General features: G+C 39.2%; 1 protein-coding gene across 1 annotated transcript; it reads left to right on the top strand.

Annotated features, from left to right (window-relative positions):
- Positions 1-19,153: 19,153 nt before the first annotated feature.
- On the top strand, positions 19,154-90,875 carry ENPP1 (ectonucleotide pyrophosphatase/phosphodiesterase 1). Its single transcript, XM_069599262.1, has 25 exons — positions 19,154-19,577; positions 54,575-54,647; positions 57,224-57,340; positions 58,419-58,544; positions 59,425-59,485; positions 60,531-60,628; positions 62,483-62,562; positions 63,424-63,543; positions 64,602-64,711; positions 67,040-67,105; positions 67,411-67,483; positions 69,623-69,731; positions 70,943-71,074; positions 72,569-72,600; positions 73,370-73,497; positions 74,466-74,535; positions 75,458-75,545; positions 78,970-79,139; positions 79,957-80,008; positions 81,282-81,433; positions 83,253-83,382; positions 84,414-84,494; positions 85,327-85,459; positions 87,628-87,790; positions 90,023-90,875. The coding sequence occupies exons 1-25, from the start codon at positions 19,338-19,340 to the stop codon at positions 90,191-90,193; spliced, it is 2,775 nt and encodes a 924-aa protein (XP_069455363.1). The 5' UTR covers positions 19,154-19,337; the 3' UTR covers positions 90,194-90,875.
- Positions 90,876-144,179: the final 53,304 nt, after the last annotated feature.

Raw genomic sequence — 144,179 nt, forward strand, 5'->3', positions numbered from 1 at the left:
GGTTGAAAAAGAGTCAGACAATAGCTAAGGGGACTTAGCAATTAGACAACAGTACAAGCATCCTGACTCAGCAATGACTTTTCCTTCTGTTTCTTCAAAATGTGATAACTGTAGCTTCATGCTCTTCCCAGAGATAATCAGAATGATTAAATAACAATTTTTTGACATGATATGTCTACATTCTGCTTTGGGTCCATGCCTGCCCTCCAAAAGAATTTATCTTTCTACCTTTCAAAACTACTTGTTCTCTGATGGAAAACAGGACTACAGAATGATCTCACTCTTCCTTTTTTTTTTTTTTTTGCAAACCTTGGACTTTTTATTTTGTATTGGGGTATAGCCAGTTAACAATGCTGTGATAGTTTCAGGTGAACAGGGAAGTGACTTGGCCATACATATACATGAATCCATTATCCCCCAAACCTTACATCCATCCAGGCTGGCACATAACATTGAGTAGAGTCCCATGTGCTATCCAGTAGGTCCTTGTTAGTTATCCATTTAAAATATAGCAGTGTGCACATGACCTTCCCAAACTCCCTATCACATTCGCCTTACTCTTTCTTTTTAAAGGCTAGTGCTCCCACCTTGAGGATGATGCTGATCAGGGCCTTGAGAGAAAACACAAGTCCACCCCAGGAAGTCACTTCCTCTGCTATCTGCCTGCGAGACCAATAGCTAGTCATAACCTGGGGACATGATATCCAGCTGGGGTGGTGCTGGACCCACTAGGGAAGGACAGGGACTGAACAGATGAGATATAGAATCTAGTCAATGCATGCAGGCAGTCTCTAAGAGAGAACTGTTGGGAGTGTACCAGATCAAGTGAAATGGAATATAATGCATGATATTTGGTATAATAAAATATGTTTATCAATACAGAGATCCCCCTCTCTTGACACAGGATTTAACGCTGGTCCAAAATCACTGCAGATGGTGATTGCAGCCATGAAATTAAAAGACACTTACTTCTTGAAAGGAAAGTTATGACCAATCTAAATAGCATATTCAAAAGCAGAGACCTGACTTTGCCAACAAAGGTCCATCTAGTCAAGGCTATGATTTTTCCAGTGGTCATGTATGGATGTGAGAGTTGGACTGTGAAGAAAGCTGAGCACCAAAGAATTGATGCTTTTGAACTGTGGTGTTGGAGAAGACTCTTGAGAGTCCCTTGCACTGCAAGGAGATCCAACCAGTCCATCCTAAAGGAGATCAGTCCTGGGTGTTCGTTGGAAGGACTGATGCTAAAGCTGAAACTCCAGTATTTTGGCCACCTCATGCAAAGAGTTGACTCATTGGAAAAGACTCTGATGCTGGGAGGGATTGGTGGCAGGAGGAAAAGGGGACGACAAGGATGAGATGGCTGGATGGCATCACAGACTCGATGGACATGAGTCTGAGTGAACTCCGGGAGTTGGTGATGGACAGGGAGGCCTGGCATACTGCAATTCATGGGGTCACAAAAAGTCGGACACGACTGAGCGACTGAACTGAATGGAACTGAACGGAGGGTCCACTGAAGATGATGCTAATATATTGCTGGATTGACTTCAGAAACTTGGGGAAATAATGGCTCACTCTTATTGAAGCAGAAATTCCAAAACTCCCTGGTAAATGGTTGAGCAGGGGGTCAAGAGGCTCACAGAAGAGGGCGTGCCAGAATGGATATGCTATATAAGGCCAGAAAGCCTACCAGCCGTGGGAGAGCCCAAAAGAATGCAGTTTACCAAGCCCACAATAGGTGCACAGATGAGGGGGCACCAGTGTTATTGTGGGGTTCCGTGATGTTGTCTTCTGAAGGCCAGGGCTAGAGCTTAGGAGTAGCCCTACAGAACTAGACTCCCTGAAAGTCGTGGAGAGAACAGAAGCCAGGTGATGGTATTTAACCTGCTGAAGCGAAGGAGATGTGATTATCATAATGAAGAGCACTGTAGGAGTAGCAAGTAGAAGAGCCTGATCCATCAAGAGCTATGAAGAAGGTTAATGGAGCATGATGTTCCTAGGGGAAGATAGCTGGGCAGACAACAAGGGCATTGTCCAACATAACCTACAAAAAAAATCAGGATAGATAATTAGGAGGGTGGCCAACAGCCAAGTAAAATGTCACAATCCTTAGCCTAGTTTCTAGAACTGAGCTGGTTTTCAGACCTGTACTCAGTCAAGGGCAGGCTGTGTCCTCATGAGGATGGACCACTGCCATACCACAGCAGGTAGAGGCATTGATGATTCTTTCCAGTTCTTTTCCAAAAGGGGTCTATAGCCATTTGCTAGGTAATTATACTCTGGGAAAAAGGATACACCCAGACATTCTGAGAACTGTTGAATCTAATACCTGACTTCATATTGAAGTCAAAGACCTGAGGCCTCATGCTGATCTCTCTAGTTAAATTAGGGGCACGTGTTGGCCCAGCAGTAAACAGAGTTCTGGCTCATGCCTGTCTCGTGTGGGGCCTATGGATTGATAAAGTGCTTAGCTCCTCAGGCCCTGAAAGTATAATTGGAGTGGACAGATTTGGCATTTGTCTGAATGCTCCTTTGGATTCCTTGGCTGGTTGGTAAGAGCTATTGCATAGTGGGAACGCTAAATCCAAGCCTCTAAAAGTGCCTCTGCTGGCCAAAACAGTGAACTTAAAACTTCACATCGCTAGAGAAATGGCAGAAATTTGTGTGACCCTTAAAGACATGCAGGATTCCTAGGTAGTGGTCTCTATCATGCCTACATTTAATTTACTGACCAATTAAAAGGATGGCCCCTACATAAGCCAGAAAGAGCCTGGCAGATGACGTTGGGCAACTGCAAACATCACCAATTCATAACTATATAACTGCAACTGCAGCTGCTGTTTATATGTGGTAGTGAACAGTGGGGGCTGCTTTAGGAGGTCTGCAGGGAGTTGATACACCAGAGATGTCTTCAAGTACATTGACTGATGTTAAGGATCCAGCTAAAGTTGAAGGTGGTGGGTGAATGATTGTATCTTTTCTCTGATGTTGTGAGCTTTAATGCTCAGAAAACTAGATATAGGGTCTAAACTGCTGTGTTTGTTTCCTGGGCTGCTGTAACAAAGTTCCATAAACTAGATGGCTTGGGAGACTTCCCAGGTGGTGCTAGTGGTAAAGAATACCACCTGCCAATGCAGGAGACATAAGAGATGTGGGATCAATCCCTGGGTTGGAAGATCTGGAGAAGGGAATGGTAACCCACTCCAGTATTCTTTGCCTGGAGAATCCAATGGACAGAGGGGCCTGACAGGTTATAGTCCATGGGGTTTCAAAGAGTTGGACATGTCTTCTGAAGCTACTTGGCATGTAAAACAATAAGAATGTGCTCTCTTGCGGTTCTGGGAGGCTAGAAGTCTGCAATCAGTGTCAGTAGCGCTGTGCTCTCTTTGAAAGCTCTAGAGGAGAATGCCCCTTGCCTCTTCCAAGCTTCTGGCGGCTCCTGGCAATCGTTGGTGTCCCCTGGCTTCCAGTTGTGTAACCCCAACCTCCATCTTTTCATGATGGTCTCCCCTCTGTGTCTTCTTCTCTGCTGTACATTCATGTAGGAAAAGCCTACACTCACCCTCCTAGGTTGGGCTTCCCTGGTAGCTCAGAGGTTAAAGCGTCTGCCTGCAATGCGGGAGACCCAGGTTCAATCACTGGGTTGGGAAGATTCCCCTGGAGAAGGAAATGGCAACCCACTCCAGTATTCTTGCCTGGAGAATCCCATAGACGGAGGAGCCTGGTGGCAAAGAGTCGGACACGACTGAGCGCTTTCACTTTCACTTTCCCCTCCTAGGTTTTTCCTCTACATTCACACTACTACTGCACTTACAAGACTTATGACACCAGTTGTATATGGGCTTTTCTTGTATCATACAATTCTGTGACACCAGCTGGGTCTCTTACAATTTAGCTAACTTTTGACATTATCTATTTGGAGACTGTATCAGGTCCCACAGGGAAAGGACTCAGTCCCACAAGACTCAATCCACCCAACTTTTGATGTCAGTTGCAAGTAATTGGTCCCCAGGTTATCCACAAACTCTGTCTGACTTAGCTATGAACTGGAGATTCCATGGCCCCCTCCTCGGGTTAGATTAATTTTGCTACATCAATTCACAGAACTTGGGAAAACATTTACTTAGGTTTTCCAGTTAGTCAAAAATATTATAAAAGATACAGATAGCCAACCAGATGAAGCGATACATAAGGTGAGGTCTGAGAGGATCCTGAGCACTTCTGTCCCCATAGAGGTGGGGTGCCATCTGAAAAATGGATGAGTTCACTAACCTAGAAGCTCCCTAAACTTTGTACTATTGGGATTTTTATGGCAGCTTCCTCACATTAGCCATGATCAATTATTAACTTCATTTCTAGCTCTTCTCCCTTCTGAAGAAGTGAGGAGGGGAGGGCTGAAAATTTCAAGCTTCTAATCACAGCTTGGTCCTTCTGATGATAAGCCCCCATCCAGGAGCTTACTCAGAGTTAACTGTTTAGAACAAAAGACGCTCCTAGTATTCTTATCCCTTTGGAATTTACTAGGGTTTTGGGAATCTTGTCTCTGGCCCAGGATCAAAGACCAAGTATTAAAACAACAAGAGATACTCTTAGTGCTCTTATCACTAGGCACTAGGAGCAGACGTGTGTGTGTGTGTGTGTGTGTGTGTGTGTGTGTGTGTAATGTGATCGACACCTTACTTCTGAGGTGAAGTCTGTGTTTCTGTTCCTTGAACCTATTTTTTTTTTAATTATCCATTAGATTTCATTCATTCTGCTTTTGAACACTGATAGTTTTACAAAGGTCTGTTTTTGCCACTCCCTGTTTCATTTGGGGATTATTTCCTCTAGGAATACACCTTTTGTATTAGACAGAGGGGCAACTTTGTATTAACTTCTCAGGCAGTATATGGAGTAGGCTTTGTGCCTAATGTGGAAGTGACATTACATGATTTAGAAGCCAGGTCATAAAATTCAGTAACTGCCAGTTGGCTTTTCCAGGAAGTTTGTTCTCAGAACTCAGCCACAATATTCTGAAGAAGCCCAGGTCCCCACGTGAAGAGAGTACAAACAGGCATTTTGGCCTGTAGCTCAGCTGATGTCCCAGCTAATGGCCAGCTAATAACTGATGTGTGAGAGTACTTTCAGATGATTCCAGGCCCCAGCTGTCTAGTCACCCCCAGCCCTCGCATCTTTCCAGCTGAGGCCTCAAACATTATGGAGCAAAGATTAGCCTTTCTTGCTCTGACATTTCTGAATTCTTAACTCAAAGAATCTGTGAGCACAATATAGCAGCTTTTTAGTTACACTACTAATTTAGGGGTGGTTTATTAAGCAGCAATGGTACCTACAATAGATAGGGGGAAAATAGAGTATTCAATAAATGGTTCTGGAAAAAAGTAGGTAGACATTTGAAAAGTAGAATCCATATCTCATACCAAAATAAATTTCAGATGGGTCAAAAAGCGAAATGCAAAAACTTAAATGAAAACCTTACTAGGATACCACTGGAGAATTAAAAAGAGAAAGCTTAGAAGGAAGATTTGTTGAAGTGTGATATAAAATTCTGAAATTATGAAATATCAATAAATATGACTACATAAAATAATATGTTGCTTGGGAAAAAATCACAATCAAGAGTCATAAGTAAAGTCAAATGATCTTGACTATATGATGGGTCAGTAAGGAAAAGATCAACAACCCAGTAGAAAAGGGGACTAATGAAAAGAATAGTCAATTTGCAGAAAAAAAGAACTGAAAACTCTTATATAAAGAATGTCAATCTTACTCATTATCTGAGAAATGCAAACAAACACTACAATGAGGTACCCCTTTTCACCCAACAGACAGGCATAAGAAAACCTGAATCATGAAATGTGGGAATTAAAAGTATGGGTCCTGGAAATCAAAGCTGACTGACTGACCTTAGGCAAATTTGTTAATTTTTGCCTGCTTCAGTTTCCTTATCTATAAAATGGTGATGATAACAATCATACTTATCACTTATGGTTTGTGAGGATTAAGTGATTTAATGTATGTAAGCCATTTATAACAGTGTCTAGAATTATAGTAGACTATTATTACTTTTAAATTGAGAGGTTAGGGTTGGGAACTGGAACACTTATGCACTGCTTAAGTCAGAGCAAATTCATTTACTCCAGGTAAAAGGCTGTTTGCCAGGATCTTTAGAAACTAAAGAGCTTCCCTGGTGTATCAGATGGTAAAGAATCTGCCTGCAATGCAGGAGACCTGGGTTTGATCCCTGGGTTGGGAAGATCCCCTGGAGAAGGGAATGGCTACCCACTCTGGTATTCTTGCCCAGAGAATTCCATGGACAGAGGAACCTGGTGGGCTACAGTCCATGAGATCACAAAGAGTTGGACACAACTGAGCAAATAAAACTGGACTTGTATCAATGTCTATTAGAGATATCAGTGGCTTGAAGCTTTTGCTCAAAAAAAGCATCTCTCAACTGTTTGCCGGACAGGTCTGTTACCAGCAGCTGTTTCCCAGCCAGTCCCAGTCATGGCTTACAGCCAGGGAGCGGGAGAGCATGCTTGAGTGAATCCTTAAAGTTCTTCTCATCTCTGCTCGCGAGTACTATCCCATGTTTCCAGGACAGCACCTGCTAGAGCGCAGGGCCATCCATTCTGCTCACATGGCAGCCTCTGCTCCAAGCTTCCCTGTGGACAGACAGACCAAGGCTAAACTTATGACCCAGAGTCCTCGTACCCCGTCTTGAAAGACATAACATTTACAGACATAAAATTATGATACATTTTATAATTTGTGACTTAAAAGGCTCAAATATCTCTACTCTGAAGAAATTGGATGAATATTTATGCAGTTTGTTTTCATTTTGTCAACTTGCATTCTGACGAAATGTCTTTCCAAGTGTAACTGTATATGACTGAGGAGAAAAGACATGACATTCATAACCTATTATAGATCACTTGCTATTTACAGTGTCTCAGAACTTAAAAGAAAAAATATCCTTCCTCAGCATCATTCTGTGATTTGCTTTCTTCTTGGCTCTCCTTTCAGATGTATTCCTTCATATATACTGGGATGTCCCTTATTTTCAAAAAATACATTTGAATCTATTTCCTAGTTTACCATTTCTTATGTTCAAAGTGTACATACCTGATTGTTTTTATCCCTTTTAAGCTTTTTTTTTTTTTAACCTTGTCAGTTCCAGTGCTTTCCAAAAGGTTTCTGGCAATATTGGGGGATCTTGGCTTATTCTCATGTATAGAAGTGAATCCACAAAACTGGTGGATTAGGAACTGATGTCCAAATAGTTTCCAGTTTATGACTCATAGTCAATCTATCTCATTTTTTCCTATACACAGATCTTACACAACCAACAAAAGCCATGTTTCAAAGTCATCTGGATCTGTGGTCTGCTTTCTATTAATACCTCTTCCTTATCTTTCAAACCTTGGTGCAAGCATTTCTTCCTCAGGGAATCCTTTGCTGACCACTTGCTGCTACAGATTGATCCACTCCTCCTACAGACTGAGTCAGACATTCCAGTCATATATTCTGGCCTCTTATACTATTCTATTTTACCATAGTGTTCATTATCATTTTTTTCTTCCAGTTCTCAGCACTAACTTGATTAATATCTGTCTCCCTTCTCTAGACTTGAAGAATTTTGAGATAGACTCTTCCCCATATATCCTGAGCCCTAGAATAACTCTTGGCTCAGAGAGATTCAACAAATATTCTGTGGGTAAATGAATAAATAGGTAAAAAAGTGAATGAATGACTAAAGTCCCCAGAACTGTGACCAGTATATGACGGCATTTAATAAAATGATAGTTAATATTATTATTGCTGGTTTCCATTCCAGAGCAGATCTATTTGCTGATTATTTCCAGTTTGTTGCAAACTTGATTGTGACTTCAGAAACTAAAAGTTATGCGCTCCTTCAACTATGTTCCTTCTTATAGTTGAATTCTTGCCTATAGTAGTACAATATACAAATATGCAGAGATATAAAGATACATGTCTGTATGTGGACATGTGAATGTGTATCAATAAAGAATAAATCAACACATTTTCAGATGCAAAAATATGTGAAGAATCTTTCTAGTTAGTAATCATGAATATTAAACATATATTCAGTTTGATTTCATTTCATTAATAAAATTTCAGTATAAATTTTACCAATTCTTATCAGGATTTCCAAAATCAAGAATATATGAATAGAAGTAAGCAAAGTTAATTATTCATACATTTTTGGGGAAAAGTTTGATTTTGTTCTTTTTAATTTGAACACTTTAATAGAAATGACAAGTTCAAGGCTTTTGTTTTTCTTTAGAATAAAGTATGATAATCTCTATAATATGGGGATCTCTGGATAATTATTTTTCTGCTAGAGTAAAGTTGATTTCCATTTTGATTCTCAATTTGGTAACAGCAAGGACTCAGAATTACTTGATATTAGATCCACATAGAAAGTTTGAGATTTGTGATTGAATACCATTCCATTGTTACATTTAATTTCTTAAAATGAATTTAGACAATGAAGACTTTGAAAGCACCTTTTCCCCATTGAAATAATTTTCTAAACAGAATATTTACACACAGCAATACTTTTATAAATTTTTCTATTGGAACCATAATGTCACAGCTCATTCTGTCTTTTAATTGGCTTGTTAAACTTTCCAATAAACTTATTTAGCTTTCTTTGAGTTGCAGAAATACAATTTGAAGATATGGCTGGACTTTTATTTCACCCCATCACTTTGTTTATTCAGTTCCTATTAGCCAGCTGCACATCCCTGGTCTCTTTCTCTTTCACTGCCATGGGCTTCAGTACATACTCCAGAGCTTGCATTGCATTGTGCCTGTGGGTTTCATGCGAACGGCTCCTTAATTCTGAAATATCATCCTTCTCATTCTTTGTCTGACTAACTCTTTCCTTGGATGTTATAGACTAATAAAAGAAGTTTCCATGATCCCTGTTCTAGCCTTTACGTATGAAAGTAGAAGAACCCACTAAAATCAGATTATGGCCCAAATCAGGGGCATTCTTGAGAACAGAGCCACAGGTAAGATCCAAAGACAATATGTAAAGTAAAGCAGGGTCACAGAGTTCGTGGGAGGGGGTGCCGAAAATAAGGAAGTCACTTCATGGTTCTCCTGACTCTGCTTCTTTCCAAGTGCCCACTCCATGCTTCCCTCTCTGTCTCTACCACAGTCCTCTGCTGACTCACCTTGCCCAGTGTTCAGTGTGGTCGCTGTCAGCTGCTCTTTCAGCATGATGACTTTTCAGCTCTGATTGCAAAATTCTCGTGATAACAAACCTCAGTGCTCAAGATGGAGAAAACCCCAGTCGCAGCAGGGTGAATGGACAGGCTGGATTTCTGTGAGGCATCTGGTCAAATCAGTTGTGACCGCAAGAGCCGGGCCATCTTCCAGGCTGTGTGGGGCTGTACTTTCTAGTGGCTTTCAGGTGAACAGGTTTCCTAAAGTGGACTACAGGACATATAAGCAATAATAATCAGTAGGACTATGACCCTCCAATTTGGGATTGGCACCTTTCTATGGGTTCCCAGCACATTATGCCACCCTTTGGTAGCTCTCAACATACTATATTACAGCTACAGTTAGTGAATACTTCTGGCTTCCACACTTGGCTAGGAGCTTCTCATGAGGATGGACCATTCTTGTTTTTCTTCTTTATCCAATGCTTCTAGTACAGTCCTTAGTATACAGTAAGTAATCAATAAACGTGTGTTCCAGGGGGTTGATGGATTAGCATTCAGTATGCACAGTTGCTCCAGTACTTTGGCCACCTGATGGGAAGAGCTGACTTATTGGAAAAGACCCTGATGCTGGGAAAGATTGAAAACAGGAGGAGAAGGAGACAACAGAGGATGAAATGGTTGGATGGCATCAACTGACTCAATGAACATGAGTTTGAGCAAACTCTGGGAGATAGTGAAGGATACGGAGGCCTGGGATGCTGCATTCCGTGGGGTCATGAAGAGCTGGACACAACTAGTCAAGGCTATGGTTTTTCCAGCAGTCACGTATGGATGTGAGAGCTGGACTGTGAAGGAAGCTGAGCACCGAAGAATTGATGCTTTTGAACTGTGGTGTTGGAGAAGACTCTTGAGAGTCCCTTGGACTGCAAGGAGATCCAACCAGTCCATTCTAAAGGAGATCAGTCCTGGTGTTCATTGGAAGGACTGATGCTAAAGCTGAAACTCCAGTACTTTGGCCACCTCATGCGAAGAGTTGACTCATTGGAAAAGACTGATGCTGGGAGGGATTGGGGGCAGGAGGAGAAGGGGACGACAGAGGATGAGATGGCTGGATGGTATCACCAACTCGATGGACATGGGTTTGGGTGGACTCTGGGAGTTGGTGATGGACAGGGAGGCCTGGTGTGCTGCGATTCACGGGGTTGCAAAGGGTCGGACCCGACTGAGCAACTGAACTGAACTGAACTGAACTGAACTGAAGCAAGTGAACAGCAACAACAGTGCACAGTGGCGATCTATTTTTCATACTAAATATATTTTTTTGTGATTAGTAATTAACCAAATATGTTAATATGGTAATTTCATGCCTTTTTGTTCTGGAGTCCCAGAGTCCAAAGGCTATGTTTTATTTTCTCCACAGAATAAACCTCCGGTTTTATGCTGACAAAGTGGAAAGAGATAGTCACCATTGCCTGAACTGGGGAGAGGATCTGGCCCTCTAACTATTTCTCAGACAGACTTTGAACCAATTCGTCCATTTTTTCAGTCCTCCCTTCACGTCCTCTATCAGAAGTACCTGGTGTAGCCAATTTTATGTATAAGTCTGGTTACATCTTGGTTTTCTTTACTTCTGGTTTAAATTTTCTTTGGTCTGCTAAAGCATTTATCAAGTGTCCATCTGTGTTTCCATCCAATTATTGTTTAATTCTAGTCATGTCTTGCCAAATTTTTTTTGTCCCTGAGGATTTATGCCTTAAAAAACAAACAAACAAAAAATGCTCTTTTGGCTTAGTGTAGTTTCAGGAGAAAAGTGGAAGTAAATGTGTATGTTTGACCCGTAATCTTTTTCCAGATATCCCTGTTTGCATTATTTCTTTTTTTAAAAAAAATTTTAGATATCAGCTTTATTGAGCGACAGTTCATACAGTAGAACGCTTTGATATTAGGTCTGTTATTCAAGGAGTTTTGATAGATATTTGCAGTCATATAAGCACAAAAATCATGATGCAGAGCACTTCTATCACTTCAGAGAGTCCCTGTGTGCCTGGTTAGGGTCAGTTTCCTCCTCCCATCCTGATCCTGACAGACACAGACCTGCTTTCTGTCACTACAGTTTAGCCCTTCTAGAATTTCCATAAAACTGTTTATAATATTCTCTTATCATTTTGATACTTGTAGAATCTGTAGTATTTGTGTCATCTGCTTCACAATATTGGGAATTTGTGACTTTTCTCTTTTTCTTTCTGATAAGTCTAACTAGAGGCTTATCAATTTTATTAAGCTTTTCAAAGAGATATCTTCTGGTATCATTGAAATTCTTCATTTATTTCTGTTTTTGATTTCATTAATTTTTATTCTTCACTTTGTTTCTCTTACTTATAACAGTCCTTAGCTGCCTGTTATTAATATGATGAAGAAACACTTTTAATATGTTTTGTCTAATTTTATTATATTGGTAATATAAGATTCCTTTGATTGCCAGTTCTCCTGTTATTAGTTAGGACATTGCTTTGAATGTTTTCTTGGTAATATGGTTTTTCATCTCTGGTAAGTAGCTGGTAACTTTTTTTTTTTAATAGAAAGAATTGAGTTGTCATTTTTTAATTGTCTGCAATTTTCAAAATATCATTAACTTTAAATGATTATAAAGTTTCTTACAAATTAAGAAAGATGATGCTTTATCTCTCATTTATTCAATCTTCTAAAAAATGTTTGTTTGAATGACCAGGAGCTATGAGGTAATTTCTTACAATCACCTATATTTTTTCATATGTATTTATGAGGGTTTTTGCTGGATCATCGAAAAAGCAAGAGAGTTCCAGAAAAACATCTATTTCTGCTTTATTGACTATGCCAAAGCCTTTGCCTGTGTGGTTCACAATAAACTGTGGAGAATTCTGAAAGAGATGGAAATACCAGACCACCTGACATGCCTCTTGAGAAACCTATATGCAGGTCAGAAAGTAACAGTTTGAACTGGACATGGAACAACAGACTGGTTCCAAATAGGAAAAGGAGTACATCAAGGCTGTATATTGTCACCCTGCTTATTTAACTTCTATGCAGAGTACATTGTGAGAAAAGCTGGACTGGAAGAAGCGCAAGCTGGAATCAAGACTGCCGGGAGAAATATCAATAACCTCAGATATGCAGATGACGCCACCATTATGGCAGAAAGTGAAGAGGAACTGAAAAGCCTCTTAATGAGAGTGAAAGAGGAGAGTGAAAAAGTTGGCTTAAAGCTCAACATTCCGAAAACGAAGATCATGGCATCTGGTCCCATCACTTCATGGGAAATAGATGGGGAAACAGTGTCAGACTTTATTTTTGGGGGCTCCAAAATCACTGCAGATGGTAATTGCAGCCATGAAATTTAAAAGACACTTACTCCTTGGAAGGAAAGTTATGATCAACCTAGATAACATATTCAAAAGCAGAGACATTATTTTGCCAACAAAGGTCCATCTAGTCAAGGCTATGGTTTTTCCAGTGGTCATGTGTGGATGTGAGAGTTGGACTGTGAAGAAAGCTGAGCGCTGAAGAATTGATGCTTTTGAACTGTGGTGTTGTAGAAGACTCTTGAGAGTCCCTTGAACTGCAAGGAGATCCAACCAGTCCATTCTAAAGGACATCAGCCCTGGGTATTCTTTGGAAGGAATGATGCTAAAGCTGAAACTCCAGTACCTTGGCCACCTCATAAGAAGAGTTGACTCATTGTAAAAGACTCTGATGCTGGGAGGGATTGGGGGCAGGAGGAAAAGGGGACGACAGAGCATGAGATGGCTGGATGGCATCACTGACTCAATGGACGTGAGTCTGAGTGAACTCCGGGAGATGGTGATGGACAGGGAGGCCTGGCGTGCTGCGATTCATTGGGTTGCAAAGAGTCAGACATGACTGAGTGACTGAAATGAACTGAACTGAACTGATACATGCGTGTATGTTTACATTTTTATCTTTTAGAAGTTTATATTGGGATGAAATAAAATGCTCTCTTTTTATACAGTTTTTAAAAATATTTTGTTTCAGTTATCTTAAGGTATAAGGAGGAAAAGCTTTTCTCTCTCTCTGTCTCAATCACAAGAGTGAGAGAGAGTTAACAGATCTTTCCTACACTGGTCCAGACCTACACATCTGACAAACTGGTTGATGCCACCAGCACAGTGAGGAAGAAGACATTCTTATTCTTTGGGGTCCACAGCTACAACATTCCTCCTGTCTCCCAGATTTTAGCCTATCCTGCAACAGTTGTATATTTGTAGCAAATGTTCTCTCAGATGAAAGAGAAGGAAGGCCAAGTCTTTGTCTCAGACTTGGTCCTCTGTTTTCCACGATCACACTTAAATAAGCAGCTTTGCTGACCACATCAACAGAAAAAATGAGATACCCTATATTAATGAATAAAAAAAAGTCAGTATCTTTCCTACATACATGTTATATGTGATTATATGACTTGTAGATGTAAAAATGGATAATAACTGTCAAAAGAATGATGAATTAAATGATTTTTTTTTCCTCTCTGAAGGATTGGATACCTGGCCACTAAAGTTCTCCACCTGCCTCAGAGATGGGAGAGGAAGATAAAGCCAAGCCAGGCAGCCTTGGCTTTATTATGCCTTAATATACAAATATATACATATTTTATACAAATAATATACAAAGATAAAGCATTTATCAGTTTTCAATTGCAAAAATATAGTTATAACACCTACTTCAAAGATATATATTGTAAAACCTATTTTAAAGACAGATATTGTTAAGAGAGAAAACAATTTCTAAATTTCTTAAGTTCCCACAAATTAAGAATGAGGCCTGAAAGAATTGAAAGTTCAGTGTACTGTAAACCAGGGGAATATAGAACTCAGCAGATGATGCATAAAAAGTCCCTGCTACACTGCAGTGAGACAAAGTTGACTCGGATTCTGTGAAGTGTGGAAACAGAAGTGGGAGAGGGAAGTGCCCTGGTAGACACCTTTATGACATTTTGACCTTTTGTGAGCTGAAATCCTGGATGGGAAGATAAACATTAGGTAGGCTGAGCAGAATGCCTGAAGCAGAAATGCTTCCACCCTACTTTCTGATTGGGCCTCTGTTGGCAGAATGTTCCCCTCATCCACGTGGAAAGGGCTTCTTCCAAATGAAAAACATCGTGGCCAGTCAGAATCTGAGGTAGCACTCTGAGCCTTCACTGGCTCTCCTGTAGGAAAGGAGCAATAGTGGACGTCTCATTGCCTTCTGGGGATGCCGAAGTTACCTCAGTTGAGAGCCGGTAGAGTTATCCAGTGGGTGTTACAGTCAAGGATACTTACTTGTCACTACTGCTCACTCGTTCAGTTGTATCTGACTCTTTGTGACCCCATGGACTGTGGTCCACCAGGCTCCTCTGTTCATGAGATTTTTCAGGCAAGAATACTGGAGTGGGTTGCCATTTTCTTCTCTAGGGGACCTTCCCGACCCAGGGATTGAAGCCGTGTCTCCTGTGTTGGCAGGTGGATTAATTACCACTGAGCCACCTGGGAAGCCCTAGTCAGAGATAAGATGACCCCAGCTCAGAGAGCCAACTGTTTACACCATGTTTAGATGGAAGATGTGGCTGTACTCAGAAGTGGTTGCAGCCCTACCATGAGTTGAGGTGGAATTTATCAACTCTGAAGGTCTCCTGAGCCTTGTTGGAGCAAGAAGATGAGTCAGGCATTTACCAACCGCACTCTAAAGCCGCACTCTATTATAACCACTAGAGCAACTGCGTGCCTGCTCAGTTGCTTCCGTCAGTCATGTCCGACTCTTTGTGACCCCATGGACTGTAGCCCACCAGGCTCCTCTGTCCATGGGATTTCCCAGGCAAGAATACTGGAGTGGGTTGCCACGCCCTCCTTCAGGGGATCTTCCTGACTCAGAGATCGAACCTGCATCTCCTGCATTGCAGGCAGATTCTTTACCCACTGAGCCACCTGGCAGGCCCCCCTAGGGCAACTACCAAGAAAATAACTTTAGAAAAGATAAAATTCAACAGAAGAATTACCATGGTATAATAAAGCACATTTCAAACAGAAGTTTAAAGAAGTGAAGAAGAAACAGAAAGACAAAAATGATATCGGGCATAGAGAAAACAAGTAGCAGAGTGCTGCTGCTGTTAAGTTGCTTCAGTCGTGTCCGACTCTATGTGACCCCATAGATGGCAGCCCACCAGGCTCCGCCGTCCCTGGGATTCTCCAGGCAAGAACACTGGAGTGGCAGACTTGAATTCAGATTATTTGGCAACCCCAGGTTTTGTTCAAAATGAGGTACAAAAGAGACAATGGAGTGGGGAACAGGGGTAGCAGAGACCATAGACAACAAGAAAGTGAAGACTGTACTGCAGTTCCTTTTAGATGGGGTCTGCACTTGCCATTTTCCCACAGTTTCTATGACTTAATTGCATTCACTTTCTGATTTTGTTACCTGACTGACAATGAGGTGTTTTTCCTCCATCCCAGAGGAGTCAGTATCTGTTCCTGATAACCTGGGTTCTCCCTTCATAGATGCATATCCAGTAGGGGCTCTCAAATCTTCCCAGAAATTATGCTTAGATTATATTTAAATCATTTATAGTTAAATCATATTTAAGTATTTTAATCATGCATAATTTATGTAAAATTAAAGCATTTAATTCTCTCTTTTACAGGGGTAGGGATTGGGTGATTTAAATATGGAAAGGATCCATTTAAATTTTTATGTAAAGTTAGAGAAATGTAAACTATTTTATTGACATTTAGAGATAGTGCGATTTTATGTATTATTTGTAACTCCAGTTTATAAGTGAGGAAACCAAGGCATAGAGAGTTCTTGTACTCTGTACAAAGTCATATTGTTATACAGGCTTCTTCCAGGGGGAATATTTTCACGTTTACAAAAAAGGAAGAGAAACCAGGATGTCATACAAAGCTTTAAAAATGAATTAATGTCATGGAAAAAATTTTTTTCAACATCTCATAAAGATGAAAGAGACTTGTGGTTTTTTTCATTTTCGACTGGCCTAGATGTCTTCCGTGTTTCACTGGAGAACTGGAGGGATTTCAGCTGGAGAAGCTTTGGAGCAGCTGCTAAAATAATTACCCTATCATATATTTCATTTTTAAAAACTGAGAAAAGTTGTTTCTCAATTTCGAGAGGCCTTAGTTCCAAACACAGATAACAAGTTGGCTGCGCTAGGTGTTCTGGTCTTATTTACACCCCAGAGTTCCAGGCACCCAGGGGAGTGTTCACATATTTTTGTACAATACAACCTAAGGAATCATCAAATCTTACCCTCTCATCTTTACTGTCATCCTAGACTAGAATCCTCAGTCATTCAAGGCAGAATGGTTTAGGACTAAGGACGACACATTGATTGCCCACCTTTACACTAACTGAGAAGTTTTGTTACAGTTTTGTCTCTTGACCTTATTGTACTTCGGGCGTGCGGAGTGTTCACATATTTTTGTATAGTACAACCTGAGGAATCATCATATTTTATCCTCTCATCCTTACTGCCATCCTAGATTAGAGTTTAGGACTAAGGATGACATATTGCTTGTTCACTTTTACACTAACTGGAGGCGTTTTGTTGCAGTTTTGTCTCTTGACCTTATTGCACTTTGGTGTCTGAGGCTATCCCTCATATCATGTTGCATATAAGCAAGATGGAGGCAAGACTTGTCTATCACTCAGTTTGTGGCTAAACAACATGAGTGGCCTGCTCAATCCAGTTTTATTCTGATTTTAGAGTTTCAATTGGATTTTTTATAGTTACCCATAAAAGTCCCAGTTGGCATTAGGCGAGGCCTAAGCATAAGGCAAAGGCCACATCCTGGTGGCCTGTGTGCCAGGCCCACCCTGCAGATGTGTTTTTACATTTTGTTTGGCCTTGAAAGTGGTTTAAAGAAATTGTTTTTCTGAATTTCATAGACAAAATTTTGCAATCTGGAGAATTCACATAAACATCTAAATTTCCTGTTTCTCCTGAAAAATCTGACTATCTGGCCACAGTGGGCACACTAGCCTGCTGAGTAAATGCCACCACCTTTGACAGGGTACAAACTCACATTCAGGGGGCTGCCTCACTCTTTTATGTTCCTGCTGGTCCTGGATGTTTGAGTCCATGACCATACAGTCCCCTCCACCAATGGGCTGAGTCTTTAAGATAATCTGTTGACTTGGGATGCAGACAATACACCTACTGCATTTGTTTTCCTAAGTTCAAAGCTATTGGGAATGTTTCTGTTGTGGTGCTTTTAGAAGCTCTGAGACTCATTTGACCAGTCTCCATGGAGTAAATCTTTGACCTTGAATCTGACTTTTGGGAGCAGTCAAAGGAAAATTTAGAGCCAAGTTTGGGGTGAAAAATATGTGCGACCATGTAATAGTGAAACCTGTTTCTCTTGGGTGGTTTGGTTTGTAAGCTGACTCAAAGGTAATTAAGGGGAAAAAAGAGCTCAATCATGCTTTGAGGCCTTTACTTCTTCCAGATGTCCGTTACCCTTTCCACTGAGCTGTCATAATATCCTATGTGTGTTCCTATTATGCATCTATGTTTCGGGTTTTAGTTTTTTGTTTACTGCCCTCTCCTCTTGGATCCAGAGAAGGCAATGGCACCCCGCTCCAGTACTCTTGCCTGGAAAATCCCATGGTCGGAGGAGCCTTGTAGGCTGCAGTCCATGGTGTTGCAGAGTCGGACACGACTGAGCAACTTCACTTTCACTTTTTGCTTTCATGCATTGGAGAAGGAAATGGCAACCCACTCCAGTGTTCTTGCCTTGAGAATCCCAGGGACAGGGGAGCCTGGTGGGCTGCCGTCTATTGGGTCGCACAGAATCGGACATGACTGAAGCGACTTAGCAGCAGCAGCAGCAGCCTCTTGGATCAGACTGGGAGCCACTTGGGAAAGATATACTTTTGTTCATCTTTGATCTTGGAGGCCATTGGCACTGTTGAAAGCCAAGAGACTGAACTGAAGGATTCATTATTGAATGAATGAATGAATCAAAGGACCTAAATGGAAAGCGTCCCAAGATAATTATTTTAAAGGGGACAAGAAACACTTTATATCGTAGCATCCATTCTTATTTAAAAATATATTCGCATATATTCCTGAAATCAAAATGAATTGAAAAATTAGTTGATATTGGATTGTATGACTTTCCTTGTTCACTAACGTCAGCTCCGGTATTGAAAGTCACTGTTTTCCACTTGACAAGCAAAACTCCCGTGACTGCACACTTGTGGTTTCCCTAACTGATGAGCAAGGAAGTGTAAAAGCTGTAGAACCAAAGGTGAATAAAAATCCACCAAGAATTATAGCCTACTGCTCGTGTCCTAGTTTGAAACAAAGTATCAAAGTATTTCAGATGTTAACTTTTTTGGTAGCAGCAGCAACCTCAGGATAGCGCAGCGTCGACACTTTAAAGCTTTCGATGTAGAAAATTACTAATAAATATTTCACAAGAGCAGCAGCCCCACCCCCAACACCGAAAATCCCAGAAAATTAAATCTCTTATATGTTGTTGCATTTGTAAAATCAGGTGTTTTCAGGTTGGATAGTCCTGAGCAGCGTTAAGTATTCAGGGAATTCTTGAGTGTTTCTACGTAGAAGTGTCGCTTCCCACCCCCCGCGCTGTACCCTATAGTCTCTCTGCTTGTCCATCCAGAAACACAGAGGTCAGTCCCGACTCCACTCTCCCGCCTTTGAGAAGCCGCACAGGCGGGCCGCATCCTCTCTGTCCACCCGCTCTATTTTGGGGCCCCATGATCTCATGCCCTCTGCAGACCACACTCTGCAATTCCAGACCAGCCCGCGCCGCGAGGCTACGCTAGGCGATTCCTGCAAGTGCTCGGACGCTGCCTGAGGCGCGAGGTAGGCAAGGCTTGGAGGGGGAGGTTAAAGACACGCCCACGTAAAGGACCCAAAATAACCGACACGCTGAGTGCCCGAAATCAGACAGGAAGCCAAATAATCCGGGGCGTTGAGCTGCTTTCCCCTCACTCGCAGCGCTGGGCAGGCGCCCAGCCAAGGGTCTGGCGGCGAGGGGCGGGTGCGGCGGCGGGCGGGATGGGGCGGGGCCGGCGCGGAGCCTATTAAAGGCGCGGCGGGGCGGCGGGGCCCGAGCGCCCGGGGCCACGATGGAGCGGGACGGTTGCGCTGGGGGCGGGAGCCGCAGCGGCGAGGGCGGGCGCAGCCCCCGAGAGGGCCTGGCGGGGAACGGCCGAGACCCGGGTCCGGGCCGCGCCGCCGAAGCGTCCGGGGAGCCGCAGGCGGCCGCGTCGCTGCTGGCCCCCATGGACCTGGGGGAGGAGCCGCTGGAGAAGGCGGCGCGCGCCCGCCCGGCCAAGGACCCCAACACCTATAAAGTGCTCTCGCTGGTAGGTCCCCGCTGGCCCAGCGCGCGGGAGGGCGGGGAGGGCGGCGCCCGCTCCTGCGCTGCGAGCGTGCGGTCAGCACCCGGGGCCCGGAGAGAGACAAGTTGTGTGCCCTGCTTCGCTGCCTTTTGGCTCTCCTCTGCGGGTTTTTATCTGTGCTCATCACCACCGAGCCTTCTCTTCCTCTCGGGGAAATAGCTCACTCTCGCTGTTATTACTGATGCTCCAAAGGAACCTGTTTATGAAACCATGCTGTTAAAAATCGTGATCTTTGGAAATCCCACCGCTTTCCCCCAGAGAGTACAAGGTCGTTCGTGGGGAAAAATGACCAACCTGAAAGTTGTTGGTTTTAGGATGATCGACAAGGTGTTTGTTTTAATTTAAAATTTCAGTTTAATTTTTTTACCTCTTTAGGGAGATCCTTTCCTTGTATTAACCGATTCCACTTGAAAGATGTAACAGAGCTCTTTAAGTTGTATCAGGAACTTTAGAAAGTACTTTTTCTCTTGGCTTTGCTTAGGAATTTCTTTGCAGCTGTTCAGAAACCCCATCAATATTCATGTTATGTGAATGTGAAGAAGTGTTTATGATTCGTCGTCCATTCTTCCAACCACATTTTTTATTGTTACAAAAGTACCCACTCGTCCTCTGCCACTTTGCTGGTACAGTTGCAGGATCCACAATCAATTTCAGGAAATGTGGGGGTGGTTTTCCCTTCTACATCTATGGCAGGAAGTACTGGACCCAGAATTCTGGGTTCTTGCTTTCATGGCCTTTATTAATTGCTGGGGCCTCCTATAACTTTCCCCAAACCTCAGTTTCTTCAGTGTTAAAATGAGGACATCATCTCCATGTGCATCACATAGGGTTATTGTGAAGGTCAGGTGGAACAATGTATGTGAGGAAGTAAATTTGAAAACCACAAGGAGATGTAGTCGTTTTATTGTATTATGTGGAAGTGACATTCCATGTAGAGTGTGCCTTAAACTATATTGTCACTTAACGTTTAATGATTGGACAATGCAGTGTGGAGGACATCTTTTCTGATATTTGAAATCTTTCCTTTCATAAACTTTCCTTTTTCACTGTGTTTTGGGTGTCATGGAGATGATACAGTGCTTTGAGGAACCAACTTTCCTAAAGATATGGTGTCATATAATTAGTACCTAAAAATAAGTCTAAGATTCAAAGAGTAAGTGTCCAAACCACATAATGTTTGTATCTCAAGATATATTTTGCATCATATCTATTTAAGAACACCTAATACTTAGGAGAGCTTAGTCTTTTGAGTCACCATTTTTGTTTTTGTCAGAGGGAAACCTTAGCTTTTGCAACACTGTTACTTAATATTTTTCAGTTTGGCTCAGGCATTCAATAATTGTACAATGAATCTATATGTAACTCCCATGTGAAATTACTTCTATGTGCCTATCTGCAGTCTTAAAAGTTTACTAAATTTGTCAGTTGCTAAATTCAGTTTTAGAATCTTTCCTATTCATTTACCTATAAATCCACAGTAGGTATCAGCAGACATCTACCTTTGGAACATGAATTTCAGTCTTTGACACCTGCAATCAGCTTGTGAAACAGCATTTCATTTTACTCTGTTGATACAACTCTGGGCTTTGACGTGGAAATGTCTTTAATATTGCTACAAGTAGGACAATCATGAGAATTTTTAATACCATTAGGTGGGGTCTTTTGTTGTAACACATGTTGAATTGAAACGAATTCCTACTTCATGTCTTTTGATGAAATACAATGGGCCATTAATATATACCCAAACTCACTGATGTGTTTTTGAAACTCTTAATTAATAGTTTCAGGTGAAAATGAAACCCCGGTGGCTCAGTGGTAAAGAATCCACCTGCCAGTGCAGGATACGGGTGTTTGATTCCTGGGTTGGGAGGATCCCCTGGAGGAGGGCATATGGCAACCCACTCCAGTATTCTTGCCTAGGAAATCCCCACAGACAGAAGAGCCTGGAGGGCTCCAGTCCGTAGGGTCGCAAAGAGTCAGACACGACTGAAGTGACTTGGCATACACACACGCATGCATCCATTCTTTCCCTCCCCTACTTCCATATTCTTCTTCCTCTAGACTTTCCCAAATGATGCACTTCTAAAGGGAAAAATCTCCAAAAGGAGCTTGACAGCTCTCACCAAAGAGCTCTGGGGCATGTCTTCTAGAGAGAAGCTGCAATTCTATCAAGTGGAACATCTGCACACTTTTCATAAAGCTGAAGAAATGGGTTGACCAATTGCATCTGAGGTTGGGATTACCAAAGCCCAACGGCTGAAGGGGTCTTCGGTTTTCATCTAGCAGGATTAACATAAGAGTTACCTTCCGGAGAGATAAACAGGGGTCACAGGACTGTTGCGTTTTTTCTGAAAGTGCTTCAGATACACTTAAATGCTGGAGGGAAGTGGGAGTGAATGCAGAAGGCACAGTGGCTTCTCCCCATATGATCCCTAGGCAGACCACAGGCTCTGCTCTGGAGACGCTGGCCCTGGTCTGTGGATGTCCTCATGCCCAGGCACTGAGCCAGGCTGTGGGAAACTCCAGGAGGTCAAACAAATATATGCTTCAGTAGATACGTTAGACCTGAATGCTTTTCCAGGTTCCACATTAAGTTCTGAACTGAAATGTCTGCTTCCACTAAGGTTGTTCCTGGACATTAATTTGAAATAGCTTTCCTTTTCCTGGCAGGGTTTTCAACCACATTGCAATACACTTCTCTATTCTTCAGTTAGCTCTTCCACAGCATCATTTTGTGTTTGTGAACTTTTGCTGTCCTTATGAATACATATACCTGTGTGTGTTCATAGGTGGCCTTGTGTGTGGGTGGTGGTGAGTGAAGACAAGTTTCACCTTTTGATGAAAGAGTTCTTTGTAAGTGGCAGAAGTTTCCCTTGTTTATCAGAAATCTGAGTGTGAAAGTTATTAATTCTGTTAGCTTCTCTCTCCTTTCTTGTAACACATCATCTTATTTCCAGACTACCACCTGGAGAAGAGCTCTGCTGTTAATCCAACTTGAAATTGACATTGCTTTTTGGTTTATAAAATTTTATATCTGCCCAGCCATAGTTGAGCATTTTATTTCAAAAATGACCAGCACATCTTAGGGTCTAGATATGTCTCCTGTTTTCCCTTTATGGTGTTTTGTCTCACATGTTCTAATAAAATGTACTCAAGGTTTCTAGGAACTCAGCAAGACAGTTGTGTTTACTCCTGGGCCTACGGTACCCCACTGTCAGTGTCAGCTTTTGGTTGAATGAATGCAGTACGTTTTTACTTAGACTGAGTAACACTTTGACTTGGAAGAGAGTAAGCTAGCAAGACTGAACACACAACTATGTACTCATATAGTCAATTGAAAGTCAGGAATCCAAATATAAATGCACTAATTGGGCTTCCATGGTGGCTCAGATGGTATACAGTCTGCCTGCAATACAGGAGACCTGGGTTTGATCTCTGGGTTAGAAACATCCCCTGGAGAAGGAAATAACTACCCAGTCCAGTATTCTTGCCTAGAGAATGTCATGGACAGAGGAGCCTGGCGGGCTGCCATCTGTGGGGTTACAAAGAATCGGACATGACTAAGTGACTGCTGCTGCTAAGTGGCTTCAGTCGTGTCTGACTCTGTGCAGCCCACCAGGCTCCCCTGTCCCTGGGATTCTCCAGGCAAGAACACTGGGGTGGGTTGCCATTTCCTTCTCCAAAGCATGAAAGTGAAAAGTGAAAGTGAAGTTGCTCAGTCGTGTCTGACTCTTAACGACCCTATGGACTGCAGCCTACCAGGCTCCTCCGTCCATGTGATTTTCCAGGCAAGAGTACTGGAGTGGGGTGCCATTGCCTTGTCCAGACTGAGTGACTAAGCACGCAATAAGCACGCAATAGAGATGACACTTGTATCAATTCAGGGATAGTGTCAAAATGGGAATGTCATTTATTTAGCACATAGCAAGATGGAAGAGGCAGTGAATGAACCCCAAACAAAAGTTCCCAACTAAAGTCAGCATACCTAAGAGGCCAGAGGGCCTTCATGATAACTTGGATTCAGAATCAAGATCTAGCCACTGGCCATGCCCTTAGAAAGAAACAGCCCAGGTGTGGTGCTCCGCAAGCACAAGTAAGGTCATCCTTCAGGTACAAATGAATCTCCTTTGCTTATACCAAGGCCTCTTCTGTGACTTTGCTGTCACATCCCAAATTCTATTTTTGTGTGGTTCTTTTAGGGATCTGTTATCTTCAGCATTGCTTTCTATGACTTCCTTTCCTTCTGATTTGAGTCAGATTCTAGTCTTACTCTCTCTCACCATTTATATTTCAGCTGTTTCTACTTCATGTGTCCTCTTAGGAATACACAGGTGCCCTTCCAACCTTTTTGTGTTTTTCCAATCTATTCCCTCCACTCTTTTGTTACCTCTAGGCTCTCAGTTTTGCCATCTCCTGTTGCATCACATCCTAATTATGACTCTGAAGAGAATCTCTGGAACCATATTGAGAAACCTCATGCATTTTCTATAATAAAGAACTGGGAACCAATAACCTTTTCAGAATATTTATAGATTTTTTTTTTATCAGCTTCTTATCTTCCTCCAGGTAATTCTTTTTTCTTCTTCTCGGATTTAAGTATTAAAGGCAAATGAAAGTAGTTTTAAATTCAGCTTTGTTTTTGAATCTGATAAATTTCATTGCCAACTATCTGTGTCACTGTTAAGACACAGAAAATGTATTTCAGCTATATAAGGGACATTATGGAGAAGCCAAAGAACTTATTCATGATTCATGGCTTTTTGGAGTGGAGGGAAGGGGGAAAGCCACTTCAACTTTCAAACAAGTTAGGAAGAAAAACCTTTTGAAATACAGCTTGTAATTAGAGATCTGCCTGTGGTTAAGATAAACATGCCTCCATCAACCATGAACTATACCCCAAACAACAAAAAATAAACAAGAAACCTTTTAGCAAATGAGACCAAGCAGAACATAGATTACCCTTGTTAGTCTAAGCTCTGTGCAACAAGAACTGATATTCAGAAGGCTGACCCAATATGAAAACCCTTTGACATCAAACAAGAGGTAAGTTATGTATTTACCAAGGAAAGAAAGCATCAGTTCAGTTCAATTGCTCAGTTGGATCTGACTCTCTGCAACCCAATGGACTGCAGCACCCCAGTCCTCCCTGTCCACCACCAACTCCTGGGGTTTACTCAAACTCATGTCCATTGAGTCGGTGATGCCATCCAGCTATCTCATCCTCTGTCGTCCCCTTATCCACCCGCCTTCAATCTTTCTGAGTAGGTTCTTAACATCAGATGGCCAAAGTATTGGAGTTTCAGCTTCAACATCAGTCCTTCCAATGAATCTCCTTGGAGTGCAGGGGACTCTCAATTGTCTTCTTCAACACCACAGTTCAAAAGCATCAATTCTTTGGTGCTCAGCTTTCTTTATAGTCCAGCTCTTACATCCATATATGACTACTGGAAAAACCATAGCTTTCACTAGATGGATCTTTGTTGGCAAAGTAATATCTCTGCTTTTTAAAATGTTGTCTAGGTTGGTCATAACTTTTCTTCCAAGGAGTAAGCATCTTTTAATTTCATAGCTGCATCACCATCTGCAGTGATTTTGGAGTCCAAAAAAGTAAGTCTGTCACTGTTTCCACTGTTTCCCCATCTATTTGCCATGAAGTGATGGGACCAGATGCCATAATCTTCGTTTTCTGAATGTTGAGTTTTAGGCCAACTTTTTCACTCTCCTCTTTCACTTTCATCAAGAGGCTTTTTAGCTCCTCTTCACTTTCTGTAATAAGGGTGGTGTCATCTGCATATCTGAGGTTATTGAAATTTCTCCCGGCAATCTTGATTCCAGCTTGTGCTTCATCCAGCCCAATGTTTCTCATGATGTACTCTGCATTTAAGTTAAATAAGCAAGGTGACAATATACAGCCTTGATGTACTCCTTTTCCTGTTTGGAACCTGTCTGTTGTTCCCTGTCCAGTTACAACTTGCTTCCTGACCTGCATATAGGTTTCTCAAGAGGCAGGTCAAGTGGTCTGGTATTCCCATCTCTTGAAGAATTTTCCAGAGTTTATTGTGATCCTCACAGTCAAAGGCTTTGGCATAGTCAATAAAGCAGAAATGGATGTTTTTCTGGAACTCTTTTGCTTTTTCCATGATCCAGCAGATGTTGGCGATTTGATCTCTGGTTCCTCTGCCTTTTCTAAATCCAGCTTGAACATTGGGATGTTCACAGTTCATGTACTATTGAAGCCTGGCTTGGAGAATTTTGAGCATTACTTTACTAGCGTGTGAGATGAGTGCAATTGTGTGGTAGTTTGAGCGTTCTTTGGCATTGCCTTTCTTTGGGATTGGAATGAAAACTGACCTTTTGCAGTCCTGTCACCACTGCTGAGTTTTCCAATTTGCTGGCATGTTGAGTGCAGCATTTTCACAGCATCATCTTTTAGGATTTGAAATAGCTCAACTGTAATTCCATCACCTCCACTAGCTTTGTTCATTGTGATGCCTCCTAAGGCCCACTTCTCTTTGCATTCCAGGATGTCTGGCTCTAGGTGAGTGATCACACCATCGTGATTATCTTGGTCGTGAAGATCTTTTTTGTACACTTCTTCCGTGTATTCTTGCCACCTCTTCTTAATATCTTCTGCTTCTGTTAGGTCCAGACCATTTCTGTCCTTTATTGAGCCCATCTTTGCATGAAATGTTCCCTTGGTATCTCTAATTTTCTTGAAGAGATCTCTAGTCTTTCTCATTCTGTTGTTTTCCTCTATTTCTTTGCACTGATCACTGAGGAAGGCTCTCTTATTTCTCCTTGCTTTTCTTTGGAACTCTGCATTCAAATGGATATATCTTTCCTTTTCTCCTTTGCCTTTTGCTTCTTTTCTCCTCACGGCTTTTGCAAGCCCTCCTCAGACAGCCATTTTTCTTTTTTGCCTTTTTTTTTCTTGGGGATGGTCTTGATCCCTGCCTCCTGTACAATGTCATGAACCTCTGTCCATAGTTCTTCAGACACTCTGTCTATCAGATCTAATCCCTTGATTCTATTTCTCACTTCCACTGTATAATCATAAGGGATTTGATTTAGGTCATACCTGAATAGTCTAGTGGTTTTTCCTATTTTCTTCAATTTAAGTCTGAATTTGGCAATAATGAGTTCCTGATCTGAGTCACAGTCAGCTCCCAGTCTTGTTTTTGCTGACTGTATAGAGCTTTTCCATCTTTTATAATAATATATTTAAAAGAGCTTTTCAAAAGAATGACCAGAATGTTCTGATAAATTTTAACTAGAACATTCTGTTTCCTGGGTATTTTAGTTATTTCAGATTCTGTGACAAGAATTAAGATAACATCAATAGTACTTTTCATTTTATCCTCCCACTTTGGGCATAATGTTTGGTGGAAGAGTAGGTGGTGAAAGTTCGGATGATTATATTCACATAGCACCTTGCACTTTCAGAAGCATTTTCTCGTTTCTTTTTAATTGACCCTTGTCATATCAGCCACTCTGAAATAGGAAAGTATGATTACAAATAAGGAAACTGAGGCTCGCAGAAGTGAATGAATTCTTCATTAGGGTGCATGGCTTCTGGCCGGGAGGTGTTAGGACCATAGACTCCTGGGCTCCAGTCCCAGACATTGTGATTTAGAAGATATGAAATTGTTGTGGATTGGAGGCTTTTGTCTCATCCAAATTCGTATGTTGAAGTGCCCACCCAGCCATGTATGTTTATGGAAGTGGGGCCTTTTAGAGGGAATTAGATTTTTATGAGGTCATGAGGATGAAACTCTGATGATGGGATTGGTGGCCTTGTTAAAAGGGAGAGAGAGAGAGATCTGAGCAAACATGCCCATCCATAGAGGAAAGACCGTGTGAAGACCCAGTGAGAAGGCAACCATCTGCAAGCCGGGAAAATAGCCCCACCAGGAAACGAATCTCTCAGTTCCTTAATCTTGGACTTCTGAGCCTCTACAGCTGTGAGATGTGCATTTCTGTTATTTAAGGCACCCAACCTGCGGCACTTTATTTTAGCAATTTGAGCAGATTAAGATAGCAAGGGACTCAAAAAATCTTTTAGACAAGTACCTCAAGTTATTCGGATGTAGTTGGTTCATTTACTCCACTTATAGAAACAGTCAGTGGGTTAAATTTACAGGCAAAAGTCACATCGTTTGTGAGTAGAGGGCTATGGTAACTGAAAGGATGTTTAACTGCAGATTTTTATGCTGGACTAATGCCACACCCCCTCTCTTCCATTCATTTTCCTTTTATCAGTGGGAAGTCAATGATCATGTTATTGTGAGCTTCCAATGGATACCGATTTTGGGGAAAGAGACTTTCCTCTTCTTAACTTGAATTTCCTTCTTAATACATCTTTAGATGTGCTAGAACAGGAAAACAGAGTCATGGTAGTCATTTTGGAGTGAGTGAATTATCGCTAGCATATCTCATTTGTGGGTCAATCATTTTCTCACCATTTCTTAGGACTTGACACAAATTTAGGTACAAATATCCTACCGCTGTGGTTTGAGTCCTTTAGAGATCATTCTATCTTGGTTTTCAGGAAGTAGTCCTGAGAAAGTAGCTTGTTCTCAGAGCTTGTTCTCAGAGCTTGTTCTCTATCTTGGTTTTCAGGAAGTAGTCCTGAGAAAGTAGCTTGTTCTCAGTAGCTTGTTCTCAGAGCTTGTTCTCAGTAGCTTGTATGTCTGATACACTTTTTGGCATTAACAAACATCTGGAGCCTTCTGATAGATAGAGGGAGAGCTGAAAAACTCAACAGCTTTGTAAATGACGCTGTGATACAATAAAATAAGTTTAACCATCATTATGAGACTTTTTTTCCCAAATAGTTTCATATTATTCCAGATTATCTGTAAGTGATTTTGGATAAAATTTCGAGGCAAAAGGCCACACAGGTAGAACAGTTTCAGCCAAAATATTTCAAGCAGCAGTTCTCAAAGTGTGGTCTGTAGATCTCTGAGGGGCCCCTGAGAGTCTTTCAAAGGGACTGTGTGTCTAAACCATTTGAACAATGATGGACATTATTTGGGCTTCCCTGGTGGCTCAAATGGTAAAGAATCTGCCTGCGATATGGGAGACCTGGGTTTAATCCCTGGGTCGGGAAGATCCCCCAGAGGAGGGTTTGGCCACCCAAGTACTATTGCCTGGAGAATTCCCATGGACAGAGGAGCCTGTCCATGGGGTTGCAGAGAGTCGGACACGACTGAGCGACTAAGTGCAGACATTATTTGCTCTTTGCACTGTGCTGCCGTTTACACCGCGTGAAAACTGCTTGCACCTCAGTGGGAATGGGGGCAGTGGCACCAATTGTACATGTCCTCCTGCATTTGCAACTAAAACCAGAAAAGCCAGTTTCATATAATGAAGCAGTAAAAATGTCCTTGATAGAGCAGGTTCATTATATCAACCTAAATTACCTGCCTTGTTAGTATTCTGTTTGACGCAATTGGAAGTCTGCCATTAGCACGTCTGCTGCAGACTGAAGTACTGTCGTTTCTGCAGGAAAAGCAGTCTTGTTGTTATTTGAGTTGTGAGCTGAACCAGCTGCCTTTTTTGACGAGAGGGAAATACCATTTTTATTTGAAAGAGCAACTGACAAACTGGTTATTCAGACTTGGGTATTTGGCCCACATTTTCTCAAAAACGAATAGTGTCAGCTTGTCACTTCCAGGGAAACAAAGTAAGGTACCTGCTACCTGTAATAAAATCCAACCTTTTAGGTAACAATTGAAATTTTGGGGAATTTGATTCTGCCATTTTAAGTCTGACAGCATCCCAATCCTTAAAGACTTTTTCTGATGAAATCGATGGAGATAGTAAGGGATATGACTTTTTTCATAGGCTATAATGATATGTGTCAATGTTTGGAAGAATATATAGCTCAGTGGACCAATATTTTCCAAAGGACCAATGGATGATTTACAAAAACATGTATGGGTATAAGTTCTAATCAAAGCACAAGGTAGAATAATGGGTTTTAATGTAACAATATTGATTCAAGTTTGATGTTGCATTTTTCCTTTAAGAAATTACAGCCTTTCAATAGATGAATGGATACAGAAATTGTGGTACATATGTAAAATGGAATATTACTCAGCTATAAAAAAGAACACATTTGAGTCAGTCCTAATTAGGTAGATCAACCTAGAGCCTATTATACAGAGTGTAGTAAGTCAGAAAGAGAAAGACAGGTATTGTATATAAATACATGCATATGGACTCTAGAATCTAGAAAGATGGTACTGATGAACCTGTTTGTAGGGCAGTAGTGGAGACGCAAACATGGAGAATAGACTGTGGACACAGACGAGTAGGAGGGGGTGAGATGAATTGAGAGAATAGCATGGAAATATACATTGCCACATGTAAAATAGATAGGAGGTGGGAATTTGCTTGTGACCCAGGGAGCTCAACTCAGTGCTCTGTGACAGCCTAGATGGGAAAGGAATTCAGGAGGGAGGGGACGTATGTATGCCTGTGGCTGATTCGTGTTGATGTGTGGCAGAAAGAAACACAATATTGTAAAGCAATTATCCTCCAATAAAAACAAATATATTCAAAAACAAGAAATTACAGCCCATAAAATTTTGGTGCCCTTTTAAAGAAGGATGTGTACAATTTATCTGAGAAGGCTTTTTAGGGTCCTCAGTAATTTGTAAGAATATAAAGTGATTCTGAGATCAAAAGTTTTGAGAATATTTACTTTAAGGAAAGGTGTATGTTCAGTACTATTTCAAGAACTAGGGAAAGAGGGAAAGGAAATTAAGACATATAAAAAGAATCAGCTATTTACAATAATTTTATCTTTATTTAGGTAAGGTCCTTTATTGATTTCAAAATATTGATACTTTTTCATCTACTACCTAGTTTGGTCCAAACCACAGCTATGTCATTATCTTCATGTTAGAGATGAAAAAGATCATACTTAGAGAAAGTCTGGGGAGCTTTCCAAGATCACAAAATTAATAATTCTGTTAATCTCATTGCTGTATCTTATTGACAAATGAAGTTAGACAAAATTGGATTTAAAGTATTGTTATTAGCTGTTTGAAGGTATGGAAATAAGTTAAATTTCCTGAATATCAGCTTCCATAGTCATTAGGTAGACTTCATAAAACTCCGTTAGGTGTTAGGAGAATTAAGTTAGAAACAGTTTACAAAGTGGCACATAGTGTGACTTGAATAAATAGTCATTTTTCATGTTATTATTGAAAGCTGCAGTATTACTTTTTTTTTTTTTCTTACTCAGAAGATACTTACATCTTTGCAAGTGTGGTCTGCAGACTAGCATATCAGAGTCATCTCCTTGGAACTTGTACAAAATGCAGAATCTTGGGCCCCACCCTAGACTTGCCATACTAGAATCTGCATTTTCACAACCCCCAGGGGTCTCTCTGCACGTTGAAGTTTGAGGGGCTGCACTCCATAGGTATACCAACCTGAATTTCTTTAGCTGGGGGTTCCAATCAACCCTTGTCCTGCCATTGACTTCACACATAATGTTCTGATTAAAAAACAACTAAATGTTCTTTCATGACCTCAACTGTGTTGGCATTGGGTGGAAGTGGTGTTGCTGCTGGTGACATTTGTTCCTTTCCTTTTTTGAAGTTAAGAGGCACATTGATTAAAGTTGTCCTGTTGCTTGTCACGTGTACAGAACACTGCATGCATGATCTCTGCTCTCCTTCCTGTGCGTGTTTTCTCTCTCCTAGGAGTTCACCTCTTGGTTTCTTTAATTGTGTTTCCTTACTGTACCCTGGGCTTGTCCTTTAATTGTGCTTTAATTCTCTAAGCTACCAGTCTTCTGGCTTTGCTGTGATCTGATAACATGCCCATGTTCTTTCCAGTTCAGCCCTTCATCTATCAGAATATCAAGTAGATTTCACTTTACGTTGCTCCATGAATAGAACTCTTCAATTCAAAGTTTCCACTGCAGTGCCTTCTCAACAGTCCACAATATACTTGACACAATACCAAAACAAAGGAATCTTAGATCAGGGCTTTTTCAGGTGGTGTTGAATCAGGTTCAGCATCCTTGGCACAGAGTTTATTCCATAATACTTCATCTTTCAAACACATATGCTTTTTATAAAGTGCCACCCAACACCATTTAGATTAGAATCTTTTGGAGACCAGGAGAAACAGGTGAATGAAGTATATTCAGGTGGGAAGGTGGAAAGGGTGTGGATTAAGAGCATTGTAAATAGACTGTGTTGATCTTATCTGTTTTTGGATTAACTACAGAAATAAGTACAGAACAACTCTGCTTGTACAGTATTTATTTAAATACCTTACTGATCAGCTCACAGGAAATAAATGTGAAGAATGTTGACAGAGGAAAGTGTAATTATGCCTGTGTCATTTTGGGGAAACTTTCAAAGAAAAAGAGAACATTGATTTTTCTGGGAAGACAGTCAAAGATCTCAAGAGACAGGCGTCATGTAAAGAGTCCTAGACTTGGAGTCACAAGAATAATTTGCTGTGTGACCTTTGAGCAGTTGTTTTGCTCTCTCTGACCATAGCCTGAGTGTTTTGGATTAGGTGGGTTTCTTCTAGGTTTAAAAATCTTTATATGGACAACTTATAATATTTTCCTTTTGTTGTAAGGATACTACATATTGCAGAAAGTTCAGAAAGTACAAAAAAGTATAAAGGAGAAAATAAAAATTGTGTATGTGCTGTTAAATATTTTGTTCCCTCAGAACTTTTCTGTGTATGTATAATTTTTTTTAAACAAAAATGGAATCATGCTACTGCATAGACTGTCCTATATGTGTTCTAAGCTTGTATTTCCCTTATGAGATTTTCCCATTGCTAGATAGACAGCTTTTTACTGTACCTTTCATGAGTGGAATTTTGAGAATTTTATCAACTTTAGTTCATGGGGTAATCTTTGAAAGTATCTCTGCTCATACCTCAGACATAATCATTCTGCAAGAATTTAAATATTTTTTAGGACACAGTTTTTTTCTTTTTAATCAATTTTATTTAGTTGGAGGCTAATTACTTTACAATATTGTAGTGGGTTTTGCCATACATTGACATGAATCAGCCATGGGTGCACACGTGTCCCCCATCCTGAACCCCCTTCTCCTCTCCCTCCCCATCCCATCCCTCTGGGTTGTCCCAGTGTGCTGGCTTTGAGTGCCCTGTTTCATGCATTGAACTTGGACTGGTCATCTGTTTCACATATGGTAATATACATGTTTCAATGCTATTCTCTCAAATCATCCCACCCTTGCCTTCTCCCACAAAGTCCAAAAGTCTGTTCTTTATATCTGTGTCTCTTTTGCTGTCTTGCATATTGGGTCATTATTACCATCTTTCTAAATTCCATATATATGCATTAATATATTGCATTAGTGTTTTTCTTTCTGACTTACTTCACTCTGTAAAATAGGCTCCAGTTTCATCCACCTCATTCGAACGGATTCAAATGCATTCTTTTTAATAGCTGAATAATATTCCATTGTGTATATGTACTACAAGTTTCTTATCCATTCCTCTGTCAGTGGACATCTAGGTTGCTTTCACGTCCTAGCTCTTATAAACAGTGCTGCAGTGAACATTGGGGTACACGAGAACACAGTTTTTGTTTAATTCATCCCTCAAATCCATCTCCATTTTCTTTGTTTCTTCTTATGGTCTGATATTAGTTTTCTGAAAATAATGACTCCCTTGAACTGTATATCCACTCTGAATTTCCCAGGTACTGCCACAGCACAGGTGGGAAAATGTGTGCTCCTAAATGCGTGGTGGTCTTTTTAGCCTTATTTTTCATTACTCCAGTAACAGTGTTACCACTCAAGGGTTTAGCACTTATACCTTCATGCATTCAGAGCAGTCCTGTACAGACCTGGGACAAATGTATGTAGCCATTTACCAGTCAACGTTTGTCAAGTGTGCAGATCAGACTCATCACATGGTAAGTGGTATGTGTTTGTTGAATTCCTGCTTGACTTTACTGAGTTTACTCTTTCTCCAACCCTAGGTTAAGCCCTTTGTCTCCTTACTTGGCGTAGTTGTGTAAGGCAGGAGGGAGCAAATGTGTTGACTGGTGAGCAAGCCTAGTTTGGGATTCACATCTCAAGGGACTCTGTGTCCCATATGTTATAGGGGACTCGCACATTCTTATATGCATAGCTTGGATTTAGAAGTTCAAAGGGTTCAGGTTATTTTTCAGCTTCTGCTCTGGTGGTATTTTACCAATTTTAAAGAGTCATAAAGGGCCTCAAGATGCCTATTTTATAAATGTCCAGCTCTGTTGAAAAAAACACAAACCCAGAAACCTACATTACAGCTCAGACTTGTACTGTTCTCCAGATACACTTTGTAGAGATCATTTCTGTTTTTCACCCCAGGAGTGGCCTTTCACCCGCTTTTTTCTCATCCAACACCAGGTACCCCCTGGAATCCAACTCATCTTCCCAAAGGAAACACTCCTTTCCTGCTCTTTGGCCTGTGTCCCTTGTCCCTGAATGACTCAATTTCCACTTAATCGTTCAGAGGGCCATAGAGCTTAGTGGTTAAGGCCCAGACTGCTGGAGTTGAATCCTTTCTCCGTCCATAACTGCTGTGTATCCTTCGGCATAGGGCTTCCCAGATGGCGCTAGTGGTAAAGAATCTGCCTGCTAGTGCAAGAAACATAAGAAACACGAGTTCAGTCTCTGGGTTGGGAAGATCCCCTGGAGGAGGAAATGGCAACCCACTCCAGTATTCTTGCCTGGAGAATCCCATGGTTAGAGGAGCCTGGCAGGGTACAGTCCATAGGGTTGCAAAGAGTCAGACATGACTGAAATGACTTAGCACAGACACACGCATCCTTGGGCACAGTCCCTTAACTTCTCTGTGCTTTAGTCACCTCACCTGTAAATTGGAAATAGTAATTGTAGTTACCTTGAAGATTTGTTTTGAGGATTAAGTGAATTAGCCTATGTAAACTAGTTAGATAAGTGCCTGAAAGATAGTAGATGCTAGATTAGGGATTATTATGATGATGATGATGATAGCTCGTAACTTATTCAACAAATATTTAGAGTTCCTATTGTGTGAGCAGTAATGGTTAAGAGGCTAGGAGCTAATTGGTAGTGAGGGGAGAGGAGAGACATACTCCTTATTCTCAGGGTCCATCCCCATAGGACTGGATGTTTATCAAAGAATCCTCCAGGATTGTTTCTCACTGCACCTATGACTGGTGCTGCCTAGAATATGCAGGCCTGTGAGAAGAGATGGTGAGAGGGAGTTGGTTTAGTCAGAGAGATGTAAGGTGTCCAGGAGGAAGTGATGGGCAAACAGCAAAGGATTCTGAGGGACAGTGGCAGCATGTACAAAGGGCCTGGAGTAGCAAGGATGTGGTGTGACCCAGAATTGGGAGCTGACCAGGTTGCTGGTAGACAGAAAGATAGGTGGTGGGTAAAGAGACAGGAAGGGTAGTCAGGGGCCAGGTCTAGGCAGGGCCTTGCAAACCATATCAGGGCTTTGGAGTTTTGCTTTTAAGAGCAATTGGGAATCACCAAAATGTTTTTTTCTGTTTGGTTTTGTTTCTATTTTTGCTCATAGTAACAAAGTCTCATTTATGTTTTGGAAAGGTCATTTTAGCTTTAGTGGCAGGAACAAATTAAAGTGAATATGTTGCATGTAGAAAGGGCACTATCTTCTTTTTTTACTTGGCTATTTCATATCTATTTACTTTCTCTTTCCTACTGGATTTTTAAGTTTTACATGTGGCTATGCAAATTAAAATTTGCACAAATTAAAGTTAAATAGCATAAAAAATAATTCAATTCCTCATCACACTGGCCACTTTTCAAGTGCTAGCAGTGATGTGCGGGCACCACCCTGAAGGTCAGCACAAACAAAGGGAACACTTTATCATCTTAAAAAATTGTATTGCATAATGCTGACGATTGTGATAGCATAGGTGATTTTTTTTTTTCACTTTTATGGTCTTTTCCCAGGAAGTAATATACATAGAACAAATGTTCTTTGCTGAAGAAATGTTTGTTAGAACAAAGTTAATTGCTTAAGAGGGGTAAGTTGTGAATGTTCTTACAAGTATAATTTTAAGACTCCTTATCCAATGAATGCATGTAATTGAGTTGACTTAAGCCAGGATATACATATTAAAAGGTGACCTTTCTGAAATTATGGTTGCCTCCTAAATTATAAACCCATGTATCCATTACCAGATTTTAAGTTCTGTCTTTAATTTGTCACTGTAATTGTGATTGAGTGTAATTGTGATAGAGTGTTATTGTGATTGAGTACCACTGGGTCTTTACAGAAAGTAAGGGGTCATTTTTAAGCTCCCTGTTAATCGCATTCTCTGTCCTCAGGAGGAATGACCAAAAATCTTCTGGAAGTTATCTTTTTGTTATCTGTTTCCACTGCTCATTTTTCAAGAATAAATGTAGGGAATGCTAGTTGTTCCAAAAAATAGTTCCTAAAAAAACTAGAAATAAATCACATAAACTGAACATGATGTTCTGTCTATTTTATTTCATCTCTGACCCACCACTTGAATAGGCAGGTTCCTTCCTAGGCGATGGCACCCAACTCCAGTACTCTTGCCTGGAAAATCCCATGGATGAAGGAGCCTGGCAGGCTGCAGTATCATGGGGTCGTGAAGAATCCGACACGACTAAGCGACTTCACTTTCACTTTTCACTTTCATGCATTGGAGAAGGAAATGGCAACCCACTCCAGTGTTCTTGCCTGGAGAATCCCAGGGATGGGAGAGCCTGGTGGGCTGCCGTCTATAGGGTCGCACAGGGTCGGACACGACTGCAGCGACTCAGCAGCAGCAGCAGCACAGCACTTTATCTCTTAGTCCATCTGTTTCATCCTCTGCCTAAGGGTGGGAGGGGCTGTCCTGTACCATTAATAAGCTAGTTTGTTCTCTTTTCTGTCTCATGAACTTAACAACACTAAAATCACTTAATACTACTTTTATTTAGTGAGTCATGTCTTTCTTGATTGTAAGTTCTAAAGAAACAAATCATTTTCAGGATTATTTTGACAATGCTTTTCTCCCCCTGCCTCCTTGAATCCAGCTGAAGCAAGATCTAATTAAAATCTGTCCTGCATCTAGGAAACTGAGAAAAACAAGTGAACTCTCAAAATGGAAAGTTCTTTTCCTGTATTAAATGTAACTTTATTTATGCCTTGGGGTGTGTGTATGTGTGTATCTGATGTCTAATTATTTGCTATGCAGCTAGGGTCCAATTAGAAAAATAAAATCCATACTTGGTAATTGAATCTAGAGAATTTAGTATAAGAAACCAGTTACAGAGGTGTTGGAAGAGCTGAAAGCCGAGCAGGATGGTATGGCAATGAGGCAACCCACGGGAGAGTAACAGAAGGAAGATTATACTACCTTGAAGATTGGAAAGACAAAGGGAAAAGCTGATGAAACATGGAACTGGCATCCAGGAGAGAAGCTGGAATCCTGGAGACATGAAGCCTCTGCCGAGGGGTCCTGTCTGAGGCAAGGAGAACAGGGAAGATGTATTCTGACTGTATTTCCAACCACCCCTCTCCCCTGCACCCCACAACTTCTGTCGGTTTCCCTGGTGTGATGCTGGAGTTAGGGAGCCCAGATAATAGAATTAGTTAAGAGGTCCTTCCTCTGAGGTAGAAGCACAGAAAAAAGGCAGTGTCGGAGTTTGGGTTTCTCAGGAAAGAGATGGAGGCTGCACACCAGGGGTTCCATCGGGTTTGCTCTTGAGATCAGCTTCTGGGGAAGGGAAGGGACTGTGGGGAAGGTGAGGTGAGCTGTGATGGGGTCTCTCCATGGAGGCAGTTCTTTGTGGCCTGAACCCTTAGAGCCATTGAAGAGGGAGCAGTCTCTCCTGGGGGAGGGGTGTGGCCTTGGGTAAATGCTCTCTTTAGCTGAGTCAGTTCTTTTCCCGTGGTATCCCCAGCACCCAGAGAAGTAATTTCTTCTTATTTGAAGGGGAATCCAGGCAGCTTATCACAGTCTCTGCTACTGACAGGGGCAGATATGAAACCATGTTTGCACGTTGTTTATTTTTTAAAATCATATGGTACTGAAATGTGTGAAGTGGAAGTACAGCTTTCTCACTTAACAATATCATATACTGTTAAAATATTTCCATGTCCCAACCTATCACTCTATTAAAAAAATATATACTTTAAAGATTTATTGATAAAATAAGAAATGCTTATCAAATAGTATTACATGTGAAAAGAAACAAAATTATATATAAAGTGACTTTTCAATTGAAAAAAATATAGAATAATTTCTCAAGTATATAAATACATACATTTGTGTGTGCATATATATAATATATGCATATATACATGCATGTGTAAAAATGCATATATATATATATGCATATATAAGTGCATTTTTTAAAAAGTAAAGGAAAATAGCCCAATGTTTTTAAGTAGTGGAAATTTTGTAGTGGAATAATATGGATTCTTGCCTATTTCTTTTTTCAATAAACTTTTTATTTTTAGAATAGTTTTGGATTTACTGAACAGTTGCAAAGCTAGTACAGAGTTTTCATATGTCACACACCAGTTTCCCTGTCTTTAACATCTTATATTAGTATAGTACATTTGTCACAACTACTGAACTAACGTAGATGTGGCCCTATTAACTAAAGTACAAACTTTGTTCATATTTCCTTAGCTTTTCTGTGATGTCCTTGTTTGCTGTTCCGGTGTCCTATCCAGGAATACCAGGTTATGTTTCGATGTTATGTCTAGTTAGGTTCCTTTTGGCGAGGTTTCTCAGACATTCTCAGACTTTCTTTGTTTTTGATGACCTGGACAGTTTCAAGGAGAACTGGTCATGTATTTTGTGGAATGTCTGATGTTTTTCTCATGATGAGATTGGGATTATGTGCTTTTGGGAGGCAGACCACAGAGGTGAAGTGTCGTTCTGAACACATCATATCAAGATTCTATGCTATTAATATGACTTCATCGTTGATGATGTTAACTTTAATTACCCGACTGAGGTAGTGTTTATGAGAGTTTGCCACCTCAAAAATACTCTCTTGTGCCTTTCCATTCTGTACTCTTTGGAAGGAAGTCACTATGCCCAGCCCACACTTAAAGAGTAAGAGAGTTAGATTTCACTCTCAGGGTGGAGTATCTGCATAAATTGTTTGGAATTCTTCTATACTGGAGATTTGTTTATTCTTCCCCACATATTTATCTATTCAATCATTTATCTGTATAAGTATGAACTCATTAATATTTATTTTATACTTTGTATGATAACCTAATAATACAGTGTTTATATTTTTGCTCAAATTGTTCCAGCTTTGGTCTTTGAGAGTTGGCTTCCATGTCCCTTTGACACACACTCATGGTTATGTGTGTTTTTAGTACTCCCTTACTTTCTGGTGCTAAAAGATGAGTCTAAAAGTCTGAAACTTGGTCACACATAGTTACAGTTTTTTTCTTGTGATGAGAATTTTCAAGACTGACTCTCAGCAACTTTCAAATATACATTTTGGTATTATCAGTTATGGTCATGATACTGTACTTTTCCAGCACTTATTACTTATTTTAGAAATGGAAGTTTATACCTTTGTCATATCCAATGATTGTATATGTGTGTGTGTGTGTATAGCCTTCCCTTACTTCTGGTACAAGAGTCTGAGTTTTAGGCTCCTCTTGTCCTATTTTTTTCCCCTAAATGTTTACTAATCTCTTGATATTCTAAAACTCATGAATATAACCCTCTTCTTCACCTGAAAATTAAAAGTGGACTTGTGTAACTGTGTATACCTGAGCTCTCTGTGCATTTGCCAAAGGAAGAAAAGTACACATCACACCACTCACATCTCCATATCACTCTGCGGAGTAGTTTGTAGACATTTCTCTTCCTCTGCGAAGTGATGAAGACCCAGGTCATTACTTCTGAATGAAGCTGGCTAGTTGTGTACTTTTGGCAGAGTCAGCTCTTAGATTCCTTCACTGACCATTTTATTGTGGGAATTTAGGCATAAAATCTGGGGGAAAGAAAAGCAAGCATGTTCCCTCAGATGGTCAGGAAACCATATTGGTTATGGCAATCCACTCCAGGGTTCTTGCCTGGAGAATCCCAGGGACGAGGGAGCCTGGTGGGCTGCTGTCTATGGGGTCGCACAGAGTTGGACACGACTGAGCGAGTTCACTTTCACCAACTTTGATAAATTCATCTCTGGTCAGCATCTGGCCACCAGCTCTATAGACTCAAAAGCACCTCGTGGTTTTTGATGGGTCAAGGATTCAGGAAAGGCCTGGCTCGGCAGGTGTGGCTCATAGCCACCCATTTGCAGTCAGTTGCAACAGTAAGGAATGGAGTACCTGGATGTTGGCCAGGCATCTGTCTCCCACTTCAGGTAATCTCAGAACCTCCCAACTGGTCTCTGTGCTGAGATAGTCTGGGCTTACAGCTGGATAATCTCGGAGTATAATGCTTGCACTGGGGCTGATGGCTTTAAGAGTAAGTATTTCAGAGATAGATTTACATAATTTTAAGGTAATTAGATAGTGTTTTATATTATTTGGGTTTCAGTTCAGTTCAGTTACTCAGTCACGTCCAACTCTTTGTGACCCCCCGACTGTAGCACGCCAGGCTTCCCTGTCTATCACCAACTCCCAGAGCTTGCTCAAACTTCTGTCCATCAAGTCAGTGATGCCATCCACCCATCTCATCCCCTGTCATCCCCTTCTCCTCCCACCTTCAATCTTACCCAACATCAGGGTCTTTTCAAATGAGTCAGTTCTTCGCATCAGGTAGCCAAAGTATTGGCATTTCAGCTAATGTATTATATTAACTCAATTGTTTATTAACAGAAATTTATGTTATTTGCATATCTTTGCTGTTACAAATAATGCTATGGTAAACAAATACCTATACAAATCCTTATCTGCTAATGTGAACCATTCTGTCAGATAAATTAAGAGATTTGAAATTGTAAGAGTCAGTCAGTCAGTTCAGTCATTCAGTGGTGTCTGACTCTTTGTGACACCATGGACTGTATAGTTCATGGAATTCTCCAGGCCAGAATATCGGAGTGGGTAGCCTTTTCCTTCTCCCGGGGTTCTTCCCAACCCAGGGATCGAACCCAGGACTCCTACATTGTAGGTGGATTCTTTATCAGCTGAACCACAAGGGAAGCCCAAGAATACTGTAGTGGGTAGCCTATCCCTTCTCCAGCAGATCTTCCCGACCCAGGAATCGAACTGGGGTCTCCTGCATTGCAAGCAGATTCTTTACCAAGTGAGCTATCAGGAAAGCCACTTTTCTTAAGAAGCTGCAGTAATTCTGAAGACTAAAGAGAGGCCACAAAAGTGTATTTTTCAACACTGAAAGCAGAAGACAGTTAAATAAGCCATAGACCAAAATCAGTGTTGATATTTAATAATTTTGTGATTCCATGTGGGCATTACCCACTCTTGGATGTAAATAGAAACTCTGGTTACCTGCCAGGTGTTTAAGAGGATCCTGCTTTGTTTTGAGGTGTTTCCTGTTACTAATCTTGTTGATTAGGTGCTTACATCTCAAGATTCAGTGAGGATATAGCAGTCATGGAGCAAAGGTGGCCATCAAAGCTGAATCTCGGCTGAGACCATTACTTTATACACCAGATGGACATTTTATGCTTTGACCTTTAACTTCAGAGGGAAATAGTCTATGAAAGCTATCCCTGAAATCTGGGAGAAGTGATTTTCTCACTCAGGCAGAAGTTTAAAAAGTAGGGGGATATTATTTTCCCTTGAAAATGCTTGCTACTTTTAGAAACTAAAATAAATGATCATGTTTTTCTTTTTATTGTATCTATGTGATAGGATGGATGTTAGGTGAGCCTATTGTAATCATTTCACCATGTATGCAAATCAAACCATCGTACTGTATGCCTGAAACATACATAGTGATGTATGTCAGTTATTTTTTAATAAAACTGGGGAAAGAAATCAGTGAACATGATAGGAAAGGAGAATTACCAGCCTAGATAAATCAGTTCTCTGGAAACCTTGCAGGGTCCCAGGAAAAATTTCCAATATGAAGAATACGGCTCAGGTGAGTGACTCCTCTTCTGCTTCATCTGGGGAAGTAAGGCTTCAGGGATACTGTTTCAGGTACTTCTCATGACAGGCCTAGGAGTTTATCCCAATGGCCTGCATTCAGGAAGAAATCTTAATATATGTATGGATTTGGAGTAGTAGTCCATAAGAGAGGACGGTATAGGATATGGGGTTGGGGTAATCCAAATAAAGATACGATCAAATGCCAAAGGAAAGTAGACTCATAGATATTATATATTTATTAGGGAGCATAGAAAATATACAATGCAAACCAATAAAGGGACTGTAGATGACATGATTTTCTCAATGTCGCAAAGCTCCCAAAGGCTGCAGTTTTGTTACGTGTTTAACTGAAAATGGATACAGTTTTAAAAATAATTTCCCTATAATTTATGGTATGGTACCATTCTAACCTTGTTTCTGTTTTCTTAAGCTAGGATTCTCATTTGATATTTCATCTTAACATGTTCTCCTAAAAAAAATATTTTTCAGTCATCATTATGAGCTCTTGTAAGCTACTGATTTGAACTTTCCTTGAAATGTTTCTTCAAATGCTTATTTTACAGGCATAATTCGTTGAAAATTAGGAAAATGATTAAATAACTATTTGCTTAAATATCAAAGGATTGTAAAATCCTTTTTTAGACTATTCTAGTTTAGACAAGACTCTCACATTTTTATCTGCCCAAGAGACTAACGAAACCAAGTGAGTACTGTGCTTATTCAAAAATAATTGCTTTGAAGTGTGCTTCCTATTATCAGTAACTCTTAACAGACTGTGGGTATCATCTTCTCTCTCATGTATATAGGGTCATATCTGAATGTTAAAACATATCTGTCTGCTGTTGTCTTTCTTTCTCACTTAGGAAAACAGTTAAAAGCTCAGAGTAAACATGGAGGGGGAGCCATTAAAAGTCAGTATTTCATAATAATATAAATATTACATAAATATTTAAATATTAATTTAATATTTAATTAATAACTCTAATATTTAATTAAACAAATATCTAATATTTAATTAAATATCTATCACCTTCTGACTTTATTTTTCCTTTATTCTTTTTTAAAGGGGTATGAGAAAGAAGAATCCCAAAGAAGAGTGTGTAGCTTTTTGATGTAAATATTATTTCTTTACTCATGACTAGAATTGACTTTGGTAAAAATCGGTTGTACTCAGCGTGCTACTGATTTCCCTTATTCACTAAATATGAAAAATAATTTTAAAAAAAAAGAAGAAAAATAGTATTTTAAGAAATGTACCAGATTTCATAGTAATATTTCTGAATAAATTAGAAGTGAGTGCTGTTGGGAATCATGGTATACATCCAGCAATTCTATTAATCCTTATTGTAAAAAAAAAAAAATGCATTGATGGTAGATTCTTGGACAGTCAACCAAAAATCTCTGTGATGTGTCACTGAAGCTTGTTTTTGTGAACTCCTATCTTAGCATCTCTCATTTTAAAGGCAATATTTTCCCTTCTATGTTTGTGGTAATTACTGGTATCCACCAAGCAGAGATTCTTTCCATCCATAAAAGTAAGAGTCTCTCTGAGGGAACTGCTATGGCTGGTGATCTTAGATTGCTTGTAACTCATACAGAGGTCTTAGACGTGCTTTAGCAGCTGGGTTTGTGGAGGTAATGACATATCCTATCCACATTCTGGGTGTGAGCAGGTGGTTACCCCACATGCAAGGATCTGTGCAGAGTCAAAGGAGCCTACCATGGTGTTCCTTTCTGTTACACTCTCATTAGCCTTCTGATTTGTCCTTCTGGTTATTCTTAAAAGCAGTGGTTTGGTGGCCTTGATCTCCAAGATATGTTTGGGGTTTTGCTGTCTTTGTGTGTGTGTGTGTGTGTAGTATAGTTTAAGAAATTACAAGTTATTGCTTGGAACTTCATAAAATAATTCTCCATTATGCTTTTATTTTAGCACCTCTTCTCTGTCATCATAATCTTCAGCCTATGCTAGTCATAAGCTGATAGATACCGTAATAATGACTTCTGTGACTTCTAATTGAGACTTGTCAATGAGAGAATAAATACTGTCATTGTCTCCATAATTGCCAAAGCTGGCATAATGGTGAGGGTAAAGGACATTCAGTTTAATATATGAGATGTTCCCTTGTATAGTACTGGCAGATGCTAATATTTCTTAAATTGATTTTGATTAGATTGAACATGGGTCAGAGAGACAGAGATATAAAATATATGTTTTTGGAAGCTATCAGAAATTGAAATACAATTTTGAAGTCATAAACTTAATTTTATAAAGAAATTCTGCCTGCTTATATATCTTATATGCTGTGTATTATATTATAAATACATTATATTATGTTGTATTAAAGTTAGAACATCCTCTGAAGGACCATAGCTATTGTATAATTTGTGGTGTATTTCCCATATGTAAAGATACATACAAGTTAATCTCACTTGGGCTTCTCTGGTGGTTCAACTGGTGAAGAATCCACCTGCAATGAGGGTGACCTGGGTTCGATCCCTGGGTTGGGAAGATCCCCTTGAGAAGGGAATAGCTACCCACTCCAGTATTCTGGCCTGAATTCCATGGACTGTATAGTCCATGGGGTCACAAAGAGTTGAACATGACTGAGCAACTTTCACTTTCACTTCACTTAATCTCACTTTATCCACTTTAAGTTGTGAAGATGATGTCAAACTTGATATTTCTCCAATGTTTTTGGCAGAAGCAAACATAAATGCTTTCTTGAGGAAAACACCTTCATCCTAGGCTTCAAAGAATCCTGGAAATTTTTAACATAAGTGAACAGAATACATTTAGGAACAATCAAGCACACACCGACAGCAAAACCCCGCAGAAACATCACACAGCAGAAGACGACAAGCAACAACTTCAGATGATGGTATTATCAGACTCAGATGATAAAATTCTTGACCATCTTTTAAAGAAAATATGGGAGAAATAATAGGGAATTGAATTAGAGTTTCTTGTGATCTCTCTTTGTGATACATACTAGTTAATGTCTTCTGAACTACCTTTCAGCTCACAAATTCTGTCTTCCACTACTCTGCTGCTGCTGCTAAGTCGCTTCAGTCGTGTCCGACTCTGTGCGACCCCATAGACGGCAGCCCACCACTACTCTGCCTCTCTTCTAATGTGAAGCCTAACCCCTTAATTTTGTTCACTTTGTTTTTCATATTATTCCTAGAAATTTTATTTGGTTCTTTAAAAAAAAACTTTGTAGGTTTATTGATTTCTGATAACATTAGCCATTTTCCTTTCATTTGGGGCACTATCTGAAGAAACGATAATTTTCTCAAACCAATGAAAGACCTAATCCATAAGAGAACTATACACCAAAAAACAAACAGAATAACATGGCAGAATATAAAGGTCAAAATTAAAATCATTGAAGGTATAGAAGAAAAACATCAGATTTTTTTCAGTGTGACAACAACTGAACTCTCAATAGCAACGATGAAAAACATGAAATAGTATAAAGAGATGAGATCTTCACTGTGCCAAAAGAAAATAGTTGCCAGGCTAGAATTGTGTATCCCTGCAAAAATATCTTTCAAGAATCAGAACAAAATAAAGACATGTTTATGCAAAAATTACTGACAGACTCTGCCATCAGGAAAATTTTAGAAGATTTTTTTAAGCAGAAGGTAACTGATTCCCCAGATGAAAGGTGTAAAGGAAAAAAAATGCATTAAAATGCATAAAGTTGTAAATATTTGGGTATGCCTGAATAAACTTATAAAATAACAAGGTCTTAGGGGTTATGGTGATGGCACCCCACTCCAGTACTCTTGCCTGGAGAATCCCATGGATAGAGGAGCCTGGTGGGCTGCAGTCCATGGGGTCTCGAGGAGTCGGGCCCAACTGAGCGACTTCACTTTCACGCATTGGAGAAGGAAATGGCAACCCACTCCAGTGTTCTTGCCTGGAGGATCCCAGGGACTGGGGAGCCTGGTGGGCTGCCGTCTATGGGGTCACACAGAGTTGGACATGACTGAAGTGACTTAGCAGCAGCAGTAGGGGTTTAAAAGTTAGAATAAAAGTAATATTAAAAGAGAAGGAAGTCTAAAAAGCTATAACCTAAACATCCATATCAACAACTTAGTAAAAGAAAACCCACTAATATATAAAAAAGGAAAACCCAGAAAATTAGACCTGGGATATGGAAGAAAAAAAATAAGAATAAGACCAGAAATCAGTAAAATAAATAAACATATTAAAGAGACTGACAAAGTAAAAGACAGTTTCTTTGAAAAAGTAATATTACCCCTAGTGAACCTGCTTAAGCAAAAAAAGAGAAAGCACAAATTATATCAGGAATGAAAAAAAGGAACACAAATTCAATGCTACAGATACTGAAAAGATAACAGTTTGTTATTGTAAATCATTTATATCAATATATTCAAAAATGTAGATAAAATGAAAAATTCCAAGAAAAGGCACTTTATCAAAACTGAGTCAAGAAAAATTAGAAAATCTAAATAATTCTGTAACCCATGAAGAGACTGAACTGGAAATCAACAAGTTTACCCAGATGTTTCTAGGTCCAGACCTCCCCATTAGTTCTATCCTCCAAGGAAGAACTAACTCAGATCTTACACATCTTTACTGCTTACTTTATGAAGTTGGCATGGCCTTTTACTTTAAGATCTTTCTATTGTTAGTGTCCTGGTATTTTACAGTGATGTGATTAAGTACGAGCCTTTGATTTATTATTATGGATGCTTGATATTAGGACCTTTTGATGTCAAGATTTGTTCATATCTTCTTAAATGCCATTAACAATACTATTTAGATGGGTTTGTTTTAAGTATTTTTTTCCTCTTCTTCCTTTTTTTTCCTTTGTTGTCTATCTTAGGTCTTTTCTTTTTGTTCATTTTATATTGTAAGTTTACCTCAAATGATGGGTGAATCATGGTGGTTCATTGATGTTTAGTATTGAGGGATTAGGTAGGTTGAATGGAGGCAGAATTTGTTGATTAGAGCTTGCTTAGAGTAAATCGGCAGGGAGGAGCTTCCTGTTATGCTGAAGATCCCTAAAATGGCAGGAGGTAAACTTTGCTCTGGATCGCTAATATCCATGCTAGCTTCTGGGTTCTCCAGTATACTGATCCTAAACGTATATGGGTTTGTTGTGGAATCTTTGACCCCTTGCCATTTTGAAACTGAACCCCTTTCTGCCAGGCAGATGTCAGCTTCTTCAGAGTTATAGGTTTCACTGAGTGGTTGGGTATGAGGTTTGCCCCTAAGTGATGTGCTTGCCCGGCCTTAGTTAAGTCTTCTTTCCCCATTTTCATTTGACCGGTTATATAAGATCTCACTGCCATCTGGGGGAATCTTCATTGAGGTCAAAGGTAACTAAAATGATGCTGTGTGTAAGAGGCTATACCAAAGTTAGAACTTTGTCTTTAGAAAGCTCCTCCATCCACTCAAGCAGTTCTAACTTTTGTATTGAACTTTGTAACAACTAAGGTCCATCTAGTCAAGGCTGTGGTTTTTCCAGTAGTCATGTATGGATGTGAGAGTTGGACTGCGAAGAAGGCTGAGCACCGAAGAATTGATGCTTTTGAACTGTGGTGTCGGAGAAGACTCTTGAGAGTCCCTTGGACTGCAAGGAGATCCAACCAGTCCATTCTGAAGGAGATCAGCCCTGGGATTTCTTTGGAAGGAATGATGCTAAAGCTGAAGCTCCAGTACTTTGGCCACCTCATGCGAAGAGTTGACTCATTGGAAAAGACTCTGATGCTGGGAGGGATTGGGGGCAGGAGAAGGGGACGACAGAGGATGAGATGGCTGGATGGCATCACTGACTCGATGGACGTGAGTCTGAGTGAACTCTGGGAGTTTGTGATGGACAGGGAGGCCTGGCATGCTGTGATTCATGGGGTCCCAAAGAGTTGGGCACGACTGAGTGACTGAACTGAACTGAACACAGGAAAGTTCTTCAAGAACAAGACGTTATCTTTGAGCCTCTCATATCGTTGAGTCTCCAGTGGGTGTTTCTTGGCACCAGATTTTTTGCATTAGGATCTAATCCTCATCCTCTAGGAAAGGAAATCCCCTGAAGACTCCAGCAGTGTCTTAGTCGGAGTTCTTTCAGTGTGTTTTCCAGAAGTATGCAGCTTTGGTCAGAGGTGAGAAGACTGATAGGCAATGTGGTCAGATAATTAATTCATCTTCAAGTTGAGGGGGGAGGTCTGTCACATTTGAATACCAAATCCAGCCATCTTCCATCTCCTTAAAAAATTGCTTTTTGCCTTTATTCATTATAGGCGCCCTGTATATAAAGCAGACACAAAGGCACTTAACAAACTGACTGACTTTGTCAACTCACATGAAGAAAAGTGGGGAGGTTTATAGTTTTCCTCCAAGTTGTGTTTAATTAGTTTGCTGATTTTTCAGGTCAGCAGTTATTGAACGTCTGTGTGTTAGGCCCTGTGCTAGGCCTGGAAAATACCAAGATGAGTAAATAAATCCATGCCTTCCTGGATCTCACAGTCCAGTGAGAGGCAGACAGATAAACAGATCTCTCAGAGCATGGTCAGGTTGCAGTAACTGGGAGTGAGGAAGGGACCGGAGGAGGACAGAGCATCTCCCGAGAGAAAGCAGGCTGATGAGTGACTTACAGCACAGACTTCCACAGTGTCGCCAGAAGATCTTTCTAGAATTTATAAATCCAGTCATGTTACTTCCATGTTCGAATGCCTCAACAGCTTCTCGCTGCCCCAAAGACCACCTTTCAGCCACTCCGTTGGCCCTCCCCTCACCGCCAACTGCCCACTCCTTTACAACCTGACTGCTTAAGTTCGAATCTTGCTCCTGTCACTTATGAGCTGTGGTCCTTGGCAAGTTGCTAACCTCTCTGCAGCTATTTCTTTAAACTCAGTAAACACAATCATTTGTGTCTCAGTGTTACTGTCAGGATTAAATGATTTGATATAAAACTCTTAGAATAGCGCCTAGCACGTAGTAAGTACCACAGAAGGGATGATTACTGCTGCTCTGTACAAGTGATGGCGCTTACTGCCATTATTGTTTCCACTTTCCCAGACCGGTATGATTTCCTTCCCTGGCATCGCACAAAGCACCATTGCACAGATCTGTTACCAAATTAGACACCAGGCCTCTCTGTTGGGGCCCTAGCTGAACCAAAGCTCTCCCCATACCCCGATTGCTCAAGGAGCTCTTTCCCACTCAGGTGTGTGCTTCTAATAATGAGACTGAGTTTGATGCAGGCAAAATAGGCTTTTACTCAATGACCAGAGAATTGAGAAAGGGTGTTCATGCTCTAAAGGTATTTTCTCCCCGAAGGGAGGGGAGTAAGGGAATTTTAAGGGTCAGGAGGCAGACAGGACATCAGGGCTCTAGGAAAAGGGTGGAGACTTCTGGGGCAGCAGGGGCATACACAGTTTTCCATACTCCTTTGCACACGGCACCAATTGTGCCTCAGTCAGTCAGTTCAGTTGCTCAGTCATGTCTGACTCTTTGTGACCCCATGAATTGCAGCACGCCAGGCCTCCCTGTCCATCACCAACTCCCGGAGTTCACTCAAACTCACGTCCATTGAGTCAGTGATGCCATCCAGCCATCTCATCCTCTGTTGCCCCCTTCTCCTCCTGCCCCCAATCCCTCCCAGCATCAGAGTCTTTTCCAATGAGTCAACTCTTTGCATGAGGTGGCCAAAGTACTGGAGTTTCAGCTTTAGCATCATTCCTTCCAAAGAAATCCCAGGGCTGATCTCCTTCAGAATGGACTGGTTGGATCTCCTTGCAGTCCAAGGGACTCTCAAGAGTCTTCTCCAACACCACAGTTCAAAAGCATCAATTCTTTGGTGCTCAGCTTTCTTCACAGTCCAACTCTCACATCCATACATGACCACTGGAGAAACCATAGCCTTGACTAGACAGACCTTTGTTGGCAAAGTAATGTCTCTGCTTTTGAATATGCTATCTAGGTTGGTCATAACTTTTCTTCCAAGGAATAAGCGTCTTTTAATTTCATGGCTTGCAGTCACCATCTGCAGTGATTTTGGAGCCCCCCAAAATAAAGTCTGACACTGTTTTCCCATCTATTTCCCATGAAGTGATGGGACTGGATGCCATGATCTTTGTTTTCTAGCAGAGTACAAATTCCCCTCTTCCCCCCACATAGAGATGAAGCATGGTGATGAAGCAAAGGTAACTCTTGGACATCTCCAGGTTTCATCTGCACAGTCGAGATCCTGTGGTCAAGTCAGGGCCAGTTCAGAGCGGTTGACCACTGTGTGTCTCTCAAAGCACATATCTCTCGCAGTAAAACTTCAAAGCATCTGCCCAACACCGGGTGCTTTTGAAACACAGAGATGAGTCAAGGCCAGTGTCCAGCTCTCAAGGGTATGGAAACACAGATTAATCAAGGCATGGAAAGTGGTGACATTTATCCTACTTTATCTGCCAACTTGGAGTTGGCTGGTTCAGTCTAGTTTTGCTGCAGGGCTTTGTGGCATCATGTTGCTAAACCACACTAGCCTGTACAGTTAAAAAATAGTTTCTGCACCTTTGCATGGGTGACACATTGTCGCTATGTACATTAATTCTTAGGTTGCCTTTCACTATCTCATGTCTTTATCATCAACAAATTCTAGAGTTGTTGTCCTGAGTAGATTATCAACTCAGATTAGAGATTTTACCACAAATTCTTTTTTGTTTTAATTTTGTACTTCTCCACAGACTTGAAATCCAATGCATATTTCAGGCACTCAGACATTGTTTATTGATTGAAGGGGAAATCCTTTTTTGTCCCGCTTTCTCTTTGTGATGTCTTTTTATAACAGTTCTCTCCACTGTACTGTTAGCATGTTAACATTTTTTAATATAAATTTATTTATTTTAATTAGAGGCTAATTACTTTACAATATTGTATTGGTTTTGCCATACATCAACATGAATCCGCCATGGGTGTACACGTGTTCCCCATCCTGAACCCCCCTTGCACCTCCCTCCTCATACCATCCCTCTAGGTCATCCCAATGCACCAGCCCTGAGCATCCTGTATCCTGCATCAAACCTGGACTGGTGATTCCTTTCACATATGAAATCATACATGTTTCAATGCCATTCTCCCTTATCATCCCACCTTCTTCCTCTCCCACAGAGTCCAAAAGACTGTTCTGTACATCTGTGTCTCTTTTGCTATCTTGCATACAGGGTTATCATTACCATCTTTCTAAATTCCATATATATGCATTAGTATACTGTATTGGTATTCTTCTTTCTGGTTTACTTCACTCTGTATAATATGCTCCAGTTTCATCCACCTCATTAGAATGGATTCAAATGTATTCTTTTTAATGGCTGAGTAATACTCCATTCTGTATATGTACCACAGCTTGCTTGCTTTCTTTTCTTTTTTTTAACATATTTCTACTGTAGCTCTCGTCCAGTTGTATTGTAATCATTCATTTTAATGTCCACATGCTTTGTTTCTCTGGCAGGATAGGAATTGCTTTCATTTGCATCTCTGGCCTTTAGCAAAAGGATTTCACCCCGTAGCCACATATTTAGATGAGTACTTGATAAAGAGAATAATATGTATTATGTTAATACCACTGTATTTGAGATTGGTGAGAACAAAAAAAAGATGGATTGATTTCTTTGAACCTATCTTGGTTCAATAAATATCCAAGAAATAATTCAGATCCTCTAAACAAGCAGGAAACTCCAAATGAATATTCTTCTAACATAGAGGTAAAACATTCCAACAACTTTTCTTATATGTCTCCAAGCTTCATGATTTTTAACATAAAATGTAGATGCGGCATTGTTCAAACTATTTTTGATAGGTTTATTACAAATAAATAAAACTTCAATTTTCATGGTGTAAGTTGTTGTTATTGTTTAGTCATTATGTCTGACTCTTTTGCAACCCCATGAACTACAGCCCTCCAGGCTCTTCTGTCCGTGGGATTTTATTACAGGATGCTAAATATAGATTAGTTTGACTATTTTTTCATTTCCCTGTATGTTTAATGTTGAGAATGAGAGAGTTTTTGTTGTTTTTGATAGATCCTTTAGAATCACCCTTCCATAAGTTTGTGTCACTTTATAGCATCAAGGCTTAAGAAAACTTATTAGCGTTCTCTGTTGATACCTTGTTCTGTTTGCTGTTCTTTACTTGTTTGTTCAGGCTCTTCTTCTGATGGCTGTTTCTTTTAATGGACGTATATACATTTAGCTTTTTGATTTCCCGAAAAGGAAACTGACCTAAACCTTGTTGCATTTTAGGCCTACTGTGCTTTTACTCTTCTTTCCTTCACCCTCGTTTTCTTTTGAAATGAGTTACACCTGCTTCCTTAGTTTTCTTGCCACTCCATTTCTCTTCAGTTCTGCAGGCCCTTGACAGCAGGCATCCTGAGAACAGAGGTCATGTCTCCTTTTTCTAAGTACCCAGTACTTAGTCTACAGACCAGCATATGGTCAATACACAGTATATTTTATTTGAGGGAATGAGTTCAGAAAACATAAAAGCCTTTACCCACCATCCACCCTGCACCATTCACCCATTCCTCCTGGCTCTGTTACCTCTTCATTTTGGTTTTTGGGAAATGCTGCAGTGCCTTTCTATACTACATCTCTTCCCCTTTTCATATTCTTGTTCCTGCAAAAGCAGGCTACTCATTATTCATCGGCTGCCTCCCATATACCTTCCATCCTGGAGGCCTTGGTTTATGCTGGGTTCCTCTGCTCTGTCCTCTCTTTCCTTCCATCAGCTCTGCCTGGCAGTAACACACCATTTCCCCCTTGCAGAGCCCAGCTAAGAGGCTTCTTTGGTGAAACCTTTTCTGATCTCCTTCTCACTAAACACCTTAGCCTTTCTTCTTTAAACACTATAGAATTCTGCAACCAAATACGAGCCATTTGTGATTTTGCTTTTTCCCCAAAAGCAGAAGCTCCCTGGGGTATTTCTTACTGTTTTTTTTCAATGTATAACATAATCTTTACATGTAGTTGGCGCTCAGTGCATATTTTGTTGGATTGTCTAGAAATGTGACATTCCAAAGAACTGCCACAGGAGCTCCATTCCACTGAGAAATATTGAAGAGAATTTTGTAGATTTTTCTCCTCCTTTTTTTTTTTCTAAGTCACAAACTTCTGTCATTGTTCTTGGGAGTTATATGGTGTAACCACTTATATTAAGTTGTCAAAGTCCAGAGTATTGGAGAATGAGAAGGTGGTGAAATACTAGAACTGGAAAGATTTTTAGGGATCCAGGGAGTCCAGCCCTTTAATTTTATAAGTGAATAAATTGGTGTCTGGAATGTTAAAGTGACCTGGCCCAATCTATACATAGTTAGTTTATGGTAACATTTGGGTCTTGGATGTAATCTTTCAACCCTGTCTGTTGCTCATTCTCACAAGCTGTCACAGTGCACGTGAGGACTGTTTAGGTTTGTGTAACAAAACTGTTAAAAGAGGCATCTGATATTATCATATTACCTTTTATGGATTAAAAAGTAGAAAATTGAATCTCTTATTAGGTTTTCCTTTCCTCTTCTTTAATTATAAGTTTTTGGACTGGATTCACTTGCATCAACTGGGAAATTTCTGACTACATTAACCTAGGAGGGCATCAATTTGTTTGCTAATCTTTAAGTAAACTTTTGGTTGAAGTAGAACATACATACAGAAAAGTACATGAAGTGTAAACATGCAGTTTCAGTTTTTACAAAGTGTACACGTCGTGTGACCAACACCCAGATCAGGAAACATGGCAACACCGACATGTTTCAGTTCAGTCGCTCAGTCGTGTCTGACTCTGCGATGCCATGAATCACAGCACGCCAGGCCTCCCTCTCCATCACTAACTCCCGGAGTTCACTCAGACTCATGCCCATCGAGTCAGTGATGCCATCCAGCCATCTCATCCTCTGTCGTCCCCTTCTCCTCCTGCCCCCAATCCCTCCCAGCATCAGAGTCTTTTCCAATGAGTCAACTCTTTGCATGAGGTGGCCAAAATACTGGAGCTTCAGCTTTAGCATCATTCCTTCCAAAGAAGTCCCAGGGCTGATCTCCTTCAGCATGGACTGGTTGGATCTCCTTGCAGTTCAAGGGACTCTCAAGAGTCTTCTCCAACATCACAGTTCAAAAGCATCAATTCTTTGGTGCTCAGCTTTCTTCACAGTCCAACTCTCACATCCATACATGACCACTGGAAAAACCATAGCCTTGACTAGATGGACCTTTGTTGGCAAAGTAATGTCTCTGCTTTTAAATATGCTATCTAGGTTGGTCATAACTTTCCTTCCAAGGAGTAAGTGTCTTTTAATTTCATGGCTGCAATCACCATCTGCAGTGATTTGGGAGTCCCCCCCCCCAAAAAAAAGGTCTAATACTGTTTCCACTGTTTCCCCATCTATTTCCCATGAAGTGATGGGACTGGATGCCATGATCTTCGTTTTCTGAATGTTGAGCTTTAAGCCAACTTTTTCACTCTCCTCTTTCACTTTCATCAAGAGGCTTTTTAGTTCCTCTTCACTTTCTGCCATAAGGGTGGTGTCATCTGCATATCTGAGGTTATTGATATTTCCCCTGGCAATCTTGATTCCAGCTTGTGCTTCTCCAATCCAGCGTTTCTCATGATGTACTCTGCATATAAGTTAAATAAGCAGGGTGACAATATACAGCCTTGACGTACTCCTTTTCCTAATCGGACCAGTCTGTTGTTCCATGTCCAGTTCTAACTGTTGCTTCCTGACCTGCATACAGATTTCTCAAGAGGCAGGTCAGGTGCTCTGGGATTCCCATCTCTTTCAGAATTTTCCACAGTTTATTGTGATCCACACAGTCAAGAAGCATTTAAAGAAATGAAACATTTGAAGAAATAAAAGCACTTTGAAACTACATCATTTTCTTTTTTCTCCTGACAGGTATTGTCAGTCTGTGTGTTAACAACAATCCTTGGTTGCATATTTGGGTTGAAACCAAGCTGTGCCAAAGAAAGTAAGTAGTATACTAATTCATGTGTGCATGAGTGTATGTATGTGCCCTGCACGGGTGGGGGTAATAGCCTTCTTAAGAATGTGATTGAGACAATAGTTATGTTGTGTCCAACTCTTTGGCGATCCCATGGACTGTAGCTCACCAAGCTCCTCTGTCCATGGGATTTTCCTGGCAAGAATGCTGGAGTGGGTTGCCATTTCTACTTCTAGAGGTGAGTACTCCATAGATATTGCAAATTTGATGCCAGTTTGAGCATTCTTCTTGAATGCTGTATACTATCTACTTGCAAAACTTCATCCCAAAACAACAAAGAGGGGGTATGACCAAAAAAAAAAAAACCAAACAGTGAAAAACCTCAAAACATCAAAAAAGAACAAAGATACAAACAAGCAGATGTGGATGACAGGGTCTTGTGCTGGGCTCTGCGAGCCTCTCTCCCTGACTTCATCCAGGGACTCCTACTTTTTCTCCCTAAGGAATTAGGTGCTGGAGCAGCCCTGATGTTACTAGGTAAACAGCATGCCTAGGCAGCTGGAAACATCCTTATATGCTTGTAAGTCTTTTAGAAGTGCAGTCATTTCAAAGCAATAGTGATATTTTTAAGCTGTTACTTACACTTTTCATTTTATGAAGTTCAGAAGTCTCGCCAGCATGGAAAGAACACTATAAATAATAAAACTTTCAACCATAATACATTGTAGCAGTCATATTTTGGATTTGAAGTAGTTTTTTATTTTTGCTCCTTTTAAATCATTGATGGTCTTCCCTTTAAATCACTGGTGAATTCCTAAGGAATTCAGTTTTGAAAACTGAACAGATCCTTCTATTCAACTATTCCATAATTATATGATTAGTCATTTTTTGATAAAATTTAGTGATTGTTAGGCTGTCATTTATTTTTAAAATGAATGAAATGTAGTAATTTTATGTATTTAGTCAGCAACAATTCAGAGCAAGTATATCGGCGTTTAGTAAAATTAAGGAGCTACATATTTTAGTGTTCACCTATGAAGCCTTTAAGCAGTAAGTAATTCACCTTGAGTTTAGTTTGGCACATAAAAAGAAAACTGAGTGTTTGAAAACAGCAATTTTAATCTAAACTCAAGGTGAAATACATTTTCTTTTTTAAGTTAATGGAAGCATACTAATGATCTGCAAGTAATAGCTATTGCTATAATAGTTTTCCCTCCTGGCATCAGGAAAGTTCGTGTTTTTGACCCTAGAAATTATTATTGTCATTTCATGTTTTGAAAATTGCTTCCTTTCCTGGTATCAAATGAGTTAAATTCTGTGACAGTGTCTTCTTGGGTCAGAGGACCATTACAACCAAGAGCAAGGATTATTCCTTTTTTTTTTTTTTCTTTTGGACTTCCATTATTCTACAAGTAGATTGTTTTTCTTACCATCCTGATTAATTTTTTATTAAATCTAGATTGTTCTTGATAGCTAGTAAAGAGTTACAGCGTAAATTTTTAAAATTAATTTTTATTGGCGTATAGTTGCTTTGCAGTGTCGTGTTAGTTTCTGCTGTACAGCAAAGTAAGTCAGCTATACATATACCCCTTCTTTTTTGGATTTCCTTTCCATTTAGGTCACCACAGACTCAGTAGAGTTCCCTGAGCTATACAGTAGGTTCTCATTAGTTATCTATTTTATTCATAGTCAATAGTGTGTGTCAGTCCTAATCTCCCAATTCATCTCACCCCTCCTCCCCGTCTTGGTGTCCATACGTTCATTCTCCTTGTCTTGTAAAGTTGTTTTTAGTGCAAAGTGTTTTCCTTCCACGTCTGACATTTGTCCATTTAACAAAACTTATTAGTACCAACTGTAGTCAAGGCTCTTGCTGGATACCCGGGGTACAGTGTGCTGGGCAGCATCCAGGTGTGGCCTGTGTTCCTAAGAAGTTTGTGGTCCAGGTTGAGACTGGGTTATTAACCAAATGATCTAGTTACAAATGAAATTAAGTGACTGAAAGGGAGGATAAGGTTTCATGTAAACTTTAAAAAATGGAAAAAGCATCTAGACTGGGGAGTTTGGGAAAGCTTCTCAGAGGGAGCCAGGCTGAAGGTTCAATGGACAAATCAGCTGTGGTGGGAGATGAGTCTTGCAGAACATGTTCTGCACAAACACATTACTTCTTTACACCAGACTGAGGGTGACCTAAGTCAGGTATTCTTTTTCTTCATGAAGTTTTCAGAGATTATCAGTTTTCAGAGAACCCCACATAAAATATTCAGAACAAGCTATTCTTATTTTTCCTTTATTTAATATTCTATATGTATGTAAGTTTCATTAGCCCCTGTAGGGTTTATACTATATAAAACAAAAAAATTATCTTTTGTTTCTATGGCAACAGATAAAATTGCAAACTCAATACATAAGGTTACTGCCTTCTGTTTGCATCACTTTCTATAGATATTTGTGAAAAGATTGTTGGTTAACTTTTTGCCCATCCCATCTGTGCTTTCTAAAAGAATATTTCAACCTACTTAATACCAAACTTAGGGTATATTAGTTGATGTTTGCTTTGTAATTATATAATGATTAGAAACATCTAACTCATTCGATATTTTCAGTTAAAAGTTGCAAAGGTCGCTGTTTTGAGAGAACATTTGGAAACTGCCGCTGTGATGTTGCTTGTGTTGACCTTGGAAACTGCTGTCTAGATTACCAGGAGACGTGTATAGAACCAGGTAAAAATGTGCAGGTGAAAAGATGGGGTAAAAGAGCAAAGGAAAGTTCTGCATCTTTTAGGTATGTGATATACCAAACCCATTTGAGATTTTAAAAAATTTGTCCTTTATATTTCCTGACACAAACAAAATTTACATATCTTGCCTTTGTTAAAAATTTTATGGATGGCAGCACTGTGCTGGTTTTCAGTGTTTACTGACAACCTATATAGTCTAATTTGCATTTCACCTAAGTTCAAAAAGGCTGATTAAAAATATATGACTCTTTCTGTTATGGGCTTATTAAAGCAAGAGTTCTTAAGATGTCCACTTAAACTTTAAAATAAAACTACCAGACTGTGAAAAGTTTGATTTAATATTCTTTACCTATGAAAGTGAAAGTGTTTGTTACTCAGTCGTATCCAACACTTTGGACTTTAACCTGCCAGGCTCCTCCGTCCATGGAATTTTCCAGGCAAGAATACTGGAGTGGGTTGCCATTCCCTTCTCCAGGGGATCTTCCTGACCCAGGGATTGAATCCAGGTTTCCTGCATTGCAGGCAGATTCTTCACCATCTGAACCACCAGGGAAGCCCATGCAATAATAACATTTAAATGAGAGTGAACCAGATTTAGATAAATTTGGAGAACTCTGGCAATGACTGGTGGAATAAGCCAAGATTGCCATGGGAATTGTATAATAAAAGTTATGTCTGTTTACATTTTATTTTTTATTTTCTTAATTAATTTTTATTAGAGTATAGTTGCTTTACAGTGTTTTGTTAGTTTCTACCTTACAGCAAAATGATCAACCATATGTATATTAATACATATAGTCCTTCTCTTTTGGACTTGCTTCTCATTCAGTGTTTACATTTTAAAATGATGAGACTCTGGATTTGTAGTGAAATAATAATTGTTGCCTGCATATTTTCTGTTAATTCACATTGACCACTGTGGTGGAAAGTTCTGTGAGTCACTGAGGGTTAGGAAATGGTCCATCATCCTCATAGATCACATTCTAGAAGACAATTCTGTGTTCATTTTGGACATGTTGAATTTAAACCATAAAATGTGTTATGTTGACATTTGTTTCTAGAACGGATATGGACTTGCAGCAAATTCAGGTGTGGTGAGAAAAGGTTGTCCCGAAGCCTTTGCTCCTGTTCAGATGACTGCAAGGACAAGGGAGACTGTTGTATCAACCACGGATCTGTGTGCCGAGGTCAGGAGGTTGTGCCCTCACCAGGTTCAGACATAGGCTGACATCTTCCTGGGTCTCAGAGGGGGTTAGCATGGGTGTATTTTTTACAGTAGAAGTCATAGTTATTGACAAGCCATATTGGCTGAAAAAATATTTTAAAAGCATTTTATTAAAGAAAGTTTCAAACATATACACCTGAATAGAGAGACTATGTAATAAAGCTGTATCACCCAGCCTAATAATCATGATTGTCTACGCACGGCTAGTCTTTTTTATCTATAGTCATACACTCTGCTGCTACTGCACCCTCATGTTGTTTTGATATTAGCTGCATATTTAATGCTGTATTTGTGGAACAATCACTTCACAGTCTTGGCTGACTATGTAGCAGGTTCTCTCATAGTAAACAAGGACAGTGTCTGCCTGACTTTGAGAGAAGTTAGTGCCTAAGATTCTGTGTAAGCTGGTGTTACTATGATGTCTTGCCTAGGTGTTGCAGGGTTCCTTGAAATTCTTTGGCAGAACTTGACTATATGAGTGGAACTAAGGCAGAAGATTCTGTTGGGTGGATAGAAGTAGGGTTATAAATTTTGGCTGAAAATATTATTAATGACAATTTGAAAATGGAAAATGTACCTTCACGTTTTCACAAATACAGCAGTATGTTTTAGTCTTGCAATTATAAATTCATTCTTTAATTCTTGATATCAACTAACTCTTATTTTGAAATAGAATAACTCTCTATTTGTTCTATTCCCTGAGAATCACACCACATGATCTATGTATCTGTTAACTTTTTTTTTTTTTTTTTTGGAGCGTGTCCTAATGTGTTTCACAAATATCATGACCATCGTTTCTGTTGAATGTGTTCAACTCACTGTACTTCTTGAAAACATTTTAGGGGAGAAAAGTTGGGCAGAAGAAGAATGTGACAGCATTGATGAACCACAGTGCCCAGCAGGGTAAGATTATACTCTGAGATACTGATGTTTTCTTTTATAGGAGTATCATTCTTTCTCTTTCCAAATTGAAAAGATAAAAATAGTAATAATTATTCATTGGTTCAATAAATATTATTTTTAGTTAGGCCTTCTTTTGGCGTTGGTGGTATAGAAGTAATTATGGCATGACCCTCTCCCCTGACCCCCCAGCTTTCACCCCCCACTTCCCACTCCTGGTCTAGAAACTGGAAAAAAAAAAAGAGAGGTTATGAATATTTAATGTTCATGAGTGTTGGGTGGAAGAATTTGTGTTTTCCTTCTTAGGAAAAAATGATATTTACTTTCATTTGAAGTTTTTCAAGTTGAACTTAATAACAAATTATTTTATAACTTAAAAAATAATTTTTTTGTTTCGCTTATATATTTTCAGGATAACATGTCTATGAGAAGATGTTACATAATTTTTATAATTTGTACTTTCTACTTTGTGTCTAAAGTATTTTATACAATACCTTATGTTTATAAGGTCATCAGGAAAGGTTTGTGTAGAATTCGAAAAGTGGAAAATTGATGACCGTGTTAGACATGTTTATCTTTGTTCCACTTGAGATCTATATAATTTGAATTATTAATCTTCAGAAATATAATATGTGTTTAAAATAATGATTTTTCCAAACTGTTAAACATTATAAAGCTGTCCTAGTAGAAACAAGAACATAATTTAGAATATGCTGTTTGTTAATATTTATTCTCTTGCAAATTGGAGAAATATTATTGCATTTTGGTTGCATTTCATCTAGCTTTTGGACTAGCAGGGACCATAAATGATGGTCTCTGTATGGTGCCTCAAAATGGTGTGAGCGCTCAGTCAGTACTATTTGATAATGTATATGATGACATACAAATTCATATATATGAATATAGACACTTCTAAAATATTCTTTATAAATACGCTTGTTGAGCTTGTTAGTTTACCCTAGATTACATCCTTACCTCAGTGGAAAATGTTCACCGGATCTGTGTCTTCCTTCTTTACACATTTTTTTCTTTCTTTCTCATTACCCAGGTTCGAAACACCTCCTACCCTCTTATTTTCTTTGGATGGTTTCAGGGCAGAATATTTGCACACTTGGGGTGGACTTCTTCCTGTTATTAGCAAGCTGAGTGAGTAACTTCAGAGTATACTATTGGAGTGCCACAGTGTCAGTAGACTGAGGAGGCAGTCTCTTTCTGGAAAAATATGGCAGAATCTGTTTTACCAAACTTCTCTGTTGTAAAAGAGTTAAACCCTAGTCTTTAATATTATAATTGTTCTAAAACTGCCTTTTAAATAACCCTAAGATAATAATGATTATCTTGGGATTTTTATTCCTTGGTTACAAATGTTAAGGATAAGGCATACTTTTTTTTTTTCCTCCTAGACTTTTGGATTCATTTTGTGGACAAACTATTAAATACTTATTTATCTAATATGACTATATCTTAAAGTAGAATTTCAAAAACTGAAGCTATTTCTTATATGAATCTAGTAGTGCAGACATAGAATATTTACTTGTTATTTATCCTTTGGTATCATGAGGCATCCTTTCAATTTCTTTATCTCAATTAAAGCCTTAATTAAATGATTATTTTATAAGTTAATAATGCAGTAGTAGAATAGTCTTTTCTTAGTATGAATGCAAAAGTTTTAAATCACATTAACCACCAGTAATATGGGTACCACTTGTATCATTGTTATTGAAAAAATAAAAAATTAAATATGGGTATAAAAGCTGAAGAACATTACTTGTTATCAGTGATCAATATATAAATAGCCACAGTGTAATACTGGACTGAAATGGAAATAAGTAAATTCATTATTTTGGTGTTCTTCTGGAGTTCTGAGACATTATTTACTGGACTTGAATATTTAAATGTCAAAATTACTCTCCATAATCACATAGGTACATTTATTATACTTCTTTTGTAAGAAAATGTTATTTGGAGAAATTCTAAAAATTTCAGTTTTCAATTTCTACTTGGAAGAAAGTAGTGTTTATAAATAATCATTTGACATAAAAGTCTCTAGGAAAGAGCTTACATGGACAAGAAAGACTTTTTTATCAGCCAGGCTCACGGGCTTTGAAGCTTGCATCTGGCCCTTTGTTATCATCAGGAGGAAAGTTTGTTTCCATAGCATCAAATACAATATCCTGAGTTCAGAATTAAGGAGCCTTAGGTACCTATATGTGAAGCTGAAAGGAACTCAATACATAGTTAACTTAAGTCCTTGCTTTGGGTAATTAGGAAGTGTAGCCTGTAATTCTGAACTGTTTGGAATGCAGTGAGATAGATAGACATGTACCAGCCTGAGGAATATTTTCAGGTATGAGGTATCGAAATGCTAGAATCATTAGTTATATGTTCCTTCAGTGGTAGAGGCAGAAGAGGAATGTGATGCTAGGGCTAAATCAGGAACAGTTTGACTTCTGTCCTTCTTGAATTAATACCTGAAGCCAGAAGATGCCTTTAGTCATTAAAGCAGTGTTGAATTTGTCTAGAGTTAACTGGTTTGGACTCTGGGGTGGGACACTGTCCTCCTAGCTACTGCTTCATTCTTGTTTTCATTTTGCTGAGTTAGCTACTAGGGATGTTTATAGTTTTGTTTTGGCTGTTTGTTTGTTTTTTTTTTTTTAAAAACTGCATCTTGTATTTAGATATGTTACCACCAAGTAATAGCAAAGATCTAGCAAGCATCATTATGGTCCATCTGGAACTTAATGTTATTAGTAAGTATGGGATAAAGATTCCATTGGCTTAATTATTTTAATTTTTTTTTTAACTAAGAAGAAAAACTGGCTCTCAGAATTGAGTTTGAATCCACAATGTTGCTTTGTAATTCACCCTGAATTTTTATATAGTTATAAATTCCTTCTGGATTCATGTTTTAGTACTACTCAGAAGTCTGTGGTACCAACGCTACATGAAGGAAACAGATTGTCAGTTGTATTTAATAACAATCTTTTTTTCCTCTTGTAGAAACCTGTGGGACATATACTAAAAACATGAGACCAGTATATCCAACAAAAACTTTCCCCAATCACTACAGCATTGTCACAGTAAGCTCTGCATTTCAATTTTTTATGTTCACAAAAGTGAGATGTAAATATAACATTTTTCAAGAGAATAATCAGATTTCAGATCAGAAAAAAATAACTTCTTTTTCATTGTGTAGTTAAGCAGGAAAACTGAGGTTCTGGTTCTTGTTCTTCTACTAACCTGTTGTGACTTTGGGAAAGTCACTTCACCTTCTGGGTCTCCATTTCCCATATGTGAAAAGAGGTGATTGAAGACCCCAAGAAATGATTTCTTAATTCCCTTTCAGTTTAAGATTCTTAGGTTCTGTTCTTTCTGATTAGTTTTTAGCTTACTTTATTTGAGCACCAGATTGTCTGCACTCATGGGTCCTCAGCCGTCTTTCCAATCATTTCAATGTATGAGGCTAAGCAAACCACTTTGCCTGACTCTAGATGTGATTACAGCTCTCTTTTTGTTTCACTTTCAGATTTAATTTGGATCCAGAAAAAAAAAAAAAGATGTAGAATTCATTAGGCCTCAAGGTTGAAGCCAGAGAATTAATACTTTGACTTATATTGGTACAAGCTATTCTTGGACCCAATCAAAAAGGATTTTGTTATGCAGAAATTTTTCACTGAGCAATCCAAAAGGACAGCTCAGTACTTTTTTCAAACTTAAGAGGCTGCTACCATTCCTAATTTATTTTCTCCTGTTACATAGATTAAAACACCAGTACTACATAAAACCTTAAGCAGTGGTTGTATTTTGATAATAGGCAGTGTTTTGTTCTTCTCTCCTTAAGCTAGGTTAAGTTCCTTGTAGCTTCAGCTGTATATTTCTCTCTGTAACCTTAACATTAAAAACTCACAACTTACATAAAACTTGTATTTTATATTTTTTAGGGACTTTATCCAGAATCCCATGGCATCATTGACAATAAAATGTATGATCCCCAAATGAACGCTTACTTTGCACTTAAAAGCAAAGAGAAATTTAACCCAGAGTGGTACAAAGGAGAACCAGTGAGTTTATTTAATTTAGCTATTAAAATTATTTTTTATTATTTTCATCTGTTTCTATCAGAGTAAAATGACAGATCCTCTGGAGTTTTTAAGAACCTATTTAATCTACTGTGTTTGTGCAATCCTTATGCAAATAGAGGTAAATGCAGATAACTCTTAATATAGCTTATATCTTTGTATGTTTTATTCCAGAGTAGGGTTCAGGTTATTCTGAGCCAGTTTTCTTTTCTGCTTAATAATACCTTTTTGTCCTAGTAGCAAAGAGCAGTAATCTGGGGGTAATACTTTGATCTACACAAAGCTAATTGTTTCTTCAGGAGTAAACTATGACATTGTTTGCATTTGCTGACTTAGAAGATTCTCTTCGATTGTGATTTAGATGTGTTCTCCTTTTTAATTTTTAAAAATTGCCACAACAATTCTATAAGGTCTATTTGAATAGTCTTGATATCCCTCTTAGAAGGAAAAGAGCATGATGTTAATTTGCAAGTTATAATTTCAGATTTTTAGCTCTGACATTTAAAACTGTGATTTTTGGGCAAAGTATTCTTTCTGTGCCTCAGTTTTCTGTACTGTAAATAATTCTGTTAACCACCTCATAGAGTTATTGTGATCAGTATTTAAATTAATAATCTAAGTTGCTTATAGGAGTACCATTTAGAACTGTAACTGGCAATAATAAGTGCTCAATAAATGTTAAGTTACATAAGCAAAATGTGTCAATAAGTTAAAAAGATATATATATTTGTGAATTTTTCTTTTTTTGTGATTTTTTTTCTTTTAACAGAAGCTTATTAAGTAGAAGCAAGTCTATAAAAGTTGCAGGAGTTACCAGTTGTTTATATTCTTTAAGTTAATTTAATTTCTGATTATTTACTTTCTTTTTGCTGCTATTCAAAGTCACATTACATGGTTGTTTTGTAGTCTAACTGCTAGAGCTTATTGACATCAAAACTTTCTAGCATTTGAGAGGAAAGCATTGGCAGTTGCGTGAACACAGTTTCCTAAGAAATCAATACTTACATAATTTCCTAATTTTCCTTCTCTGTCTTCTCCAGATTTGGCTCACAGCTAAAAATCAAGGCCTGAAGACAGGCACATTTTTTTGGCCAGGATCAGATGTGAAAATTAAAGGAATTTTCCCAGACATCTATAAAATCTATAATGTGTATGTATAACTGTACTTTTTCTGGGACCTATAGCATAGAACAGTTTATTTTCTTATCACAGCCTGAGTTCTAGCATTTGAATGATATGTTATCTGAAAAATGAGACCTATCAAAATAAGAACTCCATTTCAAAGAGTTTTAAATGGATGGTAGATAGACAGTAAAACTAGATGAGGGTTTTTTTTTTGTTTTTTTTTTTGTTTTTTTTCTAGAGGTTTTCTAGAAAGCACTGGTGGTAACATGTTGGAGTTTACATTCAGATCTTTGGATAGGAATAAGAATTGAAGTCCTGGTGAAAGTAGGGGTCCTGAACATTTTCATTCCAGGAAGAAAGAACTAGGAGAAGGAGCTGAAAGTATTAAAAGGACATGGGTAGGAGTGACCCTTTGGTGTCCAAAAATACCATTTGAAAGAAGATATTAATGGCACCTCTAGATCTGCATTTTCAAATTACTTTTTTAAACATTCCATCTATAGTGGAACTGATTAGAGTAATCTCCCTGTGATATTCAAAATCCATGAGGTATTGTGGGGAAAAAAAAACCACAACTTTTTTCTGGAAGACTCCCTTTGGATTATTTTAGTGAGAGTAGCAAAATAATTTGGCTTATACTTGGGGAATTTATGTCATAAAACCAATACAGTAGTGTATTTGAGGGACAAAAGGGAAAGTTCATAAATTCCAAACAGGAAATGCGTATTTTCTTTGGTAACCTTAGGCTACTGTTAATTCTTTGTGGTTCGTGTGAGCACCTTGTTATTTGCCATTAATTTCATTCCATGGATGGTAATTGAGATTCTATGCACCAGGCACTGTCTTAGACCTGGAGAATTCTGCAGAGTAGTGATACACATTCTCTGGCCTCTCAAGTTCTGATAGAGACCTTCTCAAGGAACAACCTAGTGTACTTGGGGTTGGGCAAGCACTCTGATGGAGACCTGTAAACAAAATTCTGTGCCCAGAGGAAGATATCATTCATTCTGCCCAGAAACTGTTGCCTGGAGAACTGTCTGCCCAACAAATGTCCGTTTCCCAGTTTTACTGAGAGTCATCAGTGAGTGAGTTCATCTTCATGAGGTCCCCTTTAAAGAGTATATTGACATGTGGGTTATTCATGACATGGCAGTTCCTATTCTGAGGTACAAGAATAAAATCCTCAGGTAGAAAAATGGGAAGCAAATTTTTAGACCTGACTACAACTTTCTTTTTTTTTTTTTACAAACTTTCTGTTTGTTTAACCTATACTCTGAGCATATCATGAGAAGTGCTGGGCTAGATGAGTTACAAGCTGGAATCAAGATACACGGGAAAAACAACAACATCAAATATGCAGATGATACCACTCCAGTGGCAGAAAGTGAACAGGAACTAAAGAGCCTCTTGATGAGGGTGAAGGAGAAGAGTTAAAGAGCCAGCTTAAAACTAAATATTAAAAAAAAAAAAAAAACCACTAAGATCATGACATCTAGCCCCATTACTTCATGGCAAATAGAAGGAGGGTGGTGGAAATAGTGACAGATTTCCTCTTCTTGGGCTCTAAAAATCACTGCAGATGGTAACTGCAGCCATGAAATCAGAAGATGATTGCTTCTTGGCAGGAAAGCTGTGACAAACCTAGACAGTGTGTTGAAAAGCAGAGACATCACTCTGCCGAAAGAAGGTCCAATATAGTCAAGGCTATGGTCTTCCCAGTGGTCATGTATGATTGCAAGACTGTAAAGAAGGCAGAATGCCAACGAATTGATGCCTTCAAACTGTGGTCCTGGAGAAGACTCCTGAAAGTCCCTTGAACAGCAAGGAGATCAAACCAGTAAATCTTAAGGGAAATCAATCCTGAATACTCGTTGGAAGGATTGATGCTGAAGCTGAAGCTCCAGTATTTTGGTCATCTGATGTGAACAGCTGACTCACTGACGTCCTTGATGCTGGGAAAGATTGAGGGCAGAAGGAAAAGAGGACATCAGAGGATGAGGTGGCTGGATGGCATCACCGTTGCAGTAGACATGAACTTGGGCAAACTTTGGGAGATGGTGAGGGGCAGGGAGGCTTGGTGTGCTGTAGTCTGTGGTGTTGCAGAGTCAGACATGACTGGGTAATTGAACAATAATCAACAACAACAACTTTCATATGTGTAAAAACTTAATGTTTGTTGCTAGGTCAGGAAAAGAATTTTAAGTTTTCAGATGAAACTCTTATATTGCTTCAAACACATTTGATGTCTTGAATTGTTTTAATCTCTCTGAATGCAGTTTTCAGTAAGACACACATTGATATTTTAAACCCTAACACTTGTCACATATTTATTTCATTTTATCTTTCATTTTAGTTCAATACCATTTGAAGAAAGAATTTTAGCTGTTCTTAAGTGGCTACAGCTTCCTAAAGATGAAAGGTATGTAGATGATTAATTTCCACCATAAAATACTCATTTGTTTTATTCAAATGTCTGAATATTTTAAATAGATGACAGAAAACTTTGCTGTTGGCTATGATGGTTTTGTATCCAAATGAACTTTTTAGTGACTATTACAGCCGCGTTTTGAAGAATTCTAAACATGTAAATTATTTCTCAGCACTTTTAGAAATGTTACCCCAGTGCTGAATAAATTTTATTCACTATCATTTGTTGAATTATTCTTTCTATTCTGTTTTACAATGTGTTCGTAAAATATTACATTTTGATACTGTTTGATTTAGACCACACTTTTACACTCTGTATTTAGAAGAACCAGATTCTTCGGGTCACTCTTACGGACCAGTCAGCAGTGAAGTAAGTACATTTTTATTAGTGGTTTTTCCATTAAACCTGGTAGCATCTAACTGAACCTTGCTTTGAAGCAGATTTCTTGATCTTTCTATAAGAATCCATGATTTCTGGAAAGAGTATTAAGGACATTTCTATTAAACCAAAAAGATGCACTTTAATCAAAAGGAACTGGGAGCATTGTTTGATTTTACACTATCTACGGTGCTGAATTGAACAAATGATGAGATAAATTCTGTATTTTTAATTTCAAATGAGACCTGTCACACTCCACCCTTTGTACTCTTTCCAGCAAAACCTATCTCCAGTGACTTCAGGGTAGTTAACAACCCTGTGTGCCTTGCATTGATTCTGTCCATCAGCTCAGCAGAGATGCTCTTTCTTAGAGGTGGGAGATGCATGGCTGACAGTGTGGTCCTGTCATCACTAGACTGAGGAAAGTTTCCCATACCTCTTATGTTAGTCTAAACAATTGGCCAGATGCTAATATTTTTATTCTTTCACTCAAGATCCATCTCTAGGAGAGTTTGGCTACAGGTAACTCTAAGGATCATTTTGTAATGGATTATCAGATCATATAAATTTTAAGACCAGTATTACCTTTCTGTTCACTAAAGATTTCCCTCTTGAGAAACCTGTATGCCAGTAAGGAAGCAACAGTTAGAACTGGACATGGAACAACAGACTGGTCCGAAATAGGAAAAGGAATATGTCAAGTCTGCATATTGTCACCCTGCTTATTTAACTTATATGCAGAGTACATTATGAGAAACGCTGTGCTGGAAGAAGCATAAGCTGGAATCAAGATTGCCAGGAGAATTATCAATCACCTCAGATATGCAGATGACACCACCCTTATGGCAGAAAGTGAAGAGGAACTAAAAAGCCTCTTGATGAAAGTGAAGGAGAAGAGTGAAAAGGTTGGCTTAAAGCTCAACATTCAGAAAACGAAGATCATGGCATCTGGTCCCATCACTTCATGGCAAATAGATGGGGAAACAGTGGAAACGGTGGCTGACGTTATTTTTCTGGGCTCCAAAATCACTGCAGATGGTGACTGTAGCCATGAAATTAAAAGACACTTACTCCTTGGAAGGAAAGTTATGAGCAACCGAGATAGCAAATTCAAAAGCAGAGACATTACTTTGCCAACCAAGGTCTGTCTAGTCAAGGCTATGGTTTTTCCTGTGGTCATGTATGGATGTGAGAGTTGGACAATAAAGAAAGCTGAGCACAGAAGGATTGATGCTTTTGAACTGTGGTGCTGGAGAAGACTCTTGAGAGTCCCTTGGACTGCAAGGAGATCCAACCCGTCCATCCTAAAGGAGATCAGTCCCGGGTGTTCATTGGAAGGACTGATGTTGAAGCTGAAACTCCAATATTTTGGTCGCCTTATGCAAAGAGCTGACTCATTTGAAAAGACCCTGATGCCGGGAAAGATTGAGGGCAGGAGGAGAAGGGGACGACAGAGGATGAGATGGTTGGATGGCATCACTGACTCAATGGACATGAGTTTGGATGAACTGCGGGAGTTGGTGATGGACAGGGAGGCCTGGCATGCTGCGGTTCATGGGGTCTCAAGGAGTTGGACACGACTGAGCAGCTGAACTGAACTGAACTGAAAGATTTACCAACATAACTGCTTTTCTGATTCATCTTCATTCAGGGTCCAGTCCATTGCATTTCAAATCATATTCATTAATTTTTAAATTTGGTTAAATGCTAGTATTATTGGCTCATTAAAAAACCTACTTTATCTTAATACTTAAAAATTCCAGTCCATGTTACTTGGCTATCTTTCAATCAATGTGAGATCATGTCAAAAGAGCGTGTTTCGTAATAAAGTAAAATACACGGACTACAAGTAAAGATTAGACTGGTTTGCTATAGGCAAAGCTGCAGAAGAATTTCCCTCGGGTGATTTTGCTGGGAGAGAGGAGGAGAGAAATACCAAAGGCAGTTTGCCAAAACCATATGCCATTCTGTGTCCTTGTGACATTTGTATGGAAAATAATGCAGTTTGTTTGGAAATAATGAGTTTTTTTCCTAGAAGTTCTAGTTTTAAAAAATTAAGTACGCAGAACTCTAAGAAGCATTCCGTGAATACTTTTAACTGCATGACATGAGATTGTTTCCCTTTCTTAGGTCATCAGAGCTTTGCAGAGAGTTGACAACATGGTTGGCATGCTGATGGATGGTCTGAAGGAGCTGAACTTGCATAGATGCTTGAACCTCATCCTTATTTCAGATCATGGTAACCTGGGTTTATATCATTTATCCTTCAGGTTAAATGGAGCTTCCAGAAGTTGACTTGATTGATTAATGTTTTATTATTTCCTCTGACTTTTATAGCTAATTATTTCTTGTGGAGAACCTTTAGAAAACACTGCATTAAATATAACATACAAGTGAAACACAGAACTCACAGACACCTAAGAGCTTATTAACCACAACGCACTTATCTCCTGATTTGGGGAAGACTTACATCAGGAACTTGGAGAATTAAAACAATTTTTTTTTCAATATTAAATTTTGGTAAATCTACTCTAAACATTTTTGGCATACTTTGAACAGATTATTATGTGCTGCTTCTATTTTCTCTAGAATGATAAATCTGACTTTTAAGGGGAGTATGTGTTAATTTTGGCAGTATTTTGATCTAACTCTTAGTTAGTGTGACCTTTAGAACATGTTTGTATGCAGACTTGGGACTGTAAAAGCAATGTGTATACAGGAAAATCAGAAAAAGCTTCTTTTTTTTGTTCGTTCTTGTTGTTATTATTGTTTGCTTCAGAAATAATTATTGAAAACTATTTCTAGAAACAGTCCTAAGAAGATGTATTCTGAAGAAGCCTTCAGTCTGAAAATGAGACGAGTGTTTTATACTCCTAGTTAATATACTAGTTGATTCTGAGAAAATAACTGTGCTTTCATATTCAGGCTAAAACTCTGATATTCTTCCTCATTCACATACAAATATTGTAATACATAGATAAGAAACACTGAACTAATTTTGGATGAAGAGAAGGGAAAATCTTTGCTTTAAGTGAAGCGGTAGATGTATGTGAAACTCTAAGCCTCACCTGTTAGATGTTCAGCTGTCACAAGTGTGATAGTTGGATGTGTGCCAAGTCACTTCAGTCGTGTCTGACTCTTTGTGACCCCGTGGACTTGTAGCCCACCAGGCTCCTCTGTCCATGGGATTCTCCAAGCAGGAATACTAGAGCGAGTTGCCATGCCCTCCTCCGGGGAATATTCCTGACCCAGGGATCGAACCCACATCTTTTAAGTATTCTGCACTGGCAGGCAGGTTCGTTACCACTAGCGCCACCTAGGAAAGCCCATCGTGAGTGCTGACCTCATGTTTATTGACTTTAATTCTGAGAGTGAAAGAAATTTTGTCCTACATGTTAAAAGTTTTTTATTAAGGTTGCAACATGTTTGGGGATTTTTTTTTTCTCCTAGGCATGGAACAAGGCAGTTGTAAGAAATATGTGTATCTGAATAAATACTTGGGAGATACTAAAGACGTTAAAGTTGTATATGGACCTGCAGCTCGACTGAGACCCTCTGATGTTCCAGATAAATACTATTCATGTAAGTATATCTCTGTGCTAATTTTGAATATGATTATATTTACAGTTAGTGTGTGCATGCTCAATCGTGTCTGACTGTTTGTAACCCCATGGACTGTAGCCTGCCAGGCTCCTCTGTCCATAGGGTTCTTCAGGAAGGAATACTGGAGTGGGTTGCCATTTCCTACTGTAGGGGATCTTCCTGCAGGGGATCCCCAGTAGGGGATCCCTGACCCAGGGATCGAACCTGCATCTCTTGAGTCTCCTGCATTGGCAGGTGAATTCTTTACCACTGCACCACCTGGGAAAGCTCTATATTTACAATACATTCCTCTGAATCATATCTTTAAATTAAAGATGATCAATTAATTTCTTTTTCATGATTAAATATCCAGGACTGGCCTTCTGCACCCAAAGGGATTTTATGGGACTGGATGTGAGGGCACAAGTCTAACCACTTACCTGTTATTCATGACTAAGAATATTAGTTGATGAGCTTGGTACAGTTTTATGTTATCATGTATATTTTTCTTGGGCTTCCCTGGTGGCTCAGATGCTAAAGCATCTGCCTGCAATGCAGGAAACCTGGGTTCAATTCCTGGGTTGGGAAGATCTCCTGGAGAAGGGAATGGCAACCCATTCCAGTATTTTTGCCTGGAGAATTCCATGGACAGAGGAGCCTGGCAGGTTAAAGTCCATGGCATCACAAAGAGTCTCAGAGACACGACTGAGCGAGTAACACTTTCGCTTTCATATTTTGCTTGTGTTGGATTCAAGATTACTTATAGGGAAAAAAGCTCAAATTTTCAGCTACATTTATTCAACTTTAATTAATATTATTTCATTAAAATAACTTACAGATGTTATAGGATAATATTCCATTATGAGGAGGAATGCTGGCTGAGATAATTAATTCTATAAGCAACTAATTTCTGTTCTCAGAAATGACTTTCTTAAACTATTCCAAAAAACAATGAGAATGTGTTTTGTGAGCAGAGAAGAAGAAATTTCCCATTCTCTGTTGACCACATGTTATACCCAAACTGCCAGGAAATTTTAAATATTCATTCTTTTGAAAATCAAGTCTGGTTAAGAACTGATTGTTATACCCTTCTTTTCGATTACCATCCTTGGTAATTCTAAAATACTAACAGCAGTTTTGTTTATTATTCTGTTATTATTCTGTTATAATTACCTTTGAAATGGAAAGAGAAAAGAGATTTTTCTGACAGTCATCAGGGTTGGATTAGGTTTGGGTATATGCAGTGTTATATGTTTCAGTAGATATGGTTGAATATCATGAGGAGAAGTAGATTTCTCTCCAGGAAAATTGTTATGCACATATATTGACATAGTAACCCAAAGCATAGACTCTAACTTGTACAATAACAAGTTTTAAATAGTACGTAAGAAAAATTATTAAAGTAGTATGTGATTGTTTTAAATGGATTTGTGTCTGACGTGCTATATTTGTGTATTATACCATTCAACTATTCTTATCTTTTCCTCTCTTCAGTTGATTATGAAGGCATTGCCAAAAATCTTTCTGTGAGTATCTTTTTTTTCCCTATTACTGTTTTGTTGCTAGTTTTGTATAAAATATATTTAGAAGAAAGTTTTAGTATTTGATTGGGAGATTGTAAGATTTTAACCTAATCTATTTTCTTTCTTTTTTTTTTTTTGAGTATCTGGGCCAACATTTAAATGCCCTGTAGTTTTTAAAGGTCTTTAAGGACATATCTTAATAATGTAGGTTTTAAAAATTTTAATTATTTATTGACATTATTAAATTTATATGACAGTACAAGAAATAATCGAAAACAATAGGAGGGGAAAGCCTGTAGCCATACTACCATAAACACTTAGCATTATAATATATTTCCTACCAGTTTTTCTGGTGTTGATTTCTTAAACTTTTGTCCTAGTGCTGATTTACCTATTTTTATACTTGATGAAAATTCTTACAATTTTAAAGAAAGTTCTTAAAGTTATTATAAGAGTATTTGAAAATAGATTATCAGTAGTAGCACAAATATAAACTAGTGACTCAATCTAAGGACTAAATTGAGGACTAGGACTCTTATGCAATAATTATGATTTCCTATAAAATAAGAATATACAATAGTTGAGAATATGCAACTTGTACATTATATAAGTAGTGAAAACTCATTTATTTTTGCATCTATGACTTATTGGGCATACTGATTAAACATTTGGGACAAAAAATTTCATATGGACTTAGGAAGCAATTTCAAGAGCAGTTTACACTTAAGAAAATGTGGAAATAATGCTTTTTCTTTGCCTCTTACAATTTCAGTGCCAGGAACCAAACCAGCACTTCAGACCTTACCTGAAACATTTCTTACCCAAGCGTTTGCATTTTGCCAAAAATGACAGAATTGAGCCCTTGACGTTCTATTTGGATCCTCAGTGGCAACTTGCATTGTAAGTTCTGACAGTCTCCCAGGTAAACCTAGTCATTCAAGGTAACCGCTGGGTCCTTTCCAATGATGATGTAATATGAAGACTTCAAGTATGGTTCTCTTTTGTCCCAGTTTCTCTCAGCCTTGGACTATTGACATTTGGGATCAGATAATTCTTTGTGTTGGGGAGCTGTCTTGTGTGTTGTGGGATATTGGGAAACATCCCTGGCTTCTATTCGCTAGATAAAAAAGTACTGTCTCTAGTGGTGACAACAAAAAATATCTGCAGGCATTGCTGCAATTCCCTGGGGAGAGGGGCCACCTCCAGCTAAGAACCACTGCTCTGTCCCCTCGCATCCATCTTGATTATTTCTTATGTTCCACTTGCCATTGTGTCTCTTCTACATGTTATAGTTATGCCTAATAATACCTTAAAGTCTAACAAATGATTGGCAAAAGCTCTTTACTTTATAATAATGAGCAATTACCATCTTCATTAGACAGAGCTGTTTTTTTTTCATTCTTGTTATACTAAATCCATCAGTTTAGTTTTAAACTAAAACCTCAGTTTATTGGTATGTTCAGCAAATTATTTGGATCGTGTATATTGTTATTGTGTCAAACTTGATCCTTAACTCTTGGAAGCCAGGAAGCCAGAGATGATAAATACATACCTCTGTCCAGCAAAACCTAAGCAGTAAACCAGAATTCAGTCAACAGAATTACACTGTCTCTCCCTTATTAGAGAACTGTGTTTTCAGTGTTTAGAAAAAAGAATATGAAAGAGAAGGTCCTTATCCTCATGAGAGAACTAATATTTAGTGAACATCTACTATGTTCCAAGCATTTCTTTAGGCTAAATGGTAAAATTTTTACCAATAAATTGTTAAATATCAAAAAATAGTTACATTAATGGAAATAATGTCATGAGTGTCAGTTTTGCTTTATGAGTGGACTTGGCATTAATAATTCGTATTATGTGACAATTAGGAATCCTTCAGAAAGGAAATATTGTGGAAGTGGATTCCATGGCTCTGATAATGCGTTTTTGAATATGCAAGTGAGTAAACCTATTCTACTTTAAAAATTATATCTAAAGAAAAAACTGATATATAAAGTTTTAGACTTAAAGACATAGACTGTCCTTATGAGTCTTTAAAGAGAATTAATGAGGCACATACTTTCATATAACTGTTTTACTTTGAACATTAATAGAATTTAAAAAAATTTATGTTTCATGAATGTTTGACTTATACTTTGTGTGTGTGTGTGTGCGCGTGCACACTCAGTTGTGTCCAACTCTTTGTGACACTATGGACTGTAGCCCACTAGGCTCCTCTTTCCATGGGATTTTCCAGGCAAGAACTCTGGAATGGGCTGCCATTTCCTCCTCCAGATCTTCCCAACCCAGGGATCGAACCTGTGTCTGCTGCATTGGCAGGCAGATTCTTTCCCACTGAGCCACCTGGGAAGCCCAGATTTCATACTGTATTTCTAATAGTTATTTTTTCATCTATTTGTACTTCATTGAGAATGTTGATTCACAGTAAACAAAAGGCAGTAATTAATAGGTGGAAAGATAATATACTTATGTTCTAAATAAAGATAATCCCTTCCATTTGCCTAGCACTGTAAAAATTTCAAAATACACTCATATCATTATCTAATTTGATCCCTACAGCATGGTGTATGGTGGGCAGAGTAAGATTTAGATCCCGTTTCACAGTTTAAAAAAGATTTGATCATCGTTTTGTTCTGATTGTCAGGTTAGGAATCGTAATGAAGTTAAGAAAGATATCCTAGATGTCTTTAGATTAAATGTGCAACAGGGATTAAAATAATATTCTAGAAGGTCCACTGGGCACAGTATTTTTCCATTTATCTTAATATAACCAGTTTGTATATGTACAATGGGCAAAGATATAAAATACCTTTTTAGTGACCAACTCTTTAGTGACCAGTTTCTTTTCTGGCCAACATAGGCCCTCTTTATTGGCTACGGACCTGGATTCAAGCACAGCACTGAAGTCGACTCCTTTGAAAATATTGAAGTCTATAACTTAATGTGTGGTAAGTGTGAACAGGTAGCTCTTCTCCCTTCTGAACACAGAGCTGGAATAGATTATCAAAAGTAGGTCACATATCGGGCACCTTTTAGGAAATGATGATAAGGCAAGATCCTCATATTTCCACCTTTCTTCTTCCTGATCCAGAGTCACTGAAAAAATATGCAAAACATAGCTATCTGATGTTTCCACTAGGCTGCACATTGGTAAAATGTAACAGTCAGAGCAGACGGTCTATAAATTCCAAGTGCCTGGTACTTTGCTAGGCCCTAGAGTTAATGGGATGACAGCTGAACCAGATCAGGGTGGAAGCCAGAGAAAAGAGTTTGGAGGCTGAGAAAGGTAGAAAAAACAGGTGGATCCTCTAGTAGCGATAATAGTTGAACAGACGGCAATGTCCAGGTTATAGAAATGGAAGAGAACACACTGGCTATATTCTTAGTTTACTCCATACCTTCTAAATTAGAGCTTTTATGGTTGAATATTGCATTTTAAATATTGCTTCCTTTTTCTGATAACAGTACTGGAATTTATAAAACTTTAAATGTGTCCTAAGTATTGACATAATTCTTTTAGTGGGAGCCTGAATACTTAAATGAGTTAATATATCCTAAAGCATCTAAACAGTGCCTGGCATATAATAAGTGCTTCACGGTGTAAGTGTTTGCTCTTATTATTATTAACTGCATGAGTCTTAGACTTGGACTGAGCTGATTTTGAATCCTAAGTCTACTATATTAGTAGCTTGAGACACTGAGCTAAGTAAGCATGCTGATTTCAGGCATGCATGTGTACCAAGTCGCTTCAGTCAAGTCCAACTCTTTGCGACACTGCGGACTGTAGTCCAACAGGCCCCTCTGTCCATGGGATTCTCCAGGCAAGAATACTGGAGTGGGTTGCCATTTCCTACTCCAGGGGATCTTCCCAACCCAGAGATCGAACCCACATCTCCTAATTATCCTGCATTGGCAGGTAGGTTCTTTACCACTAGTGCCACCTGGGAAGCCCACCTTGGAGAAATTGAAATTCAGTTCTAGACCATTGCAATAAAGTGAATACTCTAAAAAGCAAGTACATGATTTTTTTTAATTTTCAGTGCATATAAAAGCTATTTTTACACTATACTGTGGTTTAAGTGTGCAATAGCTTATGTTTAGAAAAATGTACGTACTTTAAAAAGTACTTTATTGCTAAAACATGCTAAGCATCATCTCACAATGTGGGACTGTCAGAGACCTTCAACTGTAAAAAAAATCTCTGGAGTGTAATAAAATGAAGTACAATGAAATGCTTACCCCGTGGAAGAAAAGCTATGGCAAATCTAGACAGCATATTGAAAAGCAGAGACATCACTTTGGCAACAAAGTTCCGTCAAGTGAAAGCTATGGTTTTTCCAGTAGTCATGTACAGATGTGAGAACTGGACCATAAAGAAGGTTTAGTGCTGAAGAACTGATTCTTTCGAACTGTGGTGCTGGAGAAGACTCTTGAGAGTCCCTTGGACAGCAAGCAGATCAAACTAATCAATCCTAAAGGAAATCAACCCTGAATACTCACTGGAAGGACTGATGCTAAAGCTCCAATACTTTGGCCACCTGATGCAAAGAGCCAACTCACTGGACAAGACCCTGATGCTGGGAAAGATTGAGGGCAAAAGGAGAAGGGATGACAGGATGAAATGGTTGGATGGCACCATCGACTCAATGGCCATGAATTTGAGCAAACTCTGGGAGACAGTGAAGGGTAGGGAAGCCTGGTGTGCTGCAGTCCATGGGGTTGTTAAGAGTCAGATATGACTTAATGACTGAATAACAATGAAATGATACCTGTCTGTATTCATCTACCAAATATTGACAACTTAAATATATTTAGCATGATTGGCATATAATAAGTATTGAATAGGGGATAACTGCACAATTGCACTCGTCTCACATGCTAGTAAAGTAATGCTCAAAATTCTCCAAGCCAGGATTCAGCAATACGTGAACCGTGAACTTCCAGATGTTCAAGCTGGTTTTTGAAAAGGCAGAGGAACCAGAGATCAAATTGCCAACATCTGCTGGATCATGGAAAAAGCAAGAGAGTTCCAGAAAAACATCTATTTCTGCTTTATTGACTATGCCAAAGCCTTTCACTGTGTGGATCACAATAAATTGCAGAAAATTCTGAGAGAGATGGGAATACCAGACCACTTGACCTGCCTCTTGAGAAATCTGTATGGAAGCAACAGTTAGAACTAGACCTGGAACAACAGACTGGTTCCAAATAGGAAAAGGAGTATGTCAAGGCTGTATATTGTCACCCTGCTTATTTAACTTCTATGCAGAGTACATCATGAGAAACACTGGACTGGAAGAAACACAAGCTGGAATCAAGACTGCCAGGAGAAATATCAATAACCTCAGATATGCAGATGACACCATACTTATGGCAGAAAATGAAGAGGAACTAAAAAGCCTCTTGATGAAAGTGAAAGAGGAGAATGAAAAAGTTGGCTTAAAGCTCAACATTCAGAAAACGAAGATCATGGCATCCGGTCCCATCACTTCATGGGAAATAGATGGGGAAACAGTGGAAACAGTGTCAGACTTTATTTTTGGGGGCTCCAAAATCACTGCAGATGGTGACTGCAGCCATGAAATTAAAAGATGCTTACTCCTTGGAAGAAAAGTTATGACCAACCTAAATAGCATATTGAAAAGCAGAGACATTACTTTGCCGACTAAGGTCTGTCTAGTCAAGGCTATGGTATTTCCAGTAGTCATGTATGGATGTGAGAGTTGGTCTGTGAAGAAGGCTAAGTGCCGAAGAATTGATGCTTTTGAACTGTGGTGTTGGAGAAGACTCAATCTTGAGAGTCCCTTGGACTGCAAGGAGATCCAACCAGTCCATTCTGAAGGAGATCAGCCCTGGGATTTCTTTGGAAGGAATGATGCTAAAGCTGAAACTCCAGTACTTTGGCCACCTCATGCGACGAGTTGACTCATTGGAAAAGACTCTGCTGCAGGAGGAGAGGGGGATGACAGAGGATGAGATGGCAGGATGGCATCACTGACTTGATGGATGTGAGTCTGAGTGAACTCCGGGAGTTGGTGATGGACAGGGAGGCCTGGTGTGCTGCGATTCATGGGGTCGCAAGGAGTCGAACACGACTGAGCGACTGAACTGAACTGAACTGTAGTTATTGTTTACATTAAAATTTAGAAATTTTTATAGAGAAGTACAATGTGCATATCAATATTTCCATCAAGAATAGCCTGATCATAAATATTCTACAACCTGAGAAAGATTTTTAGTTTTATTTTAGGTAAAGAGTTAAGGACTCATATAGATTTGGATTTAAAAAATAAAATTCACAGTGCAAAACTACTATTTAGTTTTAAACATTTCTTAAGTAAATCTTTATTTACCATTCTTGGAATTATGCAGATTTACTGAATTTGACACCAGCTCCTAATAATGGGACTCATGGAAGCCTTAATCACCTTCTAAACAATCCTGTTTACACTCCAAAGCATCCCAAAGAAGTCCGTTCCCTGGTCCAGTGCCCCTTCACAAGAGCCCCCAGGGAGAGCCTCGACTGCTCGTGTGATCCCTCAGTAAGTATTCGGAAGATATATAGCCCAGTGCTATGATTTCATAGCACCTTCTGCATAGTATACGCTGCAGAAATACATGATGATTAAATTAGAATTTGTGAGTGGAAGCAAATGTACATATTTTCAACTCTAGTGACATATGCCAACCTTTTTATTTTTAATTTTTCCCCCTCTTAGCTTTTACACTCTTGCTGTATTTTTAATCCCCTTGTGTTGAGACTTGATTTGGCTTCAGGCTGTGAGAAGTCTAGCTGAATTCTGAAATATACTGAATCCCAGAATCCAGGCTGCCTTCCTAGCAGTGAGGTCTTTTATGAACCGATCTCAGTAGTCTCTCTCTAAAATATATCCCAACCTATTTTAAATTTAGAAGGAAATATTTTGAGGAATGAAAGGAATTTATCACACTTCATTTTTACTCCTATCTTAATATGTAATTGTTGTAAGGAGATGAAAATATATGATAAATTATAAACAAAATTGATAAAAGCAGACATTTGAGTAGCTCATCTTATGCTCTATGTTTTGTTTTAGGCTTAATTTATACTTGTAAAAGACCATAAGGGTAGAGATAAGAATTATAAACAGTAGTATATTCTTATTTTAAATGACTTGTGTTCTGCTGTACTAATAATTTTGTCTTTTTGCAACTATTATCCCTATATTTTCATACTCTTCAAAAAAATGATTTCACTTGTACAGAATGGTTATAATTCTATCTTCGTTCTATGGTGGAATACTTAAGCTATAAAAGTCATTTGTTGCAAAATTAAAGCACATTTTTCAATCCTCAAAAATTGTATCATTAATTTTTTAGATTTTGCCAGTTGTGGATTTTCAGACACAGTTGAATCTGACCATGGCAGAAGGTAAGCAGGCTTTTTCTCAACAATGTGAAGCTCAGAATTAGTTTGGAGTCATTGTTTAAGAATATCCAATAAAATAAAGTAGTAGTGAAGGACCACCTGATAAGCTGGGTAAACTTTTAGGCTTGACAGTCTAAACTGTTAGTCATAAGGAAGGAAGGGGTGTTTACAGTGGAAGCAGTATGTAATGTAATTAGTGGAAGCTGAATCACTCTTTATGGACTCAGTGGAGTATTTTGAGATTTTGAAGATATTTATAGGTTTATATTATAATAATAGATCCTCAGATTCCATTTAAAATACCTAAATTTCTGTTTCACTTAGTTCTTAATTATAAGGTAGTATAAATTGACTTATCTAAAGTTACTTCTTCATAACTCTTGAATGAAAAGTAAGCATATGCAGACAACTGACGAAGTGTGGATAGTTAGTATCCCTTTGATGTTCCTTGACACAGTCTCAGATCCTTAAGTTATTTGGCTAACAGTTTTTTCTTGCTGGAATAAAAAAGTGAATTCTGCATGCTCTTGACTTGGACTTATTTCTATAAAATCTCTATAAATGTGCAGATTAGAGAAATTTTAGATGACCCCAAGGTGGCAAAGTGTCATGGTGAAAAATGACACCTTTGGAACTGAGAAGATATGGGTTCGAATATGAGCTTAGAAACCGTATGTCCATGGACAAAGTATTTGTTCTCTATAAGTTGCTATTTTCTCATCTGTAAAATAAGTATATAGCCTCAATTTATAGAGGTCCATTTGAATTAAATTCAGCGGTATATATGGAGAATTCTATAAAGCATCTGATGCTTGAGAAAAGGGCAATAAATGGTATATGTACTATTATTCCATTTGGGGTAATCTCATAATTTCAGTTTTAAATTTTTGCTTTCTGAGTATACACATCATCCAGAAAACTTTCTTTTGATATTATGTCTTAGAAAATAAGTAATAAAGATAATATTAAAGAATTTTAGTAATATAAGTCCTAATTACTGAAATTCCTAGCAATCTCATGTAGAATCTTCTTATGATATCTTAATATCACATTGATATTTCAGGATCTACATAGGTACACACTGTTGTGAACCCTTTTTTTAAAAATTATTTATGGTTCTGTTCTTTGTAAGTAGTTTTATTTTGCAGTTACAAATAATTTTTCAATAGGATTAAGTAGAGAAAAGAATCAGATGAGTGTGTATCATTATGTCTTACCATACAAAGCACACTAAGTGTGTTTGAACGGTGGTTTCACTTTCCCCCTATGACTCAAGAGAAGACCATTAGGCGTGGCACTCTACCCTATGGAAGACCCAGAGTTCTCCAGAACAGCACTGTCTGTCTGCTTTACCAGCACCAGTTTGTGAGTGGTTTCAGCCATGACATCCTGATGCCCCTTTGGACATCGTACACCATCGACAGAAATGCAAGTATTTGCCACCTCTTTACCTCTGCGTGGTTATTTTATACTATTACTAAGCAAAACTTTGTCAGCATCATTTCTCACTGTCAATCTCGGCTCTGTAACCAGCTCCCAAATTAGATCACTGAACCGAAAATCAGAAAAATTAGGTCCCACTTCTAGCTTGGCCGCTGACTAGAGCTATGTGACTTTGACATTCAGAGCAAACCTTTGTGAAATGAAGGTATGCAGTGAAGGTATCTCCCATGCTTTTTTTTTTTTTCCTTGGTTTTAATATTTGATGATGCTAATTTCTAATTTCATGAAATCACTTTTACAATTAATTACAGTTATTATTTCTAAATACACAGCTGTGTAAGTACAAGGATTTCCCTCAGCTGCCCAAATCTTGGGCCCTCAGGGATGGAGGAGGACATTGAAGCTCAGTAACCTCACTGCATATACCACCTATAGGGAGACCTCCCAGACCAAACCAGGGAGAGGCCTGGGGTCCTATCCACCACCCAGACTAGAGGAGTTCAGCATTGAAAGGAGTAGGGGAAGATATTCCAGAATAAGACCACCATTCTCCTTCACCCTCACCCCCTGGATGCTGTAGTAGCAAGACAAATGAGGAAAGAAATAGAGCTTGAGAAAGAGAATGGGGGCAGGAGATGAGATAATAGATCTTATCTGGAAATAAAGTTTTAAACTAGTTGTTGTTCAGTCCCTAAGTCATGTCCGACTCTTTGTGACCCCATGGACTGTGGCACATCAGGCTTCCCTGTCCTTCACTATCTCTTGGAGTTTATTCAAACTCATGTCCACTGAGTCAGTGATGGCTATCAACCATCTCATCCTCTGTCGCCCTCTTCTCCTCCTGCCCTCATTCTTTCCCAGCATCAGGGTCTAAACTAGACTGACTAGATTTTCAGAAATTGAAAATGTCTGGTAAGATATAGGATGTTCTTAAAGGATAGAAAGGGGATTTGAGAGAGCTTAGTTGACTATAGCAGTTAGATTTTAAAAACAGAGTTATTGTTACTACTCACTAAGATTGTTCATATATATGTAATTTTTGTATCTGTATGTAGAGAGAATATACACACACATTCACATATGTGCATAAAGTTTCTACCTTAATTTGATTTTTAATTTTTGAAGAACATCTTCAAACATTTCAAACACTTTTTAATTGACTTTGTAGTATTGAGTTCGCCAAAAACTTGACTTGTGTTTTTCCGTAACATCTTCAAAAAACCCAAACAAACTTTTTGGACAGCTCAGTATATAGCAGTTTACCCAGTGTCTTGTTGGTCCCCATCCTATTTATTATAGTTTAATACCTTAATTATAAAGTCCTAGGACTCTGTTTGAATTTTCAGTTTTCTTATATAATGAAAGCTGTAAAAATTGAGTCATCACTACTCATGAGGTTTTCATATTGAATCGCTGTTCCATGGCTTTCCCCCTACTGCCCCCCACCACTTTTGGCTGTGTTGTAATATGAAAGAGTCTGATCTCTAAAAATCAGCAATTTACTATATGAAAGTTTGAAACTGAACAGACAAAAATATCATAAACAAAAGTAGCACAACATGGTAGGAAAAAATGGCACATATATGACGAGTGATTAATATCTTTAATATTATAAAGAGTTTTTACACTTTGGTTAGAAACAAGATGAATAAACTAATAGAAAAATGGAAAGTGGTGCAGGGCATGAACAGACAACCAGAAATGCATGATTTTATGACGCGGTTCACCTTTAATTATTTATGAAGCTCTAGTGTTTTGTTCTGTATGCCTCATCCCTGATTGTCCTTTCCATTTTGTTCTTCAGGACAGTTTCTTTACAGAAGACTTTTCCAACTGTCTTTACCAGGATCTCCGAATTCCTCTTAGTCCTGTCCACAAATGTTCATTTTATAAAAATAACGCTAAACTGAGCTATGGGTTCCTCTCCCCACCACGTAAGTCTCTTCCTCACTGATGTTCCCTTTCCCTTATGTTCTTTCTTTCTTCCATTTCCTTTTCTTTCTTATGGGGATGTGTACATCTTGTTTACTTATTGGTGAAAACTGTGAATGGGAAATAGAACTATTAGGGAAATTTTTCAAGTATCTAAAACTTGATTTTTGGAAACCTGTTTACTTTTGTTTGGAGAGTGATGGATTTAGGGTAACCACTGTAGATAGAACATTCTTCACTTTTCTACATTTGTTTTAAACAGAATTTGAGAAACTCAGGTCAAAAGGATGCATCAGGGTTCTTAGGAAGGAGATACCATTTTGTTGTTTAAAAAGAAAGCTCTGATTTGTCAAAGAATGAGGTAAAGGAAGAGCTGAGTTTGCTTGCTCTTTCTCTGATACAGAGCCCTGGGGAATGGCTTTTTTTTTTAAATCGTGTTCTATTTTTTTCAAGTGGCAGATCTGTATGTTAATGAGAAGACATTTTGAGGCCAGCCTAAAAAGGAAAAAGTCAGAAGACTCCAGTCAATACGCTCAATATCCAGTCCAGTCCCCAGAGCAAGTTTCTGAAGTCAGAACTTGGCTTTTGCATTATAAAAATAGGTCCAAGCCAGAAGTCCATACAAAGAAGCCTTGTACATTTCAAGGCAGACATCCCTTGTGATGTTTTTTCTGGTTAGTAGGTGTTCTGAAGCCAGATGTTCTCATTTTTACTTTTCTCCGTGAAAGAGTTCAAGGAAAGATTGTTGACACAATATACTTTAGTTGAAAATAAGGCAAATGAGGTAAAATTTGAATATGTTTAATTTAGGCCCTTCGTATTAAAGATTTTGTTTCTTCATCTTGAAGAAGAAAAGATCCAATTTTTTTTTAAGGGACCTGATCACATTGCATTTCCCCCCTTGATCTAGTACCTGGGAAAGTGTTAGGAGTTTAAGATGATAGCCCATTTTTTAAATACCCCCGTGAGAAAGTATAATTCTTACTGTGATTTGTGAAGAATGAAATAGTTGTTCTTGTTATTGTCTTTGTAGAATTACATAAAGGTTCAAGTCAAGTATATTCTGAAGCATTGCTTACTACTAATATAGTGCCCATGTACCAGAGTTTTCAAGGTAAAATTTTTAATCTTATATATCATAATTTCAAATGAATTTCCCAAAATTATAGGTATGATTTATATGTAATGACTGATCCTCCAAATTAAATGACTAAACATCAAATATGTTCTTATAAGTTTGTTTAACTTAAAAAATACCAGTACACAAAAAAATCCTATAAGTATTGAATTATGATATAGTCCCATATTTATTATATGCTTTATATTTAAGTGTCTACAAACACTTTTGGAGGGAAAAGAATGTAATGGTCCTCCTAACTTATCTAGCTAATGTAATCTACTAATAGATATTTAATTTCAGTCTGTTGCCTTATTTAACTATTTGGAAGTTCTTGACAATTGTTTTTAATTTAAAATGAATAGATTTTATATCATTATTAATTATTGTAACTATTGGCTTTTTTAAGAATAAATACACATTTATTCTTTAAGTAACTTACAGAGCATACAAGGAAAATTTTATTGTAGTTTACCTCTAGAATGCTTTTGAATAGTTCAAAATTCTCTAGAATATTTCAGAAAAAATACAGATGTTAATAAATTTGAATAGCTTGCCTTGTTTGTGTTGTTATATTTTTTTATGCTTAATGATAATATGTGATCTCAGCTTCATGATAATACATATATTTAGGGATGCTTGAAGTAGAATTGAAGTCAGCATTTGTTGGGTAGTCTTTCCAAGAGCAAAAGCTGAACAATGGATTTTTGGCCAGACTTCACTTTATCCCTAATTATGACAAATGCTAATTTTGATTCATAATTTGATTCATAGTTGATTTATGTCATCTTGTTCTTTTGACACTGTAACGTCTTCCTTCTTGTTTCAGTTATATGGCAATACTTGCATGGCACCTTACTGCAGAGGTATGCTGAAGAAAGAAATGGTCTCAATGTTGTCAGCGGTCCTGTGTTTGATTCTGATTATGACGGACATTATGATTCCTTGGAGACTCTGAAGCAGTAAGAACATATTTCATTTACTCTTAAATACAGCTCTCAAATGGGACTACCATCTGGTTGAGTCAGCAGAACCTCTTCTATCTAACTATTCATATTTGTGTAGCTGACATTTCTGATTATGCAGGAAGCCCCTTGAAATAGCTGATTAATTTTGGTGTTTTGGTGTTCAGTAAAATATTTTTTTAGATGAAAGTAGTGTTTATCTCCCACTCAGCTTAGATTAATAATTCTATAGCTCATATTAAATACTGAACTCTGCCTTTTGTTAAGAAGATAACAACAGTGTTTAAAATATCTTTCTGTGGCTATTGTGAAGATGCTGTTTAACTAGCAAACTGCCAGTTTCAAGATAAAGAATGATACAGTGTGGCTGGAGGCATCCTGAGTCAAAGAAGAAGAAGACATAAAGCCATAGTGCCGCAGTGTTGCTGTAGGTTGAATGTCACAGCTTTCAGTTTTATCCAACTCTGCTGCAAGGGGAATTTGTTGTAGGAATGAAAGTACGGTGGACGAGGATGGCCATGTCCCAGATCACTTCTGAGTCCCTGAGATGGCCACCAAATGTGGGTTGCTGGCTCCGCACAGGAAAGCCTTCAAGAGTGAGCCATAGTAAAGAGAAAGAAGGTTTATTCAGGGAGCTACACACTCCATAGATAGAATGTGGGCCATCTCAGAAGGCAAGAGGCACCAGGGTATGGAGTGTCAGTTTTTATAGGGGTGGGTAATTTCACAGACAAATGAGTGGGAGGGGTATTCCAGCTCTTTTGAGGAAGGGGTGGGTATTTCCAGAAATTGGGCATTGCCGACTTTCTGATCTTTATGGTCAGCCTTGGAACTGTCATGGTGCCTGTGTTATTCTAAGTGTATACTGACCCCCAAGGTCTAGTGGAATTTGAATCGTCTGCTACCTTGGACCTAGTTAGTTGTAACCAATTTATGTCCTGTCCTTGGGCTATGTCCTGTCCTTGGGCTGTGTCCTGTCCTTGGGCTGTGTCCTGTCCTTGGACTATGTCATATCCTTGGGCTATGTTATGTTTTTAAAGGTTGTGCCCTGCCCCCTTCTGGTCTCAGACTGATACAGTGACCTTCTTGAGAAACCACCAGTGGTGCTTTCATAAAGGAAAGAGGAAGAACATTTTAGAGATCGGTTGATCTTTATGAAAACAGTTGCAAAATTTTTGGAAGCAACTTTGGTTCTTCAGTCTATGAGAAAAGTGGAGAGAAACATCTACTGGGATTCAGCCCCTTTCTGAGAACCACTCCCTCAGGCTGACTTAGAGATTACTGTTTACACATGTACACCTGTGACCACATCATTTGTAAAATTATATTTTTATTATAGTCTTTAAGGCATAAGGATCCTATGTAAATGCCTCAGAGGTGGCAGCAGGAGAATGGGTACAGAAGAGAACTTATACTTTTCCCATTCACAGCTTCAACTGGAACACATTTGAATCTGCTTTATGTATCGTGGTTTTACATAAGATTGTGGTTTCTTTTTTTTAATGATACCACCACTACCTTAAATTTTGGAAGATAACTAAAAAACCAAATGAATCTACTTTTTTTTTTTTTTTTCCCCCAAACAAATCTAATCTTGAGACCTAAGGAAATAGAATTAAGATGAGGTAAAGGTGTTACTTGGGACATTTTGAGAATATGCTTTAATTAAAAAAAAAAAAGTAAAAACAAAGTTATAGAATAGGAAAGAAGATCCAATTAAAACAACACCTTCTCTGAAGGAGCCAGAATGAAAAAAATCTCAAACCAGTTTTATTTCTTTCACTCTGTTCATAACTGCCTGGAGTTTAAAAGATTCTCAGTAATGCTTTAGAGTCTTGGTTGTACATATTCAAAATTGATGATTTTTCCCCTTAGTGTCTCAATTCCAATCTGTTAAGGTGGAATTACCAAAAAATACAAAGTTTTAATAAATTTCTATAAAAAGTAACATTATTTGGATTGTGTTTCTATGTCTTCTAATTCTTCTTCTTCTCCATCTGGCAGAAAATGTTGAGGTATTATGATGACTAACTTCTTACAATATATTTAATTATTTGACTGAACTTTATTTGGGGATGTATTATATTAAAAATATACTTTAGTGAAATAGTCATTAAAGGGAATAGTTATTTTTTTCTTAAAGTGAGTATTACCATATTTTACAGAAACAGCAGAATCATCCGTAATCAGGAAGTTCTGATTCCAACTCATTTCTTCATTGTGCTAACAAGTTGTAAAAACACATCCCAGACTCCCTTACAGTGTGAACATTTAGATACCATGGCTTTCATTTTGCCTCACAGGACTGATAATAGTGAAAGCTGTGCGGTAAGTGGCCTTTGTTAACTTATCTTTGAGCATTGATAGATAAATATATTTGTGCAGGTCTTACGTCTGACATTACTGTGGGAAAAGAAGACGTAACTAGAACATACATGTTTGAGATTATAGAATGGTTTTAAACTTGATCCTCTTAGTTTATTCAAAGAAGATTATTCTTGTCTGTTAAAAGCACTAACAGTAAGATCAAAACATAAAAACTTAGTTGACGTCATATGGCTTAGCCACTAAATCCATGTATAAATTCTGGGCCCTCCCTGGGGAAAAAAAAAGGACTACAATAGATTTATGCTTACATTTCACTAACCAAAATGATGTTAAGTGCCTTGAATTAGGTGTTAAGTTCCTTTTCCATCTGTACCATTCCAAGAGCTATTATACTGATAATAATAGCTTTTTTAAATGTAAGCATTTAACAAATTCTATAATGGCAGTGTAACCAGAAGATACTTAATATTGGACTTGAACCAGAAAGTGAATCATCTGAAGGTGTATCAGATATACTTGGTCTTCCCTGGTGGCTCAGATGGTAACAAATCCACCTTCAATGAGAGAGACCTGGGTTCAGTCCCTGGGTTGGGAAGATCCCCTGGAGAAGGGCATGGCAACCCACTGCTGTATTCTTGCCTAGAGAATCCCCATGGACAGAGGAGCCTGGTGGGCTACAGTCCATGGGGTCACAAAGAGTTGGACATGACTGACCGACTAAGCACATAGCACATGAACTTACTGACCCCTTCTGTGTCATGTCTGAAACAGTGACTAAGGATTAGCTGGATTTTGGCCTGAGAGAACAGATGTCTTTTATTTATTCATGTAAATGCTGGAACAGATGGCCAGTATCTACTGACCAAGTAGCCTACTGACTCAGGCTCTTCCCTTGAAAGCCAGAGTGAGGGTTGCTGGAATGGAGGAGACTGAGTATAATAGCAGTACTGGGTGGTGGATGATTGGAAGCTAATGGAAAATGGAAATTATTGATCTGTTCCCTTTTATGTGAAAAGTCTGTATTTATTTTTTGCAACTAATAATATCATCAGGGCACATGAACCTTTATTGAAGTATGTCTTTAAAGCATAATCACAGCACACCAGCCAGTGGATATGTTCTTCATCTGACTTTCTCCAGTTGTCATTTTCAGAAAAATTTACACCAACATATGGATGTATGATTTCCATCTCTGCTTCCATGTGCCAGAGCATAAGCCTTTTAATTCTTTTTTGATCTCATATTAGCTAGAACTTCACTACTTCACCAGAAGTGAAAGTGTGTTTTTCCACTTCCCCTAACCCTTTCTTCATTGCAACTGTGTAGATAACTGATTCTGATAAGAACTAGCATTTGTATAGCTCATTTGCACACATCATTGTGTTTGATCTTTAGAGCAACACTGTGAGGAGGGCACAGGTAAGAGAATTAGTATTCAGATATTAAATAACTTCCCTCAGTTTCCCTGGTAGGATAATGGTAGAAGTAGAACTTGAATCCAAGTTGTTGTTCAGTCACCCAGTCATTCTGACTCTTTGCAGCACCATGGACTGCAGGATGCCAGGCCTCTCTGTCCATCACCATCTCCCAAAGTTTACCCAAGTTCATGTCCACTGCATCAGTGATGCCATCCAGCCATCTCATCCTCTGATGCCCTCTTCTTTTTCTGCCCTCAGTCTTTCCCAGCATCAGGGACTTTTCCAATGAGTGCTGTTCGCAACAGATGACCAAAATACTGGAGTTTCAACTTCAGCATCAGTGCTTCCAATCAGTATTCAGGGTTGATTTCCCTCAAGATTGGCTAGTTTGATCTTGCTGTCCAAGGGGCTCTTAGGAGTCTTTTCCAGCACCATTGTTTGAAGGCATCAGTTCTTTGGCATCATTCCAAGTTCCTTTCTGCTAATTCCCATATTCTTTCTACCATGGCATGTTACTTCTGTTTTCCAACATTTTTAACCCCATACTTTGGTGTTTCTTGCACCAAGGCAATGTAGGTACATCTGTTCCACATATACTTTTCCTCAGATTTGATACATCTACTAAACAAATGTGAATGGTATGTATTGGATGGTGAACTACTCAAGAGCAGGGATTATGCCTAACAATTCTCATGGCATCTGCCATTTAAGAGACAGGGTGTCATGACTAATTATAATGAGGGAGATGCAGAGAGTCTAGGGAAGGTGGATTGACTGTTGTCCAGTGACTTGTCTTCCTTTCCCACCCTCATAGCACGGGAAGCGTGAATCCTTATGGGTTGAAGAATTGTTGAAGCTACACAGAGCTCGGATCACAGATGTTGAACACATCACCGGACTCAGCTTCTATCAAGAAAGAAAAGAGCCAATTTCAGACATTTTAAAGTTGAAAACACATTTGCCAACCTTCAACCAAGAAGACTGATACTTTTTTTATTCCAAAAACACGGCAGTAAATCTTTGTGAAAGAGGCTTCTGTTTTATACATCCTCTATTTACACTGTTGCATTGTTTGGAGACTGTCAACCAGAGTTAGAACTGGGAATCCTCTGTGATACACGACCTTCTCAGGGAAACTTGTGGCCTCCGTGTAACAGTAGGAAAGTGTTCCTACTGAGTCTCACACATGTTTGAATGTGTAAGAATTGTTCAGATTTGGGAATAAAGACAGATCATACCTAAAACTGCTCTTCTACTTCTCTTAAGGGCAGAAGGAGCTGTGAACGTTCTCTGGACACCAGATGTTTGAATCATATTATCATTAATAAAATTCTATGATGCTGACAAACACTAGGCTAATAAATAGGATTGGACTAGACCGTATTTCGTTAGTTTATTCACAGGAATTTAAAAGTGATTCTGCATTCTTTTTAACTTGGATATTCATTTATTTTCATTTTAATCAGAAAAGTTAATGGGAGCAGAAATATTTGAAGCCCTATTTTTATCTCTTCTGTACACCCCCTCAAAAGCTAACTATTTTTAAGTTGTAATTGGGTTTCTTCAGATTTAATGATTCTTTCAGGTTAAACTTTGAGGGGCCATCTGTACTAAGTGTATCTACCCTTTATAAAATTTTATTCTACATTTGTACCAAAAAAGAAAAATATTCCCAATCTGATCACTGATAATATAGGTTGAAAATAACTCCAGTAATGGTTATTTTACACATTACATATGTAAATGGTTATTTACACATTAAAAGTGTGTCTTGTCTTAGTGAAACTTCATGGGGCTTGTCAACTCATGCAAAATAGCATTTTCATCCAAATAATAGAAATGTTTTCTTCTATACACAGAAATCATTCTACTAGCAACAGAGCTGTACTGTTCTGAGATGTTCATTTTGAAGTTCCATTGATTTGAAGAGAATGTATTACCATCATTTTATATCTTCTTAATACTCATGATAAATGAACTTGATTTTCTTCACTTCATAGACTATATATACCCTTCAGTACCAACCTGTGAATGTTCAAAAGCTACATCCATTTTTTAGGCTACTTGAGTCTGATTTAAGTGTTATATTATTAATAACACCAAAGGTCTGTATTTGTCCTTCACATTCCACTTGTTCTTCAATAACATAGGGGCCCCAAAACCTTTAGATAATACAGGTTGCATCTGTAAATTATTTACTTATTTAGAAAGTTTCATTGATTTTATTTTAGTCCCACAGATCCCTGAAGTTCTATACATTTTTTCTTTCCCCCCCAGTTTCTTTTTTCTTTGCTATTCAGATTGGGTAGTTTCTATTGTTCTGCCTTCAACTTCACAGATTCTTTCCTCTAATTTCATTTTGCTGTTGAGCCTATTCATTGATTTTTATATTTCAGTTATTGTGGATTTTTTGTTTCTAAAATTTCCATTTGATTCTTCTTTGTAGCTTTTATTTCCTTGCTGAGAATGTTTATCTCTTTGCTGAGACTTTCCAGTTTTGCATTTGTTTCAAACATGTTCATAATTGCTTATTGAAGCATTATGATGGATGTTCTAAAATCCTTGTCAGATAATTCCTACATGTGTTGTCTTTATGTTGGCATCTGTTATCTTTTTTCATTCAAAAATATTTTTTCTGGCCCTTGTAATAAATGATTTTCAGCTAAAACCTGGATTTCTAGGGGTTATGTTTGAGACTGTGGATCTCATTTACACTTTCTGCTTTAGCTGACTTTAGCAGGGGAATGGGGGGCACTATCCTATTAATGCCAGTTGTGTTAGAGTCCAGGTTTTTTTTACCCTCTATTGACACTTGGAGTGAGGGGAAATCCTTGTTGCTGGACAGAGTGGGAATTCAATATCCTACTCTGTCTCCAATGCTGCCTCCCTGTCTGGGATGTGCTGCTGCTGCTAAGTCACTTCAGTCGTGTCCGACCCTGTGTGACCCCATGGACTGCAGCCCACCAGGCTCCCCCGTCCCTGGGATTCTCCAGGTAAGAACACTGGAGTGGGTTGCCATTTCCTTCTCCAATGCATGAAAGTGAAAACTGAAAGTGAAGTCGCTCAGTTGTGTCTGACTCTTTGCAACCCCATGGACTGCAGCCCACCAGGCTCCCCCGTCCCTGGGATTCTCCAGGCAAGAGCACTGGAGTGGGCGCCATTGGATGTGCTGGGATCCTCATTAGTGCCCGCATGTCGTCTTCATTGATGCTGTGGACAGGGGAGGCAAGGAAAGTGTTTTGTTTTTTTATCACTAGTGGGAATAAAATTATCAGTTTCCTACTCAGCCTTCTCTGATGCTATTCTGGCAGAGAACTTGGGGCAACTCTTCACAGTCTGGCAAGCCCCTGTCTTTCCCAACGTGGTGATGTTTAGCTGGAGTGGAGTGGTTATTGTTTTCTTTCCTGCTAGGCCACTCCTCCTCTGGTCCTCTGGCTGGAGAGATAGCAGGCCTTTCTTGGGGCTTCTTTTTGTCCTTACTTGTTGGAATTTCCAGGTTGCCGACTTTTTCAGCAACAAGTATGGGATATATGAATTAAAAGAAAACCCAGGGAAACTCACTGCAGTGTTGCTCCTTGGGTCTTGAGGTCCCTAGCCTGTCTGTCTTCTCCTCTCCACCTTTTAGAGTCTTCTTATGTTTCTTTTATGTATAATAACAAAGCTTTTTATCTGTACTTTGCAGAAGGATATCTCTTTCTTTATAGAAGTATCTTACTGATTTTTATATGTTCTTCAAAACACATACAGACACAGTTGCCTCTACATAGAACATCGTAGCAGATCTTAATTAAGTGCATAGACGCCTTTCCCCTTTGCCAGACACCAGGAATAACAGAAAAAGCAAGTTACAGTCTTTTTAGTCTTGAAGAAAGGGAGGAGACATAAGAAGTGTAAATGATCCCCAAAAGTGTGGCAAATGTTATAATGGAGCCATGGGCGGAGTGCCAGGGAGCACGAAGGAGGCAGTGGGTGCTGCTTGGCAGTGAGAGGTGATTTGCCAGGAGTGGTGATGATTGGGCTAGAAGCTGAAGGATGAATTTGAGCTCTTTAGGTGAATAGGTGAGGAAAGGGCATTTTAGCCTCCCTTGGATGCATACATTTTGGGCATTTTTCCATTTACTGCTACTTCTGATATTTTCTACAACCGTCACTGTGACCAGTTTACAATATGCAACTATTTCATTTTTCTTTTGTTGACCTCCTGTTCTTAAAGGAAATGTCAGAATATAAATTCTGTGCTGACTTTAAAGGGAAAGGCATGCACATCTGTTCCTACTTAGTTTTCAGTTGCTCTTATACAGCATTCTTTTTTTTTCCCTCTTGAAAGAGACCCTTTCTTTTACTCTTTAATAAACTTGAAACATACGATTAGTCTCCAGTTTGAATGCTAAATTCACATGATCATGTATGGAAATGTTTTTATTTACTTTTCTCAATAAAGGCCATTCTTTTCTTTCAAATGAACAGCAAAACTTTTATTTATCCCTAATTTTACTGCCCTGTCTCTAGTCAGTACTTCTTAAATGAGGTAAGTAACTCTCATGCAAAATTTTCTACTAGGTTAGTCTAGTGATGGCAGAACAAAAAATCAGGTAAAAACATTTCCAGGAATCAGAGAAAAGAGGTCAAGCCTTAAGGAGAATAAGGTGAATGTTCAGGTTCCAGCGGGATAAGGAGAGCCATAGGTCAGTTGGCCTGATTGGTCCTATTTAAGGAGATAAGACAGACCAGACTGGGAGAGAGCTGAACCACCAAGTCCTGCAGGAGGCTCTGACCTCCTCTAGACTCTTTTCTGCCGTTAGCTGCAATAACTGTCCTGCCCGGATCCGTGGGTACGTGTTTATCTATAATTAAAACTGTTGAACTTTGAAACTAAATGTGATCACACTTCCTACTGAATCCTAGCACAGGAATTTGGTATGTAGGTGCTTCCATAAGCAACGAATTAAATTTGTTTATGTCTATAGTTCAAGGACATTTTCCCTGATTTTTGGCCAGTTTAAATATTGTAAGATAGAAAAAAATTCTGTAGAATAAGTGTCTCTAAGCTAAGAGATGTGGATTTACAAATAAAAGGTGTGTATCCAGAAGACTGGCTGCTTTCCTGTGTGGATGTGGGTGTGTGGATGGAGTGTAGGGGCAGGGAATGGGTGGAGCTATGTCTCTAGGGACTGCTACTGAGTACAAGGGTTGTAGACAATTAACCACAGCTGTGTTGTCCAAAGGAAAGACAAGATCCAAAGTTCATTTCAGGTTCACAAAGTGAACAGCCATTTCTGACATGTGACTGATTATTCTTGTTTTTTGGTATTTTAATTACATTTAGCTATACTTCAAAGTAAAAACAAGTAACATATAAATGCAAGGCATATAGAAATATCTTTCCAGTATTTAAAATGATCTGAAACCGGAAGGAAAGACTCCAACTTGTAACATATAAATTTTTTCAACATGAAATTTTCTTACTTATCTTCTCCATAATATATAGTGACTGGAGAAAAGAAATCATATCTATACCAGGAACAATAGATGTATAAAATACATTTAGTCTATTAGGAATGGGTATTACACCTATGGGATGGTAAAAGGAAGCAATATAATCCTACCCCAATGCAATCGTTTTAAATTTAACTTCATACTTGCCCCCAAGCACTCAATTCAAGGAACGATTTGAGGATTTTTATAAAAATATCTAACATTATTTTTAAAACTCATATCCAATTTCACTATATATTAGAAATTCAAAACTCAGAATACAATTTAATAAATATACAGGAAATGAGATTTTTACATCTTTTGATAATTTTGTCCAATGATGTCCAGGTATTTTTCACTATCAAAGATCATTTCTGCCTACACTTAAATGCAGTAGTTTGGGGTTTAAATAAAGGAAGAAAAACTGGTCTCAATGGAAAGTTTATAAGCTAATGAAAGCTTGAAATGATTTTAAATAAATGAGAACAAAATATTCTCAGTCCAATAAATAGATCTTATTGCTCCAATTTTCACAATTAAAATCTCAGATAAAACCTACAATTTTGAGTTCTCTGTCATAAACGATTCTATGCTGCTGCTGCTATTGCTAAGTCGCTTCTGTTGTGTCCGACTCTGCGACCCCATAGACGGCAGCCCACCAGGCTCCCCCATCCCTGGGATTCTCTAGGCAAGAACACTGGAGTGGGTTGCCATTTCCTTCTCCAATGCATGAAAGTGAAAAGTGAAAGTGACGTCACTCAGTCGTGTCTGACTCTTAGTGACCCGATAGACTGAAGCCTACCAGGCTCCTCCGTCCATGGGATTTTCCAGGCAAGAGTACTGGAGTGGGGTGCCATTGCCTTCTCCAACTAATTCACTAGTTTAGTATGCAATAAAATAACAGAGGCTTTGAATAAGTTAAACTGGCTAGTAACAACTAATCAGTTTTCTTCAGTGATTACTGTTCTACATAGGCAGGATAATTAATTCACGGATGGTCTTTCTGGTCTATCTTCAACTATTCTTACACTACATAATCAATTAGGGACATCTTTTTACAGATGTATGAAGAGAACACAGGTAGCTTTACGTAAGTTGAGTTTGTTAAATCTATTTGTTACGACAGGAGATTTCTGACACAAAAATTGCTCACTGCACACTGAACCCCAAAGAAGTGATGAAACAAGACAGCTGATGTTAGGAGGTATATGGGAGTGGGGTAGGGTGAGAAGTCATGGATAAGTTAAAAACTGGCAAGTATCTGGTAAAGCAGAGCCACTTTTTAAGGGGCATAAGAAAAACTAATAAGTCACCATTTTGGTCTCTTTAGAGAAACCCATTTGTTGTTAAGAACTTAAGACCATTTACTACCATTCATGCTGCAAAATGCAGTAGTCACACTATTTCCAAAAGCATCCTAAAAACTGTAATGCAAACGAAATCTAATACCTTGACACAATCTCACTGTCTTGAGTTACTCAGTTTTGTTAAGGTCCAAACAGAAACAAGCCGGTAAATCTATGGGGCTTTTATTTGTGTACCATCTTGTTCTTAAGGTAACACCACTGATTATCTCAGTAGCACACTTTAAGCCTGCAACTAGATTAGACTCAGTTAGAGCAAAACTGACAATAAGTTTCAAAGCTGTGCTTACTTGGTTAAGGAATTAGGCTTTAGGGATAAACTGGGGAACAGGGCAGATGGGATGCCTTTCCCCTTCCTTGGTACTTACTTATTTTAAGTTCTAGCAGCCCAAGGCACGTTGGGGCTTCCCTGGTGGTTCTGTAATGCAGGAGACCTGGGTTCGATCCCTAGGGCAGGAAGATCCCCTGGAGAAAGGAATAGCTAGCCACATGCCTGGTATCCTTGCCTGGATAATTCCATGGACAGAGGCTACAATCCATGGGGTCACAAAGAGTCAGACACAACTGAGCTACTAACACTTCACTTCCAAGGCAGATGTCCTTATGAGTCCTTTTCTCTATTCCCATAAGGGATTGATCTTGTGATCATACCCTCCTAGACCTTGGAGAGTATAGACAGCACCTCCCCTCAAGACTAGACATTCTTGTGTAGTTGTCCCAACTGCCTGTGATCCATGACCTGGGCACAATGTTGCTAGATGGCATTGAGACCTAAGAGATTGTCCCCAAACTCCTTAACCCACCCCCATGCTAGATCTAAGTACATGCTTGCAAAAGGCAGGCTGCAACCATAAAAGATAATAAAGTAGTTTCAGGGTAATGTGGTTATAGGTATAAGGGGATTTTTAGCTTCCATCTGGGTTTTCTAGGGAAAGACCTGGCAGGATCGTCTCCTAAAGAGAAAACATTACCATAAGCTGTGTAAGGAAAATGAGAAGTCCCAAGAAGCTGCGTTGTCTATATGTCTCTCAGCTTGTGATCATCTGTTAACTTTGCTGACTGTATCCTTTGAGCTTATTCCAGAATACTGTAATTTTGATAAGATGTGTGTTGAGTGAAATTGAATTCACTGTTTCACCAGGAGTACAACTCGATACTGTGGGATATTACCCCCTCTCCCCGCCTCCCTGCCCCTGTGGTTTGAATTGTCAACAAAAAATTAGTTAATCAAAGAAAGGATTGGGAAATTTTAACCGAGTCAAATCTGAGGATTATAATCCAGGAAGAGCATCTCAGAAAGCTCTAAGAACTGTTCCGCCCATTAGAAGTCAAGGCACTGTTTACGTAAGTTTTTTGAGGCAGAGTGCAAGTCGCTCAGTTGTGTCTGACTCCTTGCCACCCCACAGACTATACAGTCCATGGAATTCTCCAGGTCAGAATACTGGAGTGGGTAGCCTTCCCCTTCTCCAGGGGATCTTCCCAACCCAGGGATCAAACCCAGGTCTCCTGCATTGCAGCTGGATTCTTTACCAGCTGAACCACAAGAGAAGCCCTTGAGGCAGAAGGCTATATGTTAAATGATGCATTATTGATTATATAAACCAGATTTCAGTACCATGATGGTGGGTCATGTGATCCTTTACAAAATCAGCAATATTATCTTCTAAGGAGTTATCCTGTTGGTACTAGGAGAATGTTGCTGTTTATGGTTGAATAGGTATTCCTGCTGATGGGGGAAGCTGGGTCAGTTCATAATGCAGCTACACACTGCAAGGTGCAGGGAGAGGGGAGGCCAAAGAAGAACTTTCATGTTTACAATTTTCTTATCTTGCCATAAATATGAATTTCATTTTACATAACTCTCATTTGGTATTCAGCATGTATTTCTTAAATTGATAGATGATTTTCACGTATTTATTGTCTTGTCTCCAAAGTTATTTCTCACTGAGAACAGAAATTATCTTTAGATTCTCTGTTTCTAGCACAGCACTTGCATGTAGTAGCTTTTCAATTTGAAAAATGACCAAGTGAATACAAACCAGTGAGATGATCCTAGCAAAACATCCGTTTAAGATTGCCAAGACGTCACAGGTTACAGAAATGCAGCTGAAGGACAATCACACTGAAATGAATAATTCTTTGCATCCCTATTTTTAATTTCCAGATGGAATTTCAATAGAATATTTTTTAAAGAGTTCATTTATAGATATATTTCTAAATAATAAGAGATCCAGAATGCCTTTGAAGGGCCATTCACAGTTGTTTCATTGACTATATATCCTGTGGAAAGTATGATGCCTGATGAAGTGAAAGCACAAGAGGGAATTTTCCAGTTTTGACATGTCAAGTGAAAACCCCTCCACAAAGCACTTAGTGTTTCTCCAGTAACAAGTTGTTGTCATAAATATTCACTGGCAAAGGTGCAGATGCATGGCAGTGTCGACCACGCTTTGTAGCCCACACTCCAGGAGCAAAAACTTTCTCTTCTCTTTTTTAACCATACAAGCTACTTGTGTTTTACCAACAGGATACCACAAAGGCGTGGGCAAAATCAAACTGAACTGATTTAATCCAAGACGGTGGACAAAGAAAGCTAAAGGTCACTGCTTTCCGTGTCTTGATTTCTCTCTGTTTCCATACCAACCGCTCAAAGCTGACGGACGCTGGCCCTGACTCATTTCTGTGTTTGTTTCAAAAGTACCTGGTGTTGAGCAGAGATGCTTTGCAGCTGTACTGAGAGGGACGCATACTTTGAGAGAGACACAGCAATCAGCTGCCCCCAACTGGGCTCTTACTTGACCACAGAACATGCTTGCACAGATGAAATCTGGGGGAGTGTAGAGTTACCTCTGCTTTATCACCAGGCTAAGATCTCCCCACAAGGAGGGATTTGCACTATCATGCGGTCGCGAAGAGTCAGACATGACTGAGCGACTGAACTGAACTGACTGGCACTATGCTTGGCACTATGCTGTGTGCAAAGGAGCTTGGAAGACTGCACGTTCCTGGGCTGCCCCTTGAAATCCCCACCCCTTTCCTGGAGCCCTGCTGACCTGTCTGCCTCTCGATCTTTAAAATTCCCTTACTCCCTTCCTCTGGGGAACTGTCGCTTTTGGTGCTCAAGTGCCTCTTCTCTATTCTCTGGCTTAGTATAAGTCTATCTTGCTTGCTCCAAACTGTTTCATTATTGGCAGTGCAAACCTGAGCGAGAATGAACCTCCTGACTAAGCTCAGGATGGGAATGGAAGTGAAGGGAGTTCAGTTCACGTAGGGCCCCAAGAGGGGCCCTCACATCTGATCTAGTTCTCATGTTCATCAACTCCAGTAACACGTTCTGCAGGGGTGGGGGGAAACAGATCAGCCTGGAAGGAAATAAGTAGGTGGTAACAACCACCCTGGAGCACCTGGAACAAATAGATTTCAGGCGACTTCCCTTTACTAAAGAAGAGAGATTTTCCTCTTTCCTAACTCTTCCTCCTATTTTTGAAATTTAGGGCAATGGAATCTAGCATTGCCTATGATGGTAGCGAACTAAGTGTTAGAGATGGGTTAAGTCACCCCATCCCTCTCTGATGGAAGGTTGACAAATGACTAAACTTAATAACCAGTGCATCAATAATATTATTATAACAACAAAAGTCTTTGAGATGATATCAAATATGATGATAATTATAATAACTACCCATTACTGGATGCTTATCTTGTTCCAGACATTGCGCTAGATGGTTTATATATATTTTCTAAACAATCCTGTAATATGAAAATACTCATCTAACTGTGACTAGTGGGTTATCCCTGGCAGGGACTTGAACTCAGATCCTGGAAAAGTTCATATGTTTAAGGAGTATATCACGTTGCCTTCTTAATAAACACCTGGAAAATGTTCAAGTCATCAAGTTCTACTTCATCAATAATTGAACTCTAAAACAGTTCTTGAAATACATTTATTAATAGTGTAAATATTAATAGTAGGACATATCACCAATTTTTCAAAAAGCCTTTTAAAAACATAACCAAGATACATAAACCCTCTGTTGAAGAATGGGCAACAGTTTGGATTAAGGCATTTGTAAGAAAAAAATGCAAAGAGCAAATCTAAGTGCATAAAAATGTTTTTCTTTGTGAATTAACATTTTTGTGCTTACCATATGGGGAAAAGATTAAAAAGATGCAAATTTCCACTGTTTCAAAGTTAATAGGCAGTGAGACCTTGAGAAGGGCATCACAAGGCAAGATACTCTGACATCTCTGACAGTGATCTGATGATTGTGTTCTGAAGTCTAAAAATTGTCCATAAACACTTCAGTCTTCAGTTTGAAGAACTTTCAGTTCTTCAGATTTGTTCTAAAGAAGCCATTATCCAACTGTCAGAAGATACAAAGTAATATTCGATCTAAATGGTTGGCTATTATTAGAGAAACAGTAATGATATAGTATATTCATATAATATAATACACTCTTAAAATGTGATGCTTATCTAAATTTATTAAAGTAGAAAACTTCACTTTCAATTTCAATAGGAATTGAAAATGACAGCTTCTAAAATGGCATGTGATAATGTATCCATTTTGGTGAAAGGGAAAAGAAAATCCCTTTTCTTCCTCTTTCCCCTCTTTTTCCTTCTCTCTATTGTTCCCACAGGAAGTAAACACCTTAAAACATTAACAGTAATTATATCTGAGTGGCGGCATTTGGAATGATCTTCACTTTCTTATTCTTCTATAATGCATTAATTTCATAATCTGAAAAGAAACAGTAAAATTCAGTTAGGCAAAAGATATTTTAAAAATTCATAAAGTACCTGAAGTGTCTTTCCCCATATCTATATAGGTGGTAAAAAGTCCAAAGAGCAGAAAGTACCCAATACCGAGGGATATTGACTAGATACAGATTAACAGTTTATATATGCCATTCACTCATTACCCTGCTGGTTGCCATGGGAATGCTAACATAATTCCAAAAGGCACATTCTGACTTGAATTCTGCCATACTGCACAAGACATTTGTCTTTGATCAACTTCCTTTCCATTTTCTGCATGCACACACACCTGAGCCAACTTCCTTCTAATGTATCAGAGAGGAAGTGTGGCTCTTTTCTTCCCCAGACCTGACTCCTCACTGCCTGGAGGACTTTGTTTTCTTAATGATTAACCCTTCTTTCTCACACACATCTCTGATTCCTACCTCTGAATGATCCCATGTCTCTGCTTTGACTATGTGTGTGTCCTTCTATTTGACTAAAGTATTAACCCTGCTGGGTTTGCCCCCTCTGACACCCTCACAATCTTCTCTCACTATGGGAGAGAACAAAAAAGTAACTGGTTTTTATTTCCTGACCTTATTTCTTCACCAATCTCTCTCCTTTGTTTGAAACTCCAGTTTCAGATCACCTCCCCAAACTTCCCTACTTCTTATAACCTATCTTAAAAATGTAATAATTCCTGGGACTCACTGGTGGTCCAATGCAGGGGGTGTGGGTTCAGTCCCTGGTGGGGGAGTTAAGATGCCTCCTATGTCATGGCCAAAAAACCAAAACATGAAACAGAAGCAATATTGTAACAAATTCAATAAAGAATTTTAAAATAGTCCATATCGAAAAAATTTTTAAATAAATTTTCCTAATTGATAGATTTTATTTTAATTTTGGAAATTTAAAAATATATTGTAAAATATAAAAAGGAAAATAGCACTCATCGATGCAGGCTCCCAGTGATAACATTCTTTCTAGTTTATTAACTTCTTGATCGTTGCGTTAATCCTTTTGTTTTGTATTTTCAAATATTATGAGTATTTCCAGCATCTTTATATGATCCTGATTCCATTTTTTTCAGCAATATTTTTCTTCTTTATTTGTAATTTATTTTTTCTATATTATTACTGCTTTGAACCTGTTATCCCCTGTTTTAAAAATCCTTCTATTGTTCTACCATGTCTTCCTTAAGTTTATTTTATTTTCTGGATTCATATTTCTATTAGCCTGTCCTGTAATGTGAAACATTTCTTCCCACTCTTTTGACCTATGTGTTTTTCTTCTAGATGAAATAGATGAAACGAACCCTCCCTTCCTCCCTTTCTACAATCCTTCCTTCCTACCCCTAACCACCCCTCCCCCACATTCATCCTTCCTCCTTTTTCATCCTGCAGTAATTTGCTGAGTTTAGTGCCATTTCTTTTTATATTACTCATTGTATATTATTCTGAGATGAAGCAGTCATCTAGTTGCATCTGAGAATTGTTTGTGTTTTCCTTTAAACTACTCTGTCAGGGAGGAATAATTTTGTATCCTATTCAATTGTCTGAAGCTCAAGGGCAGGGTAGGGATGGAATGAGGTTGTCTTAGACTTTCTATGATATTTGGGATCTTTCCTTCTTCAGAGATTGGGTCTCAGAGAACTGTACACTTAATCTTTGGTTAAAAAATCCTATGTTGGATAATTTTGGACTTTGACTTATTTCTCCAATTTAGTGCAGACCAGGGAGATTTCATATATCTGTCAACTGAATTTTCTTTCTCTGTTTCACTGGTTTTCCTCCTATTGTGTCCTTATTTAACCATTGGAGTAGATTGTTGGTTTTTGCCACTCTGGTTACCTCTTTTCAATATGACTTTGCTGCTCAATCCTAGACTTGTGACTTATTTTGACCAACCGAATGTGGCAGAAGTGACTTTTTTCCACTAATGAGGTTGTCCACTGATGTGGTCACCATGCGGCTTAAGGTTTCAGCTCTGAAAATGCTCCTGCCACCGTGTAAGGAGGTCGATGCTTAACTATTGAGTGATGAAAGACTACGTAGGAGAGAGGCTCAACTCACAGCCTTGTTCTAAGGGCTCAAACAAGAATGTGAGGCCATCTGGTGGTCTAACTCCAGTGGAGCTGCCAGATAACTGCAGCTGTATGAACAGCCCCAAAGGAGACTATCCAAAAAAAAAAAAAAAAAAAAAAACCAACAACAAACACAAACAAACATCCAGCTGAGCACACCCAAGGAGTAATGAGAAATATTAAATCATTATTTTAAGCTACTATGTCTTAGGTTTTTATGCAAAAATGTATCATTGGAAAACTCAGCAGTGGCCACCTGACTGGAAAACGTGTTTTCATTCAATACCAAAGAAGGGCAATGCCAAAGAATGTTAAAACTATGGTACAATTGCACTCATTTCACATGCTAGCAAGGTTATGCTCAAAATCCTTCAAGCTAGGATTCAGCACTATGTGAACCAAGAACTTTCAGATGTTCAAGCTGGATTTCAAAGCAGAAGAACCAGATATTAAGTTGCCAACATTCGTTGGATCTTGGAGAAAGAAAGGGAATTCCAGAAAAACATCTACTTGGGCTTCATTGACTATGCTAAAGCCTTCGTGTGGATCACAGCCATCTGTGGAAATTCTTAAAAAGATGGGAATACCAGACCACCTCACCTGTCTCCAGAGAAAGCTGTATGTGGTTCAAGAAGCAACAGTTAGAACCAGACATAGAACAATTGACTGGTTCAAAATTGGGCAAGGAGACCGACAAGGCTGTATATTGTCTCCCTATTTATTTAACTTATATGCAGTGTGTGAAAATTGCTCAGTAGTATCCAGCTCTTTGCGACCCCATGGACTATACAGTCCATGGAATTCTCTAGGCCAGAACACTGGAGTGGGTAGCCTTTCCCTTCTTCAGGAGATCTTCCCAACTCAGGGATCGAATCCTGATCTCCTGCATTTTAGGTGGATTCTTTACCAACTGAGCCACAAGGGAAGCCCAGGAATACTGGAGTGGGTAGCCTATCCCTTCTTCAGGGGATCCTCCCAACTCACGAATCGAACTAGGGTCTTCTGCATTGCAGGCGGATTCTTTACCAACTGAGTTATCAGGGAAGCATGTTGTGAAATGCCAGGCTGAATGAATCACAGCTGGAATAAACACTGCTGGGAGAAATAGAAATAATCTCAGATAGGTAGACGATAATACCACTCTAATGACAAAAAGTGAAGAAGAACTAAAGAGTCTCTTGATGACGGTGAAAGACGAAAGTGAGAAAGCTGACTTAAAACTCAACATTCAAAAACTAAGATCCTGGCATCCAGTCCCATCACAAATAGAAGGGGGGAAAGTGGAAGCAGTGACAGATTTTATATTCTTGGGTTTCGAAATCACTGCAGATAGTAACTGCAGCCAAGAAATTAAAAGACGCTTGCTCCTTGGAAGGAAAGCTATGACAAACCTAGATAGTATAAAATGGAACCTAGAAAACTGCAGCCCCTGCAATTTAGATTCCAACACTAAACTGAAGAGCAGTTCGCCCCCTGCTGGCCATATTAGAACTGTTCAGTTCGGTTCAGTCTCGCAGTCGTGTCTGACTCTCTGCGACCCCATGGTCTGCAGCACATCAGGTTTCCCTGTCTTTCACCATCTTCCAGAGTTTGCTCAAACTCATGTCCATTGAGCAGATGATTTCATCCAAACATCTCATCCTCTGTTGTCCACGTCTCCCTTCTTCTCTCTTCAATCTTTCCCAGCATCAGGGTCTTTTCAAATGAGTCAGTTCTTGGCATCAGGTGGCCAAATATTGGAGTTTCACCTTTAGCATCAGTCCTTCCAATGAATATTCAGGACTGATTCCTTTAGAATTGACTGGTTGGATCTCCTTGCAGTCCAACGGACTCTCAGGAGCCTTCTCCAACACCACAGTTCACAAGCATCCATTCTTTGGCTCTCAGCTTGCTTTATAGTCCAACTCTCACCAGGACTACTGGAAAAACCATAGCTTTGACTAGACGGACCTTTGTTGGCAAAGTAGTGTCATGGAATAAGCTGCACATGCTATAAGCTGGTCATGGAATAAACCCATCGCATGTAAGTTTTGTTGTTCAGTTGGTCTGACTCTTTTGTGACCCTATGGACTGTAGCCCACCAGGCTACTCTGTTCATGAGATTTCCCAGCAAGAATACTGGAGTGAATTGCCATTTCCTCTTCCAGGGAATCTTCCCCACCCAGGGATTGAATTTATTTCTCCTGAACTGCAGGCGGATTCTTTACTGCTGAGCCACCAGGAAAGCTCCATGTAAGATTAAGTGCTTTTATTTACCAAAATATTTTCTACGGAGACACTAAACTCCCAGAGCCATTATCTATAATTATTCACTTATCATTTTTCCATTTCTTAAAGTGAATGTACAGTTCATTTGGGTATAGCTCACTCATCCTCCAACTTTTATTTAACCCTAACAGGTGCCAGGAGCTGTGCTAAACGGTTTTCAAAGATGACATTGGTGCGGATCTAAGTTTGGCATCTAACAGAGTAACATATGGGGAAGGCAATGGCACCCACTCCAGTACTGTTGCCTTGAAAATCCCATGGATGGAGGAGCCTGGTAGGCTGCAGTCCAGGGGGTCGCAAAGAGTCGGACACGACTGAGCGACTTCACTTTCACTTTTCACTTTCATGCATTGGAGAAGGAAATGGCAACCCACTCCAGTGTTCTTGCCTGGAGAATCCCAGGGACAGGGGAGCCTGGTGGGCTGCCATCTATGGGGTCACACAGAGTCGGACACGACTGAAGTGACTTAGCAGCAGCAGCAGCAGAGTAACACAGACGTGTAAATTATTCAATGAAATTTAATGTTCATTGAGCCTAGAAAACTGCAGCCACTACGCTTGTTAGATTCCAGCACTAAAGAACAGTTAAAGTTTACATCAAAAAGCAGTTTAGTTTGCATCAGTAAAGTGTTATCAATGTGATGGAAGTGGTCTGTGTACTAGCGAATAAGAATGAGGACATAAAGAAGGCAGTAAAGAGGTTCAGCAGAAGTGTAATTAGTAAATTGGATTCCTATCCTTAGAATTCTCTAAGATGAGGGGATATGATCGTACCGATACATTAGTTATATATTTTAATATATTCTGCATTTTTTCTCTAGTTGAATTTTTAAAATTTAAATTTATTTATTTCAATTGGAGGCTAATTACTTTAAAATATTGTATTGGTTCTGCCACACATCAATTTTTTAAGAACAGTTTTTTATTTAGAATAATTACAGAATCACAGGAAGTTGCATAAGTAGTACAGCTAGTCCCCTGCCTCTGACACCCAGTTTTCCCAGTGATTGTGGCTCCAACAGAAAGCTGATAATGATATAAAGTGTGTGCGTAGTTCTGTGTCAGTTTATCATATGTTTAGATTTGGTAAGCACCACTGGAGAAGGAAATGGCAACCCATTCCAGTACTATTGCCTGGAAAAGCCCAAGGATGGAGGAGCCTGGTAGGCTACAGTCCATGGGGTTTCAGAGTTGAACATGACTGAGCGACTTCATTTCATGGCAATCAAGATAGGAAGTATTCCATCACCACAGACCTCCCAGTGCAGTATATTCTCAGAGAGTCACTCCCACCTCCTCCCGCGTCCCTAACACCTGATATTGTTAATCTGTAAAAGATGGCACTGTCCCCTACATAATGTCTAATAGCAAGACACAGACATGGAAATCATGGAAATCAAATGAAGGAAATATACTAAGGTATTTTGTCATTTCAAGAATGTTATGAATGAATTCATATAGTACATAATTTTTTGATGTTAACTTTTCTCCCCGCGCAGTACAATATCCTTGAGGTCCATCCAAGTTGTTCAAGTTGCTGCATAAATCACTAGTTTGTTCTTTTTAATTGATAACTGGTGTTCTTATTATGAATGTTCAAGAGTCTAATTACTCATCTATTATAGGACATTTAGTTATTTCCAATTTTTAGTTAGTACATGTAAAACTGCTATGAAGAATCATGCGTGGGTTTTTGTTTAGACATAAGTTTTGATTTCTCTGGGATAAATGTCCAGGAAGACAATTATTGAGTTATATTGTAAGTGTATGTTTAGAGGTTTTTTGTTTGTTTTGAGAAATTGCCAAACTATTTTCCAGGGTGGCCATACCATTTTACATTGCCACCTGCGGTGTATGAAAGATCCAGTTTTCCTTCATCCTTGCCAACAATCTGGGTGTTACTATTTCATTTGTCCTGTTTTGACAGATGTGCAATGCATTTCCTTATTTGCTAATATGTTTAATATGTTTTAATGTCTTTATTTGCCACCTGTAAGTCCTCTAGTGCAATATCCTTCATGTCTTTTGTTTATTTTTTGATTGAATGGTTTATTAATTATTTTTTTACTATTGTTTTTTGAGAATTCTTTTAACATTCTGGATATGAATTCTTCATCAGATATGTAGGCTTGGAAATATTTTCTCTCAGTCTGTAGATTGTCTTTCCCACTTCTTAACAGGGATTTGTTAAGAAATTTTGATGCATTTACTTAGCAAAATTAAAATGCTTTTAATTTCAATGAAGTCTGATTTATCCCACTTTTTTTTTTAATGAATCATGCTTTTCGTGTCAAGTCTAAGACCCCTTCACTAAACATTTAGGTCGTGAAGATTTTCTCCTGTAATTTCTTTGAAAAAGCATTACCATTTCATGTTTTACATATAAACCTATGATCCAAAACTTTGAATTAATTTTTGTACAAAATGTGAGTTTAGGTTAGGGTTACTATTTTTGCCTACAAGTATTCAGTTGCTCCAGCATTATATGTTGAACAATATATCCTTCTTCCATTGCATTCCCTTCATACCTTTGTCAAAAACCAATCCGGTGGATCTTTATGGCTCTATTTCTGGGTTCTCTGTTCTCTTCCATTGATCTAGGTGTCTATCTCTCCATCAACACAGCACAGCCTGTTTACTGTACCTATACAGTAAGACTTAAAATCAGGTAAGGTGAGTCCCCCCATGTGATTATATTTTTTCTTCAAAATTGTTTTAACTCTCCTAATTACTTTACTTTTCCAAATAATTTTAAAATAACCTTGACCTTACCAATAAAATATCTTCTGGAACTTTTACAGAAATTGCAATGAACGTATGGGGTTAGGGTTTTAGGATTAGGGTTAGGGTTGTTAGGGTTAGTGTTAAAGAACCTGTCTGCCACTGCAGGAGACATAAGAGATGGGGGTTCGATTCCTGGGTCAGGACAATCCTCTGGAGTAGGAGATGGCCACCTGCTCCAACATTCTTGGCTGGAAAATTCTATAGACAGAGGAGCCTGGTGGGTTATAGTCTATGGGGTTACAAAGAGTAGGAGGTGACTGAACATACACACACACACACACACACACACACACACAAATCAATTTGGAGAGAATTGACATATTTTCCAATCCATGACCACAATATGCCTCTTCATTTATTTACATCTTCTGTTTTTTTGTTTTTTGTTTGTTTGTTTGTTTTTTACTTATATTTTCATTTTCGTCATGTCCCTTGTAGCTCATTTGATAAAGAATCTGCCTGCAGTGCTGAAGACCTCAGTTCAATCCCTGGGTTGGGAAGATCCCCGGGAGAAGGGAATGGCACCCCACTTCAGTATCCTTGCCTGGAAAATCTCATGAACAGAGGAGCCTGGTAGGCTGCAATCCATGGGGTCGCAAAGAGTTGGGCACAACTGAGTGACTAACACTTACTTACTTATTAGATTTACACTCAGATTTTTTTTTCTACCATCTGTAAATAGTATTGTATTTAAGATTTTGATCTACAAATGTTCATTGCTAATGTATAGAAATACAATTCATTTTTATATATTGATCTTGTATCATGCAGTTTTTCTGAACTCTTTGACTAGTTCTAGGATATTTTCAGATAGATTTCTTAGAATTTTTATGTGGATAATCATACCATCTATAAATGAGAATAGTTATATTTCTTCCTTTCCAACCTACATTCCTTTAAATTTCCTTTCTTGCTTTATTTCTCTGACTAGGACTTACAGTATTATGTTGAATAGCAGTGGTGAATGGGTATCCTTACCTTGTTCCCAATTCTCACAGGAAATGTTATTTTTTCACCCTTAAAAATAATGCTAACTGTAGGTTTTTTGACAAATATTGGTTGATAGAAATGCCATTTTGTTTAATTTTTCTCAGTCAAATTAAATCTGAAACTTAGTTGCTATGTTTATGATGAGGATCCATTTTTTGTGTGTAAGAACAGTAGGTTTATATAAAACAATTAGAAAAATAATAAATAATACTGTTATGAAGAATTTTCCTCTACTTTTCAAAGTTTCTTTCAGCTCATCTAATAGTCAAATTGAGATGAAACTGAAATAGATAAACAGGAGAAAAAGTGGAAAGTGAAGTAGCTCAGTCGTGTCCGACTCTTTGTTGACCCCATGGACTATAGCCTACCAGGTTCCCATCTATGGGATTTTCCAGGCAAGAGTACTCGTGTGGGTTGCCAGTCCCTTCTCCAGGGGATCTTCCTGACCCAGGGATTGAACCCAGGTTTCCCACATTGTAGGCAGACACTTCAGCATCTGAGCCACCAGGGAAATCCTAAAATAGGAGAAAAGCAAATTTTAATTTTGAACTTATGGGGGCTCCACAATCACGAGCAATTCAAAGACAGAAAGGTAAAATGAAATCTGTATGCTATTTCGAGTTAGGGGTCTGGGCCTTCCAAGCACAGGAAGGTCATTACAAGACAATAAGAAGAGCAGATGTTGGGTAATTGGAATGTTTGCCCTACCACATAGATGGGCCACTTAAATAAAATTGATCCCTGGCAATAATTCTAATTCTGGGAAAGACTCCTAATTTGAATTTTTCTAACCTACAGAAGGGGCAAAATTTCTCTTGAATCCACAGAGTCTCTATTGCTTTTAGTACAAAATAATCTAACCACCAGAGTGGGGCGATTCATTGTGGGGAGAGTCATTCTGAACCCCTTCAATACAAAGAAAACACACTTGTGTCTTTTCATATGGTGAGTATATGAAAAGTCATTTAGTGACTATATGAAAGGTAGTGACTACATTAACAATTACTTGATCAATTGCTTTAAAAATATCTTTTGTATTTTCTCTCTGTTATTGTTTTTCTTCTTATCACAAAGTCTTCATCCTTATGAATTAAAGTAAGAAAAAAAAATCACCAACTAAGCTGGTCCTTGCCATTGTGTTTATGTAGAATTGATAAGCTGTAATCACTTTGCCAAAAAAAATGAAGTGACTCTCATTTTATTGATAGGATGAAGTGGACAATCAAAACCTTTAAAATATTATTAGATCTCTTAGTCAAATAGAGTGAAATATCATCATAGGATCTCTTCACTTTAGGAAATATTAGGGGCATAGGATGCACGTGAACTAGGTTATGCAGATGCCATGGGAATTCCTTGGGGAGCATTGCCTAGCATTTTGAGTATCCATAAGAGCACTGAACACCGAGAGGAGCTGTTTGCAAGAGTATCCTAAAGACGTGCCTTCTCCAGTATCACAAGAGTCACTGAAGTCTCGATCAATCAGTGGAGACCTTCCCCAGGCAAGTGGAAGCTCTCGGAACGTCCAGGGATGGCTGCGGATTCCACTGGCACATTTCTCTGAACGGGTTTCTAGTATTTTTTTTTCTCTACTGGCGTTTGCTTTAACAACAACAGTGATAAACAGAGGACAAAGCCCAGAAACGATAGCCACATAAAATTTATTTGGTTCTTGAAATACAATTTGCCCACCAGCAATGCTTCTCTTCATCCAGCAGGTGGCGGTAAGTGATTATGAGAAATACTATAATCGCCCTGAAGAACCTAGACGTTTGCCTTAGGCTGTTTGGAAGAGTAATTCTAAGGATGTATTGGACATCGTGCTTTTCTGAAGTTATCTTTTAATTTTAATATCTCCTGAAATATTTTTATTTGGTGCCTCTAAACTAGTGAAGTTGTACTTTCAAAGCATAAAGCAGATTTTCAGCTGAGCTACTGTAGTTGAAGAGGGGCATGAAGCCACTCTCCCCTAGATACAGCAGAATTTGGGGCTTCAAAGACCCTGCTTTGGCTCAGTTTCTCATTGGAACAACTGACCAGTAATTCTTTTTTTTTTTTTTTAGTTTTTTTCAGATTTATTGAGGTATGATTGCCAAATAAAATTGTAATATATTTAAAGTACACAGTGTGATAATTTGATATCCTGGTGGCTCAGTAGTAAAGAATCTGCCTGCCAAGGTAGGAGATCCAGGTTCGATTCCTGGGTTGGGAAGATACCCTGGAGAAGGAAATGGCAACCCACTTCTGTATTCTTTTTTTCTTTTTTCTTAGTATAAATTTGTTTATTTTAATTGGAGGGTAATTACTTTACAATATTGTACTGGTTTTGCCATACATTGACATGAATCTGCACGGGTGTACATGCGTTCTCCATCGTGAACCCCCCTCTTACCCCCCTCCCCATATCATCCCTCTGGGTCACCCCAGGGCACCAGCCCCGAGCATCCTGTCTCATGCATCAAAACTGGACGGGCAATTCGTTTCACATATGATAATATACATGTTTCAATGCCATTCTCCCAAATCATCCCACCCTCTCCCTCTCCCACAGAGTCCAAAAGACTCTTCTATACATCTGTGTCTCTTTTGCTGTCTCACATACAGGGTTATCATTACCATCTTTCTAAATTCCATATATATATATATATGCATTAGTATACTGTATTGGTGTTTTTCTTTCTGGTTTACTTCACTCTGTATTATAGGCTCCAGTTTCATCCATCTCATTAGAACTGATTCAAATGTATTCTTTTCAATGGCTGAGTATTACTCCATTGTGTATATGTACCACAGCTTTCTTTTCCATTCATCCGCTGATGGACATCTAGGTTGTTTCCATGTCCTGGCTATTATAAGCAGTGCTGTAATGAACACTGGGGTACATGTGTCTCTTTCAATTCTGGTTTCCTCAGTGTGTATGCCCAGCAGTGGGATTGCTGGATCATAAGGCAGTTCTATTTCCAGTTTTTTAAGGAATCTCCACACTATTCTCCATAGTGGCTGTGTTAGTTTGCATTCCCACCAACAGTGTAAGAGGGTTCCCTTTTCTCCACACCCTCTCCAGCATTTATTGCTTGTAGACTTCTGGATCGTAGCCATTCTGACTGGCCTGAAATGGTACCTCATTGTGATTTTGATTAGCATTTCTCTGATAATGAGTGATGTTGAGCATCTTTTCATGTGTTTGTTAGCTATCTGTATGTCTTCTTTGGAGAAATGTCTATTTAGTTCTTTGGGCCATTTTTTGATTGGGTTGTTTATTTTTCTGGAATTGAGCTGCAGGAGTTGCTTGTATATTTTTGATATTAATTATTTGTCGATTGCTTCATTTGCTATTATTTCCTCACATTCAGAAGGCTGTCTTTTCATCTTGCTTATAGTTTCCTTTGTTTTGCAGAAGCTTTTAATTTTAATTAGGTCCCATTTTTTTAATTTTTGCTTTTGTTTCCAATATTCTGGGAGGTGGGTTATAGAGGATCCTGCTGTGATTTATGTCTGAGAGTGTTTTGCCTATGTTGTCCTAGGAGTTTTATAGTTTCTGGTCTTACGTTTAGATCTTTAATCTATTTTGAGTTTATTTTTGTGTATGGACTGTGGCTCAGATCATGAACTCCTTATTGCCAAATTCAGACTTAAATTGAAGAAAGTAGGGAAAACCACTAGACCATTCAGGTATGACCCAAATCAAATCCCTTATGATTATACAGTGGAAGTGAGAAATAGAGTTAAGGGACTAGATCTGATAGATAAGAGTGCCTGATGAACTATGGACGGAGGTTCGTGACATTGTACAAGAGACAGGGATCAAGACCATCCCCATGGAAAAGAAATGCAAAAAAGCAAAATGGCTGTCTGAGGAGGCCTTACAAATAGCTGTGAAAAGCAAAAGAGGAAAGGAAAGATACAAGCATCTGAATGCAGAGTTCCAAAGAACAGCAAGAAGAGATAAGAAAGCCTTCCTCAGTGATCAGTGCAAAGAAATAGAGGAAAAGAACAGAATGGGAAAGACAGAGATCTCATCAAGAAAATTAGAGACACCAAGGGAACATTTCATGCAAAGGTGGGCTTGATAAAGGACAGAAATGGTATGGACCTAACAGAAGCAGAAGATATTAAAAAGAGGTGGCAAGAATACACTGAAGAACTGTACAAAAAAGATCTTCACAACCTGGATAATCACGATGGTGTGATTACTCATTTAGGGCCAGACATCCTGGAATGTGAAGTCAAGTGGGCCTTAGAAAGCATCACTATGAACAAAGCTAGTGGAAGTGATGGCATTCCAGTTGAGCTATTTCAAATCCTGAAAGATGATGCTATGAAAGTGCAGCACTCAATATGCCAGCAAATTTGGAAAACTCAGCAGTGGCCACAGGACTGGAAAAGGTCAGTTTTCATTCCAATTCCAAAGAAAGGCAATGTCAAAGAATGCTCAAACTACCGCACAATTGCACTCATCTCACATGCTAGTAAAGTAATGCTTAAAATTCTCCAAGCCAGGCTTCAGCAATACATGAACCATGAACTCCCTGATGTTCAAGCTGGTTTTAGAAAAGGCAGAGGGACCAGAGATCAATTGCCAACATCTGCTGGATCATGGAAAAAGCAAGAGAGTTCCAGAAAAACATCTATTTCTGCTTTATTGACTATGCCAAAGACTTTCACTGTGTGGATCACAATATACTGTGGAAAATTCTGAAAGAGATGGGAATACTACACCACCTGACCTGCCTCTTGAGAAATCCATATGCAGGTCAGGAAGCAACAGTTAGAACTGGACATGGAACAACAGGCTGGTTTCAAATAGGAAAAGGAGTATGTCAAGGCTGTATATTGTCACCCTGATTATTTAACTTCTATGCAGAGTACATCATGAGAAACGCTGGACTGGAAGAAACATAAGCTGGAATCAAGATTGCCGGGAGAAATATCAATCACCTCAGATATGCAGATGAAACCACCCTTATGGCAGAAAGTGAAGAGGAACAAAAAAGCCTCTTGATGAAAGTGAAAGAGGAGAGTGAAAAAGTTGGCTTAAAGCTCAACATTCAGAAAACGAAGATCATGGCATCCGGTCCCATCACTTCATGGGAAATAGATGGGGAAACAGTGGAAACAGTGGCAGACTTTATTTTGGGGGGCTCCAAAATCATTGCAGATGGTGACTTCTGCCATGAAATTAAAAAATGCTTACTCCTTGGAAGGAAAGTTACGACCAATCTAGATAGCATATTCAAAAGCAGAGACATTGCTTTACCGACTAAGGTCTGTCTAGTCAAGGCTATGATTTTTCCAGTAGTCATGTATGGATGTGAGAGTTGGACTGTGAAGAAGGCTGAGTGCTTAGGAATTGATGCTTTTGAACTGTGGTGTTGGAGAAGACTCTTGAGAGTCCCTTGAACTGCAAGGAGATCCAACCAGTCCATTCTGAAGATCAGCCCTGGGATTTCTTTGGAAGGAATGATGCTAAAGCTGAAACTCCAGTACTTTGGCCACCTCATGCAAAGAGTTGAGTCACTGGAGAATACTCTGATGCTGGGAAGGATTGGGGGCAGGAGAAGAAGGGGACAACAGAGGATGAGATGGCTGGATGGCATCACTGACTTGATGGGTGTGAGTCTGAGTGAACTCTGGGAGTTGGTGATGGACAGGGAGGCCTGGCGTGCTGCAATTCATGGGGTTGCAAAGAGTCGGACATGACTGAGCAACTGAACTGAACTGAACTGAATGATCAACAGGTACATGAGAAGGTGCTCAATATCACTAATTATCAGGGAAATGCAAGTCAAAAACACAATTAGCAAGGCTATCATGAAAGAGGCAAGAGATAACAAGTGTTGATGTACAGCCACTATAGAAAACAGTATGGAAGTTCTCAAAATAGAACTACCACATGATTCGGATATCCTGCTTCTGGGTATGTATGAAAAGAAATGAAACAATGGTCTGGAAGAGTTATCTGCATCCTCATGATTGTTACAGCATTATCTACCATAGTCAAAGCACTGAAACAGCCTTTCCAGTGGATTGATGGATAATGTGTTGTAAATGTACAATAGAATGTTCAGTTCAATTCAGTTGCTCAGTCATGTCTGACTCTTTGCGACCCCATGAATTGCAGCATGCCAGGCCTCCCTGTCCATCACCAGCTCCCGGAGTTCACTCAGACTCACTTCCATCGAGTCGGTGATGCCATCCAGGCATCTCATCCTCTGTCGTCTGCCGGGAGCCAGCGTGAGGAATCCCGCCCATGGCAAAGGTCATGAGGAAGGAGGCCTGACAATACGCAAAGGTGGGATCAGGCCTCAGGGGTCCCCCTGGACATTCTCAAGCATCTACCCCCAAAACCAGAGTCTGCCTACCTTACTGCAATTATGCTTTCACCTACACTTCTGAAATTACGGGGGGCTATCCCCCACCACCTCTCTCTGAAAAGGAGCTAACTTAGAGCTCCAGTTAATAAATCTCCTGGTTGTGACAAGAGTGTTTCAGTCCAAAACTCCTCTGATGGCTCTCTAGCCTGCCTGACAGGTTTATCTGGCCACATGTGATTGTTCACAGCCTCCCAACTGCGAGAGGCACGAGATGCTTTAAACTCTCTAAATACAGATTCTTTTGAGAAGTTAGAAAATTATTAGTATAGTATTAGCGAGTTAGAAATTATACCGGTGGAAGGTTTCATTGTTGAGCCAATATTTGCTGCTAAGCCTCCATATCCCTTGCCCCTTATATACACTAATTGATATAACTAGCATATAGGAGAAATAAGTATTAACCTTGATATTAATCACATTAGACCTTAGGCTAAGTAAATTCTTTTCTTGATTATAGCCCACTGCACCTTTGCCATGTAGGAATGCAACTTTATCTGGTGCCTTCGGAGGGTGGTGCCTGACTTAAGAAAAATCACCTTTGGAGAAAATAAGTGTTTTGGTTGACTAATCATCATCAGAAAGGGTCATAAAATGTTAGCAGGCCTCTTGGCCAGAAGAAGATGTAAATCACCTGAGAACTTTGTATATCGGAAGGAATGCAGAAAGAAAGCATGGTTTCAGTAAGGGTCAGGACTGCTGACCCCGTGTGACTTTGTATTTTCCATTTATCTCTATGTATACCAAAAAGTAAAAAAGTGGACCTGGAAAATAAAGAAATGGACCAGTTCCTGGAAAGACTGGTTTCCCTCATGTGGTCTTTTCTCGTTCTCTTATTTTCTGACTGAATTCCCATCTGGAGTGTGGAGGCTCTCCGTGTCTACTTATTTGCCCTGGCTTCTAAGACCCACGTGAGAGGGAGCCCAAGTCAGGGTACCCTCTGCTACTCAAGTGGGCGCCAGCGGCCTACGTAGATGGTGCAAACCCCTTGCCTAGGGGTTTTATTGGTTCTCCACATAAACCAATTTATTCAGCCTCTTTTCTCCACTAATTTTCCTACTACAGTATTCTTTTCTAATCTCTCTCCATATCTTTAATTAAACAATTTTCCTCTAGACACCGACTCTGTCCCTGCTTCGAATTACGCTGGATCCACCAGGGCTGGACCCTGGCAGTCCTCCCCTTTTCCTCCTGCCCCCAATCCTTCCCAGCATCAGAGCCTTTTCCAATGGGTCAGCTTTTCGCATGAGGTGGCCAAAGTATTGGAGTTTCAGCTTTAGCATCATTCCTTTCAAAGAACACCCAGGACTGATCTCCTTCAGAATGGACTGGTTGGATCTCCTTGCAGTCCAAGGGACTCTCAAGAGTCTTCTCCAACACCACAGTTCAAAAGCATCAATTCTTCAGCGTTCAGCTTTCTTCACAGTCCAACTCTCACATCCATACATGACTACTGGAAAAACCATAGCCTTGACTAGACGGACCTTTGCTGTTATTTGACCACAAAAAAGGAGGAAATCGTACCACTTGAAACAACATGGAAGAACGTTGAGGGCATTATGTTAAGTGAAGTACTTCAGACAGAAAAAGACAAACACTGCATGATCTCACTAATATATTGAATTAAAAAAGAAAAAAAAAAAAACTGAACTTACAGAAAGAGAACAGATTGATGGTTGCCAGAGTTAGGAACTAGGGGAAATAGGTGAATAGGATCAAAAGCTAAAAACAGAAAAAAAGGACTCACCTCCTCCGGCAATGACACTGAGCTTGCTTTTGCACCCCATAACCCCAAGCCTCTGGAAGATTCTAACTTGGTTTATGCCGCAGGGTAAAATACCCTTATTTTATAATATATGTTTCTCAGGAGTCTAGCGAGTAGATATTACACTGTGGGTTTCTGGTGGGGACTTTGAGCTTGTGTCTGAGACATCATGGTTACCTCAGTGGCTATGGTCGAACTTGGCACATAGTATATACTCAAATGGCTGTGGTTTTGGTTATTGCCACAGATTAAGTTGGCAATTCTTTTACACTGATCGTTTGACCCCAACCAAATTATTAACATCACTTTTTATTTCTCATCTTCATTCACCCTATTATATTTGTTACATTTTACTCAAACCAGGACCCATGACGCACCCCATGGGCACCTCCCACCATCCCCATCTTTGTGTACACTCTGCCCTGTCCCCCTGGAATGTCTTTACCCATCTCCCTCAAGGTTTTACTCAGATGCCCTTTCTTCTGTGGCGCTTTTTTCTCTCCTTATTCTTTCCATTCTGCCACTCTAAGTAATCTGATCTCTCCACAGCATGTCTCCAAATTTGCCCACTAATTCCTAAAATTCCGTGAAAAGGGGAAACTGAACTAATCCACTGTGGTTGACTGGACCGCACAGGGGAATGCCAGAGTTCATGAAGGATATTCTGAGAGTCTTGCCAAAGTCATTCCCTTGTCCAGACCAAACAGGAGTGTGAGTGATGGATAGAGATTTCGGATGTGGGGTATAATGAAGGGGAGGAGGGCAAGGCTGGCAGGACTTGAGTTCTGTCTATTTAAAGAGGCTGCCTGTTTGGCAGCCCTCCCTGGAGGGGAGAAGGCCATCTGTGCTCTCATCCATATCAAAGGGACTGTTAACACCCTCCGGGCTAGGTCTGTTAGCCTTCCTCATAAAACCATGTTTGGAGAGATATCTCTGGGGAGGGAATTTGGGGTTGAAACTGGAAGAAAGCAAGCCTGAAACTTAATTGGGAAGTAAGAGATATATCAAGGGGGGAAAGGCAACAATTTTGAAGTGGAAAATATCTCATGAGGAGTAAAAATAGTAGCTTTTAGGTGGCATATGAGGCAGTTGGGCTGCTAATCCTCTCATTAGTTGACTTTCTGTGCCCCACTGGGACTGTCCTCTGAAGGCTGATTGCTGTCTTCAGTGCTTCTGACCAGCTGGTATCACTACTTAGGCCATGGATTCTGACATTGCAGGAAGACAGGTAGCTTAGCAAAGAGTTAAAGAAGTTTTGTTTTGAAAAAGCTGATTTACCAATCATTTATCAAGCATTTGTTGGGTATCTGCTAAGAACAGATACCAAGTATCTGTCAAGAGTATCTGCTAAGAGTATCTGCCAAGAACAGTGACAGGTGCTAGGAGGAGAGATACAAAAATAAACATGTGATTCAAATTTTGTTTTGTTTTGTTTTGTTTTCTCCCCTTTGGGGCTTTGGATAAAGTGAATGGTTTTCATCTGGGAAGACAATATAAAGAATAAAGTAGTTGCTTATGCTAAAAATGATTCTGCTGCTGCTGCTGCTAAATCACTTCAGTTGTGCCAGACTCTGTGCAACTCCATAGACGGCAGCCCACCAGGCTCCGCTATCCCTGGGATTCTCCAGGCAAGAACACTGGAGTGGGTTGCCATTTCCTTCTCCAGTGCATGAAAGTGAAAAGTGAAAGTGAAGTCGCTTAGTTGTGTCTGACTCTTCGCGACTCCATGGACTGCAGCCCACCAGGCTCCTCCGTCCATGGGATTTTCCAGGCAAGAGTACTGGAGGGGGTTGCCATTGCCGTCTCTGAAAAATGATTCTACCTAGTGATTTTTTTTTTCTGGCCTCACCGTGAGGCATATGGGATCTTAGTTCCCAAGCCAGGGATTGAACTCATGCCCCCTGCACTGGGAGGATGGAGTCTTACCCATTGGACCACCAGGGAAGTGCCTACCTTGTGACTGTTGACTCTTAGAGCTCACTCCTCTTCTTCATTTCAATTTAGTACACTTTTAGCAAACCCATACCCTGTGCTAAATACTTTGATGGGCCAAAGGAATATATATTTGAATAAAATATCATCTATTTTTTCTTTAAGAAGCTCACTGCCTAGTACTGGAGGCAGATTCATAAACTTCTAATATTATCCCTAGATAAGTTATAATTAATGGAGGTACAAAGTGCAATGGAGACATGTAAGAAAAAGTTGAAGGAGGCATTATGGAGGACTTAGAACAGTTTGCTGCTATTTTTTCTCTCTTTCAGTCATATGCTTTTTCATCACAAACTACTTGCTAGGTCCTGGCATCGCTGATCCAGAGAGTTAAGTTAGACAAAATTTTCCAGTAGGAAGAGAACACTACCTGTGACAATTTGGCTCTTCCACTGAGCTTCAAGAGTCCTCTCAACACACCAGCCCAGGGAAGCCATTCATAGCCATTGCCATTTGCATGGGACAGACCTACTTTTCACCTCGGCCTGCCTCCCGAAATGATGTTCTGCTCCTCCATTCCTTTAATTCTTATGGGTCTAAAATTCCTGTTTTTGTGCCCTAACATTCCCTGATGAAAGATTATTTCAGGTTTTGTAATTTTAAATTGTGAACTTATCTTCATCCATGGAAATTCTCCACAGCCTGGCTTGGGAATGTGCCATTCCAAAAAGTTTTCCAGTTTGCTTTAGTCAGGCACATTGAAGATATTAGCATTTTGGGACTAACTTTTGTGTTAATCTCCTAGATTGAGGGTTCCCAGACTAAATAATTTCCAACCTGTTTCAAACCTCGAACTACTTATGGAAAGACCCACAACTTTCAAAGTCAAAAGAGAGGTTTTTTCCTATCCAGGTAGACAAAACCATTTATCCTTGCTAGTAGCTTGATTTTTTTTTTCTAGACCATTCTTTCAAGTGTTCTTGCTTTACTGGGTGGGGAGCTTAGGGTGGTGATCTTATTTTCATTTCTATCTCTCGGTATCAGAGCTTCACACTCTGTGTTCACATGGATGCTAAGACCCCAGACTTATGGTTACTGGGACTAGAAACCCTCCTCCCTCAGTGTTATTTTGTATTTATAGCTTTAGTTTTTAATATCTTATTATCTGAAGACACTATAGAATTCCATAACCCCCACCACCACCTTGAGAGCTCAACCATGCATTTTTAAGATTTTTGGTAACATGTTACCCAGAATTTCTAGGTTTAGATATGGTAAGAGAATGTTCAAGTTACTGCCCAGAAAGAGAAACTATCCAGCAAACACTTAATGCCTAACATCATTCAAGCCACCCTTAGCCTCCAAAGACACACATGAAGACAGAGGAGGGCCTGTGACAATGTCTGATTATTTTGGCCTCTACAGGTTCTAGATATAGAAGGCTGTGTCCTGTCTTCTACTTACGGCAGAAACAAATAATATATTAATAGTTCAGGCATGAATCGAGTCAAGTTTTAGTGTACAAATACGGTCACATTTCTTTATTTTTTATAGAATAACTTTAAATCCAACTGCCTTTTCTGAAAAGAGTCTAATGTTTCTCTGTTAAGGCTTCACTCTCTTCAGAATATTATTCAAAAACTCCTAGGGATTATTCCGCAGAAGGCAATGGCACCCCACTCCAGTACTCTTGCCTGGAAAATCCCATGGATGGAGGAGCCTGGTGGGCTGCAGTCCATGGGGTCGCTAAGAGTCGGACAGGACTGAGCGACGTCACTTTCACTTTTCACTTTCGTGCATTGGAGAAGGAAATGGCAACCCATCCCAGTGTTCTTGCCTGGAGAATCCCAGGGATGGAGGAGCCCGGTGGGCTGCCGTCTATGGGGTCGCACAGAGTCGGACACGACTGAAGCGATTTAGCAGCAGCAGCAGGGATTATTCACTACAAAGGGAGTCAGTCCTCTTTAAGACCCAGCCAGAGAACTACCCAGTCCCTCAGCGCAGCTATTGTCAGTCTTTGACACATGGTGGCGCTGATGAGCAGGACTCCTGCTGTGTCCAGGGTCGGTTGCTTACTGCTAGTTTCTTCCTTGCTGGTACCCTCATTTGGACAGCATGGTTACAGTACAACTCTTTTAGTTCATTCCCAGATTTTCAGCAACTGTTTTCTAAAGTTGTGACTGAGTAGCTGGGCCTGAGCCTCAGCCAACTGCTGTGCCCAATGGCTCATCTCACTCATTGTTGCCCTCCTGTTTTGTAAGTGCTTATACTGTATATATTTTTCTCAAGGACAGTGATTAAGTTCCCATTCTTTTCACTTCTCCCTTATACTAAAAAAAAAAAATAAACAAAAACAAAACAAAACAAAACAAAACAAAAAAACAAATTTTATTAGTATGATGATTTACAATTTCATAATTTACTAATATTCAAAACTCACCTTATATAGGTAATACTGAGACCCAGGAGAAAAAAAAAACACGTGACTTTCCCAAGAGAATTCTACCAATTAATGGAAAAACTGGAGCACCACTGTTCTCTGTACAAATAGCATATCTTTCAGACACTAACTCTTGCTGCACAGTAAGCAGTTTGAGGTAAAAATCAAGCAACTCCTGTATATCTTCAGAAATCTTTTCTTATTTAAGTATGCATGCTAAGTCACTTCAGTCATGTCAGACTCTGACTCTATGGACTGTAGCCCACCAGGCTCCTCAGTCCGTGGGATTCTCCAGGCAAGAATACTGCAGTGGGTTGCCACACCCTCCTCCAGGGAGTCTTCTCAACCCAGGGATCAAAACCGTGTCTTCCGCCTCTCCTGCACTGCAGGTGGATTCTTTACTGCTGAGCTACCAGTGAAGCCCTGCTTGTGTAGTTCCCTTCACTAACTGTCCTTAATTGCCATTAGTGCAGGAGTTGCAAAGTGAAAGTGAAGGTCACTCAGTCGTGTCCGACTCTCTATGACCCCGTGACCTATACAGTCCATGAAACTGTCTAGGCCAGAATACTGGAGTGGGTAGTCTTTCTCTTCTGCAGGGCATCTTCCCAACCCAGGGACTGAACCCAGGTCTCCTGCATTGCAGGTGGATTCTTTACCAGTTGAGCCACAAGGGAAGCCGTAACACTAATGTTTCTCAAAGTGCAGTCCTTAGACTAATAGGATCAACATCACCAGGGTACTTGTCAGAAAAACAGATTCCGAGATCTCACCCAGACATGCTGAGTCAAAAACTCTGGGTGTGGGGACCAACAGTCTGTTTTCACTACCTTAAAGGAAACCCTGTCATACAACACATATAGTCTTTTATCTGTTAGATACTGATACAGCACTTGACTAGGCACCTAAGATTTTGAAGGTCTTAAAAAATGTTTGCAATTTGAAAAACTAAGCTTAATCTCCAAGTCACAGAAAGAAAATACCCAACTGTAAATCAAAATTAACAAATAGGTCACTATCTACAACACAAAACAGTATGTCAGTCAACTAAACCTGAATTCTTAAAACTACTTATATGTTTAATTAGGAATGTAGGTGCCTTTTAATATATGTGTATCTTCAAAATAGGTGCATACTTTGGTCTTGTTTTGTTGTTTAATTCTTGAATGTAGAGATTCAATTTCACATATGGCATCTTTGTAGACGAACATTACGTATGCAGGAGGGACATCGTCAATTTCCAGACATATGTTCAGATGACCACAAATATTGGTATAATTAAAGGAAAGATAAAATTACTATGCTGCAGTGAACTCCCACTGAAATGGCTTCTTAAATTATTGCAGACAAATGAAATGAGAAAAAAAAGAAAAACCCAAACTATATAGCCCTAAAAGTTTGTTGTGGGAGGGTATCATGCTTGATTTCTATTTTCTTCTTCTCTCTGCTCTTTTACCTGTATATTCTCTAATGTATGATATGAGATGTTTAAGTAACATGAGGTGGAAAAGAAGGAATATTTATTGATTGCTTACCATATATCAGCTTTTGTTGCATGCGTGCTCAGTCATGTCCAACTCTGCAACCTCATGGACTGTAGCCCACCAGGCTCCCCTGTCCATGGGATTTCCTAGGCAAGAGTACTGGAGTGGGTTGCCATTTCTTCCTCCGGGGGATCTTTTCAACCCTGAGATGGAACCTGCATCTCCTATATCTCCTACATTGTAGGTGGTTTCTTTACCACTGAGCCATGGGGGAAGCCCATATATCAACTACTATGTGCCTGCTGCTGCTGCTGCTGCTGCTAAGTCACTTTAGTCATGTCCGACTCTGTGCGACCCCATAGATGGCAGCCCACCAGGCTCCCCCGTCCCCGGGATTCTCCAGGCAAGAACACTGGAGTGGGTTGCCATTTTCTTCTCCAATGCAAGGAAAAGTGAAAGTGAAGTCTCTCAGTTGTGTCCGACTCTTAGCGACCCCATGGACTGCAGCCGACCAGGCTCCTCTGCCCATGGGATTTTCCAGGCAAAAGATCTGGAGTGGGGTGCCATTCATAACAAATGATTGAGAGAATTCACTGAATGCAGTACTAAATTCAGTATTCACATTAAAGAAGAAGGCATTGACTATTGTTTCTTTTTAACAGATGGGAAATCTGAAGTTTCAGTTCGGTTCAGTCACTCAGTCATGTCCGACTCTTTGCGACCCCATGAATCATAGCACGCCAGGCCTCCCTGTCCATCACCAACTCCTGGAGTTCACTCAGACTCATGTCCATTGAGTCGGTGATGCCATTCAACCATCTCATCCTCTGTTGTCCCCTTCTCCTCCTGTCCCCAATCCCTGCCAGCTTCAGAGTCTTTTCCAATGAGTCAACTCTTTGCATGAGGTGGCCAAAGTACTGGAGTTTCAGCTTTAGCATCATTCCTTCCAAAGAACACCCAAGACTGATCTCCTTTAGGATGGACTGGTTGGATAGGAAGTTTAAATTATGTTCTAAGGCTGCACAACCATAAATGTGGATCCAGGATTTAAATATCTTTGAGACACTAGACACTCATGATTTTCCCACCTAGCATGCTACCTCTCTGAGGAGTAGTGTTAATAGTGAATATCAACTCTGGACAATTTTTACTATACAAGACATATGCTGCTACTGCTAAGTCACTTCAGTCGTGTCCGACTCTGTGCGACCCCATAGATGGCAGCCCACCGGGCATCCTTGTCCCTGGGATTCTCCAGGCAAGAACACTGGACTGGGTTGCCATTGCCTTCTCCAATGCATAAAAGTGAAAGGTGAAAGTGAATTTGCTCAGTTGTGTCCGACTCTTAGCGGCCTCATGGACTGCAGCCTTCCAGGCTCCTCCGTCCATAGGATTTTCCAAGCAAGAGTACTGGAGTGGGGTGCCATTGGGTGCCATTTATTATTGCTTCAGGATCTGAAAATTTGTGAAGTAACTAAGCCTTTCTATGCCAGTGTATGTAGGCATATGTACAAGATAATTATTGTTTATGAGAAGTCCATATTTGCTATATTTGAATTGAACTTTAAAAGTCGACATTTAGGGGGAAAGTTTGTTATAATAAAGTCTATTTTGAGACTTTATTACTCCCCATTCTCTTATAAGACTTTAAACACAGCAAGTTCCATCAATCTGTTTTGTATTGGTTGCTTAGAGGCAGTCTGTGGCTACATCATGATTTGTCAGCTCTACAGAGTCATCTCCTAAAAATAGTACTATTGCTTGGTTTTAAGGTTGTAAGAGAATAGCTCATAGCTATAATGGACAGACAATATGGTGTTATTCTTACTGGGACCAAGGCAAGTATAATATGAAAGGCTTAGCTCACAAACACTCCTTTCATCCAAGTCTCTACTCTGGTTCCTAAAAAACATATCTCATTGAATGTTCAGAGCTTCCCCACCTGCTAGCTCTCTGTCATCAATAGTTCAAGAAAGAAGTCTAATTAAGGAATGGAGATTCAATTCATATAATTTGCTCAGCAATAAGCTCACCCAGCAAATAAGGATCTCATTTATTTTAGTCCCAATGAAATTGCAGATGAACATCTATTCATATGACAAAATGTTCTTGACATTGAGAAGTGGAAAAAACATTATTAAAAAGTTTACATAATATTTGATCATTAAAAATTATGTTTATTCATCAATCCAGAGCAGGGGTCCCCAGCCTCTGGAATCTAATGCCTTATGATCTGAGGTGGGGCTTGTGTAATACTAATAGAAATAAAGTACACAATGAATGTAAAGTGCTTGACTCATCTGGAAGCCACCCCACCCCTGAACCCTGCAACCCTGGTCCATGGAAAAGTTGTCTTCTATGAAACTGGACCTGGATGCCGAATGGTTGGGGACCTTTGATCTAAGGATTCACATAAATATGTAGTAGAGAAGCACTGTTCAATAGAAACATGAGTCACATTTATAATTTAAAATTTTCTAGAATCACATTTTAAAAGTAAAAAAAAACTAAAATGAATTGTTGCTGCTGCTGCTAAATCGCTTCAGTTGTGTTAGACTGTGTGCAACCTCATAGATGGCAGCCCACCAGGCTCCCCCATCCCCGGGATTCTCCAGGCAAGAACACTGGAGTGGGTTGCCATTTCCTTCGCCAATGCATGAAAGTGAAAAGTGAAAGTGACGTCGCTCAGTCGTGTCTGACTCTTAGCGACCTCATGGACTGCAGCTCACCAGGCTCCTCTGCCCATGGGATCCAGGCAAGAGTACTAGAGTGGGGTGCCATTGCCTTCTCCAATTTAATGACATTTTAACTGTTCTAAAATATATTCATTGTACATGTATATATTTATGTAATTATATATTTTATATACACATATAAACATCTAGTAAATGTATATTTAAATATATTAATTTAACACATTAATATATTTTAACAATATGTTAATCTATATAACAAAATATAGTAATGATGATATATTTATTTAACCAATAAAATACACGTGTGAAATCAATATAAAATTATATATTGGTAGAGAGATTTTACATTTTTTTCATAGTCTTTGAAGCCTGCTAGTTTACTCTTTCAACCCATCTCAGTTTGGACACTAAATTTGGGGTGGGGAAATATTTGATGTGTTTTGATTTCATATACTTTATAGCTAAAAATAGGTTCATATACTGAATTAGTCCATATAACAAGTCATACACAAAAGTTTTCCAATAAGTGAATTGTGAATGTCAATTTTAAACTTAAATTATTAAAATTAAAATAAAGTTCAGGAAGTAGTTCCTCTGTTATACTAGACTCATTTCAAGTGCTCAGTGGCCTCATGTAGCTAGTGGCTGGTATGGTTGTGATGTTTTCTCATGAAGTCTCAAATTGCATTATCACTTCCCGACTCAGAAGATGATCTTCCTGTTCTGAAACCCAGGACAGTTGAGGCTGCCCTTATGTTTCATAATGAAGAAGAGATGAGATTAGACCTGGGAGTCAAACTCATAATCTTGGTCCTCATCAACCAATGTACTGAAGGTGAAAAAACATTTTTATAAATATATGAAGGGGTGGCTAGATTCCAGAAGTTTTCTTGCTGGAATTAGGGGAAGAATCACCTGATTTATCATTAAGGAGAAACCATGGAAACAATTTTACTAATTGTATACTAATTATTTTTGCTTAAGAAATCAAGTGGAAACCTAGTGATATCTTCTTCAGACTGGAAACATGAATTCAGTGGGAAATAAAATATATCAGAGGGCTGAGATGCTCCATCAAAGTCCCAGAGAAATCCATTCATCATTGAGGTCACATGACTCTAAGAGTAATAGAATTTATGTTGCAGAGTAATACAATGAGAGTAAGATATGGAAATCACTGAATCTTGAGAGCAGAAGTGCAGCTTTACCCCTGAAGGAAATTGCCTCAACAACTGAACAGACAGTTTCCATTAGACAAGTAAATCAAGAGGAATCAAGACAAGTTAAATCAAGAAGAGGAAATAGGATTTTCAGGGATAAGAATCAGTGACCCTTCACTGAAAGTACAAGACAGCCAAATGCCCAAGGGAGGAACCCTGGGGACCATTCAGGGAAGGGAATGGGTCTTGAAAGGAGCCCAGAAAGGGAACTGCAGATCTTTTGGAAAAACAGAGAGGGTGAGAATGGTGTCAGTTCAGGAGTTCTGGATCTGGGAGGGGGCAGTCATTTGGGGCCGGAAAGTTGAAGGCACATTTTTGCCCTGGGTCAACCACAAAAATGTGCTAAACTTAAAAGCCAGCTTTTCAGCAGCTCCCATCTCCCCAGAGGCCAGTGTCTGCAGCCATCAAACTGTGAAGGCATTTCTCTCCATGCTTCTCCCACTCAGTCCTATTCCTCAGGCTTAATCTCAAGGCTCTTGCTTTTGTCCTGCTGTCTTACACATAGATTCTCTTCTTTGATCTTTCGACCTTATCTGACTTTTAATTTCTTCTCAAAACTGTCTCTGGACTCCACGTTCTGAGGTTGTGTTTTTCCTCATCCAGAATAGTTTTAGGATAAAGCATTTAACCCACTGGGTAGCATATGCACAAATCTTGGAATCTATGAGCATTTTAGAGATTACCTGCCCCCTACCCTGGCAAAATGTTTTAGTCCTGGAAAAAATACTTATGGCTCTGAATAATATAAGAAGACTGGAAAATTGAAAGTATTAAGTGTGCAGGGAGCTCAGCTCAGTGCTCTGTGATGACCTAGAAGAGTGGATAGGGAAGGTGGATGGGGATGGAGGATGGGAGGGAGGCCCAACAGGGAGGAGATATATGTGTATATATATATATAACTGCTTTACATTCTTGTACGAGAGAAACTAACACAATATTGTAAAGAAGTTATATTTCAATGAAATGAATAAAATTTAAAAATAATACAAATGTAACACTATATCAATTGTATTTTCATATACAGTATTTATACCAATTCCACTACCTTTGAATATAATTTTGTAAGTTGGAATTTCTTACTGTAAAATATTCCCTAAGTATACACGGTGATATTTGCCAGACCATCAGTTCAGTTCAGTCACTCAGCCGTGTCCAACTCTTTGCGACCCTATGAATCGCAGCACGCCAGGCCTCCCTGTCCATCACCAACTCCCAGAGTTTACTCAAACTCATGTCCATCGAGTTGGTGATGGCATCCAGCCACCTCATCCTCTGTCGTCCCCTTCTCCTCCTGCCCCCCAATCCCTCCCAGCATCAGAGTATTTTCCAATGAGTCAACTCTTCACATGAGGTGGCCAAAGTACTGGAGTTTCAGCTTCAGCATCAGTCCTTCCAATGAACACCCAGGACTGATCTCCTTTACAATGGACTGGCTGGATCTCCTTGCAGTCCAACGGACTCTCAAGAATCTTCTCCAACACCACAGTTCAAAAGCACCAATTCTTCGGCGCTCAGCTATCTTCACAGTCCAACTCTCACATCCATACATGACCACTGGAAAAACCATACCCTTGACTAGACAGACCTTTGTTGGCAAAGTAATGACTCTGATTTTTAATATGCTGCCTAGGTTGGTCATAACTTTCCTTCCAAGGAGTAAGCATCTTTTAATTTCATGGCTGCAGTCACCATCTGCAGTGATTTTGGAGCCCCTCAAAAGAAAGTCTGACACTGTTTCCACTGTTTCCCCATCTATTTCCCATGAAGTGTTGGGACTAGATGCCATGATCTTAGTTTTCTGAATGGTGAGCTTTAAGCCAACTTTTTCACTCTCCTCTTTCACTTTTATAAACAGGCTTTTTAGTTCCTCTTCATTTTCTGCCATAAAGGTGGTGTCATCTGCATATCTGAGGCTATTGATATTTCTCCTGAAAATCTTGATTCCAGCTTGTGCTTCTTCCAGCCCAGCATTTCTCATGATGTACTCTGCATAGAAGTTAAATAAGCAGGGTGACAATATACAGTCTTGACATACTCCTTTTCCTATTTGGAACCAGTCTGTTGTTCCATGTCCAGTTCTAACTGTTGCTTCCTGACCTGCATATAGGCTTCTCAAGAGGCAGGTCAGGTGGTCTGGGATTCCCATCTCTTGAAGAATTTTCCACACTTTATTGTGATCCATATAGTCAAAGGCTTTGGCATGGTCAATAAAGCAGAAATAGATGGGTTTTTTTGGAACTCTCTTGCTTTTTCGATGATTCAGGTAAAGTTGGCAATTTGGTCTTGGCTTCCTCTGTTTTTTCTAAACCAGCTTGAACATCTGGAAGTTCATGGTTCATGTACTGCTTGGAGAATTTTGAGCATTACTTTATTAGTGTGTGAGATGAGTGCAATTGTGTGGTAGTTTGAGCATTCTTTGGCATTGCCTTTCTTTGGGATTGGAATGAAAACTGACCTTTTCCAGTCCTGTGGCCACTGCTGAGTTTATCAAATTTGCTGGCATATTGAGTGCAGCACTTTCACAGCATCATCTTCCAGGATTTGAAATAGCTCAACTAGAATTCCATCACCTCCACTAGCTTTGTTGATAGTGATGCTTTCTAAGGCCCACTTGACTTCACATTCCAGGATGTCCGGCTCTAGTTGAATGATCACATCATAGTGATTAACTTGGTCATGAAGATCTTTTTTGTACAGTTCTTCTGTGTATTCTTGCCACCTCTTCTCAATATCTTCTGCTTCTGTTAGGTCCAAACCATTTCTGTCCTTTATCAAGCCTATCTTTGCATGAAATGTTCCCTTGGTATCTCTAATTTTCTTGAAGAGATCTCTAGTCTTTCCCATTCTGTTGTTTTCCTCTATTCCTTTGCATTGATCACTGAGGAAGGCTTTGTTATCTCTTCTTGCTATTCTTTGGAACTCTGCATTCAGATGCTTATATCTTTCCTTTTCTCCTTTGTTTTTCACTTCTCTTCTTTTCACAGCTATTTATAAGGCCTCCCCAGACAGCCATTTTGCTTTTCTGCATTTCTTTCCTTGGGGATGGTCTTGATCCCTGTCTCCTGTACAATGTCATGAATCTCCGTCCATAGTTCATCAGGTACTCTGTCTATGATATCTAGTCCGTGAAATCTATTTCTCACTTCCACTGTATAATCATAAGGGATTTGATTTAAGTCATACCTGAATGGTCTAGTGGTTTCCCTTACTTTCTTCAATTTAAGTCTGAATTTGGTAATAAGGAGTTCATGATCTGAGCCACAGTCAGCTCCTGGTCTTGTTTTTGCTGACTGTATAGAGCTTCTCCATCTTTGGTTGCAAAGAATATAATCAATCTGATTTCGGTGTTGACCACCTGTTGATGTCCGTGTGTAGAGTCTTCTCTTGTGTTGTTGGAAGAGGGTGTTTGCTATGACCAGTGCGTTCTCTTTGCAAAACTCGATTAGCCTTTGCCCTGCTTCATTCCGCATTCCAAGGCCAAATTTACCTGTTACCCCAGGTGTTTCTTGACTTCCTACTTTTGCATTCCAGTCTCCTGACAGACCATAGTCAACTACAAATCAAGTGCTATCTGTAGCAAAATGGTTTCAAAGGTAAAATTATAAGCATCCTTTCAAAAACTGTTTGCCTGAAAATTGTATTTGATGTGGGATGGTGGTTTGTTTTGATATGTTTTATATGATGCAGAGTGAAAGAATTCAGCATCTATCAAGGCCTTAAAATGATCTTGTGAATTCCTCTCCATCCAGTCCATTCCTGGCCTTTCCTGTTCCTGGATAAGGCAAATCTATATAGCAGGTAGTATGATGTGTTCACGGGGTCGCAAAGAGTCGGATGTGACTGAGCGACTGAACTGACTGATGACGTGTCAGAAAGTCTGTGAAATTCACATCCTGGACACATCAATTTCTAGCAGTGAGAAAGCTGACAACTTCTTTAGCCTCTCAGACCTTCCATTTATGTGAATATTCAGAGATTTCTGGGAGAATTACATAAAATGACAGTTGGGCTCAGTATCTAGTAGGTCAGTAGGACAGTCTAGAAAGAGAAAAGATGGATTAAATCCCTGTGTCCTACAGGCAAACAGAAACAGTGGGATAAAATTGAACTCGGGAACAAGGACTTAACTTAGGAGTTAAAAACTACAGGCTTCATAACTGCAAACCTTACAAAATTCAGCATTGCTTTAAGTCTTGAGAGAGACTTAAGATAATAGTGCTAAGTGGCTCTTGTGGTCATTGCATCATTGTTCCCGTGACTCATTCCCTTCCCTGTAGGATAATTATGCATTCTCACCCATTGTCATGGGACTTGTTGAGCTACCCTAGAGGCTGAAGACCCTTGGCCACCGGCTCAGCTTGGTCACGTGGCTTGTTGCAGCCAATGCAGTGCAAATGCCACTTGCAGATAATAGCTTTAAGGGCAGTGGAATGATATGGCTCTGCCTTTTAGCCTTTTCCCTTGTCCACAATAATGCTGTAGTGTCCCGGAGAAGGGCTGCTGTTCTTGATTGGGTCCTGGTATGAGAAAGCACATGGAGCAAAGCCGCAGCCCACAGCCACGGTGGAGCTGCTAACATGGGACTGTGGGAGAAATACACATTTGTTGTTACAAGTCACCGAGATTTGGGACTTGTTTGTCACCACAGGAAAGCTGATTAATATAGGAATTTAGGAGATAGACACCCCCAAGTGAGAGCATTGTCCTCCTTGATCTTTTATGGATCTAATTTGAAAAAGATGACTTTTGCATTGACCAGCAGTAAAGAAAGCCAGCAGGTTCCACTCTTCCCAGAACAATGCTGTGCATACTTATGGTAATTAGCACTTTAACAGAATTAGTACATTAGCATTAAGGGTATAATTCCTGCACCACCCATGTCGCACACCACACGGTCCACATGAGGAGTTTGGAAGTGGAGTCACAGAGATACTTGAACACCAGTGAAGTTACTTAGTTATCCCTAATGACATCTTCTGGGATTTACTGACGTAGGCATTTTACATTTTTCAGTTATAAGTGTGAACTATTCTTTCTTGCCAATTTTGTTAGTGTTAGGAATACTTCGCAAGGTTCTTTCTGTACTTAGAAAATCAGCATTAATTAAATCCACTCATTTCCTAAGTGCTTAATATAGCACACTACTTTTTCCTTCGTAGTGTGAATCTGTTGTTTCTTCTGTGAGTTCTAGATAAATAAAAGTACCTTGACTCAGAAGAACGTAACCTTTCATTAATTAAAGCAGTGTTGGGGGAGTGTGTAATTTCTTCAGTTCTGTTTCGCCACAGCAAAAATTTGAAGTGATGGATGCATCACCATCTCAATGGACATGAGTTTGAGTCAACTCCAGGAATTGATGATGGTCAGGGAGGCTTGGTGTGCTGCAGTCCATGGGGTCACAAAGAGTCAGACACAACTGAGCGACTGAACTGAACATTGTTACAGCTCAGTGTTACAGCTCAGTTTTACTTAGAAAAGAAAAATTCACCCTCTAGGCATGAGGCTGGCTGGACCCAAAAGACGTGAAGAGAAGAGATGCCTCCTTCCCCCTCCCCGGACTCAATTTTGGCTCCTCTTTTTATATGTTTTTTTCTCCTCCCCCTGAGCCTACCCTATGTAAACTGGGCTAGCCAGAAGGGCTGTTTGTTTACCCTGAGGTCCTCACTCCTTTGTTCCATCTTCACGGGCTTTTCCCTTCTTTGTCTTTTAGCCACCACCATTTTAGACTCCTTTTTCTTATTCTAACTACCTAACAGTAGCAACTACTAAGATTTTTTGGAGTAAACTTTTAAAATACTAAATATAAAAATAGTGTTACGCGCAAAAATGCTTTCCTGGTGGCTCTGTGGTAAAGAAACTTCCTGCAATGCAGGAGACCCAGGTTCAATCCCTGGGTTGGGATGATCCTGTGGAGAAAGGAATGGCTCCCCACTCCTGTACTCTTGCCCAGAGAATTCCATGGACAGAGGAGCCTGGCGGCCTACAGTCCATGGGATCACAAAGAATTAGAAACGACTGAGAGACTATCACTCATAGACAAAAATAACCCCAAAGCTCTGGGATCTACCCAAAATGTAAAGAAATAGGATAAAAGATACCTTCCAAAAATGTCTAATGTCTAGGGGTTGGAGGATGGGTGAGAAATTAAACTAAATCTTAAGTGTGTTCTTCTGAATTCAATCCATTCCATAAGCTATTTGCACATTTCATGGTTGATTTGTTTTGCATTGTAGCTTTGGGATTTAAATGCAAAATCAACTCTTTAAAAAGATATGTAATTTTTAAAAATTATCTACAAATAAACATTAGACCTGATTAATTTATTTTAAAGATATGACCCAGAAAAACATCTATTTCTGCTTTATTGACTATGCCAGAGCCTTGACTGTATGGATCACAATAAAGTGTGGAAAATTCTTCAAGAGATGGGAATCCCAGACCACCTGACCTGCCTCTTGAGAAACCTATATGCAAGCAACAGTTAGAACTGGACATGGAACAACAGACTGGTTCCAAAAAGGAAAAGGAGTACGTCAAGGCTGTACATTGTCACCCTGCTTATATGACTTCTATGCAGAGTACATCATGAGAAATGCTGGGCTGGAAGAAGCACAAGCTGGAATCAAGATTGCCAGGAGAAATATCAATAACCTCAGATATGTAGATGACATCACCTTTATGGCAGAGTGAAATAGGAGAGTGAAAAAGTTGGCTTAAAGCCCAACATTCAGGAAACTAAGATCATGGCATCTAGTCCCATCATTTCATGGCAAGATGGGGAAACAGTGGCTGACTTTCTTTTTAGGGGCTCCAAAATCACTGCAGATGGTGATTGCAACCATGAAATTAGAAAATGCTTTCTCCCTGGCAGCAAAGTTATGACCAACCTGTCAGGGAACGTTTAAGGAATCTCATATGTTATTTTCTGTTTCTCAAGGGCCCTCTGTTCCTTATCAGTTCCTGGAAAATAGGAACGAGCAGAGCTGTACGTAGGTCCCAGGACTGAGGCCATGAGGCAGAATGCATACATGGATTCCTTTCAGTAACTTTTTTACTTTTCTGTAAAACTACTTAATCGTTTCTTATTTCCAACACATGGACTGTCTTCTGGCCCTGTGACGATTGTTATTCCCCTAGTTACTGTTGTTATGGACCTATCACTATTGTTATTCCCTTAGTTGCTGTTGTTATGTGTCTGGTTTCGGCGTTTTTTCCTCAACTTTACTTTTCAGCGTAAAGCTTCCTTGTATAACAATATATAAACACATGCTGCCATGAATAAAGCACCCTTGTTCCACTACAGACTTTCGTCCCCCATGTCCTTCTTTTTGTCGACTCCTGTCCCCAGTTTCCAGTCTATCAAGAAGACCATAACACCAACCTAGACAAGCATATTAAAAAGCAGAGAGATTACTTTGCCAACAAAGGTCCATCTAGTCAAGGCTATGGTTTTTCCAGTAGTCATGTATGGATGTGAGAGTTGGACTATCAAGAAAGCTGAGTGCCGAAGAATTGATGCTTTTGAACTGTGGTGTTGGAGAAGACTCTTGAGAGTCCCTTGGACTGCAAGGAGATCCAACCAATCCATTGTAAAGGAGATCAGTCCTGGGTGTTCATTGGAAGGACTGATGCTGAAGCTGAAACTCCAGTACTTTGGCCACCTGATGCAAAGAGCTGACTCATTGGAAAAGACCCTGATGCTGGGAAAGATTGAGGGCAGGAGGAGAAGGGGCCGACAGAGGATGAAATGGTTGGATGGCATCACTGACTGAATGGACACAAGTTTGGGTGGACTCCAGGAGTTGGTGATGGACGGGGAGGCCTGGGGTGCTGTGGTCATGGGTTCACAAAGAGTCAGACACAGCTGAGCTACTGAACTGAACTGATAATTAAATAACCCACTTAATTCAACCCATGTTTACTGAAACTCTTCCATGTCGAAGCTGAGCTTCTGAGCTCAAGAATTTTGGAGCAGATAGGATCTACTACTATCCTGTAAAGCAAATCTAAAGTACACAATTAGAATGGTGCTTTTAAGTATAACTTTCTGTGATGATGAAAGTGTTCTACATCTATGTTGTCTAATATAGAAGCCACAAGCTTCTGATCATTTGAAATAATGCTCAAATGAAAGAAAAGTTGAATTTTGCACATTATTTCATTTTAATTCATGCAAAATTTAATAGCTACACCTGTCTATTGGTTTACATCTGGACAGCAAAGAACTAGAAAATGGATAAAACTGACATATGCGACATAAGAGGTTATAAACATTACGTTTGCTAGAATGTTTTAGAAAAAAAAAAACAAAACACTACTCACAGGTCAGGGGAATCAGGAAAGCAGTTGTAGTGACTTCTGGGAAGAGTTTTAAAGATATGTAGTATTGGTTTATATATAAATGTGTGTATGCATACACACACACACATACATATTATAAAAGAATCAGGGGAAGAATTTTGCAGGGAGAGGGACTAGAGTGAATAAAACAATGTGTGGTGACTATTTGGAAACTGGTAAGGCCAGCTTGGTTTTGGCATAAAAGTATGTACAATAGTAATATGAAACTATTCTGAGTAGATTCTCTGATGTCATTTTGTGGATCTTGATTACCATTTTGAAAAGATGGTATTTACCTTGGTAGTAACTTTTACATCTTTTCTGGAGCACCAAATTAATGTGACCAGAGATGACAATCTGATCGCAGTAATTAAGAATTGTGGAGGGACAGGAAAACTAAAACTTGTATTAGCAGACTCATACAAATATTGCTGGCAAAATAGTGAAATATGTAATAAGAATGATGGAAATTTTGAGATGGTTTAGAAGTTTCTGTGTTTGGAGGCATGTGAATAGAAACTGGTACCTACCATTTTTCTTTGGAGATTTGTGATGATAGGAAAGCATGCAGTAGCACCTTTCACCATCAAAGTGAAAAGGGATTTTGGCACCTGGGAATAAGATGGAGGGAACTTCAGCCTGATAACCGCTTTATGAAGCTTTTAAAGAGAAAGAAAAGAAGACTTCAAAATTATCTGAGAATTTAGAGAAGGGGCAAAAGTAATAGAACTGCCCAGCGAATGCTTGCACCCCCTTTGGAAGCCCTACTTAGAGAACCATCCAGTTGAAAATATTTAAGAATTTCTCTTGAGAGTCCTTCTTTGACTCATGTGTTATGGAGAAATATGTTATTTAATCTCCAGGTATTTGGGGATTTTCCAGCTATCTTTCTGTTTTTGATTTCTAGTTTTATTTTAGAGCAGACATTATATGATTTCAATTCTTTTAAACTTGTTAAATTACATTTTATGGCCCAGAAGGTGAATATATACTGGTGGATGTCCCATGTGAGCTTGAGAATAATGTTTAATATACTGTTGTTGGATGAAGTAGCTTATAGATGTCAATTATGTTCTATTGATCAATGGTGCTTTGAGTTTAATTGTGCCCTTACTGATTTTCTGCCTGCTAGATCTGCCCATTTCTGATAGAGAGGTATCAAATCTCCCTCCAAGAATAACAGTGGGTTCATTTATTTATTTTCATAGTTCTGTAAGCTTTTGCCTCATGTATTTCAATGTTGTATTGTTTAGGTACATGCACATTAAAGATGGTTATGTCTTCTTGGACTACTGACCCCTTTATTACATACATACACAATGCCCCTCTGTATCCTTAACTTACCTTATTCTAAAGTCTGCTCTTTCCAAAATCGATATGGTTACTCCCGCTTTCATCTGATTAGCGTTACCATGGCATACCTTTCTCCATCCCTTTCCTTTTAATGTACATATGTCTATAGTTAAAGTGGGATAATTGTAGGTGTAGGGTGCAGGTGCAGGTGTAGATAACCTATTGTTGAGTCTTATTTTTTGATTCATTCTAATAATCTGTCTTTTAATTGGTTAGAACACAGACTTTTAAAGTGCTTATCTATACTATGTGATTAGATTTTTTTGTCCTTTCTTAGCACATCAGTTATATTTCTTCTTAAACTTTTTTTGTATTTGCCCTAGAGTACACTATACATTTAAATTATTCAAGTCTGTTTTCATATAACACTCTATTACTTCATGGGTGAAAGTGTGTTAGTCACTCAGTTGTGTCTGACTCTTTGTGACCCCCCTAGACTATAGCCCACCAGGCTCTTCTGTCCGTGAAATTCTCCAGGCAAGAATACTGGAGTGGGTGGCCATTCTCTTCTCCAGGGGATCTACTCAACCCAGAAATTGAACCTGGGTCTCCTGCATTGTAGGAAGATTCTTGACCATCTGAAACACCAAAGAAGCCCTTGATGGGTAGTACTTTAATAATAGTAAAAGAGATCCTAATTCTCCCTCAATCTTTTGGTGAACTTGTATCCCTGTGAACGTCAGCAATATTTCTCAGTGTCCCCACCTTTGGTGTGACCACATAGCTAGAGTGAGCTGAAATTAAGTATTTTCCTTCCTCCAGACAGGCTGTTCTCAATCACTCAGTCATGTCTGACCCTCTGTGGCCCCATGGACTATAACCCATCAGGCTCCTCTGTTCTTGGGATTTTGCAGGCAAGCATACTGGAGCAGGTGGCCATTTCCTGCTCCAAAGGATCTTCCCCATCCAGACATTGAACCAGCATCTCTTTCTTCTCCTGCATTGGCAGGAGGATTCTTTACCACTACTGTCACCTAGGAAACCCTCCAGACAGGTTGCTGCTGAGTCACTCCAGTTGTGTCTGACTCTGTGTGACCCCATAGACGGCAGCTCACCAGGCTCCCCTGTCCCTGGGATTCTCTAGGCAAGAACACTGGAGTGGGTTGCCATTTCCTTCTCCAATGCAGGAAAGTGGAAAGTTAAAGTGAAGTCACTCAGTCCTGTCCGACTCTTGGTGAGCCCATGGACTGCAGCCCACCAGGTTCCTCCATCCATGGGATTTTCTAGGCAGGAGTACTGGAGTAGGGTGCCATTAGGCTCTAACAAAACCCCAATAGGTTAGGCTCTAGTAAAATAACTTCTCCTTGGGCTTGGCCTTGTTAAGAACAGAGTGCTCTGGTATATTTTTAAATGGTTAGTTTTGCCTTTCCCCTGGTTGAAGCAAGAGAGAATTTTCCTCCAGTATACATAGAGGTCCTGGAGATGAATCACAAAACCATGGGACTCCCCTTAGGAATGGGTTTGGGGCTACTTTCTCTGTAAATGAATCTCTAAATTGAAGTTAAAATATTTGAGGGTGGGTAGGAAGAAAGTGGAGGATTCCATGACAATGGAGAGTTCCCATGTGGGTAACAAGTAGATTAATAGTGCTATTAATAGAAATGCAGAGTCACATGGAAAAGCTGATTTTGAGGGAAATTGTGATGTTCTCTTGGTGAGAAGCATAATAAAACCAATAGTATTTCTCTTTTTTTCCTAACATCAAGGATGATTCATCAAACTGTGTTTATACAAAACAAACAACCACCTCCTTAAAAAAAAAACTTCAAGTAGATGATCCCCAGACCTAGCTCTCTATTAAATACACCCAGTGGTGCCTCTAGTCAACATCTCCCAGGGGAGCCTCTTGGCTGTTGTTCTTGGCCATGACCACTTCTTGGCCACTACTTCCAACAGCGGTCAGCATGAATTTCCATAGCTGTACCTTCCAGTGGCCACCCATATTGTCACAGATCCTAACCAGCAGGAACACCTCCAGGCAGGTCTTCCTTCTGGTGAATAAGACGCCAGAGATTGTCAGCAGCTCTTGACCCCTGTATCCCTGGAATCCCTTTAAATTCCAAAAGGTTTAATTTTAAAGGCTCTCAATCCCAAACATCTTAAAAGGCTTATGGTTTCCCTCAGTGACTAATGGTCACATTAGACTTCCAGCATCACTCCCCAAGGCCAGCTCTCAATAGGCTCCGTGTTAAGCCCTTAAAGAGCTGTTAAGATGCCACATTATTCTTTTAAAGTTCTTTTCCATTGGCTATTCTACATACCTCTAGCAGAAAAGTCCCATGGGCAGAGATGTTTGGATTCTGGCTTGAAAGACTGATGGGTGTTTTCTCATTGTGGGATCCTCTGGGTACTCCAGAGAGCTGAGCAACCTGTGTGTCGGAAGGAGGTCACTGAACAATCAGGTTTTGAGCAGAGCAGCAGAAAGACTACCACAAAAAGATTGTTAGAAAATTGACAAAAACTCAAACCCAAAAGAATGAAAGCCATCAGAAATGATGAGTGAACTGAGAATGTGTATAATATTCTCAGGAAACCATTTTAGTTGCTTTTCCCACTTTCTTTCACTGTTCACTAAAGCAGATACATGAATTGACGTCTCTGCAGCTCGAGCAAAGCTCCTGTCTTCTTTATTTTTTATTTTTATTTTTTAATTTTAATTTTTTTAAAAAATTTTTATTTTTACTTTATTTTACTTTACAATACTGTATTGGTTTTGCCATACATTGACATAAGGTATCTCTCTGGGTCGGGAAGATCCCCTGGAGAAGAGAATGGCTACCCACTCCAGTATTCTTGCCTGGAGAATTCCATGGACAGAGGAGCCTGGTGGACCACAGTCCATGGGGTCACAAAGAGTTGATCACGACTGAGTGACTAACACTTTCACTTTAACTTTTACGAGAGGGCACCTTATCAAACCCACAACTCCCTCCCCACATCTAGGGAATTTTAGTGTTTGGCTCATGGTCCACACACCTCCCTTCTCTCTCCATATTCTTCTATGATGATGTCTATGCAAATGGAATTCTGAGAATTGCCTCAAACTTTTCAGAGCTCCTTAATGTAAGCATGGAAATGCCTTGAGGTACAAATTATCAAGACATGAAATAAATTTCACATTGAGATTCATCAGCTCAAATTATGGGTAAAGGTTAAAAATCAGCAAATAAGTAAAATACAAAACAAACAAAAACAACAAACTCGGTCATGTAGAAAATATTTCCCAAGTCCCCTCTTTTAATGTGATTTTCAGCACTCTATAATAGCTCCCTAGAGAGGATACAACAAATACTGACCACAGATCAGAATGAATTTAGGTAGAGAGAATTCAGGTTGAGGAGAAAAATAAGGAGTTGAATCTATTCTTATTAAAAACAAAACAAAAATCCCTCTGGAATGATAAAAAAGAACATTTGTAAAAAGAGTAAAACTAATATAGTTTGTCTTTTTTTTTTTAATGCTAAGGGTTTCAGTATTAGAGGATTTCAATCACAAACCTAGAATAAATCAATATACACTGGATTGAAAAATAGTTGATATTGTTAGCAGTGAATGCAGAAGTATAAATTTAAATTTTGACCTCAATTTCCCAATTTAAATAGCTCTACAGATGGTAAAGAATGTGCCTGCAGTGTGGGAGACCCCGGTTTGATTCCTGGGTCAGGAAGAACCCCTGTAGAAGGACCTGGCAACTCATTCTTTTACTCTTGCCTGGAGAATCCCATGGACAGAGGAGCCTGATGGGCTATAGTCCATGGGGACACAAAGAGTTGGACATGACTAACATACACTGATTCTTGGATTTTATATGGTTTGTTTTAAATCTATCTGTGTTTCCTAAATTTTGTAATAACTTCTTTGTATAGGACCCATCATATCAGCAGATTTGGGTACTTTCTGTGCTTTCTGTATTATTTTTATAAACATGATGATTGACTGGACGTCTCTTGAAAATATAAGATAATAAATATAAGATATTCTTAAACCAATTAGATTCATGGGTCTATTATTATTCTCTTGGTCTTTATTATATTTAGGACTAAAATGTAATCACTAGAGTATTTGTTTATAGTCCAGCCTTTTCAGGGAAAAGACCCAAGATACCGTAAGTGATATTCATGAAGCCTGGTTGAAAATGAAAATGAGTATGAAAATGAGTCTGTACATAGCAACTACTTTTAAAAAATCAGACAGCTGGGTTTAGTTTGAAATTTGCATTTATTCACACATGAGTAAACATGATTGAAAGTATTACCTCATCCTCTCTTCTCTTAGTCCCTTCTGCCCTGTCCCTGGATGCTTTATTAGCTGGTCATTTCTAGCCTTTGTTTTGTTGTTTTGTTTTAATTAGATAAAGGAAATTATTGTTTATCATAAAATAGTATTTGCTATCCATTTGTTTGTCTGTATCCTGTTGAAATGTACCACACATAATAAAGTGTTGATAAACCTTATTGCTGAAGTAGAACTTACAGAATGAGAAGTTATTTTCCACAAGGGACTTTAGACACCTTAAAAGCTTGTTGTGTAGATACTAGTTGTGTATATACTAGTCTATTGCATGAATATTCTATATTCTACTAATTAAATGGTATTTATCAAGTCCCATTAAGTATATGTCAAATATATAGTTTCATGGTTTCTAATAGTTAGCTTCATTTTGGAATTATGTTTTAATGAAAGAGCCTACTGATAACCTAATAAAGGCTCCTCTGTCCATGGGATTCTCCAGGCAAGAATACTGGGGTGGGTTACCATTTGCTTCTCCAAGGGATCTTCCCGACCTAGGGATCCAACCCGGGTCTTCCGCATTGAAGGCAGACACTTTAACCTCTGAGCCACCAGGGAAGCCCAATAAAAAATGTTGGAAAAGATCAATCTGTCCTCTGAGATTTAAATAAAAGTTGGCATGAGTACATCTGATGTTGAAAGGGAAATCCAATGTCTCCCTAAGATCTTTGTGCAGTTTGAGAAATGCTTACAAATAATTCTAACTTTGAGTTTCTATCTCCACTAATTTCTCAATTTCATTTCCCATTCATATCAAAGGGGCTGTAGTAGTTTTGTTACACTGGACTTGTTATATGCACTATGAATTATCTTTCAGGAGCTCATTATCTGAAATATTAAAAGGAAGGCTTTTCCCCCTACAATATAATGATGACTGTTTTTTGTAGACAATTTGGAAAGTCTAAAATATTATGAAGATGGGAAAAATAACCCCCAGATAATCCCTTTTAATGTCTTGGTAGCATTCTTTCAAAAAATTGCCTAAATCCATTTACTTATTTTTAAATTTTTCATTTGAGATATCATGTACATATAAAAAAATGTATGTGAAGTTTTCTCATGCTCCCACCTCCAAAATGACCACTATTCTGAAACCCATCACTATTAATTAGTTTTGCCTATTATTCAATGTCATTGTAAGCAGAAACATGTAGTGTATGTGATTTGTATGTATTGGCCTCTTTCATTTAGTATAATATCAGCAGTTCTTTTTTATTGATATATACTAGTCTATTGCATGAATATTCTTTATTCTACCCATTCTCCTGTTTGGATTGTTTTCAGCTTTGGGGATGGATAAAACTGCTTTCAGAATTTTGCATGCATGTATTGCTCATTCTTTGGATCTATACCCACGAGTAAAAGTTTTCTATGTAAAATGTTTAGGTTTAGCAGATTCTGCCAGACAGTTTTTTAATGTTATTATGCTTATCTAAGTTAACTATTAACAGTGCTGACAAAGATTGTGTTAGATTTGTTTACCTAATGCAATTGTTAATTTATTTTACTTTCTTGAGATGTAAATTCTAATTAATATATGATATTCCACATTTCTTACTAATTTTTCTTTGTCTTTTAAATATAAAAGGAGATCAGACTAGTCAATCCAAAGGAAATCAACCCCAAATATTCATTGGAAGGACTGATGCTGAAGCTGAAGCTCCAATACTTTGGCCACCTGATGCAAAGAGCTGACTCATTGGAAAAGACCCTGATGCTGGGAAAGATTGAAGGCAGGAGGAGAAGGGAATGACAGAGGATGAAATGGTTGGATGGCATCACTGACTCGATGGACATGAGTTTGGGTGAACTCTGGGAGTTGATGATGGACAGGGAAGCCTGGCGAGCTGCTGTTTATGGGGTCACAAAGAGTCAGACACAAAAAGTCTAGCAACTGAACAACAACAATGTAGAAGAGAGTCTCTACGTCTATTGCTTTGTATCCTATATTTAGATTTGGAATCTGACAGTATTTTAAGAAAATATTTTATGTTTACCTTATTTTTAGTCTTAGCAACAGTTTATATATAATCAGTATGATTCATGAGATAAAAAAATAGCTGTTGTAAATTTACAGAAGAAAAATCTTCTATGAATTTATTTATGGAATTGGAAAATGAGGTAAGAATATACATTGAATTTACATGAATACATGAATTCTGTAGAGTATGTATGTTGCACATGCTCCTAGGCACTTGGCAAATTAAGGAATAGTGACCTGAATGGCTTAGTTATCTGTTTTTTTTAATAGAAGTATACTTGATTTATTATAATATATTAATTCCTGTTGTACAGCAAAGTGATTGAGTTAAACATATACATACATTCTTTTTTATGTTCTTTTCCATTATGGTTTATCATAGGATATTTAGTCATCTGTTTATATATTGTGAGCTGTTTATCTAAATTTGAAATTATGAAAAACTTGAACACTTTGGCATATCCTTTGCTACTTTTCTTTTTATTGAGGAGTTAAAAGATTTGTTTTTAAACTGTTTTTCTGATTATAAAATATTGCATGTTCATTTCTAGAAATTTGGGAAATTACAGAAAATTATTTTAAAAGAATATAAAATTGTTTTAAATTGATTATCATGTGATGAATACTATTAAGAGATTATCAATTTCTTTTAAAAGTCATCTATGGGTTATGTCTGGGGTTGGTACAGATTGGGCCTATCTCTTCTGAGGCACTGTTAGTTATGGAGAACAAGGATATGACACAGAAGTCATCATGGGGACATTCAGCTCAGTTCAGTTGCTCAGTCGTGTCCGACTCTTTGCGACCCCATGAATCGCAGAAAGCCAGGCCTCTCTGGCCATTGCCAACTCCCAGAGTGCACCCAAAGCCATGTCCGCTGAGTCAGTGATGCCATCCAACCTTCTTATCCTCTGTCATCCCCTTCTCCTCCTGCCCTCAATCTTTCCCAGCATCATGGTCTTTTCAAATGAGTCAGCTCTTTGCATGAGGTGGCCAAGTATTGGTGTTTCAGCTTCAACATCAGTCCTTCCAATGAACACCCAGAACTGATCTCCTTTAGGATAGACTGGTTGGATCTCTTTGCAGTCCAAGGGACTCTCAAGAGTCTTCTCCAACACCACACTTCAAAAGCATCAATTCTCTGGCACTCAGCTTTCTTTATAGTCCAAATCTCACATCCATACATGACCACTGGAAAAAACATAGGCTTGTCTAGATGGACCTTTGTTGACAAAGTAATGTCTCTGCTTTTTAATATGCTGTCTAGGTTGGTCATAACTTTCCTTCCAAAGAATAAGCGTCTTTTAATTTCATGGCTACAATTACCATCTGCAGTGATTTGGGAGCCCAGAAAAATAAAGTCAGCCACTGTTTCCCCATATATTTGCCATGAAGTG

This window comes from Ovis canadensis, chromosome 8 (assembly GCF_042477335.2).
Source record: "Ovis canadensis isolate MfBH-ARS-UI-01 breed Bighorn chromosome 8, ARS-UI_OviCan_v2, whole genome shotgun sequence".
In the NCBI taxonomy this organism is placed as follows: domain Eukaryota; kingdom Metazoa; phylum Chordata; class Mammalia; order Artiodactyla; family Bovidae; genus Ovis; species Ovis canadensis.

Coding starts and splice junctions, on each gene's coding strand:
- ENPP1 (XM_069599262.1), top strand. CDS start 19,338: ATGGAGCGGGACGGTTGCGCTGGGGGCGGGAGCCGCAGCGGCGAGGGC. Junction 79,140..79,956: donor ACTGCTCGTGTGATCCCTCA/GTAAGTATTCGG, acceptor TTAATTTTTTAG/ATTTTGCCAGTTGTGGATTT. Junction 87,791..90,022: donor ATAATAGTGAAAGCTGTGCG/GTAAGTGGCCTT, acceptor CCACCCTCATAG/CACGGGAAGCGTGAATCCTT.